Source organism: Falco rusticolus, chromosome 2 (assembly GCF_015220075.1).
Source record: "Falco rusticolus isolate bFalRus1 chromosome 2, bFalRus1.pri, whole genome shotgun sequence".
NCBI classification, from domain to species: Eukaryota; Metazoa; Chordata; class Aves; order Falconiformes; family Falconidae; genus Falco; species Falco rusticolus.
The window spans coordinates 79,517,245-79,647,084 of record NC_051188.1 but is presented as its reverse complement, the minus strand read 5'-3'; the positions used below and the strand labels follow the sequence as shown (position 1 = coordinate 79,647,084).

Sequence of the window (129,840 nt, the reverse complement as noted above, 5' to 3'; positions counted from 1 at the left end):
AAGGGGTGCTAATAGCTGTGCCAGTCTAGCACACATCACTTGTTCAGGAGAAGTGGGGCCTAGGGGACAGGGTGTCCCTGTGCTTTTGTGTCTGGGCTAAAGACCTGACATGGGCAGGGCAGGAGGCAATCACTGCTGCATCTGTGATTCATCCCTGGGTGCCTCCTTGTCTGCATGCGTCCCGACCATCACCCCCTCCTTACACCACCAAGCCACCCATCACATCAGCAGGAACAGCTACAAATGTTTCACTACTTGGGGCTGCTTTTCAGCAAGCTAGGTGCAGTGGCAAAGTTCAGACCCTGGGTGGGAGACTGTACCTCAACTGCATCACACCTGAGTCCCATAAAAATCAGAGCTAGCTATGTGAATTCCTGTAGGTGTGTGTCAGAATAAAGGGACTTTGCACAGTTCTTTGCAGTACATAAAAAAATCAGACCTTCAATTTTAACATGATTTTTAAAATACTGATCTTCATAAATAGCTAGATAATTTCTCCAATATATAACATTTTTCTATAATGTATGTATTTTCGCATATTTATTCTGTTTGCACAGATGACTCAGTGCTGTTCCCATTAACGGGCAGAACCACATTTTCTCAATAAAAGAGATTAGAGAGTCTCAGCTTTTAGGGTGAGAAGCCAGAACAGGATCACAGACTCGGTGTGAAAAGGATGACAAAAGCCTCAGGTAGCACTGAAAGTGCCTGATCTGCTCCACCAGAACACTGAAGGCTGCATGAAATGGGGAAATTTTTAACAATTCTTACAGTTTCTAAAACTATGTTGAGTGATGCTTTTCTCCAGGAGCGTTACCCAGACAATCACCCATCACACACCTCTCCATTACAGTTATCACCATTTCTAAAAATCATAGGTCATGACCAAAGAAACTCAAAAGACTGGATGAGAAATCATTAGTGTCTGCTTTCAAGTAACATATTTGTGGCTCTTTTTACTTGTCTCCTATTTTCTGAACCTGACTTCCCATCCAGGTCATGTACGTGAGCTTTCCTCTATGACTTTGAAAGCCAGAAACTTTCACTAAGGAACAAAGTTGAACTGAGATTTTCATGCACCAAGACTATTCCACTCCCCACGCAAACAGTAAATTTCATGAATTAATAGTGTGGTCAGGAGAAATGGCAGTACTGAAGTATTACAGACAACAAAATGGAAGTAGCTTTGGAAGGGACAGAGTGCTTCGCACAAAAGCTGATTTTTTAATTCTTTTTGTAAATATTTTCAACTACTCTTTTTCCATCCTCCATTTGCTTCTGCCCTGCACAGCCCAAGCTTTCACCATGGTGCTGGGCCACAGGCTATACCTCCCCTCCCTTCCTCAGAGGTGGCCCTAGGTGAGCCCTGAGACCAGCAACATTGGTTTTGAGATGTGAACATTAAAGTCCAAGATACTTGGAGGTATCTTTACCAAGAGGTAAAGAAAACAAGCCCAATCCAGTGATCCCCTTCTTAGGTCCTGCACAGGGAAGGACCCAACATCACCATGTTGAGACTAGCTCTATAGCATGTATTTAACCTCAAAACTGAGGAGAGAGCTCAGGGACCACCACCAGGGACAACGCTCATGGCTGTCCCCATGGGGTCCCAGCCGGCTTTTAGCAAGAAGCTTCTTCCAGAGGAGCTTTATTAGTGGCCAGATCCTACCCTGTCACAGCCCAGCACAGCTAAAGCCATCTCTCCTTCCTAGTCTTTCACCCTCCTCTTCCTCCTTTCTTCCTTCTTTTTCCTTCTTCAAATTGATTTCACCGGATTCACTTGCATTTAGTTTTTTGGTTTAAAACCCTGATCCTCCTACCTTCAGCTGCTTTCACACAACCTGGACATAAAGGTTTTCCCCTCCTTGGATCTGTCCCTCTGCCCAAGCATTTCATGAAGATGGACTGTTGGGTCTTAGCTACTGTCTAAAACCTTTCTGTAGGCAGCAAAAGTTTTCAGACAAGAAACTGAGAAGATCAAGAACATACAGAAACAAAGTAAAAGCCCAGCAGCCCTCCACTAAAAAAAGTACAATGTTGTGCCCAGCTCTTCTCTTTTCCCTGCACTTTTATACTATTTTTTTTTTTCGTGTCTCCTGCTGCTCTTCCATCATGACCTCCTCTGACCAGTGCTCTACTCCCTGCTATTTGCTCCAGTGTCTTCACCTGCCACAGCTGAAGGGGCTCCACACTCTTCCCCTTGCCCCATTTCATCTGAGGGACACGGTCTCCCTGCCGTTTGCCATCCAGCTCTCCTGCCAGCAGTGCAACCAGCTCTCCACTTTCCCTCTGCCCAAGGAATGGCGCCCACAACCAGCAGAAAAGCCAAGAGCCAGAATCACCAAAAGAACAGGATTCCTGTAGAGACGCTGCACCCTGCTTGCTTTGGAGCGTATGAGTGCTTGGCCCTCACGCTTGCTAGGGAGAAGGCCAAAGGCAACGCATCGCTTTGCTTCTCTTAATAGTGCTTTTGGTCTATTTGTCTCCTACACATCCCTCTCCCCTTCTGTAACCAGTCACACCATGTTCCCAGAGTGAGTGACTGAGACTGGAGTTTCATTTCAAGAACTGCGCCTGCAGCTGAAGAGCCGCTGTTCGGAGGTGTGCCTGGGCCACGTGCGCATGCCTGTGTGCACAAACACATATGTGTGAGTGTCCACAGATCTTTAAGGTGTAGCATGCATTATGAACATGCCCACCCCACCCCAACATGTGTGGTGGCTACCATGAATTAAATATTGCTAGTGTGCTAGAGCATCACGTCACTATAAGCGAAACATCACCATTACTAGCTGCTCCTGCATTACTGAATATTATTTGTAGGAACTTCCATGGAGTCCTCCATGAGGATACCCAAACCTCCGACAAGATTAATATATCCCACCACTACCTGAGAGGAGCCACACACTCTTTTCATGCCTTTGGAGTCCAGCTTCTCCCCAGTGCTGCCGCTACTGTTCTCTAGGTGCATCTGCTCCATGTTTCTTTTGATGCGATTGCATCAAAAGCGATGATGTGATTGTGGATCACTTTGTGAAAACATCCTGCCCTTGGCATCCTGGCTGAGCCTCCATCAGCCAGCGCGTCCCCCTGGAGCATTAGCTGCTACAGACAGCCCAGATACCTGTATGGGCAGAGCTCAGCAAAGGCCACACACTCCGAAACAATCCAGGATTTCATTCTAGGTTAGTCAAACTGTCATTCACAAGTAATTGCTTGGACAAACGTGCCTGAAAACAGACTCATGCCACAGAATACTATACTTGCTGGAAAGTCACGCAGCACCCAAGTGCTTACTAGATCCATTTTTTGGCCCAAAAAATAAGGCTAGCAAGACAGTTTATTGGAGGTTTGTTTGCTGCTCTCAGCAGAACCCATTTATGTGAACAATTTCAACTTTGTGTGAAAAACAGAGACAGCAAAAAAACATAGAAGGCAGATCCTGATGTTTACAGGGATGCATAAGGTGAATGTACCAGATCACCCATTTTAACTGTTTTTATGGGTCTGGGAAGGCTGAAAACATCGTGTATAGGAACCAGTCTGCAGTTAGGAATAACATTTCCTTTCTGATGACACACAAATGACATTTAGATGCTGCTTTGGCAGATGCATTATTTCATTAGAGGTTTTCAAGCTGGCAAATATAGGAGCTTTGTTTTCCCGGTTACTGTATGACTTACATCATCCGTAACCTTTCTACCAAGAGGTCTCATTTCAAATGACAGTGAGAACCGTTCTGAGAACTAAATATGTTAGTTCTGTTTCAGATGTTCAGGTGATTTCATCCATTCACCATTTCTAGGTGCTTTGCTGGAACGGGATTTCATCCTCCTCAAAAAAAAAAAAAAAAAAGATTTGCTGAAGTCTGGGGTAAGTTTAGAGTCTCACGATTTGCCTGACAGTGAAGCACATGGGAAGTTAGTCAGCCTAACGGAGCTCTAATACACGTATCTGTGCTGAAACGCACATTCTCAGGCTTCCACCTGCACTCTAGATCTGCCAGTCAGCCCAGTTCTGCCTGTCCGGGCTGGTTTGAGAACTGCTGATGTAAGAATCAGAGCAAGGAAACCATAAAGCTTCTCTTTCCCTCTGCTTTCAGCAATGGCACTGTTTTGCCAGCAGACATGCAGACCTGCCATGGAAGAGGATTTCCCTCAGTGCCAAGCAAGTGAGCAAGCGTTCTCACTTCCAAACCCCTAATGTGGCCAAGAGGAAAGTAAAGAGCTGGCTCTGAGCTGAATGCATGCACGCGTGGATGGGTTGATGGTCCCTCCAGCACGGGTGACCCTGCATACCATTTCAGCTCCTTCTATTTGGGAGAGAGGATATGCTTTTGATACATTTTTGTGACCTCTTCTGTTCTTTGTTAACATGCATTCTTCCTTACACATCACTGCAAAGCTGCAGGCAGCAGAAAAGGGAGAGGGAGCTTTATAAAGACTTCTAACAGGGATGGCTAAATCGAACCCCGTTTTCACACCTGTCGGTATAAAACCAAACCTGCAGATTCTGCCACCAAATGACACAACACACAGCTGTTTCCTACCAGATGACCAGAGCGATTTAGGAATAGTTTCAGAACCTTCTGTACTTATTAAGCTGAAGTCTTACATGGCCTGTGGTGAAATTGGGTGACTCAGACTCAAATACAATACTCCCTCCTCTGCAGTAGAAAAAACATCACTGTGTTTAGCAGAAGATTCAGAAGAAACGCACATCTCCCAAGAAGTTTTGCCTGTACGTCACTCGACTGCGATGGGCTGCCTATACTGACTACCCTGCGCATCACAAAATTTTGTTGCTTCTCTTTTGAACTAGACTCCCTGTACCTATCAGGCAGTGAAATCCATCCCTTTCAGCTTGATTTCAATTCGTGCTGCAACTCATGTGCGTGCATGTGTATATATATATATATATATATGCATACACACAGAGAGACATATATATACAGGTGCATCTGTATCCTTCTTGATTTAGCATATGAACTCAGGCTGCTGCTTTCAGTTGTGGCCTCAATGCAAGAAGCTGCTGCTGGTTTCTGAAAAACCTAAAAAATTCAGGCCACCTGTTAAGGATTAAGGTACCAGATAAGACTAAAAAGAACTTCAGTGCCCAAGGATGTCAAGGGCTTAAATAAAATTCTGGGCTTCTCCAAACACTTGCTCTTGAGCTACACCAGTGACAGGGGAATTAATTCCCAGGCATAAAGGCTGAAAAGGATTACACCTTCACTGTAGCCTATGAGTACAATTGCAAAAGTACTCACAGTTAGGAAAGTTTAAGCAATTTACCTCCAACTTACCTCACACAGCTCTGCTGCAGTTCATCTATCCAATACCACCTCACCAAGGCTTTGCCTTCTGTGAATCTTTATGTGGCACAAACAAGAGTAATTAACTCATAGATGGGAGGCCACAAAGAGCACATTTTCTAACATATATGAAATCGTTGTCCTGCGATAGTGGGAGAAACATTACAAGCTCGGGGCCAGGTTTATGAAATAAAGTGACCTCTAGGGGTGAGGAAAAATGAGAAATGAGAATTCCAGTTCAAATATCTCTGCTATATTTTTAAAATCATATTATTAATGTGATTAGAGCAGGAGAATTGGTTAGTATGATGGTAAATAAATGTAAATATCAGAGTAATCCAGGTTCCAAGACGTTTATTTTTGAAGTACTACCTCTAGCCCCAAGCCCAGATTCAAGTAACTGCAGTAACCTGGAGATGATGGAAGTAACATGAAGTGACCCCACGTGGACAGGCCTGCACCTTGCTGGGGAAGGACATCCCCACATATTTCAACCCCACTCAAGTTTTCCACTAGCTGCTCATCCAACCCCGTGTCCAACCTGCCGTCACACCAGCAAAGGAGCATGCTGATGCCAAAAAGTGAAAAATCAACGGAAAGCTACTGGATGCGAGTCCTATGACAGCTCTGCAGGGACCTGCAGAAGCCCTGAGACCCATCAACCCAACCCTCACAGGCATTTCTTACAAGCACAGCAACCAACTTTTTGGGGTTTTTTTCTCCTGTAACAATTACAGATGTGAGCACTGAAGTGCCAAACTTCAAATGAACGCACTGGCAGTTGAAAAATGAGAAAGGTTCAGGCTGAAGCATCTAGGCATCTTACAGGTTACATATGGCTAAATAGTATGTGGGAAGTAACCCAGCAGCTCCACATCCAGTCACAGCAGCCCTCTGCCCTTGGGATGTGTCCCTTGGGGCTCCTGGGCTCTCCCGAGCCCAAGCCTGGTATCCACCGGAGGCAGAGGGGGGAGAGCAGCCGCCTCATCCCTGTCTGCAAACGCTGCTCAGCACATAGTACCTTTGGGGTGAGGTGGCTGCTCCCTGCCTTCCGTTGCTTTTTTGCTTTTGTCTTTTTTTTTTTAAATCCCAACACCAGACTTCCACTTCCCTCTGTAGTTTTTCAGTCAACCCAGACTTTTGCACGTTGTCTTCTTCGCATTTTTACCATTACTCCATCCCATGTTCACATCTCTATAGCACCCCAATGACACCCTGCATTCGAATTCTGTGTCATCACTTGATATCCTCCTCTCATTTCCAAAACTTCCCTGTTTTAATCTGTAGCAAACTTTTCATACGCAAAGGCCCTTGCTCATTTTTAGATGAAGTCTGTTCAAGCTTTTGAATGCAGCCTTCTGATGACTTATGCTTTACTTCCCTTTGGTTTGTCTGTTTGTTTGGTTGGTTTTTTTTTTTTTTTTCTTTTTTTTTTTTTTTTTTTGCAACCTCACTGACATGCAGATATACCTCTGTGTGTGTGTGTGTAAGACAGACTCATTTGTATTTATTTACATCTGGACAGTTACTTAGTAGCCACAAAATAAGCTATTCCATGGATGTGTGTACATACCCTTATTGTATGGCACAGAATACATACGTCAACTCTCAACCAGAAAGACAGTCCCTTACGATGTGAAGTCAAACATTCATGAAAAGAGTTCTTAATTGTCTTCCATTGCTGAACGGCTGGAAAAGCCTGGAGTGAAGACTGTAATCAATCACCAGGAAGGAAATCTTTTTGCAGTCCCATCAAAGTGAGAAACATTACCTGCCGCATTAGCCTTTTAACAGCCTTCTAATGTTTATACTTAGGTGGCAGGGCAGAACACCTGAAGTCAGTTTAATGTCCTCCTCTGCCCAAAACAAACAACTGGACCAAAGAGAGAACTGTGGAAACGTGGCTAAGCATTTGTCAGCTGCTTTTATAAGAGAAGGAGAGAGAGAAACCCTACCCCCAGCATCATCACAAGGTGAAGAAAACATCCTTAAAATCCTCCAGGTAAGTACAGTATCAAAAAAGACTTTCAACACATTTTTGACAGCTGGTCTCCTGATGCAGGACGTGAGCAGGCTCCCTGAAATAGGCCTAAAGAGTCTGGCTCTTGTATTCACAGTTTACAGAGCTGCAAAAGTTTCCCTGCAGCAGAAGGGTAACTGGTATACTTTATCAGTACAGAAATACAGAGGTAAAAATAAAAATTAATCCCAAGCATCAGCTGGTTACGTTAACTAATTCTCTCCCTATTTCACACTAGAAACTAACCAAAAGAAGGGAAAACCAAAATTTTATAGCAATTGAGTTTAATAAACTGAGTCAGTGAGACACATAACACAATGTTAAGGTCAATGGACATGAGGCTGAAGCATGAGGCTAAATCCTCTCTTTCCCCTTTCCCTGCTTTAAGGATGACAGTCAGGTTTTTAACTCAGCATAGCAGAAAATGTAGTTGAAGGTTACCAAAGCCCCTGAGCACACAGATGCAAACCTCCCGGTGAACTGCCTACAGTCCTTCCACAGAGGAGGGCAGGAGGAAGAGGCTGTACCGTCGCATGGCTAGTTCAGCAGAGCACAAAAAAACCCCAAAACAGACTTCCTGTACAGTGAGAGTGACATGGGTCAGCAATCAGAACATTGTGTCAGATAAACTGAGGTTGGGACAAATCATGAAATAATCAAACCTCCTATATAATATGCAGGCCATAAAACTTCATTCAGACCGAAGAGCACCACTGTTACCAATTTTGGGCCTCATCATTTGATGGGATTGCAAGCAATCTTCCTCAAATTAATTCCATATGAAGATCAGTAGATTCCAACAGCTCTAAATATCCTCCGATTCATTTTTACCATCTTACACCTACCTAATTTTGAGCAGCATTTCTCATATAAACAACCTCACACATTAGTCACTACAGAAAACTACCAGCAGCAACCAAACAAATTCCCAAGTGTAAACATGATGAGGTCAACCAAAGTCTGAGGCAGCGTGACGTTGGCACAAACATATATGGAGGATTCCCACTGGTATTCTATGGATATTATGCCAGAAACACATGTAATAACCTCCCAAAGCGGATGGCAGAATCCCTTCAGGAATTTCATACCTGGCAAAACATACAGGAGTAGGTCTATCAGTGCACGGAGTAGGTTAGCAGTTTAACTTACAGGCAAAAGAAGTCTCAAAGCAACCTGGAACACGACACCACCCTCCCTGCTACTTATTCATCTTTTTCCCACCCCTAAAGTTTTCCTACACACAATGGGGACAAACCTCCACAGCAGCGTGTTCGGCAACAGCCAGGGTGCTCATGAGGGTACAAGCACCTGCTCCAAATCAGGCAGAACAGAAACTTGGATTCAAGTCTCCCTTCTTTTATAAGATGCCCCAGCTATATTTGCCTGTTCCTGAGAGGCACTTTGGGCACATTTTGATCAGAAATTCTGCCCTCAAGACCCTCAAACATCTTTTTGTTTTCCTTTCCAAACAGCTTTTCCACAGCGCATCAGTCATTTGGACATCGTATCTCTGGTAGAGGCACACAAACTACATCAAACACCATAGCAGAATGAAGTCAAGAATAAATGTTCAAGATGATTAGAGCTAGAGAGAAAAGATGAAGCTTTTCAATTTCAATTCCATATAAGTTGAAGAGCAGGCAAAGCAGGCAACAAAAAGAAGTAATTTTAAAACTATGATGTAGGAGCTGGACTTAGTCCCTGACTCCGGTGAGTGCCCTCCTGCCCTACTAGGCCAAAATAAGTAAGCAGAATATACCCATCTGATGCAGCTGACTGGAAATACTGGTGTTGTACAACCCACAATCCCACAAAATCAAAAAAAATTACATGTTGAAGTTGAAAAGGGCACTGTTTTCAAAACAAAAGGTTCTCATTTGTTCTCCTAATGAAGCATTTTCATCACCTTCACAAGAGACAGTAGTGCTGTTCCAGCAGGGACGCCTATCCTTCCAACCAATAAATGGAGCATTTCTTCATGGAGATGTAAAAGATGAAGTAATCAACATTTCTCATATTAAAGTAGGATCTATTTTATTCACCACAGGACGGTAAATGGATAAAATTCACAATAACCAGCATTAAAAATCAACAAACCAACCCTCCAGTCCTATTTAAATTTGGCTTTATCTACTGGTCACTCACATTTCTACATACAAAATTTTGTCACTTTTGCTCATTTCCAGATTAATGGATATTGACACCCGATACTAACAACACACAGTTTATTCACAACTTGGGGGACCTTTAGGGTTGTTAAGAAAAACAAATCTTTTATCTTTTTGTCCAACAAATTCATAGCTGGGAAGAACTGAAAAGCTGCACATTAGCAAGGAAGGAGACTAAATTTTTTTTTTTTTTAATAGCACACCGAGTCCTAACTCCGGCATACAATCAGTGGAAGGAAGGACTCAGCCCAGCACCTCCAACATTGTTGCCATCCCATATCCAAGTCAATGAAGTGCAAAAGCTATTAAAATAAATAAATAAATAACAGCAGCGGCCCCAACAAGTAAAACATGTAAAACCCAAAACACAATTAAATCTTTACAATTTGTTACTACTAAATACAACTGAAAGCATTTTAACCGAAGACTTCAGCCCATAGGGAACAGCCTCTCAAAATCTGAGTGCAGCAGTTCAAGTTGTTTCTATAAACTAGTATATAGATCTACACAGCTTTTTGGGGGGAAGGGATTGGCATCTTCAGCTAAAGTAGTCCTCCATCCATCCATCCATCCCTTCCTCCCCCTCTCCTCACACAGCCATTGAAGTTGTGCCAGTACAGATGTTCTGGGGCTGCAATGTTATTTTTCCCCCATCAGAGGCTTGATCAGTCCCCTGGTCTGGCTAGCAGTCCCCCCGAGTCAGTCTGGGCGAGCGAGGGGCAGTGTGCCATGCCACTGGATGTCCTTTCAAGTAACATCACTGCAGAATTCTGTCCCATTTAACTACAGCCTAAAGCCCAAATGCAGCACAGATGTATTAATTCACGTGTTGAGTATCCCCACTGGTCTCAACAGTTTCACTCAAAAACGTGTGAAGTTCGCTATTCATCTAGGTAACTGCAGGGTCAGGGCCTACATAGGGCATTCACTTGCAAGGACTTGGCACCTTCCTTAAGCCTTTGTGGGACTGAGGTCTTCCTTGTATCTCTGTTCAGCAGAACAGTTAAAAATGAACACTGTCTTACACTGGTCAAGACAAGCATAAAGCACGTGCTGAATTAAACCAGTGAAGTAAAAACTCAAAGACTGAATTTCCAGGGCTGTTCTGTGATCGCCAAGTGTTGTGCCAGCACATGGAACACAACACCAGCAGCTGATGAGACATTTCTCCATGTGTTACAGGACTATTTTAGAGCGTGCTGTTTTGTTTGTCAAGTGTAAAGGCTACTGCATCGTTTCACAAACAGTTCAGAACAAGACATATGCCTAGAACTTTAATAAATACAGTTAAGAATAATACACAGCTGAATTTATCTAGCCTTCGTGATCTAAGTATAAACATCTCATACAAAAACAAAAATCCTTTTTAGTCTGTACATCTTGAAAAAGAAAAATCACAGAAACATCTGTTTTGCAAAGAAGATAGCTGTACAAAGAAATGATATGTTTTGAAGATATTAAACCATCTAATTTGCTGCGTAACTCTAGTTACTGAAACGTTCTCTTAAAACATACTACCTAGGTCATTTTTCTTTTCTGATATTTTGGCTCCAAATCTGAAATTCAGAGCCACTTGAAAGAAATTTCTAATTATTAAGGCCCTGATCTGAGAATGATTTCCACATGCCCATGTCAGCACTGAAATCTGGGAGTACCCAGCAGAGATCACTGTGGCCATGGGCACTAAAGCAGCTCATCTGTTCAATCCTGTAGTGCTAAAGTGCTCACAGTTCCCTGCCACCCCAAAGGAACCACCTCTCATTTCAACGCAGCCCAGTGGAGCAGCACAACTGCGTGATGCTTAGGACTCCTTTTTGCACAATCCTAACTGAGGATTAACATCCATCCAGAGAGTCTGTGAAAACTGCTAACCACAGTACACCGCAACGCTAAGTTCCATTTTATTACCTACCAAAAGGCTGGATGTCCTCGGGATTCGAAGCAGTACTGTAGTTACAAATTAATAGTACGGTGAGGTTATTATTGTCTGAGCAGCTTCAAAATATTAACAGCAGTGCATCTTAATAACCAGCTGGTATCATCCTCTCTAAAGTGATGCCCTCTATGTGTGCAAGATGACATACGGGATACATACTTTGCTCACTGACACTGGGACGTTTCACTGCTAGACCGTTACGATTTCAAATTCCTTCTGCTCTAGTTTTGACTTGGTTTTGGAAAATACACAGTTCTGCATTTTAATTAAAAACATTCTATCAAAAGAAATAAAAAGGCACTTGGTATTTCTCTTTGGCTCAGTTGAGGTGTGCTGCTAAAACCTTCCCAAAGTTCCTGTCTCTTCATCTGATGAATAGTTGCCATCCTGAGGTACTTATTCATGTGCAAAAATAAGAGCTTCAGGGGTTTACCAGCCACATTTGTCACATTGCTTCCAGCAAACCTGTAAAGTTCTTCACCAAACAATCTCTTAAATGCAGAATAACGCATTCCATGAAGTTTGTTTTTCAGGGAAGAGATCTGACTGATGCAATCCTTATTCCAAATCTCGTTTCGTATCTCAGTGTTCTTTAAACCTGGGAAAGAACAGCAACCAGGCAGGAAAAGTTGAGGTGGAAGGCATAACAGCCACTAACTTCAAAATGCAGGATCTACCCCTTGCCACGTGTTTTTCTATTCTCTGTCCACTTTACTTCTCCAAAACTACAACCAAGGGGCTTAATTTAGATTTTGCATATGCCAGTATAACTTCATTGATTCAGTGGCTTTTTATTTTTTTTCCTCAATTCAAACCATTGTAAATTCAGAGTCACCCTGTTCTTTAAGGAGACCTTTTGGAAAAGTTAAATTTGAAACTATTAATAAACACAGAGCAAGCAATCGAGTAGCTTCTTACTCCCCACCTGCATGCTCCCTGATGAAACCCAGGAAAGTTACATATTTGGGAAAAAAACAAACCATAACCAAGAGACCATGGCAGAGGTGTGTTTTCAGATACTTTTCTAAATAAGACGTTCTAAAAACATGTTCATGATTTGAAAACATCAAACTGAATTACTCTTTTGAAACTAAATTAAAACAAACAGAAATGGACATACAGAAACTGTTAACACATTCAGTCTACACCTAGGTATTATGGGGCAAAGGCTTAGTAAATGTTTTTAAACTGTTATTAAAGAACAACAGCCAGGCGTAACACTTACAGGGTATGATCTGCATTACACCGAAGCTCCTTCTGAATAAGACGGAGTAAGAACTGTAAAAAGTCACAGTGTCTGTATTAATATCTATACAGATAAACAAGTTAAGTTTCAGGGTAAGATGTTCACTGTTATTCAAAGAGTTCCTTATTTGAAACATGACCCTGTAAAGCTGAACTCAGTTTAAAACAAAAAAAATTAAAAGATTTACAGATGCTCTGTCAATGTTTGGAAGAGGTGTTTTCACAATGAATAGGTAAGAGGAAAATAATTTCCTTTTTGCAACTGAGATCAATTTCTTCATAAAAACCAGAATGGCTTTCCAGTTACTTTACCAGCAGATGTATAAAGAAACCAGCAGAGGGAACCCAAGACTTCAAGAAAACATGGCAGAAGGAAATTATGGAGTAAAAATATTTTAGCTGCTATTCTGTAAAACAACTGTATGTGTGAAAAGCTTTAATCGCACAATTAGGCAAGACAAATTTAAGTCAGCCATGTTTATTTGCCTGTTGCAGGATCAGGACTTTTAAAAGCACTTTAAAAGGTACTAAGAGTACCCAGGAAAGCGATTTTACAAATAAAATCTGATTATTCCCATGTACATTAAAGACAGAATTAGAACTTCCAGGGTTCCTCACTGTTACAGGTTTCCTTATCCTCAGAGTCTCACTGTTATAAATAGAAGTTTCTTTACTATCTTAAGTATTGGTGTTTTATGAAGTTAAACCTAACATTTCAGAGGTATGGGAATAGCCAAGAATGACAGAACCGAATACCACATAAGAGACTAAAGCCCCTCCACATATCTTTGAAGAAATAATATTTGAACACAGGCATCTATATGCTGTTCTGCTCTTCCTGTTCTTCGCAGTACAAGAATTACAAAACCCAGCATTTATTACAACAGCACAAAGTCAACCCTCTCAACAACAGAGCTTTACAAAGGCACTTTAACTGGAACTGCAAAGAAACGTGGGATTTTTTCAATTGGTTTTAATAAAGAACCATAAAAGAAAAGCAGCAGGGCTTTAAGTCTACTTGGGAAAACTGACAATCTCCCAAACCTCACTGCAGCATGGAAAATCTAATACTGAAAACAGCACAAATCAGGATTTATAGAGCTGCTGACTACCAGTGGCAACATACTTCCAGCTATTAACTTACCTAATTTATTTACTTACCTAATTTATTTACTTAACTTCCAGAGATTTCACATCTTAAATGTGGAAAAAATTACTTTAAAATTTTGGATTTAACTTGAATTTAGGAAAAAAGCCTCAATAGTAACCCAAAGCAAGATTTTCTGCTTTTCTTGTGCCAGGAAAGAGTGGTCTGACGCACTCAGCATTAGCTCCTCTGCAGGAGCACAGAGCTCCATGCAATACCATGCACAGGGCTTTGTCTGGGCACAGCCAGCACGGAGGAAGGAGTATTTCTGAAGTGTTCCACAGTCACCTTGCCCTTTCATGGGTACTTCCACCCCGGACTTCAAAAGGAGAGGATATGCAGGTGACGCTTCAGGACATCTCTGAGATAATCATAGCAGCATTCTGCTCTGCTGGAGATCAAAGCTGGTACAGATGCCTGCCAGGGAAATCTGTGGCAATCTCAAAAATGTAACCTACAGGCTAACCTACAGATGGGTACAGCGAGACTGACTTCAAAGTACAGCAAGACTCCCCTTGCCTCATCTTGTGTCTTCCTTGGTCTTTAAAAGCAAAGCAGAGCGACTCAGAATTTAAAAAAACCCAAACAACCCTTTCAGATCTTCCTATCAATCATGCAGGATCTCAGACACAAGAAAAAAGGAAAATGCATGTGCTTTGTACCAAGTCACCACGTGTGTGTTGCACTCCATTTCCCTAAATATCTGCTCCTGTTACTGTCAAAAGTTAGGACGCCAGTTGTACGTCTAACCTCGTACAGCAGTTTTAGAGCCCGTCTGGAGAATGCATTGTATTAACTTTCAACAGCTTCATTATTGTGGTGATTTTGGTGATAAAACAATGTAGTAAAACATCTGTTACCACTTTGCTAAAACAGCTTTAAAGAAAACAGGAGTAATACTTCCGTGAGTGGAAGGCATCTTCTAGGTCTATATATGAAGGTTTACTTACAATTGTGTGCTGTAATCTGCTCAGACAGCAATTAACAGATGTGTATTTGCTCAAGAATTGAAGTGCATCAGAACTAATCTGCACTTTTGATTAAAATTAGATGAGAATTTCAAAATTTGCAGATTTGCTCTTTAATTGAAAATTTCCTACACAATTGGAAGTTTCTTATAAGATGGAGTATAGAAATTGCAAAAGGAAATTTGCATTTTAAGGTAGTTTAGCACAAAGGAAATACACAGCAACTAATTAGTAGTTTTAGACTTACTAGCAAGGCACATCCATCTGCCACCATAAGCATGTAAAACACGTTGTTCCAACCAGATGGGGAAATAAGACCAGCTAAGAGAGGCCCCAAAGCCGCACCTAAAATATAACATTGATATTGTCAGAATAACGCAACATAAGATTTACTATGCTGGAAGACCGTTATTCCCAGTAAGAATCTCAATTTCTCCACCTAGTTAGCTTAGTATTCACTTATGTATTAAAAGGTCCCAGAAAGTCCAAAACATTACTGGTACAGCTGCAAGCCAGTAGGAAACCTATCACAGGGGAAGCTGAAGACTAGAAGTTTGAGAAATGCCTGCCTTTGGCTCAACAAAACGCCCATCCAGTATTCAGCTGAATCCCACTTAGTTTTCCCTGGCTGCACGTACCAGTGCAGAGGACATGAATAAAATATCCCTGATCTCAGAAACAGCCCAACAGCATCTATTTTTGCTGTTTGTGCCCAGTATCAGTCTACCACCCTCCTCCTTCCTCCCTCCCCTCAGGTGTGGGACCACTAGAGATGCTTAAGGCTAAGTTTGCTCTGCTCCCCACTGCCAAAGCTGTACTGAGTCCTGGCAAAACGTGAACTGGAGAGAGCTGAGTTTCTCAAAGATCCTTTGTTTTAACCTACCACAGCTAAGGCAGGCTGCCTTAAAGCTCTGGCTTACCTACAGATCCTGTTCCATCGATGATCGCTGTCACTGTGGACAAGGCTCTTGCATTCCCTTTCAGGCTTTTATGGGTACCCTAAAGTGACAAAGACTGCTTAGACCTGCGCTGAGCTGAACTCCGAAGAAGTCCTCATGATATCATCTAGCTCACACCCCTCCACATTAGATGTACATTGTGAAGATGCCTTAAATATCCTAGCTCAGACCCTTTTATCACCACTTAAAGAAGCCTTCTACTACATCAACCTGTTGCCTATAGCATTCTCCTTTATTAAATTATGTTATTTAAACGACAGGAGCCAAGAAGCTTTCCGTTCTGCACACTGTGGATTCAAGCAACAAGGATGGCACTTCAGCTCTGCGTTTATGCTGCAAGGCTGTTTTCACAGCCACCCTTCCCCCTTCTAACACAGCTCTGCAGAACAAACAGACGCACTCCCATTGGCGGGGAGGGGGGACGGGACGGGGGAGATCACTGCTATGACAGGAATACTAGAATACCAGAACTATGAATATATACTGAAATGCTAAACATTCAGAGAATTCCTAAGCTTTCTTGCGTCCTTGAGCCAAAAGAAGCTATTCAGTTCCAATTTTAGAAGCCAGGTCTTCAGAACAAAACGACTGATAAAGGGAATGACTTAGTAAAAAGACAGAGAAACTGAATAGTTCAGAGAACTGCTAATAAGAGACAGTCCTTCATCTCCAGTACACCAAGGAAAATCCAGTCAGCTAATCAGCGATTTGCATTTGCTTGTGGCAGATATTTGATTGTTGACATTTGAGGAACTGGCTGGCAGTTTCAACCCTCTTCCCAAAGGCCAGGTAGAGATCTTACAATGGCAGGCTCCACTTTCTAGCGAGCAGCCCCTTCAACAAGGCTAAGGATAAAATGGCAATGCATAGTGGCTGCCTTTGTCTTGCCAAGACCTCCAGGCCAAGGACAGGGCTCCAGAGGACATTTGGAGACTTCTGTCCTACTCATTTTATTTAGTGCATTTGTTGTTAGAGGACTTTTGCCTCTTGCTTGGTGACTTAAGGAATCAGTTTCTTTGAAAACAATCTTCCAAAGCCCACCTAATGAAAGGTACCAGGGTCAATGTTTTCACATGGCATTTGTGACTTGACTGACCCAATCGAGCTGGAAGTGCTGGCAACCAGAGTAACTGTACAAGAAAGGGCAGAGGGTAGCATGAGTAAAAGTAAAGGCATGTGCCAGGTACAGCTTTCTGCACTGAGGGAATTAAGTCTCCAGCTCACCTCTTACACAGATAAAGCTTTTCCCCTCATTTAAAGATGCAAAGTATAAAAGGGGAGAAGGCACCTTGTACAGAGACCTGGCTTTGCATGCGACCCTCACATTCACTTTGGGCTGTCATCTACAAGATTTGGTCTGTCTTGTTAGTAGGCAAGAATAATTTAGAAGCCTCTCACAAGCACGACACTCATTCATACTAATACATGAACTCTAAAACAACCTTAATGGCTGAGTTCAGCACTGCCTACCCAGCTCCTTATCCCTCTGCTTTGGGACAATGCAGCCACTTCACTGATGACCCTGCAAGAATCAAAGGGCTCTGGCTGGAGACCAAGGCTGCTACACTGGAAGCAGAGGGGAAACCAAACTCACCAAGTCAGCAGAGACAGCAGTGGTGATCAAAGCGTAGGGGCCATTCACTAGGGCACCACTGATAAGCAGCATCACTGTTGTAAGATGACAAAAATGGAAAATATGAGTTGCCTAAAAGACCGTTAACCTTAAAAACGGGAGACATCATAGCCTATGGCTCTCAAATGATTTAACCCCTCCTTCACTCCCCTGACCCTATTACAGAATTGGGAAAGGAGGAAAAGCAACATACATTCCTAGCTCTCTTCACTGCTTACTCCACGATGTGAATTCTCAAATACATCAGGAGATGGGACTGAGTCGAAAGGCACTTCCCAGGGCCTTTATTGATCCTGGTAGGTCAGAGAAAGGGGAAAATCTGACCAAACCGACCCTAAGAGCAGGGGATGCTCACAGGATCCACCCATAAACTCCTCCTCTGCTTAGACAGCAGCAAGCACCAGAGGACTCTAAAACCTAACAAGGCCTTTAGGTAGGTGAGACACTACTGTCATCACTTGTGTTTCCGCTTCTGTTTTGAGATAACAGATATAAAGCCACGAGTGAATTCAGCCTATACAAGTAAAGTTAACATTGCTGTCATAAGTCCTACACGTATTATTTAAACACATCTGACATCTGGCATAGGGAAGATAATAAAGCCTGTGCTGACACAACAAGCTCCAGAAAGAAGACTAAAGGTATTAATTAAATCACTGTTCTCATACCACTCTTCACTCATTTCCTAGCCCCCCCCTTCCTTACCCTGCAAAAAGCCTGCAAGACAAAGTCTACAGAATTTGATTGTATACTTCCTCCTCTAAGGGAAAAAATAAAATAAAAATAGAAAAAGGAGAGAGAATCAGGGGATCATAAACGAAAAGTTCACAGAACGGCAGGCAGAAAATAATTTAAAAATACTCACCTACAGTAGCCTCAAGACCCATTTTACTGACTGCAGAGAACAGGTACAACTGTAAAGACGAAAAAACAAACATGCTGAATACCAACGTATGGACTAATCCTAGGTTCCCAATTTTTCCCATGTTAACTACAAAATATCTTAAGTTGGTATTACGTGAAAAGTAGTTCCAGGTTTTACTAAACCCTTTTAAGACCACAGCAGAATGATTGTTTGATTGGACACAGGAGGGAGATAACAGGTATGCTCCCATTCCCCAGTATGTCCTTTCAGAAGAAAAGGCTGTGTCATGAGACCACTCAATTTTAAACTCTCAAATCACCAATTTTAACATAGCATAGAATACTGTTCACAGAAGAATCAAAGAAAAATGCATCTCATATGTACAACTGCCAGTCTTCCCACAGTTATAGCACATTTTAGCCTTTGAGCAGCTAAAATTCTGGCTAAGAACTGAACGTCAAATTTTACAAGAGAGTGAAACTTTCCGTATAATAACATCCTAGAACAAGCAGCACGTTAGACTTGTTTGCTTGTTTAGTAAAGGCAGTCCCTAATGTCTATACTTGCCCACATGCTGAACTTCCCACGTCAGCTTTCAACCTGGCCTGAACTCTTTAGATCCAAGTTAGGAGATGCTGTCTGCAGAACCTCCCAAGCAATGCTGTCAAAGTCTCAGCCACAGCTGTAACAGAGGCAAACTCTTACTGTGGGTGCTGCAAGCAGTAACATCATTCCACAGGTTGATGCCCTCTTCTCCAGCCTGTCTGAAATCAGGCCTGCCAAAACTCCACCTGAAAGACACCACAGGTGTTTGAGGAAAACACTCTGCATATCTTTTACACAAAAGGCATTAGTTATACTTTATGGAACCCAACCCAGATTAAAACAATATGACACGACTTTTAATGTACAGTTATATACAGGAGCACAGAGCACAAGACTGACAACGTAATTGCACTTAGCAATATACTTATTAACCCAAACAGCTTTGACTTAGAAGTTAACACCAGCAGACAGTCGTTCTTCCTCGTTGTTTATTTCAACCAAATACTGAAGATGACAGGAGTGGGGGCAGACTGGAGATGGCAGAAATACTTAGAAATCATCGTTCTGCTGATTTTGAATGCAAAAAGCCTCTCTTCCAGGTGCCACATGGCCTCACTGCTGGCATTCTGGAATCCAGCTGTGCCCAGCTACTCACTGGTCTCAACTGCTCACATGCAACAGTAAACTCTATCCATGTCACACTGAAACCAGGGCTAATGAGAAATTCTAGATCTTGGGGCAAACGAAATATTAGGTTTTCACTCCAGCCTCTTTAATTTGTCCTACTTCTTGTGTTTGCAATGACTGTACACAAAAGTACTAAACGCAGTGTGTGGCAGGAAGGGGTGGGAAGGCCTGAGGGAAGGAGCTGCAAAATGATACAAATGGAACTTGGTACAGGGAGAAGGAAAGGAAGTTCTCTGGATTCTCCAGATTCCTAAATATTGCTGGGCCTCCTTCTCCCTTCCCAGCTGCCCATCTCCAAAGTGCTCACATCCCACTTGGATTTAAGTGCAAATGCCAAAGGTCTGAGCAGCACTGACACATTAAAAGTTTGTATTCACAGTGAAATAAGATGCTGCTGCAAGAAGTCACCCACATCTCTAAGGTACTACTGACTCTGGCTTCTAGCTATCTGGGATGAAATAAACAGTGAGAAATGGCAGAAGTCACACCCAGCACAAGACTAGAACAGTAACTACAAGACACCTTGACAGCTGCATCTTGAACTACCAGGGTCTACATAGCTCTTGATCCAGTGAAACTTCTCTATCATCTTCCAATAGACTTATACAAGGCTTACTTTCATAAAGGAACTGGGGGAGGTGGAGAGGGCATGGGTGTGGAGGTGTGTCATGAATCAGCCAGGCATCAAGATGACGATGCTTGGTTTTTTGTGAGCGATAGTGTCTACACTGGCATAAAAAAGTAATTTTTCAGTGGTTACCTCACAAATTACAAAGGAATAGTCTCACCCTTGCTATTATTACAATCTTACAATTTTATCACATACAGTTATATGAGGCATCAGGGAAAAAAACCAAACTGAAAATACCGGTGGCCATTCACCTCTGTGCCCACCAAAAAATACACACCTGTGCAAGCTGAGATACTTCTGTTATGTTACAGTGACAAAAGGAAGATATTTTGATAGGTGGAGTGACCAAGACTCGTGGGCCAGAGCTGATGGAGCTAAAAGATTCCATTATATTTGGCTCTTACAAGTCTGTACTGGACAATATAATTGGCTCTGTGATTTGTTGTATCTGAAGATATTCTGCTAGGTTTCCAATGTCCAACCCAACTCTCAACTTAGTACCTTTACTGCCACTCTCCTTCAGTGGACGCAAGGCACAAGGATTAATAATATACGTAAGCTGCGTTTACCACAGTTTTTCCTAAACTGGTGTGATTAATGATGAAATATTAATAATAAAACTTACCGAAGATTCCACCCACATCAAACAGTGTAGATAGGTCCCCAGCTCTTTTGGCATCAAGATGCTCTAGTGAGACAAGTAAGACATTTGACACATTTCCAGACTATAAAACATATAAATCTCATCACGGTCTTGTCATGTTTGGGTAAAGGCATCTTATGGCAGTATTGTTTATTTACAGGAATAAGCTACCATAAGGTGTCATTGTGTAAGACAAGTAAGAACCTATCATGACTGGATATCCAAGGATTTAGTCTTTGAATGCAATTACACTAACGGCAAGACACATTTTACCACTTTAACAGTTAATCACAGAATGGCCTGGGGTCAGAAGGGACCTTTAAAGGTATTTAGTCCAACCCTCCCTGCAATGAGCAGGGAGGTCTTCAAGTAGATCAGGTTGCTCAGAGCCCTGTCCAATCTGACCTTGAACGTTTCAAGGGATGGGACATCTACCACCTCTCTGGGCAACCTGCTCCAGTGCTTCACCAACCCTTATTGTAAAAAACATCTTCCTTGTATCTAGTTTAAATCTACCCTCCTAATTTAAAACCATTAGCCCTCGTCCTATTGTAACATGCCCTATTAAAAAGTTTGTCCTCATCTTTCTTATAAGCCCCCTTTAAGTACTGAAAGGCCGCAATAAGGTCTTCCCAGAGTCTTCTCCAACTGAACAACCCCAAGTCTCTCAGCCTTTCTTCATAGGAAAGGTCTTTGTGGCCCTCCTCTGGACCTGCTCCACCAGGTCCATGTCTTTTCTGTGCTGAGGACCCCTGAGCTGGACACAGTATTCCAGGTGGGGTCTCAGCAGCACAGAGCAGAGAGGCAGAATCATCTCCCTCGACCTGCTGGCCACGCTTCTTTTGATGCAGCCCAGGACACGGTTGGCTCTGCAAGTGCACATTGCCGGCTCATGTCCAGCTTTTCATCCACCAGTACCTCCATGTCTTTCTCTGCAGGGCTGCTCTCAATCCATTCATTCTCCAGCCTGTATTGATACTGGAGGTTGTCCCAACTCAGATGCAAGACCTTGCACTTGGCCTTGTTGCACCTCATGAGGTTCATAGAAGGCCACTAGGTTGGTCAGGCAAGATTTACCCTTGGTGAAGCCATGTGCTGTCTCTTAGCACCTCCCTGTCCTCCATGTGCCCTAGTACAACTTCTATGAGGATCTGTTCCATGATCTTCCCAGGCACAGAGGTGAGGGCTGACTGATTGGTAGTTGCCAGCATCCTCCTTTCTACCATTTTTAAAAATGGGTGCCAACATTTCCCTTTTTTTAAGTCATGAGGGGTTTCGCCTGACTGCCATGACTTTTCAAATATCATGAAGACTGGCTTGGCAGCTACATCAGCCAGTTCCCCCAGGACTCTGGGATGCATCTCATCAGGTCCCATAGACATTTATGTTCAGGTTCTTCAGGTGGTCATGAACCTGATCTTCTTTCACAGTGGGAGGGACTTTGCTCCCCTACTCCCTGCCTTGTGGTCCATCTGCTTGAGAGGTGTTGGAAGAAAGGCTGCCAAGCAAAGAGTGAGGCAAAAAAGCTGTTGAGTACCTCAGCCTCCTCCCTGTCTGTTGTTATAATTTGCCAGTCATGTGCATCAGGGAGGGGTATGCTTTCTTTGACTTTCCTTTTCTAGCTGACATACCTATAGAAGCCCTTCTTATTATTCTTTGCGTCCCTGGCCAAGTTCAGCTCCAGCTGCACCTTGGCCTTCCTGACCCCATCCCTACATAACTGGGCAGTGTCCCTGTATTCTTCCCAAGATACTTGTCCTCACTTCCACTGCCTGCACATTGACTTCTTGCCCTTTAGTTTGATCAGCAGGTCTTGACTTATCCATGCCAGTCTCTTCCCTTCTTTTCCTGATTTCTTACACCTGGGGATCAAGAGCTCTTGCACTTAGGGGAAAGTGTCCTTAAAGATCAGCCAGGTCTGTTCTGCTCCCTTGTCCCTGAGGGCCACTTCCCTGGGGATCCTATTAACTAACTCCTTGAACAGCTGGAAGTTTGCTTTCCTAAAATTCAGGGTCCTGACTCTACTGTTCGCCTGACCCATATCCCTCAGGACTGTGAACTCCACCAGTGCATAATCACTGCAGTCCAGGCTACCTCCAATCTTGACATCACCAACTAGCTTACTTGTGTTGGTGACCATGAACAGTGCTAACGCTTGGACTGTAACTATGTTAAAATTTGGCCAAACAACATTCCCATAAACATATGATTCATAAACAGTTAACAAATCCTAGTGAGGCTCTCTGCTCTAAAAGCATGGTTAGGGTACACTTGGATCACTTGTAGAGCCTCATCCTGGAGGCCTCCATCACATGACCAGTAATATTAATCATTAAATTACATCTGGCCACCCTGCTCGGCACAACAGGCACTGTGTAGTTCAGGATGACTACAAAGAGACAGTGATTTCTTTAATTCCACTGTCTGCCAAGGGCAGTGAGGACCACTGTTTGCACATACTTATATTCAGTCTAACATAGTTACTGGTACGCTATGGGGTCAGATTTCCAAAAGTACATCAGGGAGATGGGCAACCCAGTCCTATTGTGTTAAGTGTGAAGCTTAAAAAGGAGCTGAATTTCTAAACCCCTGTGATTTTTTTTTTAAAGTCTCTGAAATATATTGGAAAGAACAACATGTGCTAAACCAGTGATGTCAGTGGCACTACCATAACCTCACCAGCATCTGCCACAGCACAGATAGCAGTACTGCTGTAAATACCATCAACCTTTCTATCAAAAGCCCACTGCTTGCAAGGTACTCAGTCCTGCAGGAGCACTGGTTATTTGCAGTCCACACACAATAGCCTTTAACTATAGGATTTGCAGCTTTATGTGTTTCCATAAGGTGTTCAACTTGTCTCTCTCTTCTGGTTATTACTGTCATACTTGTCCAGCTGTCGTGGCACAGCTTTTTTGTTAGCTGAGGATTTAAAGGTCACATCATGACTCACAAGAACATGAATTTCTCTGGCTAGGGAGAACTCCTTTCTCTGCACTCTACAGTACAAAAAACAAAACAGCAGTACTGAACAGATAAAGCTAATTTAGAGGTTTTAATAAAGCACTTCAATCATGTAAAACCATTTTTAGAAAGTAAACCTTTTTGATCGGTTTGCAAGAGCCAAAGACAGCATTTATGCTTGGAATTGTTGAAGATAAGCCAGATTCTTTCTGTTTTGAAAATGCCTTCTCATAATACTGAGTTCACAGAACTGAGAAATGTTAGTTGGTGACTTATAACTCTCCTGCTACTGTAGTAAAGACAGCCTACTTCAGAAACTGTAATGTTCATTTTCTTATTTATTTCAAGCTCGTATTTCCAGACATTTTGCAGTCATAACTCTGTATCCCTTTACTGTGACACTTACCTACATTTGTGATATAGAGGGGAAGCCAGAAGAGGAAAGTATAGCTCACCAGCTTTGCAAACAGAAGACAAAGGGAGAACTCGATGACTCCCTGCAAGAATCATGAAAATAAGTTAGTATCTTGACAGAGGCTGCTACTTGCTTTCAAAGACCATTCTGAAAATGGTTTCTAAGAAGCATTTAGGCTTTTCTTTTTCTCTCAAGAATTCCCAAGAAGCATTCTTCCCCTAAGAGCACAAAGCTTAAAATCAAAGCAGACTGCTATTTCACTTACGTGTTATCTCTTCTCTTAATTGTACTGAACTGACTGCAGAGAGAACACTAAAATGAACAGGAAGGATTTGATACTGTTTGGGACACCTGCATTACTTATTTTCCTCATGTAAAGACTTTTTATATAGCATTGTAGCAGGGTTGGAATGCATTGCAGAGAAATTAGCATATTTTTGTGTTCTTTATATCCTTCCTTCAGATAGGTCTAAGGTTTCTCCCTTATCATTTAACTCTTTACAAAAAGCCAGCAAACCAGTACGACAGTTCAAATGAGTAGGTGGTAAAAGCACACTACAGACAGGGCATACGCCTATCTAAAATACTAATTTGTTCCACCCTCTTTCCTGTTGGGTACATGGAAAGTATACTTACTGCACGGATCTGCAACTAAACTGCCAAATTAACCTACCTTCATTCCCCTCACCAAGTGGTATCTTTTTGTTTGAAATTGGCTTTCTTAGGTCCCTGGTATAGAGTACTGCAGTTATCTGCGTGGACCACACACATACACAGCTGGCTCTACTTCACATACAGTTGTGACTCTTCCCAACAATAGGCAGGAAAAATACCAGAGAGTTACAGAGATTCCAGGTGGCATCAGCAGCAAGTTTTCTACCCATTACTTCCACTTCGCCACCGTAAAAACAGTTGAGACACAGGACCAGACTGGACAAGATGAGAAGATGCAGGAATACAGTGACTGAGTGCTGGGGATTTCCTCCCCTACCTTTATACCTGGTCCAAATTGATTTGCTTATAATTCTACCTGCGCATCCCATGGAGGCTTCTAGGCTTCAAGCCAAGAGGACGATCAAGAATGATAGTTCCTTAATAAAGGAAACTTCCTTTCCTTTTACCAGCAGTCCAAATGTTTGGGTTCTCTGAAACTTCTCAATATAAACCATACAAGATATTTTAAAATTCAAGCTTTTAAAAACAGTGTTGAGGAGTGTAAAAAGGGAAGCCATGGAAGGAAGTTCTGATGCAGAGAAATGCTTATAGATTCAGTCTGCTATTCCATCCTTAATACTCATGTGCCATTAACTAAGACCAGTAAACATTTATAATAGACTTCAGAATAGACTATTTCAGTTGGAATGGACTCACAACAATCATCTAGTCCAACTGCCTGACCAAAAGTTAAAACATGTTGTCAAGAGCATTGTCCAAACACCTCTTAAACACTGATCAGCTTGGGGCACCAACCACTTTTCTAGCAAGCCTGTTCCAGTGTTTGATCACCCTCTTGGAAAAGAAATCATAGAATGGTTTGGGTTGGAAGAGATCTTATAAATCATCTAGTCCCAACCTGCCTGCCACAGGCAGGGACACCTTCCACTAGACCAGGTTGCTCAAAGCCCCATCCAATTTGGCCTTGAACACTTCCAGGGATGGAGCATCCACAACTTTTCGGGGCAACCTGTTCATCTCTCACCACCCTCACAGTAAAGAATTTCTTCCTAATATCTAGTCTAAAGCTACCCTCTTTCAGTTTAAAACCATTACCCCTTGTCCTATCACTACATGCCCTCGTAGAAAGTCCCTCTCCAGCTTTCTTGTAGGCCCCTTTAGGCACTGCAAGGTGCTATAAGATCTCCCCAGAGCCTTCTCTTCTCCAGGCTGAACAACCTCAACTCCCTCAGCCTGTCTTCATATGGAACGCTTCCTAATGTCCAGTCTAAACCTCCCCTGGTGCAGCTTTGAACCATTCCCATACTGGCTATCACTGGATCCCCAGGAGAAGAGCTCATCACCTCCCTCTCCACTTCCCCTCCTCAGGAAGCTGTAGAGAGCAATGAGGTTGCCCCTCAGCCTCCTCTTCTTCAAACTAGACATGGCCACAGTCTTCAGCCACCCCTCACAGGACATTCCGCCCAGCCCTTCCACCAGTTTTGTTGCTCTCCTCTGGATGAATTCAAGGACCTTCACATCCTTCATAACGGTGGGGCCCAGAAGTGCCCACAGTGCTCCAGGTCAGGCCGCTCCAGCACTGAACGCAGGGATAATCGCCTCCCTGACCGGCTGGTTATGCCGTGTTTAGGGCACCCCGGGGTGCCGTTTGCCCTCCTGGTGCCGGGGCACGCTGCTGGCTCACCCTGCGCCTGCTGCTGACCAGCACCCCCAGATCCCTCCCTGCGGGGCTGCCCCCAGCCCCTCCCTCCCACCTTGTATTTGTGCCCAGCGTTACTGTCTTAGGTGCAGAATCCGGCATTTGGCCTTGTTAAATTTCATCCCATTAACCACAGCCCAGTGCTCCCATCTATCTAGATCCCTCTGCAAGGCCTCTCGTCCCTCAAGAGAGTCAATGGCACCTCCCAGCTTGGTATCGTCAGCAAAGATGCTGATGGTGCATTCAACTCCTGCAGCCAGATCCCTGATGAATATATTGGTCAGGACCGGCTGTAGAACCGAGCCCTGAGGAACGGCGCTGGTGACCATCCATCAGCCAGGTGTAGCCCCATTCACTACAACCCTGTGAGCTCTGCTCTTCAGCCAGTTCTTCACCCAGCGCACCGTGAACCCGCTCATCCCACAGCTGGACAACTTGTCCAGAAGGATGCTGTGAGGAACAGTGTCAAAAGCCTTACTAAAATCCAGAAAAACTACACCCACCACCTGGGTGACCTTATCACAGAAGGATATCAAATCAGTTCAGTGGGATTTTCTTTCCCTTGGTGATCCCATGCTGCCCCCATGCTGACTGTGCCCGATGATGGCATTATTCTTTAAACGTCTTTCAACAGTACTGAGTATAATCTCCATAATTTTTCCAGGAACTGGGGTTGGACTAGCAGTTCCCTGGGTCTCCCCCCCTGCCCTTTCTGTACATTGGAATACCGTCACCGAGCTTCCAGTCAGCCCAGACCTCCCCAGACTCCCAAGACCTTTGGCAGATGATAGAGAAGGGTCCTGCCATAACGTCTGCTGGCTCCTTCAGCACTCTGGGGTGAATCCCACCCCGTCAGGCCTCACGGACTTGTGAGCATTCAGCTGATACAGCTGGCCCCTTACAATTTCAGCATCCACAAATGAAAAGTCACTGTTCCCACATCTAGAACTTCATGGGAAATACGAATTCTAAGGCAAAATTTAATTCTTAAAGGAACAGGCAAGAATAGCACGTGTACTCACTGGTATTCGCAAGGCCCCAAGGAAGCTGATGGCTGATGTCCCATGTCTACCTTCCCCAGTGACCACAGTGCTGGAGTTCAGTGACACGCTGCAATTTTCACTGTCAAGTAAATGCTGCATCTCTGGATCCTGAAATTTCCCCCAGCAAGACCATACAAAAAAAGAAAGGAATAATGCATCAAAACACATATCAAGGAATCAAATAATTCCAAAATATTTTTTAGACACTGTATCCATTTTATCACAGAAAGTTAAAGCCTTTAAAAATCTCTTGATTTGGATATACAGAGTATATAGAGTAGAGAGCATATACAGAATATCAGGTGAAGCATGCCTGGTTGCTTATGCCTGAGTGCATAAACTCTGTTATGGAATCAGTTTCTGTTCTATTGCAGAACAATTTCAAGTTGCAAAAACCACGTATTAGAGTACAATTCAATGCAATAAAACAATTTCCAGTCTCCCCATACCCCACCACATAAATGCAGTCTAATTAAAACTGACAGTCTACTGAGTACTGCAACACATTTATGTATGAAAGCGTGTATTACCTTCTTTCTGCACAAATATTAAGTCCCTTTTTCAGACACTGTAACATCACCTTATCCACTGATTTAAATACAGGCCATCTTTCCAAGTGAATTATAGATACTGAGTGCTTTATGTTAAGAAATCGCTTATTTTTTCATGTGTTGCATTTGAGCATTGCAATCCACAAATGATAAAAGCCTGGAGTTTACCCATACTACCTAAATTGTGAATTCTGAGTTCTTTTTTAGCACTAGGAAGGAATTTACTCTAATAATTCCACTGGCTGCTAAGAATACTTGTGCAACAAGTTATTGCTTAACAAAAACATGCCACCAAAGTCTAGCTGTGAGGATATCTTGCTATTTTTATCCATCAACCACAATGAAGTGAACTCTCAAAGTAGAACAGGAAATTTATATCTTACAGCTGTACACAGAAAAAAATATTTCAAGTATAAATAGTCCTCAGAACTTCTTTTCCAACTCGGAAAAAGTATGGGATGTATGTATCCTCACTTTCACCTGCTCACTGAGAAGCTTACTTAGCTGCATACTTTTACTAGCTATAGATCTATTTTACATACTGTTGTCTTTCTCCCAGTTTGCATTCATTTGAATAAAGACTTAGTGAAGAATTAAGCCTCAAATACATATTTGTCTGTAGGTCAGTAAGGATATTATACCAGGCCACTCTGTTTCCAGTAGTTATTACAAAGATGAAAACTTTCTGATTAATATTTGGTAAGCTGACAGAGGAAGAAAGAAAAAAAAAATCAAGTGCTGGACAAATTAATTTCTGCTATTTTATACTCAGTGATTCTAAATAAATTCTGTTCTTAAAAACCTTCATTTAGGAGAAGACACTAGGGAATAATGTGGGCACCTGAGCCCAGACATTTAGCATAATTTTAGAAGCTACCATGCAGCATCCAAAATATTTGTACAGGATTGGTAGATAGGATGCAGGATTTACAGGAGACCCTGCACCCTGATGAAACATCAACTAGAAGACAGGAAAAACATCTAGGAACGTCTGACATGGCACCATAAACCTATGTTATGGCACATGAGTCACTCCATCTTAAGTACTCATCTTCTGAATTACTGGGGCAACTTCCAGATTTCAATGATTTTAACAGTAACAATTTAAACCATCAGCTATTAAAACTTTAAGAAAAAAAGGGGGGGGGTGGTGGTGGTGGAAAAGAAGGGCTTAAACAGTGCATCTTAAGTGAGTATCTCCTGCACAATTTGCACAGCAAAATTAACCAGGATTGTCTGAGGTAATGCTGCTCATTTCTAAGACAGTTAGCTTTAGGCCTATTTAAGAAGAGTGGGTTAAACATTGAAGTGGAAGTGACCAAAGTCCAAATAACTTATTTAGCAACTCATGCTGGAAACTTTTCTCAACAATATGGGATTTTTATGCTGCACATAGCTGAATGATAAATAAACACAGCAGTTTGTGCTTGGCAGAAATAATATTGTTCAGCCTTGCCAGCTTGTCACACTGTGATTAGGCATATGGCACACTCTTGATCTCTGGGGAGGGATTCATTATCCCTCAATTTTGTGTAATTTTTAAGAGGCCAACCTTACATAAGCAGTAATGAACACACAGAGGTATTCAGGTCACACAGCAAAAACCACATTCTGCTTTCAATCACTGCATATCCTGAATATTTGCTTTCTTTTTACATTCATTGAAGAGGTCATGGAAAAAAAATCAGTAAAAGCTGCCATTCCAGTGTGGTTGGAGACCAGCTCATAAATGCAAAACATCTGCTGTTTGTACAGGCACAAAAGCTGACTGCAATAACCAGCTCAGCACAACTGCAACACAACCACTGTAAAAAGGAAAGATACTCAACCCCACTTTGACAGGAAAAAGATTATCTTCTGTCACTGTCAGAAAATCAGGGGGTCTCAGATAGTGACAGACAAGGATTTTTAATTTTTTATTAATTTCTTTTTAACCCTTTTTAGGACTCCATATTACAAACATATAAGCCAGCTGGCAGGGTGGAGGCAGGGGGAGAACACTGACAGCATCACCAGCAAGTGCCCTCATGCTTTGTTGTCCGTGTTGTGCCTCTTCCCTGCTCACAAGGGACCACCAGCCAGTGTGAGAGGGGGTCCATTTTCCTTGCCCACTTGCTATGCAGACTCTTTGCACAGGCTGACAGTAGAGGTACTAGCAGAGCCAGGAGAGAAATTTTGGCTACTAATTTGCTGACTATATTTTTAGCTGTCCTCAGGACTTGTCTAAAGAGAACTGCTGATAATTCTTGTATCTTCTCTCCTTATCTTCCAGCCGGTTGTGAAACAATATTGCCAAAAGGTTTCTGGGCCGGAGAATGCTCTTGGGCAGCTCAAAATGAACATTAATAAACTCAGTTCTGAGGGGGTTTAGGCTGGACTGATCGAAAGAAAGAGTTAAAAGTTTTCTTATCAAATTATCAATATTTCAATCAAAATATCTATATTAAATTATCAAAAATGTCAAAATCTCTTCAACAACATTGATTATTATACCCTGTGAATGCTGATTATTATTTTATAGGCAAAGGCTGAAAAGAACAGGAAGTTTCTATTTTCCTGTAAAAGTCTGAAAGAAGTTAAAAAGAAGACGTTATCATCTCAGGATATGACGTGACAAGTATACTGAATACAAATAAAAAATTTCAAATGGATATTTTCAGTTAATGTCCATCACAAGATAAAATGTCTTTCTGTTCACAAATGAACGAATCCAGAATTCAGTTTCCAGTGAGAATTACCAGCACTTACAGTTACAAGTTTTAAGCAAGATTTTTGTGAACAACTGCTCATATTTAGAACTCTCCATCTCCATGTATACTCTTGTAAGTACATACACCTATTACATTAAAAAGGAAGAGAAGGGAGACTGCAAGGTCAGGACAAACACAATATGAGTAGTTTAAAGACTTCAAATGGGCTATTTTTAAAATATTGCGCAGTGCATTACTTTTGCTGGAATTGTATGAATATCACAAGATAAGACCAACTGAGTAAGCATGCTCTCCTACTCACCTCAGTTTGCAGTATTTATGTTAGATACTGCTTAGCTCCCTCATTTGAATTTTTCATTTGTGCATGAAGATGGAAGTAGATTTCAGCACCATAAAAGGAAGAGCAATCTTTACCAATAACAAATCTACTATAATTATTCCATGTGAGCTTTAGGAAGTTTTCTATACAATTTTACAATAATATGTTACATTTTACCTGAGGTTTGCTGGTTTCCTTAGCATTTAAAGTTGTCATCTGGACTCTGAATCGAGATGCACCATTCAGAAAGGTTTTAGAACTCTGAAAAACACAAAACAAAAAAACCCCCATACTTCTGTTGCTTGTTTTTTAAAGGATTACGTTAGTGTCGGTCATTTCTCTGCAATAGAAGTCTTTGTGTATTGTAACATAAACATAACATAACCCCAAATGGAGCATCTTTAATTTAATGACTGTATTTTGGGTTTCTAAAGTTCTTATGCAGACCTATGGCAACATACATAACACGCAGTCACAAATTTATTTGGAGGCTAACTTCACACTGGTTTTATATAGAAGCAGCACACTGAATTCAGAGCAGTCATGCCATTCTTAAAATCTTTAGCTGTTTTTTCCTTTACTGAACTTTCACTGACATTGCAAACAATTTTTTTCATAAGCAGATAATCCTAATAGCAACTACAGATGTTTATTTGTTTCAGGAAAACTTTGATTCTTCATTTCCCTGTCTCTTTAAGATAAAAGTTTTTCCCTTTAGCTTATTCTCACTATATTCTTCTAACCCAGAGATAGACTACGCTCTCGTGAGCAGGAGGGTTAATGAAGAGTCTGAGCATCTCCAGCATGCCCAGTACAAAAAGTGAGGTGACAAGCTGTATCTCCAGGCCCCAGACAGACCTGCTTTTTACATGTACTTATGAGTGCATTAGTGTATCCAAAATGGCATTCATTGGAAAACATCATTGTGAGATCTTTGTCTAAAATGATTTACCAAGGATATTAAGGTTTGTCCACCAAATTAAACATACAGCTTTGAAGCAGGTTTGCAGCTAGGTACCGACAAACTATTGTTAATACCACAAGAGGCACAATGCACTCCTCAGGGATGAGATGTTTAAGTGTCTAATTGTACTCCAGACACGACATTAAGAAAACAAAATAAAACTAAAACCCCCAAACCTTGCCCCAAATAAACCGCCGCCCCCCGTCCCCCGTCCCAAACCCACCACCACAAATAAAAAAAGAATGTTCATCCTCACTGAACATTTTAATTCAAAATTAATCTCTAGGTAATTCTTCCCCAACGAAAATACAAGGGTATGTATTGCAGTATTCTTTAGACAAACTGCCATATATCAGCCAAATCCTTCTAAAGAAGGCAAAAAACTTCTGAGGATAAACTAAAGTATTTCTGCTGCTCAGTGCAGAGCTGAGGCACAAGCAGTCTTGGGCATGCATTCCCCAAAATAAACAAAAAACACTGAAAGCCCCAGGGTCTAATAAAACAGATTTTTAAATTTTATCTTACAGAAAATTAGGGTCTTGTCAAAAAAGTGTTTTACGATAACCTATGGGGAAGAAAATCCATTATGCAGAGACAAATTATCTATATCTCTATTCAGCAGCTCAGCAGAGAAAAAAACGAAAGACTTTTCCATTTCAGTGTCAAAAATAAGATCTGCTGTGGTAAGGAGGAAATGTCTGGGGAAAAGGACTAGACTGAGAGGCTGCACATTTAATACTTAGACTTCTTTCTCCTTTTCTGAAGATAAAAACTGCAGCCTGGTATCTTTTAAGTGCACAAGCACTTTGCCACAGGAGTTTAACAGAACCAAGTTTCCTGGAAATGCAAAGTCAGGTTACAGAAAGTTCCTAGAACATAAAGACAGGTCTGTGTGAACATGCTGCAACTAACGTGTTTAGCTATAGCAAAAAAAGGTACAGGGAGAAAAGATGAGAAGCAATAAAACCAGTTCTAAATCATCACATTTCACAAACACCTTTAAATCTACTCTAACTTTCATCATGAAAGTGCACTATTGCTTAATAAAGCACACTGACTTCTCACTTGTGTTTGTCATGGGTATAGCCTTTTTGAAAGTCACAGATTAAGCCTCCAATGCTAGCATTTACAAGTACTTTATTGTACTCAAATATTTGTTTTGAAACAAATTTCAGATTCATAAATCAGAGCCAAGGTGAAAACAAGAAAATGAAGCACAGCCCAAGAAGCTGGTGAATAAAGAATAAAACCTACACATTCAAGGCTCTGCATCTTTCCCTCTGTCTGGGCTTCTGGACAACTCATTTAAATCAGATTACTCACCACTACAAACTCTGTAGAAATACTGGGCTCACGATCATGCTGCAAATAAACAGTAGACTGCATTCATCCAAGATAGTGATAGCACACAGAGATTAATCTGATCTATAAATCTTAACATAAATCTACCCTAAGTCCTTCCCTCACGTTCAGCATTTATTTTAGTCGTGCTTAAATTTAACTGGCCTCATTTTTCCACGATGAGGTTTGGCTTTTGGCACCAGCTAGCAGAGCTGCCTGCACCAAGACACCTGCCCAAAGTGACCTACTACAGCCTTACGAGCAAAGCAAGCGTGTATGGTTTTTAAGTGTCTTAGAAAAAACATTTCTAATTATTTGAAAACACACACAGGTTGTTCAGGTTGTCATTGAAATGACTGAGCAAAAAAAGACAACTAGTATTTTATGCCTGCCGGCAAATTCTACCCCTTGTACAACATGGCTGAAATGTTTTGTTCCCGGTAATAACACAGTCTACTTGTGTTATGATTGTCTATTGTGTTATGAAAGGTCTATAAACCTTTCCTCGATTTGCAATCATTTTACTTTAAAGTCAAACATTGTCAGTACCACATCTGCATTTGTAGAAGATCTTCTTGAACTTCTATTTTTACCTTATTAATTTCCTTAACTTCTAAAACCACCCTCCCCACAGTGAACAGCAGCTGTGAGACTTATTCACTAAGGATTTAGAATCCATTGTACTTTGCAGACCACACAGGTCTGAAGAGAGGTATTTGAGCAACCCAAATGGCATATGGCTTCCCAAGACAATGGCAAATCTTGATCTGAGGAGGGTGGGAAGCCCGTCTATAAACCTCCTGCAAGACAAACCTTCTCCCTTCCACAAGCAGATGTGGGTATATGGAATAGGGAACTAAGAAGTGATGCCTTTTGCCATGGAGAGCAAGATTTCCAGAGCAAGAGAAGGTCAAATGCATCCCTACACAACGAGACTACACCTGGAGCAGTGATCTTGTTCGTACCCTAGAGAAGATTAGGCCAAATACTAGCCTTTTTCTGGACTGGGGGAAAGGGTGTTGAATGGAAGGGGAAAACAGCTCCGAAAATACTAAATTTTTGTTAACAATATCATGGCAAGTAGATATTGAATGTCAAATTTTTCCATACTGGCTCCTTGAAAGACATGAGCAACATACTGTGCAGAACTCTTTAGTTATGCTTTCCAGTAAGTGTTTGAAACAAATAACAAACATTTTACTTCCATAAAGCTTAACAGCAAATTCTGTAAACATTATGCTCTAGGTATTATAAACAGCAGCTGAAATGTTCATGGGAGCATTTCTGAACTAAGTAAAATCTACGGGAAAAAAATACCTCCTGTTAGGAGTCTCTAAGAGTCAAAATATTCTCATACTTGACAGAAGTTACCTTTAAGAAATGAAAGAGGATTAAGTGAAAAATACAGAGCACGTTGTAAGCACACCTTATCTCACAATAACAGACTAGAACAGGAATTCCACAGACCATTAAAAGCATTCAGTAGCTTCATCAGGAATACTTCATATGAGGAGAAAAAAATCCATTAACTGGTAAAGAAGAGATAAAACAGACCAGAAAAGCTGTCTTCAGTTACTATTCAAGAAAAAGAGAGCATTTAAAATTTTAAGAAGCCATCTATCTGAAACTATTGGGTGGGTGGTAAAAAAACAGCAATCATCCCCATACAATCTACCTGTGAGACTTGCAACTAAAATTTATAGTTCATGTACACCTACATGTGCAGACATCTCCAGGTATAACCCCCTAGCACTGGAAAATATATGTGGGATTCCCTTGGGACCTTCCCTCTGACACTTTCTGCAATAGCTCTGATTTGCCCTCACATACAGGAAACCTTAAAGACCAACCAAATCCTACTACTCTTCCACAGAACTAGTTGAAAATGTGGTGAACCTGATTGCCCACAGGTCCATGGGAACCAAAGGGGAAAGAGCCAAGAGCAACATGCTGATCCAGGTTTTGGTTAGAGACAAACAGGTACCAGAGTCTTACAGAACACGAAACAGAGAGGAACCTGCAAACACACTCCTAAACAAAACTGGGCTACAAATGACATTCTGTTACAAGAAGTTATACACATCCACATCTAGTCTTCCTAATGTTCTTTATTTTTTTCCCTTTCCTTGCTTTTTCTTTTTCTCTCCTTCTGTTTGGATTGCCTTCCTCCTTTTGGGTCATAGCTACATGAGGCAAAAATGGAATCATTTTCTCACATAGTAGCTAAAGCTTTCTAAGGCATATCTTTTTACCACTGACATGGCTTTCTACTTTACTTAATTCTGAGTACATAAAATGTCTTATGAATTTTTGTTTCAGAAGTGCTGGGCAAACATCTTGATACCTGAGCTTAAGGACTTCTAACCTACTTTTAAAGTAGTGTTTGAACAACTCTATACAAATAACACAAAACTTTCCTTATAGAAACAATTTTAAAATTTAAATTTATGAGTTTTGCTGCCACAATGGCACAAGGAAGTATATATGCAAAGCTCAGCAGCTCAAAGAAAGCTTAGACATTTGCACACACAAACACTTCAACCCTGTTTCAACAATGCCTTAAGCAGTCAATCTCTGCTGATGGATTTTCAAACTCGAGTCGAGTCAGATTTTCCCTTGTGATCCAGGCAGTGTCCCACAGTTTGTGTGTGATAGCATGTTTACAGCTAAAGTGAAGTTCACTTGATAAAATAGCAAGATCCACTGCCTTGATGCCAGTAAAATGTGATCCATGCATTCTAAAAACTCACTGTATATTAAAAAAAATCATCTATGTATAATCAGCACCTCCATCCCTGAAGACTTGAAAATTTGACAGGCAAACCCTAAGCAATTTGATTCTCTGTCAAACTTAGACCTACTACAGAGTGTAGGACCATACAATGTCCAGAGGTCCCACCCCTTTCAACTTAAATTATTCTACGATGCCACAAAAACTGAAGTGTTGATTCATCATGTGACCCATACCTCTAAGCACAGATTATTTCTCTCTCCTTTTCGCAGCTCTTTAATGTCAGTTTTGGTTAAATAAAGGCCGTATTATATCATGATTAAACTCACGATCACAGACTGACTGTTTGTTACAATCTCTTCACCTCAGGTTTATATCCGTCCCATGCTTCCTCTCTTCCCTAGCCATGTGCTCCTATTGTCCTTCCCTCTATCAAAAGAAACATCCCACCTTCCATCCCCAAGCCCATAGATGAATGGTTCGTTGACACTACATCACCAAAAAGGCTGTTCGCTCTTTCTGCAGTGCCTAATACAGGGTTCTCAAACAGTGACACCATTCACAGGACATGGTTTGCAGCTATCTCATTATACCATACCTAAGCAAGGAAGGTAACAGGCAGGAGATAAGTCAAAATGCTCTGAAGATCCCCAGGAAGACTGAAGGAAAGCAAGAAAACTCAAAAAAAAGATGAACAAGTTTTTACTTGATTTGCTGTAGTAAGAGCAACTATTCCAAAACTTTAGTTAAAACAAACTCATTCACCTCTTGATTCACATTGCTTTGATAGAAAGTAAGCTACTAGTCCACCAGTGAAGCACAGAAGACCAATCTTTCCCTCAAGTACAAGGTCAGTTACAACAGCCTGACATGAAAGGGCCACACAGATCATAATAAATGTGTATTAGGAGGCAAAAACCAAAATAGAAAAAGCATTCACTTACGCTGGATGGTGTGCAGGAGCAACTTACATCTTTAGGATCTGAAATACAATACCACACATAGTTAATAGTGAAAACAAACATAATGAACATAATTTAAAACACCAGTAGTGTAATTTACCAACAATAAACCAACAGAACAACTAACACAGAAGTAGTCCTGGTAGACATGTGTAACTGTAGCTTCAGAGAAAAACGAAAGGGTGCTCCATGGTACCCTTCCCATCCCATGGCCACATTAAGTGCTATTCTGGCAGTCCAGCCCACTACAGCATTCTAGTCACATCTGCAGAACTTTTTACTTCCTGAGATGGGACAGGTACAGTAAAATAAGCATTTATCCTAATATTTCTGAGTCTACACAGGGACAAGATGGGGCATTCCTGTTTTATTTCTAATTTAAAGTACAAAACTTGCTCTATCAGCTGACTTCTGTATTTCATAGCACTGAATATGAATAGCATGGGTTGAACAGTAGCACAGACATATACACTGCAGCCAGGTGGGCCAAGATAGACTTGAACAATTTACAAAGACAGGGAACTAACAACAGTGCAGTGGGCTGAATTCTGTAGTTTTACTCTCCCAGGTATGCCAGAGTCTGAGTGTATAAACTCTTTAGACATACACAGGTTCTTCTCTATCTAGTGTTCTAGGAAGAAGTTCTTTAACTATTGGCACAGCTTGAGGAATATACTTCACACTGGGTCATTTTGCTTAAACAGCTGGTGTTCCTCACCCATAATGAACTATCTCACCCATAATGGTTCTATCTCATTAAAGCACTTACGTTCAATAAGAAACAGGAAACAAACAATCCCCATCACAGCAATGATAACACCAGGCATCACGAAGGACAGACCCCAGCATGTAGACACCCAATAAGCAGCAATTAAGGATCCCAAGATATTTCCCACTGAAGTGTGTGAATTCCAGATTCCCATGATCAAACCTCTCCTGCATTTAAAACAAACACACAAACATTTCTTACTACTCCAACTATAAGCATTACTATCTTGAGAAAACTGTATCAAAAATGACTGTTCACCTGTGATGTTCATGAAATATTTACTGTTCTTTAAATGACAACTTTTTATGCTAGTCTTTCATCTGGCAATTTCAAGGCACCTAAATATTAATAGAAATGTTCTAAATACTTCTCTCTGTGTGACAGAACTCATCCTGCATTTAATGGTATCACTAGGGCTTGCCTATTTCCAGGTAAGAGTTTGTTCGATAAAAAGAAGTATGCAGATATTGAGTAGTATGTGTATGCCAAGTCTGACACTTCTGGGAATGCAAGTCCTCCTGCAGACATGCTGCACCCATAAGGTAACGCTTTCAGGGTATGTGAGACTTATCATGCAGAAGAAAACAATCTGTACAGGACAGGTAGAGCAAATTCAGTATTTTCTGATTACATTCTGGATTTGCTAGGCACTAGTAGAAGGTAACACCTGCACAAGCTTTGCTGAAGGCTACATCAAACTGCTGTCTTCCTGGAAATCCCAGATTAGAGCTGCTGCAGAATAGCTCCAGCTGAGCCACTGTAAACCACAAAAGTCCTACTGAAGTCATGACAATTAGCAGATTTGGGTTTTTTCCTTGTAAGTCATAGGAAAACTGCTTTGCCTTCAGCAGGGGTTTACCTGAAGCAACCTAATTTGAACTAAATCAAATCTTCCTTTGGCTGAAGACAAGATCTAAAGGGTCTGTTCATGTTTCAAAGAATTTGTAGCAAAAAACCTTCAAGAACTGGATCACTGACATTCAAACCAGAGTCCTGTCCACCGGTCCACTATGCAGCCTCCTAAAAACTAAAGGCTGTTGCTTTTGCACAAAGCAAAATCTGAATAAACGTATCTGTTTTGCACACACTTGCCAATTTTGTTCAGTATTGTATGACTGTTATCATTCTCTGCATAGAACCATAGAATCATTTAGTTTGGAAAAGACCTTTAGATTATCAAGTCCAACAATTAACCCTGGACTGCCAAGTCCACCACTAAACCATGTCCCTAAGTGACACATCTATGCATTTTTTAACCACCTCCAGGCATGGCGATTCCACCACCTCCCTGAGCAGCCCATTCCAATGCTTGACAGCCCTTTCAGTGAAGAAATTTTTTGTAATACCCAATCTAAACCTCCCCTGGTGTAACTTGAAGCCATCTCCTCTTATTCTGTTGCTTGTTACTTGGGAGAGGAGACTGACACCCACCTTGCTACAACATCCTTTCAGATAGTTGTAGAGACCAGTAATGTCCTCCCCTGAGTCTTCTCCTCTCCAGGCTCAACTACGCCCATTTCCTTCAGATTATCCTCACAAGGCTTCTGCTCCAGACCCTTCAGCAGCTTCACTACCCTTCTCCGCACCTGTTCCAGCACCTCAATGCCCCTCTTGCAGTGAGGGGCCCAAAACTGCACACAGTATTCAAGGTGCAGCCTCACCAGTGCTGTGTACAGGGGGACAATCACTTCCCTTGTCCTGCTGGCCACACTTTTAGACACAAGCCAGGATGCTGTTGGCCTTTTTGGCCACCTGAGCACACTGATGCCTCACGTTCAGCAGGTCATCAACCAACATCCCCAGGTCCTTTTCCACTTGGGCAGCTTTCCAGCCACTCTTCCCCAAGCCTGTAGCACTGCGTGGGGTTGTTGTGACCCAAGTGCAGGACCCAGCACTTCTCCCTGTTGAAACTCATACAGTTGGCCTTGGCCCACTGGTCTAGCCTGGCCAGATCCCCCTGCAGGGCCTTCATACACTCAAGCAGACCAACACTCCCCCTCAACTTGGTGGTGTCTGCAAATTTACTGAGGGTGCACTCGATCCCCTTATCCAGATTGTCAATAAAGATAATAAACAGGACGAGCCCCCAGTACTGAGCCCAGGGGAACACCATGTGTGACCAGTCACCAGTTGGACAAAACTCCATTCACCACCACTGCTTGGGCTCAGCTGTCCAGTCAGCTTTTTACATAGTGTAAAATACACCATAAGCAGCCAGAAATGCTGCTGAATGTTCCATTTTGCAACATTCACCTAAAAGGTGGCAGCAACTATGGAAAACTAGTTTGAGCCTATTACTTCTTAGCTATCCTGTGATTTTATACAGAAAGCATATACATAATTTTTATATGTCCTTCTTTTGAACTGATTGACAATAAAGTTCATTCAATGGTATGTATCTAGAATGGATGGCACTACAGTAGCATTACTATATGCTACATGCACCAACCATTATTAAAGCAAATGGATTTAGCATGCAACTCTTGCAAAATTCATGGAAAATCCTGTATGGTATGACAAAATAAATGTTATGAGTGATCTCTATGCAGGATTAAGGGGAAAAAAAAAAAAAAAGATGATTTAAAGTGACAAAGAGAAAGATTAAATCAGTTGGCAGATGTATTTTCTTTTTTAATTACATTTTCAAATTTTTAAATTTTTTTGTGTGTGTTAGAAAAAAGACAATAGACAAAAAGATACTTTTAGAGTTACACCCAGACAACTGCTTTGAAACACAAATGAAAACAAAGGAAATTCCATATTAAAATGGCATAACAACAGCCTTTATTAAAAGTGGGTTTAGATTGTTAGCATTTGCAAGAATTATTCTTAATTCAATTCTGAAATTTTTCATCTGAAAAATTAAGCATCACACTAAAGAGCTACCACAGAACACTGTTTTGACATGAGGGAGAATATTTCAAACCGATGTATAAACTACTAATCAGTGTAACAAATGGAACTCGTCTCAAAGATCTACCTAACTGCTTGTTTCATCCCCCCAAAAATACTGAAGAAAAAAAAAAAAAGATATTTACATTGACTATATCATATTACAGCCCAGAATGTATTGATTTGTACTTCCAAAACTTTGGATTGCATATTATTTACCTTCCTTTTCCAAACCAGTTGCCAATACATGTAACGACACTCGGCCAGCCAGTAGTTTGCACCAACCCATTAGCTATCTGAAAGTATATAAAAATAATAATAAATAACCATACCCTATAATAAATCAGGTTCCTACACAATTCCTGCCAAGTGCTGCATAGGGAAGAGGAAGCCTACACAAATGCTTTGAATCTAGAAATTGAGCAGGGGGTTTTGAAAGCGTTATTTTTCAAGAATAAACAATTGATGATGTTTTGTGGAGATTCTTCCCTCTGCCTACATCTCTCTAATTATTTTATGACTTAAACCACAAAAGATTGTAATTCAATCACATGCTTACCAAAATCACATGGCACTGAACTGAACAGAGAAATTAACCGCCTACACTTAAACAGAAGCATATTGGAACATACAGCAAAGCATGTTTGCAATCAAACAAAGCAGAAAAAAAAATTAGGAGACTGGGTAAGTTTGAACATTAACTTTAAAATGCTTAACAGACACCTGTAAATAAACTGAGAGGAGAAACTTAACTTATTGTATTCAGGCTGAAGTAAGAACTATTTCACCCTTCATGTTGCACGGACCACAATGCTAACTCATCTCAACTCCTAAAACGCTCCCTAGCTAGAACTACATATTTACACAAAGATCACAATAAAATAATTCACATGTACAATGAGCATTTGAACATAAAATGAAACAACCTCGCTCTACCCAGCAAAAACCAATCAGGCTTGTGGCGTGAGACCACCCTCAGTACTACAGGACCCACTGACCACACAACGCAGTGCAGCACTGGTAGAGATAGATAGCTTATCCCTACAGGAGCCAGCTCCTGTCTTAGAAACAGGTAAGAAGCCAAGAGCACTGCAGCAGTGACATAGTTAAGTGGATGATGTGGTGAAATGGTTATAAATGCTTGCAGTACCCAAGTTAGTATCACTGCATGCCATGTTGCACAATGCCAATCAAATGTGCCAGCAGTGAAAGCGCTACTGCAGTAACACAAAGGAGCAGTGCAAGGTGCAGACCTGTCCAAAATGACTCAGAAGTGCTAACAATATCTTGGTTCTGACCTAAATTCCATTTTAGGTCAACAGTAAATATTCTTGTGACACCTGATTAGATCTACAAGTGCTCTGAAAAATCCCACACAATGAATCTTGTTACAGAAGCTGCCTGTTCTCAGCCACACCAACGTGGGAGACTGTTCATCGTTAGCAGTATAAATGTAATTTTCCTGCAGAGAAAGTCAGGATGCATCACTCAGGTCTTGGCAGACTGACAAAAGTAAATAATTTGTTTTAAAACTTGCCCACATTTAAGCTTGCAAGGATTTGATCACTGACTTGACACAGACTGAAACACTTTAATTTGCTTTCAAAGATTTCTTCCACTAGAAAGAACATTTTTCAAAAATAAGCCTGGGGCTATCCACTCTATCATTTCTGCCTGTCATCAACAACAATGTATGCCAGCATTTACAGCCTCCCATCCAACCACTAATCACTGTTCACAACTGAAAAACTCCAATAAAACACTAAACAGCACCACAGAAATTCAAGAGTATCTAAATAACATCATGCCTACCTGGGCCATTATGTAAAACCACAGATTATGTATATTATAGAAATAACCCAATCCAAACATCGCAGTGAAGAGTCCGCTAGCAAGCATCCCAACTGTCAGATAGTACCGGATAGGTAGCCGTTCTCCTATTATTCCACTTGGAACGTGGAAGAAAATAAAAAGAAAAGCAGTAATTAAAAATTACATCATACCCCAGCCTTCACAAATAAAGAATATTTTGTGTTTACTTCTGGCTGAGGAGAAACTTATACTGGTAAACGCTGTTGTTCTTCACAGCAGCAAATGAGCAATTTTTAGCACTCAACAGAAAAAAACCAGCAAACATTTCATGTTCACTAATTGCCAAATGCCAACATCTGCACAGCTATCTTCCAGGGAGATACTCACCTGAAGTGCATTGGAAGTCATTTACTTACAGAGTCATTTTCTAAATGATCCATAAGGTGGGACAAGTCTCCAGCCATTTAAAGTGAGACTTGTGTCCCTTGCTAATGATTCTAGTTATGAAGGTTCTGGTTTTAGTCAGTAAAAAGAAGCATCTCCAAAGAGCAGCTAATATTGTGCATTTTAAGATTGGTTTGGTATTATTTTTTTTAGGAGGTGTCTGCTTCTGTCCTTTGACTATAGGGAAAGCCAGGACAATCACTTTAGTCTACTTCTGGAATATATCTGTCCTCAAACTTTATCATCCAACTTGCAGAATATATTCCTTCACATTCCATATGAAGAAAAGACTGACTAGATTGCAAGTCAGAAAGCATTCTTGCACAAAGCAGTCAGGATGAGTGCAGCTAAGAAGCTTTCTATACACCAACAGGAAGGGTACCACTGGGGACTCAGGATGATGATGTTTTTTCCTCAATAACCAAGTTCTTACTCTCTTCACCAGAAACTGCAGTAGGAAAGGACATTATCTTAGAAGCAGTGCAGCTCCACAAATTAACAGGAAAAGACAAAGCAGGTTTCCAAGAGCGCAGTTTACCTTAAATACATTCCAACTGCATATGCACACAAAAATGAGTAATCCAGTGCTCCCAGTAACTGTTTGTAGTTGTTCTTATCTAAGAATAATTTTCAAAACAAATTATCAGTTAAAGGTACCAATAACTTCCCAACCATTTTTGCATATGACAAGAAAAATGTTAGTGAAGGTACACTGACATTTAATTTTCAATAGGCACTTTTAGACACAAGCATGCATTTTGCAAAATATTTTATTTAATCAAAACAACAACCACTACAACTGACTCTTCTGCCTGTAACATATTAGTAAAATCTTCGTAGACCCATTTGAAAGTCTACCTTATTTAAAATATCATTTGAAAGAACATCAGTTATTAGCAACTTTTTGTTGTTAAATTTAATAATTAATAAAAAATAGCCTTTTCTTATAGGTCCTTAGAGAAAAGAAGACCCAAACTTTAACGGTCTTTTTATTAGAAGTGGAAAGATGTGTTGCAAAAGTGTGAGGTCCTAACTGTTGAAATGGCTAAAAAAACCCATCATCATATAGGCTTTTAAGGAATCAACTTAATATATCTTTTTTAAATGGTTGCAGCCTTTTGAATTTCATTTTCCAACTAACTACTCATAAGGCATAGAGATAGAAGTCTTGTTTAATGAAAAAACAGGATTCTGCTCTGTACAGCAAATTACCATAATCACAGCTAAATAGGACTTGCAGTCAGGATGGAGGGAGCAGGGACTCCACCCGGATAGAAACACCAAGTTTAGTCTCAAGGGACCTGAGCTCATACGAAGAAAGACAGTTTGTGTATTTGCAAGGAGCCACAATTCCCATTGACTTTGAGAATAAAGTCACAGTTATGAAAGCATTCCTTCTTCCAGTGTTACTCCCAGCTTGCCAGCTATGTCGCCTGAAAAACAGAGCTGAAAGAACAAGTCTAGAGTGCCATTCCAAAGGGGTAGCTTTGCAACAACCTGTGCAGTGTATTCATGGAAAAAGGAGGACACTGGAGCTCAGAAGTCTCCATTAAGAAAGCTAACTAGTGTTTTAGACAAGCAAACCGTTTCCCCTTGGTCCAGGGACGAGAAACAGAAACGAAGCTTAACTGCATCCTGATACATTTGGAAACCTGTTGGACTAAATTTCAGTAGACCGATTACCTTGCAGCATGCAGTTAATACACAGAATTTCGTCCACAGAAAACCCAGAGCTCAGGCCTTTAATTACCTTTGAACAGAGTAGAACTTTTTTTTAATTGCTAATTAAATAATAATTAGAATGGGTGGCTAGATAGACCAGAGTGGAACGGCACACTGACAGAATGGACTATTCTACTTTGCTGATGTTCTTGGTAGTGACAAAAGCATCAAGGAATGATTCAAAAATCTCTATTAAATTCAAATACAGTTAAATTTAAATTTAATTGTAAGTAGGCAAATATTTTTTTCTATGTAAGTGAAAGGCCAGGTTCATAAGCTATTCAGTAAGTTGTCAGCTCTATTCTGCAATAGTCACCCAAAAAGCAAGAAAAGTATTTTTTCTGGTAGGTAAGGACTCTGAAAAGTTCCAGTTTAGATAAACACCAAGTAACTTCATTTAAATGGTTGCTGAACCTTGAATTAAACCAGCAGAAAATTATGACTTATTTAATTCTTCACTGTTTTTTCCTTAATAGACATTCTAAAGACAAATTCCATTTTCTGACTGAAAACTGATCTCTTAAAACCATCTCATAGCTGTAACACGTAAAATAATGTCAGTGACTAAGTAGAAAAGACATCATACAGTTAGTCACAACTTAACTTTCTTTGGAAAAATCAGTGAGAACACGGAAAACAAAACACGCCTCCCATACATATCTCCTCACCTCCTGAATCCCTCCACACACGAGGAAGAAATAGCAAGAGGCATATAATCTCTTACCAAATGGCTCCCAACCACACTGAGATACATTAGATGGCTTTTTGACAGGCTGAATCTGCGCAGCATATTCTTTGTAAGAATCGTGTTCAACTTCATGTGAAGCAGCGCAATGCTTATGTAGCTCTCCCTGATACAGAAAGGAAATTTGAAAATGGAAAATTCACTTCTGATTGTTAAACTCCATACAGCAACAAGTTTAACAATTCTTGCTTTACATAAACCTGTGTCAAACTCACTGAAATCAGTAGAATTCTTATCCATTATTAATTGCTTGGCGAAACCACCATTACACGAAAATGTAATTATGTGGGTCAAAACCACATGCTATAGTGAACTGGTGCTTCTAATGATGCAGAATTTCAAAAGTCTTCACTAACGCCAAGCTACTTTGCCCATTGTTATTTATCAATATACAATACAGACCTCAAGAATTTAATTTGTGTTTGACAAATTATATAGGTTGAAGATTAACAAATCTAGGATTAGATAATATTTTGCCACCAGCTTCACTGGAAACAGAGTCCCAAGTGTACAGACAACTATGACTATAATGCTCAACAATACTCGAACAGTCTTGCAAATGCCAGTAGAATTTTATCAGTTACAAGCAATTTTTCTCAAACATATGAGTGTAAATCTGTAAACTCCTAAAATCTATAATTAATTAGATAAATTCACATGAATTATGTGTAGGCATGGCTGTTTCAAGTCTTAAACCCAAAGATTAGAGGTATATGCAATATTCTAGGTGTGGTCTCACCGAAGTTTATCAAGTAAACGTCACTATGTACTAGCTTTATCAGTTTTTCAGCTTTTGAACCATTCCAAGTTAAAGTTTAACACTGCCTTTCACAAAAGGAAATACCAAAAAACCGCAACTACTTCCGTGTTTGACAGGAACAGAAGGATGTTTAACAAGGATGCAACCTTGCTTACCTTAACTATACTAATAGGTTTCCTTGATAAATGGAAGCTGGCATACAAGAAGAAAGTGAGAGAGAAAATGAAGGCTCTATACCTACAATATAAAAAAACCAAACAACAGTATTTGAAAATTATTTTATTCAGATTTAATTTTAGCACTAAGTTACATAAAAACATTACAGAAGTCATTGGTAATCTTGGAATAGTGAAACCCAACTTTTTTTTTCATGTTCTCTAACAGTCTGTAGAACTACCCTAGCAGTTACGTTGTTTTGCAAAATCTGCTCAGATCTGTCTTTGGAAGGGAGTTTGGTAACACCCAGATATAGGCAGGACAGCATGCAGTACTCTGGTGTCCACGGAGCTGATCTGCCTTGTTTACAATCTTCCTTTGGGGGCTATTTTAAAGGCAGTTCAACATTAAACATACTGATAATGAGATTTCACATTTCACTGTCTCATCCAGTTTTCTGGTACAATTAGGACATAAATGATGGCTCTGTGAATTGCCAGTTTGGCTACTATGGGTTTTTTCTTTCCTTACTGCTTTTAGGATGTTGCTTTACTTTTGCTGGTAGCAACAGAAATCAGCCATTTCTAGAGATGGACAGGGAGACAGACACTGACTGTGCATACTGTCAGCTAAAGCACATGAATGTAATTAACCAGCTTTGGGACTAGGAAGGAATTTTCCCCCGAGATCCTTGGATCTTTCTCTGCAGTTCATCTGAATTAAAAGGGCATCTCAATCTCCCTGTCACTGCAAGCGTTAAACAAAGATAACAATCTGATCTAGTCCATTTTCCACTACAGCACATTTCAGATTGTGCTTTTAACAATATGCAAAGTGTATCTACCACTTCCTTCTAGCCTGATCTTAAAATTAAACATCTGTAAATAAAAGTACATATATACGTATAAAGATCTGATGTCACACAGCCTACTATGGTCTCTAATTTTTCATTAACCTTTTTCAATAATTTTCTGCCTTATAAACTTTTACTAACAAGGGTCTTGTTTTATAGTTCTGGTATATTCACAGAGACATTAAAAAAAAATATCCTGTGAGTTGACTTATTCACTTAGGTAACTGAAAACGCCTCACCAGTGATAAAACTTAAATTACTTTGTCCTTGCTGCTCTACTAGAGAAACCATATGATAAAATTGCTCAAATGGGAAGTGCTTGGTCTTTCATTTGTTATTTTATTATCCACACACAACTGACTCAGTATTCCATCTCATTCAACTTCCTGAATTGGTTTTCCTAAAGCAGAGGTTTTGGGTTTGTTTTGGGATTTAGTTTTTTAAATACTACAGTAGCAAGAACTAGAACTGTCATGCTGCAAGTCTGTATTACACATCAAATTATGGGGGAGAAAACATACTTCTGGTTAAGAAAGCTAACCTCAAGCACCCCTCCCACCTAAAGAGTTTGTAAATTAAAATCTGAAATATATCCCTTCAAATATATATCTCACAAAGAAAAGGACAAAAGGTTTTATTCTCTAGCACACCTGACTTGCAAGGGTCTGTGTTCCCCTAACAAAGTATCTCACTTTTTAGGTGTCAGCAATATTTATTTATTATACAACTGGCTACATTTACTTGCTGTATATATTAAAAAACAAAAAAGTAAAAACAGAGCACAAACTCACATTGTCCAAAACAAAGATCACCACCATACTTCAAGACTTACCACTGATCTCGTGAAAATGAAGTGATGAAGCGAATGCCCGGAGGAAGCTGAGCCATCTACTCTACAGCTGGTATCAAATTTTAGGCGACACAATTATGTACTTATGACAACATTAACTGTTCTCCAGAATGTGTAACAAAGATCCTCCCAAAGCTGTGTGATGATAGGCTGTTAACGAATGTGGAAGATATGCTGCTGAGTAGATCTCCCTGTACCTTTTTTTTTATATACCTTCAGTTGTGACGTGGCGAATTCTTCACTCTGCCTTTGTTAACTGCTGATCTTCAAATAAGAGAAGCTGACAAGTAAATATTCTTATTGAGTTAGTGTAATATTTTCTAATCATAACATTTGAATCAGCAATTATCTATTTCAGAGACAAGTAATTACCACAACTAATCTTCTAGACATCAAAAATGTAATGGAGAATCTTAAGCCAATATAAATTGCAGCCTTTTCTCAATTTGATTACATATACTCTATTTTGAGAAGTCAGCATAGTATAAAGAGTGGGGACACAAGGGAAAGATGCACTTAGAACATGATCCAAAGCCAGCTGACTGACATCAAAACACTCTGCTTTTGTCCCTGAAAGACTACAAATAGGCAATCCCCCAGCTTACAAAGACATCTTAACACATCTGAAACATTCATGAGGTTGAAATTTGTTAAAAAAATTACTGTAGCGTTTTCAGCCCAGAGACTCTTCCAGCTAGAGAGTAGGTGCTGCTTAACAATACTGCCAGCAAGACTTGGCCAGCACGCCCTTTTCCAGCCCAACTTCCCTGTCCCAGTATCACTACTGCATAAAGCACCACATGATCAGAAAACTTAGAAAAGAAAAAAAGCTTTTTCACCACTTGAGCTCCCTACACCTGCTCATCCAGCACAAGGGAGAAGGCAGGCTCATGCACCTACAAGACATTCAGGGAAGAGAGACTGTGGCAGCATCAATCCACTTTGGTTTAAAATCTTGTAGAGTCCCTCCTGTTTGTTCAAATTTGGGCGGAAGCCCCTTAACAGATAAAGACACACGGTACCCTTTATTACAGGTACTGCAACAGGAACTAGCTGCATTGTTACTTCGCAGCAAATCTGAGCCAATGGTTGAGTAAAATGAGAAAAGCCACTCCAGGCAAGAGGTGTGACTGCAACTCATGCGTGCAAACCCAGCCTCCCTGCATGCTAACACTAGAGACACCCCAGCAGCCTGACAAATAACACACCACTGTCTGCACCATAACCCCTACCCTCCCCAGAGCCCAGCTACTGGGCTTAGCACTAGCACCAGCTGCTGCAACGCTCCTGATGGAAGCTGGTAGCATTCAGGACTAGCTCTCCTGGTAAACAGCAGGAGGTGAGCTAAAGCAAAATCACTTCTGAAGAAAACATACCTGCCAAGACCAAGGGTTTGTCTTAACCTGGGAATTTTAGAGGCTGCCACCGGGTAGGCAAAGGTGTGAGCCTCCCTCATGTTTATTGCCTCATCTTACTACAGAAATCAAAACTACTACTCCTCAGCCAGCTGAATGACAATACCAAACAGAACCTGCTGCGTCAAAGCCAGAACTTGAAAGCTTCACTACCCACGTAAGCTTTTTCCCCAGGAATGGAAGGAAAACTACCACCTCTTCACGTAACAGGGTATCCCACCAAAACATCAAGTCTGCTCCTTTATGCTAACACATTTTTGTCATACCTTTATTTTTTTCACAGCATCCTGGTTCAGCTTGACACCTCCCTCCCCTAAAAGTGAATTGACTTGCTAATCTCGTTCGGCACATTCCACCTCCCCCTGCCCTAAATCAGATAACTGTTGGCGCAATTAATCAGCAAAACCCATAATCATGGGGTTGCAGGTTAAAGGAAGTGCAACCCTACACTCTCCTCCCCTCTCCCACTCCCAGCGGCAGGTCCCTGCCTCCCTCTGTGTCAGACCTTGCAGTCATACTGCTATAGTTCAAGTGCTTGATCCATAAGAAAATAGAACATTAACTCACTCTGTGACCAAAAAGCTGCTAGGCAGGACGAATCCAAAGCAGCAGGAACATAAAGGCAGGGACTACAAGCAGGACTGCCCCTTACAGCCATGACTAGCTAGTTAGGCCAGCTGAACTCTTAATTTCAAATCAACAACTGCTTGTCAGTAATTTTGTGTTCGGCTGAAATGCGCTGTGGATAGCTTCTCCAGTGGGAGAAGAAAGGTAAGAAGAGAGGTGGGCACAAGCAGCACAGAGTAGGAGTGAATTTTTCTTCCACCAGTAACAGACCTATTTCAGGGTGATCCCAAACCCCGTTTCCCCTCTCTCACAGTTATCCCAAACACTGAAACTGTTATTTAACTGATCACACTAAGTGAGAGGACAGAAAAATCTACTGGGAAAAAACCGAGAGGCCAGCAAAAATCCGAGGTCATAAACCTCTTTAAACAGTTCCCTTAAAATATAATGGGACAAGGCAATTGTCATCATAGTAAAGTAATTGCTTAACAGGTTACTATTTAACAGCTTTAATATAAACAGAAAAGGACTTCACCCATCTTACAAGAGATTTCAATGCTAATTGCACATGCCCCACTGATCATATTCACAGCACCTCTTTAACAGTGTATCCTTGACATAAATCCAGAGTCACAAAGCCACAATACCCCAGCAAAGATGACTGGACTAGCAGCAGTGCTTAGAGAACTGCACCCTAATTCTATTTCAGGGGCTGATTTAATTTTCTCTACTGCAGACAGCAACCAGAGGTCTCATTTACTTGTCAACATTGCCTCTGTCCCCATATATGTGTAAGTTCCTCTGACATTCACGTGCCTTTAATAAACAAACAAAACTCCTTCCAGAAAAGCGAAGAAACTTGTGGCAATAAAACTTGTGGTAGCAGATTATAAAGATCACATCCTGCTGCAGATTAAACCAGATTTTAAAACTAAGCTATTCTTCAGAAATGACATTAACAGGCTGCCACACACAAACGGTAATTTATAAACACATCCTTTATATTTCCATTTTATTATTGAAGCCCAAGATCAAACTCCAACTCAATCACTTGAACTGGTCTTATGTTCTTTCATTTTTGGCAACTATCTTACCTGACAGTGAAAACAAATACTTTGCTTCCTCCTTGTTGTGCTACAACGTATAAAGCAATATCCTGGTACTTACTCTGAATCCATATATACCTTCCAAACTTTGTATTGCTTCTTCAGGCTCCCGCTGCACTGGCTGAAATACAGCTCCCTCCCTGTTTCAGTAAAATACAGTAATTTGTGACTGGCCTTTACCACTGCAAATACTGCGAAGCCTGGCTCAGCTGTGCTGCACGCTGGAGAGACAGCGCGAGGCTGCCTGGCCCCTGCCCCATCACGCACGGTCCCCCTGGAGGGCAGACATTAATTCTGCGTATGCAGAGACAGCGGGTAATGCAAGTGCTGCTCATCAGGATGCCCTTAAGGACTCGAAATGGCCTTTAGACACACGCAGATCAAATGCATACTGTGCTCGAATGCCCAGCAGCTCTGCACCTGAGCCATAAACTGCCAAATCCATCAGCTTTGGACCTTAAACGGCCATATTCCTGGCTCAACAACAGGGGGGGAGAGTCCTTGCGAACGCACAGCGAACCCGCGGCAGCGTCCCGGGACCCTGCGCCGCCAGCCGCGCCGCGCCGGGAGCCGCCGCCACACGGGACGGGTGGCCCAGCCGCAGCCCGGGCTGCCACCCAGCTCCTTCAGAGCCGAGCCTGGGCCGAGGGCAGCACACTCTCACGACAAGCACACGCCTCCCCTGGCGGGCCTTCCCCAGCGCTACCAGGTGCCGGTGGCCTCAGGAGCCGCTCGCCCCCCACGGGGAGGGTTCAGGCACCTCAGCGCCAGCCGCGGGCCGGCCCCTGCCCCCGGGTTACAGCCGCCCAGCGGCAGCCGCGCAACCCCCGGCGCTGCCCGCGACACGCAGGGGCGCCCCCAGAACAACGCCCCCGGGCCCGGGGCCTGACCCCGCCGGCGGGGGCGGAGGAAGGGGGTCTCGTAGCAACCCAAGACCATGAAGAAATCAAAGGAGGAAAGCAAGACAAAAGGTGAAGCAAAACAAGCGGAGAGCCGAAGGCGGCGGCGGCCGGGGAGGTGACCGCCCGAGCCCCGGCCGCACCGCAGCCGCCTTCCCAGCGCCTACCGGCGGGGAGCCGGGGCCGCCGCGCCCGCCGCACCCCCCGCCCGGCCACCGCTCCCGAGCAGCCCCGCGGCGGAAGGGGCCGCCGCCGCACAGGCGGGAAGCGGCGGCGACGCCCCCGCCCCGCCCCCGCCGCGAGCACGGCAGGTGCACGGCCGCCCCCCGCCCGCCGAGCCTACCCGCTGCCGCCGCTGCCGCCGGTGCTTCCTTCTTCCTGCCTGGCCTGCGCCGAGCCGAGCCGAGCGGCCGGGCGCGGCTGCGGGTCGCCGCCCGGCCGCGGGAGCTGCGCGGCGGGACCGGTCTGCCTGGGCCCCTCCCCACCGTGCCGTGGATGAGGAGGGCGCCCCGCGGCGGCGGGGCGGGCTGCGCCACGCCACGGCGGGGTTCCGGGCGGCTCGGCGGGCAGCCGGGCACCCCGGCGGCGGCGGGCCGGGCCGGGCCGGCGGCTGCCTAGAGCTGCGCCGTGGGCCGGGCCGTGCCGGCAGCGCGCCCCGCGGAGGCTGCGGGCCGCCTCTGTGACGGTGGGCGAAGCCTCCGGGGGGAACCGCTGCCCTCTCCCGGCCTCCCGCGGTTCCCCGGGCCTCGGCCGCCGCGGGGCTGAGGGGGCGGTGGCGAGTCCTCGGCCTGGCCCCGGCCCGCCGCGGGGAGCGGAGCCGCTCCGTGGGCCGGTGCCGCCCGCCATCCCCGCCGACCCACCTGTCACCCCGGCGGCCTCTCCCACCCCGGGCGCTCCGGAGCGGCGGCCCGACGCCCTCTGCTTTTGCCTCTGGTTCCCTCATCCCAGCAGGGCGTTTCCGTTTGCAGCAACCGTACGTATTTCAAAACTTAGTTATTTATATAAACGTGTACTTGCAGCTGCAGCTGTATTTCTTTATAGCGACCACCTCACCAGTGCAGATAACCCTGCGCTGGTTAGTTCATCCAAACTGAACAGCTGCCTACAGTCACCTTGTGCAGGTTTTGATTTCTCTGTATAACTGTTTATGCCTTGTAAAGTATCACCTGCCTGGCACAAGAAACCCACTTAAGATGCTCACTAAAATGTTCAGTTTTATTTTGTTTCTTCCCTCTCATCCTGCACTGCCTGCCCTGGTAATACCAATAAAAGAAATTTTGACTCCCAGTGTGATATTACTTAGGCCCCATATTTCAAACGCTGCAGACACATTGGTTAGCTTGGCTCTGCCATCCCACTGGCACCTTTCCTTCACTTTCTCCCAGTCAATAAACAAGCCCTCCTCCCTTATGACAATGTTTGCAGAACCAGGGTCTCGGTGCTACACCTGGACCATTGCAAATGCAGATGGGTGTTACACAACCTGCTGCTTTTAAACTTGTCACTGGCAGTTGTTGATTCCTGCTCAGGCTCACATCCTTCTAGCTGAGATTTGCAAGCAGTTTGTCAGAGGTTAAAAAAGTCTTCATAACACGTCCCCAAATGCTAGAAAGCTCCTACTTGAAAAGCTAATACACTGCTTTTGATTTTCATCTATCTTACCTTTTAAGGAGACTGTTTTGGTTCACAGATAAAAGCAAAAGCCACTGCTTGGCATCAGAAGGTCTCACGTTAGCACAGCTTTTACAGAACCATGTTGCAGTATAAGACAACCGACAGTCATCCAGTGTCTCAGGGAAAGGACAGTGCATAGTTGCTTTTTGACAGTACAGCTCCATGTCTTTTATGAATCCAAAAGAAAAATCATCTGCCCCAAACCCTCAGCAGCTCAGCTGAAATGGCTGATGCCCTGGGCAACAGGGCTTAGTTAACTCTTGGAGGGCTCTTAACATTTGGAGGTGGAGCACAAACATGCATGTCCCAGCACTGCTTTAGCTCTCCGCATGTCCTGTCCCCTGTATGATGATGGTGTGTGAACTGGAGGAGGAAATACTTCTAGCCTCCTTTGTTCTTCTGAGCAGGCAAGTTGTGGAAGTGCCCTTGTTTTACCAAGAGGGCATTAGTTCTCTGGGGTGGAAAAGCACATGGTAACATCAGATATAGATGGTGGAGTTACAGCCAGAATGAAGCATCTCTGTATGTTGATATTTATCTTTTCTGCTGTAACAACCATTTAGCAGAGGTAAAACTAGTCAGGGAATGCTCCTCCAAAAACAGTGAATTGCATGAATCATGTTGCTGCACTTTTGTACCAGCACAGGGAGGCACCCAGGCACTGTCTTTTCTGACTGGCACGAACACAGAAAAATGAAGATTTGTCTCTTTACAACAGAAAAGGTCAGACCCACCACAGTGCATTTGTTTGTATATATGATTAGCCATCCCAAATTATCACAACGACTATCATCATCATGTGGGATCCTGATATTTTTAAAATGGATGTCAGCTTGGCCCTTTTTAAGTTCCTTTAATAATTTAAACTTGCTTGAGTATCCTTCTATCTTCAGTTACAAGCGACTTGCAAAAAGCGTGACCTAAACAGCCGCAGAAATCTCTGATATTTTTTCATACTTAAAAGTAGAAACTGCATCTCCCATTAAAATAAACGTCCCTCATAACCCATTCCTCTAACATCATGGAAACCTGCTGGCTGTCACACTTGGCAGCTGAGCAGCTGCTCTCTCTGCTATGCCGGTGCTGGTCACCAGCAGCTACTACAGTTGCCAGAAGCTGTCAAGTAAGTACAAATGCAGAGGGAAGTGGCAGCATGAGCTTGTGCTGTTGGTTGCAAAACAGCCTGCTGGTATAGAGTATCAAAGGAGGGCCAGAGGTTCCTCGGAGATAAAAGGAGGTCTACAGCCAGGAATAAATGGTTAAAAAAACACAGAACACACACACACAAACACATTTTAAATAACATATTCGATCTAGAGCCTCACAGAAAAAAATAAAAAAGTCATTTTGCCAGTTCCTTTGCAGAAGGAAGTACAAATGAAAGATACAGTCCAGTAAATGGCTGTATTGAGTAGCAAGCGTGGCAGTGGTTTGGCTTCCTAAGCCTCTAGCAATGTTCACACTAGAGGAAATAGAAAAGGGCATGTTCTTGTCTGCAAAACCAAACAGAAGTAAAGATGTATGAGTTGACAGATGCTTAGCATGCCTCTCCTGGTGCTTCTCTCAGAAAAGGTACCCTAATTTCCTGGTTGACAGTTAAATTTTATGTCTGCTGAACAAGAGTGGTTAGTGCTCTTAAGTCCTGAAGTAGCAAAACATACTGAAGTTAGTGGATGTCAGCATAGTCTTTCCTTTGCTGAACAGGTGATGCTGGTTGCACAGAGGTCTGAATGCAGACTATGGTAACCTTTAGCTGATTAATGTATTCATTTTCTTTCCAGTAGATTGCACAAGTATATTTTAGTATTCATAATTGCACAGATGGAAAAGGCTAATCTGTTTTGCCACTGAGTGATCTCTATGTCTTAGGGGATCAGAAAAGTTCATAACTTCTTTATATAATACTGGGTTGTTAAATAGTATTTTACTATATAAAAATCGATATTTACTTAGGCTTTATTCCACACAAGTAGCAGGATTCTCAAGACTGATATAATCACAGCTTTTAGTTGCCATTATTAGTTTTACATGCTTTGTTTTCCCAACAGAGCAGCTGGGATATTGTATAAGCAATTCACATTAACACTGGCAGCAATCCAAATATGACCTGCCATCAAGCCTTGGCAGACAAAAAAAAAAAATGTCCAAAAGAGCCAAAATAGAAAGAGACTTCAAAAGCTATGCCTGTATATATGGAAGTAGACAGGTATAGCAGTGGCCGCACTTAGAAATGGCTGGAGGTAAGCCAGCTGTGGTCTGGAAGCTATCTAGCTGAGACAGCTATCCTGCCTGTTGAGAAATTTTGGAGTCGGCACAGAGCCACATTAATGTGACTGCATAGTTTCCAGACTGCTACTTTCATCGCATCTAGCTTGCCAGGAAGCTAGTGAGAATCACCAGTGAGTAGCTTTAGGAAGAAACCAATGGACAAGACCACTGTGCCAGCACAGCCTTTTCCCCAGCCAGACCAGGATGGTACCTGAGTACTAAAGGCTACTTATGAAGAAAAATTCCTATAGCAAGTGGAACATTGAGAGGGAGGGGCAGTAAAACTCCCTCCAGGCCTCCTACATAAAGATAGATACTGCTATGACTGCAGGGGACATTTAGGAATAATGGCATTTATTTGAGCCCTGTGTGTTGCTTAGCAGGTCTCTGGTTCCATCCAGAAAAATGAGATCAGTGGTGCTGACCGTATGCTACTCTGACTCACCCCAGGGTTTTCCAGAGGGGTGGGCAGTGGGACTGTTAAATCACCTCCCACCGTCTAAGGAAAGATCTATAAAAAAGCAGTTGTGGCAGCAGGGGTGTCTGTTGGGGTAGGATCTGCTGGAAGGAGTCCTGGGCAGAGCTGCTGCACGTGACCTGTTGCTACAGCAATCAGTGGCCCCTTTAGGTAGGATGGAGGTTCCCTGGGTGGAGACTTAGATCAATTCTCATACCTTCAGCCACCTGTTCACAGAAAAATGAACAAGAATGTACTGAGAGTGCAGAATTAAAAAAAAACCAAACAAACACCAAGCTGTATTATTTTAAACGGAATCTGTAAAACAATATATAGATAATTTTTCATTACAAAAGAAGAACATCTATTTTGAGGAACTTATCTTGAATAATTTAATTCTGCTTCCAGCAGAAAATGGGAGACTTTCTCTTGTTACTTTGCCCTTATTTCTACTTTTCTTAAATTTCCTGGAGAGCTGAGTGGAAGTGAAGAAATGGCTACAGAAACAATTGCTGAGGATTAAACAGATGGAAACAAGCGAGTAGACTACCAATCGATTTAATTTCTCCATGTTTGTGGACTTGATCACTGGAGGGCAGTTAAACGAGAAAGGAGGACTAAGGCATTATTTTAATAGAAATCAAATACCTGAACAGTTACAAATACCGTGGTAAAACACAGTAGACCAGAACAGAAAGCTTATACTAAAGCAGTTGCCTTGCAAGTCATGTCTAAGAAGATGAAGTACCTTTAAAGGTATTCAAGCTGACAGGAATGGGGAGGCAGCAAATTAGTCCCATCTACCTCAGTCATTTCCTTCTCTATTGAATCCATTCTGAGTTACCAGCTAAGGATTTCAGATAGTATGGACAAAAGGACTGGACTTCTTAAGCTGTATGTCACAGCTATGACTAAATAAGTAAGCTTAGGTTTGAGGTTTTGTTCTTTTAATGAAACAAAACCCATTTCCAGAGGAAAGTAGAGAAAAATGTAGTATTAACACTGCTTTATTCTTATACTGACTATAAAGTATTTTTTTATCTCATGAATATCAACTGCTTTCTTGTTAGCAGTAGTAACGCTGACTGTTGTAAGTCTTGAGAAGAGACATTAGCAACAATTTCCTAAATGGAATAGAAGTGACCAAGCACTTTAGTGGAACGGGAGATCCCTTAGGTAAAAGAAAATACTTGACAATTTTCCCTTATTTCTGAAGAACGGAATGCACTCTGTACTTCAAAATGAGCAGTTAGGTCAGAGAAATGGGAGGCAGGGTATAAATACAGCAGAACACTTTCCCTTGGATATTTTGCAGGAGGGAACTGAAACTTTATATTTAGCCAAGATGCAAAAAAGTATTATTGGTATTTCAAGAATGGCTTTCATACAAACATTTCTTTTCTAATCATCCCACCTTCAGGATATCCCAATGTTAATTGTACTTGGAGGAGGCAGCGTAAACTGGATGCCTAGAAAGGTCATTTACTTGTTTTCCTGGCTTGGTTATGAGCACAAAAAGAGGCTTTCTTTACTCAGTATACAAACATACTGAACAGCTTTCATTTTGCCTGTAAAGGGCTTAAAAAGAGCTGTGTGGAGAGAAGTTCCCATTTTGCAAAGGGTTTTGACATTTTAGAATCTGTTTTCATTCTGAACTGGAGGAAAAATACCCCAATATATGGAAGTTAGTGACAGTAAATTCCACTTTGTCCACGGTTTGCTCCCATGAGCTAAAAAAATATTTTGAATTCTTAAAAGTGTGTCTGGTAGTATATATTGCAGAATAATAAAAAGGCCTGAAATGTTTATTCCCAAATAAGAAGTCTCTTTTAGATATTACTTTAATTCCTAATCCCAGTTTTCTTCCAAAAGGCTGGTGAAATCACCCTGGTTTCTATTCAAGTTTCAGGAGGAAGAGAGCTGGTTTCATGTTTTTTCCTGAGAACTCCAGTTTACACTTTGCTAGTATCTGATACTGACCATGGAGTACTCTAGACTGTGGTTTTAGCTTTTATAAGGAGAAAGATGTAAATGACTGTCTTCTAAGAGATAACAAAATATTTCCCTACAGATTCCTGTTCTTTAAATTCCTGTCAAAAGACATAATCTTGCCCGGGTCTGCCCTACCAAAAGCCATAAATGGTCATTTGCATCTCTAATTTAGCCCAGAGCAAAACTCAAACTGACTTGAGTGCCCAAGGACTGGCCCTCACAAAGTGCTGTCAGTAATCACTGAACAGTATGTGAAGTGAGGAAACCACACTGCGAATCAGGCAAATTACCTTCACTCTTCCTATTAATTCTGAATTTGTTAATTTTTTAATTTGAAAAGGCGGCTCCCTAGAGCCACATTTCTGGCAGGGTGGAGAGAAGCTGGTTCACAGGGGCATTGCCCCTGGAAGAAGGATGCATGGTAGAACAGGGGCATAGAGCAGGGGGCTCCTAGAGGGCAGGAATGCTGGAGTGCACCCTGCATCAATTAAGAAGCATGCTGCCTTTACCACATCAGTGGTGATGTGTGCACCCTGCTGTATTTTTATCACCCCTTTGAAGCAAGAGACTGATTGCAATATAAAGGCAAACAAATAGTACTGTTGTTTCTAATGTTCACTGTGCAACGTGTGTTTTCAAAGCTTAATCAGTGCTGGAAGGAGCCCCCAAGGCCAGGCCTGGCACAGCATTTTTCTTGCAAAACCTCTGCACTGCCAAAAGTCTCCCATTTCCTAACACAAGGTAAAGTCCAAAGAGAGCCAGGAGTGTAGCAGGCCTTAAAAGTGCCTTTTGGCCATTCCTCCCTATGGAGGAGCACTCTGGCTAAATTCAAAGTGAGGACCTGCAAAGCAGGATAAAGGGCTGTCCAGGGCTGTCCTTTCCTGCAGGAGTAAACTTACAGGGTCCTGTGCCTAGCAGTCTTTTTCTTTGCTGTATCACTGTCTGCCTCTGTTTGTAGACACCTCTAGCAGCAACAGCTTTGGGTTTCTCTGAAGTTTTCTGTCCCTCCAGGACTTCTGCTCAAATGGCAAACCAGGAGCTTCTCCAGGGTAGCTTGCAGCTGCAGCAGCTGCTGCCCTCTCCTGCCAGGGTGAATGACAGTCGGTGCCAGCAGCTGCCAGCTGAGCCAGCAGTAAGAGCAGAGCAGATGATCAGCACATCCACTGACTCTCTCAGGCCTCTTGCTGAATGAAGTTTATATGCAAGATCAGAGTGACCTTAAGAATATTTATGTTATTATGTTGGTCCTTTGACGGAAAAGGAAAAAGAACAAGAAAATGAGGATGATAGCAACCTTTCTTTCAATAATAACATACTTAAATCTTAACTTTAATCTGACATTGAAACAAACCCAAATGCAACTGGAAGACCAGAACCTACAAAACATATGCTCCTTGTCATTAATTATATGCATCTGTATAAGCTGTAGTTGTCCTCACAAGACTGTAACTGGGTATATAAAACTTTAAATGATGCTTCCCTCATTTAGGTCAAACAATGTGATCCTGACATACAGAGGTTTGTGCAATCTGCCACTTCTAGGTTCAGAGCAGTGTAAATCTTATGAAGAAATCGTTCTTGGCTGTTTCCCAAGAAAAGTGAACTCTTCCTCCTTCAGACCCTTTCCTCCTTTAGGACTTTGAAACAATACATCGAGCAAGAGCAGTTAAAGATCATTAGGGGGAGTGTCTCCAACGGCTTGTCACTGCTTCCTGTTTGTGCCACAGCTGTTCTCTGGGCTACATCAAATTTGAAGCCAAAAGAATAGCCAGTTATTTTTGTCATGGAGTTTAACAGGGTGCACCTCTAATGCATCCCAAACATATTCTCCCTTACAACTCTAAGCTGCAATGTCTGCTTAGAATTAATATGCCACTCAGACTAAGTAACCAGTTTTATAGAGACATTACCTTACCATAGATAAAATAATTCAGCCATCCTTAGGTGAAAGAAGAAACTGAGGCATCATCAGGAGTGAGAAAGGAGGAAATGCACGGACTGTGCTTCAGATAACACTCATATCCTGTTCTGCAGAAGGTAAGCAATCAAAGCAGTAGTTACATACTCTGCAGTTACTTATTAACTTAACAGAACAGTCATTATGCAAATTAGGCTTCCCTAGTCAAATGCTGGGGTTGTGCAGATAACACATCTATGTGGGGATAACCATACAGTTTTGAGTTAATAAATGCATAGCTTCTTAATGCTCTGCCAGCTAACAAAGTTTAATTTCAGTGGTTTTAAATGTTCCAAATGGAAAGCACTCCTAATTAGTAACTGGGTATTAACTCAGAAGCCCAAATGGTTCCTGTGACTTAAGAAAGCGGTGGTATTTAGCAATAGTTCTCTTCCTTTTTCATCTTTGCCCAACTGAAAACAAAAAGGCACATATGCCACATAAGTGACACATCTTAATAAATAAATACTATGTATTTATTATCTAAATACTGACTACTTAGATTCCTACCTATGAAAACTAAGAAAATTACCTGAATATGTAGTATATCTTTGTATAGAGATGACCCTGTTTTTCCTGTGGTTTGGGTGGTAAAGCTTTGACCTACAGTCTAAAGTGACCTCCATGTTTTCCAGCCACTTGCCACTCCTTTTGCTGCCTATCTCAGAAGCATCACCTCCTCTTCCCTGTGCTTAGTTAGCCGACTGCTTTTCACCACCCATATCCTCACATGGCTCCCCTTGTGAAACCTTGGCCATTCAATTATTTTGCAAAGTGATAGTGAGGTGATCTGCCTGCCTCCTGTATCACTGACAGGCCCCAAGTCCTGCCAAGCTCCTGCAAGCGCTGTGAAGCTGCTGCTGTGCAGAGGAGTGAAGTACCATTCACATTCAGCAAGACAACCCACCCTCAACATCTGCAGGAGGGGAGCATGAGCTGTAATGCAATCATCATCAACTCCCTTAGCCAAGGTAGATTTTTAGGGCTTTTTCCTCTGTAGAAAGTAAGAAAGCACTACCTCGTATCAAGGCAAATAAGATCTTTTTAAAGAGAGATTGGTTTTGAGTACTGCAGCTCATATATGAAACATTAATGCAACAAAAAATATAAAGCAGGTCTTTTCCATTTGGGGTATTATTGATACATATTAATGGACTGAGGGTGTCTATGATGTACTTTACCTCCTCTTTTTCCTTGTGAGCTACTCCCTTCTACTCCTCTTGGCCTTTTGAGAAAGGAGAGCTCTCCTCATGCTCCCCTGCATTGATTTAGCTGTAACCATATTAGTTCAGGAGGCTCTTGCCTGGCTGAGGTAACTGAACCTGCCATCTGAGTTATGTAGATCACTGCTGAGGCTAACTGAGTAGAGGTGTTTGGAGAAAAGTCAGAATACAGAGGATTCCCTACATATTAAGGTCATTGAGAATTATTGTAACTAAAAGGAGAAGAAAAAAAAAAGTGACATTAAAGCAGTTGTATGTGTGAAAGCAGAAGATGCTTAAATGATGTAAAAACCTGACTGACTCATCATTCTAATATCTCACTAGTAACACTGTTAGAACGGCCACCACCACAGTTTGGTGCAATTTAGAAAAAATAACAGGAGAAATTAACGCACAGTCCATTCGTTTATGCAGAAACATGGGAATTTCCAGGCCAGATCACACAGCGGTTTGGTGACTTCCAGTGCCTAAGCTCCAGAAGTGATTAGTGCCAGAGCATTTCCCTCCCTGTGTGCTGACCCCTGAATTACCCATACAGACCATTCAGATGCTCTTTGCATATAGAAAAGAAAGAAATCTCTTCAGAGTGCCCTGAAATGCAGGGCCTGACTGCTAATGGTATGCCAGTGCCCCAGGCATGCCAGTGGCAGCCCAAACGTGCTTCTGTGATGCCTCTTGAGCACATGTGGGTCCTCTGTTTCCAACCGTGCCATCGGGTGTGCACCAAGCCAGCTGTGGAAATCCTGTGGGATTTCAGTGGCTCGAGCTGAATGCCGAAGGCTTTCTGGCTGGAATTTAGGGAGTGTATTGAATTTCCAGTGGGATTCTCCAGGCTGTGTGTGGGGAACACGTCTGGTCTGTTGAGCAGATGAATGAGAGTTATCATCAGGCTGAAAACGTAAGATGTGAAACAAAAAGATAAGATCCATGAACAGGAATTTTTGAACATCATTAAACGTGACAGAAAAGAAAGAATGCAGGAATGGTTTTTAAATCTAAGACGTTGTTTACAGGCCAAACCAGCCAGCTCTACTGGGAGCTCTCTGAAGACTGAGGGCTCTGAGGTCACATCTCAAACGTCACCAGCCTGTTCCACGACCGTGAGGGTGGGAAAAGCTAAGCACAAGCCGCAGGAGGGAGACCAGTGACTGGGAAAGGTGGCGTCCCGCACCCCGAGCGCTTATTAACACGTCAGTCTCCTGGCGGCTGCCGCACCCCTCCCGGGCCTTCGGCGCCGAGAGCCACCCGGCAGCTCGGCAGCCCGGTAGCCCGCCTGGGGAGGGGGCAGCTCCCCGCTCCCGCCGGCCGCCGCCGCTTCTCCTCAGCGGCCAGACGGCGGCCCCGCGCGCCCCTCCCGCCCCGCCACCGCGGAGAGGGGCGGGGCCGGCCCGTTGCTCTCAGCACCCGGGACAGCAGCGCGCGCCCCGGCGGCTGTTGCCATGGCAGCCACGGCGGCGGCGGACCCCGCCCTCCCCCGCGCGCCTCGGTTGCCGCGGTGACGGCGACGTCGCGGTCATGTCGGACCTGAGCTCGGAGCTGACCGAGGAGGCCGAGGCCGATCTGGGGGTCCGCCGGGGCGGTCTGGGGGGCCGCTGAGCAGCACGGGCGGGGGCGGCCCTGCCCCGTCCCCGCTGGGAGCATCCGCCGCCGAGGGCGAGGGGGGGAGCGGGGCAGGCAGCGGCCCACCGCCACGGGCACCTCGGGCGGCCGGGGGGAGCGCCAGCGGGGAAGGGAAGAGCCAACGTGACCGGCCACGGGGGCTCGGGTACTGTGTGCCGGCCGTGCCCAGCCCGGGGAGCTCCCGGGGCGCTGCTTCCCTGGGCACCAGCCTCTCGCAAGCGGGGCTGTGCCGTTTCGGTTGGGGCCTTCCTGACTTTCTCCAGCGGATGACAAGTCACCCGTACTGCCCAGCGGTGTGTCAGGGCGGGAGGAAAGCCTCTGGGTGCCAGGATCTGGTGAAAATGTCTGCATAAGCAGTACATCTGTTGGCCAGGTGCTCCTGCAGTCTCTGATTCAAGCCACACCGGAGCTTCTTGAGCAAACACCTGTTTCCTCTCTCTAATGAGGTTAGAGTCAGTCAGGTCTAGGCCTCTTAAACAATTTTTTTCCACACTTGATCAGGAGTATGATGGTGAACGCAATTCAGAAGGTGAGCGACATGGACATGGAAAAGCACGTCTCCCCAATGGTGATACATATGATGGAGAATATGAACATGGTCTCAGAAGTGGACAGGTAAGACAATGACAGAAGGCAGCCGTCGTGCTTATGTTTCAGCAGTTCTGTTAGTTTGGGCACTGTACTGAAACAAGAGTGAGAACTGACAAATATTTTATCTATACCCAATACATTTCAGGGGACCTACAGATTTAGAAATGGTGCTTGCTACACTGGAGGATATCTTCAAAACAAAAAGCATGGCCAGGGAACTTTTTTTTATCCAGATGGATCCAAATACGAAGGTAACACACTGAAGAGAGTTCCAAGGATTTCTATAACTGAAATGAGACTTCCCCCCCAACCCCAAATGAAAGGAGATGATAGTGAACTGGAGAATGTATTATTTTAAGAAGATGAATTTGCTATGAAATTGGTTTGTTTGTTTTTTGGTTTTTTTACTGCAAGGTCTAAGAAGTATGTGTTTTACTTGTGGGAATTTATGTTGATTATTGTGCGGAATGTAGTATTTAGTAGCAGTTTATTCTTCTTGTCATGTCCTTGTCTCAAGTAGGGTGTTCCAAGTTCTGAAAAATATTAAATATCTTTTACAAATCAGTGCAATCAGTAGAAGACAGTATAGTTACTTATTTCTGAATAAAGATTAGAACCACAGATGTGTTCAGGATAAAATATTTCAGGACTTTATTAGGTCTATTCTTAAAACATTGTCTACTGATTAGAGCACTTACTCAGGGAGTGGGATGCCTCTGAAGTTTGAAGAAATTGAAAGTCACACTATTTCCCCTCTTCCAGAAGAGTACCTGAAGGATTCTGAATATCAGTTAGGTTTCCATGGACAACATTTCCCTGGAATAGGGAAATTCTAGACAAGAAAGAATATTTGCATTGTGAGGGCTTGAAAAAGAAAGCAACAAGAGCAGCCCAATCGTGCCTTATGGGAGCATATGCATGTGTCATTTAAATTATTTTTTTAATTTCTTTTAAGTTTGAATAGAAAAGTAGTTAAGACACTCAATCTAGCATCCTTTTGAGTATATATTGCTCCTGACAAACAGGAAAGTTTTAGCAAATGTGTGAAACTAAAGTAGTGCCTCTTTTTATTTGAGTGGAAATGTCACATTACCTAATGGCACTGCCATACATGACCAAATTTAAAGACAGGAGCAGGATGTTACATGGCTTCTTGTGTTCATAATGATAATGGAAAGTGATAATGAAGACAGACTGTGATGGACAAAATGAAAGAGTGGTCAAGCAGCTGCATAAATATATGTGGAAAGTGACGGAGAAGGGAAAAAAGAGCAAGGGTTTAGAATAAGGAATGGTGTAAGGAATCACAGTGGTGTCATAGTTTTCTTTTCCTTCCCTAATAATTCACGTATGATAACTTTACAAGCTGACCACTATATCACACAATGAAACAAACCACATCTCACTCTGTTTTTATCGCATTTTTATTAAAGGAGACTGGGTGAATGATCAGAGACACGGCTACGGAAAGTATATGTATGCAAATGGAGACACCTATATTGGAGAATGGTTTAACAACAATAGGTTTGTTTCATTCTTACAGTTATGTTTCAAGTCACCCAATGGCATTAAAATGTAAAGTTTATTCTCAAGGCACAGCTGACTGCAGTAAATCAAGTGCTACTGGATGACCTTGGCAATTTAGTCCAACTTGAGCCATTTCAGCTACTTAAATAATACAGTTTTAATACCTTAAGTATAACACATCCTGAATTCTTAATATTCAGTAATAGAAAGCAAAATTATTATTTTCTCCTTAGGCATGGGCAAGGTACATATGTCTATAAAGACACAGGATCTAAGTATGTTGGTGGTTGGGTAAATGGAAACCAGGAAGGAGAAGCTGAACTTATCCACCTAAACCATAGATTTAAGGGCAAGTTTTTGAATGGAAATGTAAGTGTGCTGAAAAGCTCTCTATTCATCTGAACAGTAAGCATGAAATTGTCTTAATTTGATCTGTTTCCACTTAAAATAAGAAGCTAGGCTCTTGATCTTTTGCAGTATTTCTTGTACCATAAGTGTAACATATGTGTCTGTGTCTGTAGGTCACAATGCCAAGTTTCTCTGCAACTTTGCTTTCAAACTATGCTGTTATTCACTATAGTACGAATTTTGTAGTAAAGTGTATTTTACATTTATATGCTTAGAATTTACTAACTTTATAGTTCTGCTGACTTCTTCCTATCTTTGTGCAGCCTTTAGGTCATGGCAAATATGTCTTTGATATTGGGTGTGAACAGCATGGTGAATACATAGAAGCAGAACAGGTAAAAGAAATAGTGCGAATTATACTGAATATCAGAGAACTCAGTAAATCAAATCTTTTGTTGAGTAATCTATAAAATGCCTTACAGACACTGATGTTAAAGTAGATCTAACCAGTCAAAAAAGGGTAGAAACTCATGCTGCTTAAGAATTAATGAGGTTTCATTTTGCTTTTTTCTTTAGCTTCTCTACTGTGTGAGCTTTGACAAGTACAAGGTGTGATTTTTGCACTACTTGCAAAAGTTTCAAACCACAGAATAATGTAGATGTAATTATATATTTAACCTGTATTCTACTTTGTTCTGAAGACTAGAAAACAATGAAAAGTATTTCTTCTTATATTTCTGGATTGCTTGATGCTATGTGTACAAATGGTAATTTCCAGAAGATTCATGTTTTGGAAATATGTCCCATTGTTGTTCTGGTCCTGTTAGGAGCTTAATAGCCACAGCTCCTAATAACTATAGGGAGCCGCTGTGATCAGAGCCTGCTTTTCCTTCTCCTTTATGCATGAATGTTTTAAAACATTTCTGATTAATATGGTGCAAAACAGCTATAGAAATAAGTAATATATCTTAATGTTATTGTTTTGTTTTCAAGAAAATATGCTAAATTTTAGCTTAGAGTTTGCTACTTCTGTCGTCTGACACATTAGTTCCCATTACACACTCAGTTCTCCAATGCAGCAATTGTTTCTTAAGACAAGGACAAAACCATAATTGAAAAAAATTCCTATCATTAGTGATAGAGATTTGCAAAACATGGGGACTGTTTTGCTTTCTTGGATAAAAGCAAGATATCCTCAAATTGTCAGATTCATATGAGTATCCAAAGCAGTGTGTATCTAGTATCCTCAGTTCAGTTGGGAATTGTTAGATGTGCTGATTTTGGAATATTAGGCCATTGATGTAGGAGTTTAAACATGAACTTAGGAACCCAAGCACTCAGCTTCTGAAAATCGTTACTCTCAGAAACAGTAATTTCTTCTCATGTGAATGCTGTAGTGACTGTGCAAAGCAATGGACAGTGCTTTGTCTCACTAAAGTAAGATTAAATTTTGCCTCTTTGCTTTAATTGAAGTAATTGCAGAACAAGGCCCATTTAAAAAAAATTAAAAGAAAGTAGCTTGCAATACAGGTGATGATTCCATTACTAAGGCTCCTTCATATTTGGATAAAATAAAGCATGATTTTAAAAATAAAATAATAATCTTCAAATTTCAAAAACATACGCTTTGTGCAGAATCTTACTGCTTCCTAGATCCTTTCCAAGGTCTTCCCTAAGCAAAGACTGAGGCAGAAAGAGCTGTTTTGCCACTCTGTTCCTGTGTAACATAGACAGCATAGCATCTACTGGACAGAGCATCAGGTCTTATCCACCTCTGTTATACTGTAGGTAGGCACAGAGGAGGAGATGTAGTTAATAGGCCCCTCACAGCCATTCTGTTTAAGAAAGAGAAAAAAAATTAGCTTAAATAAAACAAGCTGGCAAGCATTGATCATTAGTAATAGTCAACTGACTTCATCAAGGTTCAAAGTGTAGTTCTCTTTCAAAATTTGTGGCTGCTGAAGTTCTTCCACCTGTAAATACTTTAAAAGGCCATGTCATTGCCATTTTGAGGCCAGATAAAGGTTTTAGTACAAAAAACGATCATAGAATCATAGAATCATTTAGGCTGGAAAAGAACACGGAGTCCAACCATTAATCTAGCACTGCCAAGTCCACCACAGAACCATGTCCCCAGGTGGCACATCTACAGGTCTTTTAAAAACCTCCAGGGATGGTGACTCAACAACTTACCTGGGCAGCCTGTTCCAGTGCTTGACAACCCTTTTGGTGAAGAAATTTTTCCTAATATCCAGTTTAAACCTCCCCTGGTGCAACTGGAGGAAATCTTAGTTACTCCCTTAATAGCCTGTAAGATGAGATGTTGGATTTCATGAGTTTCTTCTAGGATAAAGGAGAAGAGGAGGAACCCTCATTACTTGTCACACCAAAATGGAAAGCATCAGAAATTACCAAATTAACTCCTCAAGGGGAAAACACACCTTTTCCCAGAAAAACCTCCTTAGTGGTAGCAGCAGAAGCAGAGGCAGTGGAAGAAAGAGCAGCAGCAGCAGTAACTGAAGAGGAGAAAATGCCAGCAACTACAGGTTTGTTCTGCTAGAACAGCTGGAAACTCCGTGCTTGGACTATCCTCCAAAACTGTGTTCTTCAGGTTTAATATCAAGTGGTATTAGCGTTTTGGGTTTTTTTATCGTTTGTTTGTTTGTTTGTTTTCTTTCCCCTATAATTTACCACATATTGAATGTTAGGAACTTCCAAGTCTGTTCATGAACTGCACAATATATATATATCTGTCTGTTTTATCTCACACAGCATAATGAGATAAAACTGTCATGGGAAGCCTGTAAATCATTTTAGTCTGTATCATGGCTTGTTATACACTTAATTATAAACAGTCACAGAAGATTTTGTGGGATTTCTCATGTGAGTAAAGACTACAGACCTCAGTAGGAGTTATTAGCTACTGCATGAAAACAATGGCTGAGTGCAATTTTGTAAAATTAATTTGCTTTGCCATTTCTAATTTCTTGTATTTCAGTCACTGATGGGTCTGCTGAGGGTAGTGATGATGAGCCTTCCCTTCATGAAGCATCCAGGGAAGTTTTTAGCCCAGTAAAGTATGCAGGAGAGGAAGATGAGGGAAGCAGAGAAGAAGAAAACAAAGATCAGGAGGATCACGGTGAGGAATGGGGCACAGATGCTCATTCTTCAATTAACAATCAGGGTTTGAAATTATGTATTTCAATCAGCTGAAGAGATGCTGCTGCTGAGAGGTCCATTATCAAGGTGAAGAGACCATGGGAACCTAGACCTTTCATGAGGGGGGCAGTCCTCTAAAGATGTAAACTGCTTTTAAGTAGTCAAGTTTATATACTGTAACAGTACAAATGAGAAGTGACAATCCTGTGCAGCATTATCTATGCATGTACAGTTGACAGCACTTGCACAGCTGACTTTATAAGTGATTGCATTTACCAACTTTTTTTTTAATACAAAAATGAGAGAGAAACTGCAAAATTCATGAGGTTTTCAGCAATCCACTTTTCTGTCATGAATGGAATTGTGTATTCTTATTCTCTCAACTGAAGTTAGAAAGCAGGCAAAACAAATCTGAAGAAACAAATTTTAGATGTTGTTATGCATTATGGTTTGAACAGTCTCTGGCTGATTTGTTTCTCCTACAAACCAAAGAGATTTGGAATTCAGATGCTCACATTTTCTTTCAGGCAGTTCAGAAGCTTGTTTTAAATACAAAATTACTAAGAAGCAACAAAAGGTTGTGTCTTTTATTGCTTTGTTTACTCATATTTAGCCTATAGGCCTCCACCCAACTGTGGTGTTTATATTTATTGTTAACTTTTACATATTTGAGGTACGAAAATATAACATAAATTTATCCATTTGTAGTCAGTCCATTTTACAATAAGTCAAAGCAAAGCACTATCCACAGGGATCAGAAAGACTATTAAGACATGTGAAAATGCCTGGAGGTATACACTAAACATTTCGGTCAGCCCTTGGAATTTTTATAGTTTATTTGCTCTCATTTTTTACCCATCACCTCTGAAGGTGCTTTCCTGCTTCAGGACAGACTAGCCAGATAGCTGATTGATCTGCTGTGTAGGACTGACTTCTTAAAAGGTCCCTGTGGGGTTTTTTTTGGGTTTTTTTTTTGGGGTCAGATTCAGCAGAAATCTCAGCAGGTTTCCTGCATACCTCTGCTTTGGATTTGGCAAAAGTTCATTGAGCCTGGTTTGTCTCAAAGTCTCTTGGACTCAAATAACTATTTTGGCTGAACTTGATTCTAGTAAATTTTCTGGCCTACCACAATGAAGCAGTTCTGGTATCCCCATTGTTTTTTGTGGGTTTTTAAATGTTTGTTGTGTTTTTTTAAAGAACAAATGGACCCAAGTATTTGTCAGAGACAGCATAGATGCAGATACCAATGCATGAAAACAGAAATGGGATAAATGTTCTCAAAGTTCCTTCCAGCTCTTTATTTCTAGAATCAAAGAGATGTATAATATCATCCATTATACATTTTTCATCATAGGTCTACATCCTTTATTAATTAGGCAACATATTTTCCTTTTGTCTTTATGTTTAGTAAGATTAAGTTATAGTAAGAGGAAATGATTTGAAGAAAATATGCATACTGTAAAGAGCAGATGTAACAAAATCTGTTTTCATGCAGCCTTATATTCTTTGTCCTATTACTGTCATTTTTTTCCACAGAGGAATTCCATTCTCCTTGTTCCACATTTCTTATGATACTGTCTAAGTAGGAGACATTCTTTGGCTATTCCAGAGTTACATATGGGCCGGCTGGCAGACTGTGTGTACTGAGTCTGTCTGGCAGCTGACAAACAATGTATGACAATGAAATTCAAGTATTGGCAGTGAAAGGCAGTAGGGAAGAAGGACTGAGGTAGACAGAATAGTCCTAGAATTATGTTTCCAGTATTTTATAATAAAATGCATCCCTACACCCTGTCTTTCCTTTGCCTCCGTAGGAACTACTGGTTTAGAGGATAAGGAAGATGAATCAAAGGAAGCAGAGTAATTGGACAGAACTAAAGACAAAGAGCCAAGAGTAAGCCTTTTATTATGGTAAACCTGCATTAGTTTTGTTCATAAAAGGCTGAGTTAAGATGCTTTGAATAAACATTTCTGTCACTGTTCTGTCTGGAATATATATCTCTGCAACTTTTATGATCTCAAGCGTGTGCAGTATCACGTGTATGTGTGTGTGTGTTGCAGCTCAGTCACATGTTTCTTATTTACCATATAGCCTTCCTGAAGTTGTTCAGAGGAGACTCTCTACTGATCAGGGTGAGGAAGCAGATCTGTAACAAATTTACAGGCCTGGAGCATGAGGTAGAGAGGTGCCAGCAGGTAGAATTTGCTTTTGAAGCAAAATAACTGGTTTTGGCCCGGTAGGGGTAAGAGATGTTGTACTGATATTGCTGAAACAGATAAGGAAACGAGCCACATTAAATAAATAGAGTTTATTATTCCTTCTGTGCAATTTTTCTCCTATCAAAAATGTCATAGTGAGAAAATTCCTATGCAGTCTTTCCCCTCCTATCTTACATGTCATTTTGTTCACAGTTTCTTATCACACTGGTGTGACTTCAGTGAACATTTTTAGAGGTGGTTATCTTTTCCTCTTTTTGCTTGCTTTGGCAAACTACTGCATTTCTGTTATTGCTGTAGCTAGATCAAAGCATACTTGGCTTGCTAATGTTGGGGGCTTTGTCTTTTTATAAACAACTAAAAATGATTAGTTTACTTGCTAGTTTTAATATATTATATTGTAAATTTGAGAAATACCTGGACAACGTATTTCTCAACTCATTGCCTTTTTAAAGTAATCTTCAGGTCAAGCTGAATTAATTCTTGGATGATTTAGATTACCTTTTCCCCTGCAGCACTGTACTGTTTATTAGTACGTGAGTGACCTCCAGTGGTATACCTGTAAAAAAATGCATCCTGTCTGGAGTACAATCAAGGAAAAAGGTCTGGAAGTCTCTAATGTATTACAAAGTGCTCCCTTAGAAATTGGCTTACCACCAGTGCTTTAGTTGGAGGAGACATTTCACTGTATTTTCCAGAAATACCTTAAGGATAATTTGGAAACTAGTTAATAGTAGTTCCTTCATTCCTATCTTGGAGAGGAAGGACCCCCTGCCAAAACTTATTGCACAAAGGTGTGTTAAGCCCCTCTCATCCTTCTGCCTCTTAACTCTTCAGTAATGAAGAAAGACAGTTTAGTACAAGATACTATGAAGAAAATTAACTCCATCCCAGCCAAAACCAGCACAGTATCCCAAAAGGTGATATTCCTTGAAAGGGTCTTTGGTGACATGCCTTGTTCAGCCTGTAAGCCCAGCAAAAAGGTTATCTGTAATCTGCTTCTGTAAGAGACATAAGAAGACATGACTAGACTCTGTAAAGTCATGCAGCGCTCACAACCCTGCACCAACTCACATTCCTGTGCTAACTCTTCACCCAGCAGAGTCCTTCACAGGCTTGGGGTCCCAAAGCTGTAGCCACATTGGCACAGTGCTGTGTCTGAGCTAACAGACACCATTAGCACTTAAGGTGAAAAACATCAATGTTGCTCTGTGCTGAGAGCATCTCTCCAGGTGTGGCATGGACACAGGTCTTTGCATGAAGTGCTGCTGAGCCATGTGGGCAAATGAAGCAAGGAACTACAGCGCAGATGCAGGTGTCTCTGCATTTCAGTCCTGCAGAAGAACACAGAGAACTGCAGAATCTGAAGCTTTATTGTGTACATGAGGTGGGAAACAAAGCCATAAAAGAGGTTTACACCTTATTTTTCTGCTCAGAATACACAGCTTGGTTCCATTCCTGAAGGTGAGCAAATGTTGGTGAGTCATTTGTCAACCCACACAATCACAGAGGTTTTCACCGGCAGAGGTATATCCACAATTTACTCTTAAGAGGCTTTTAAGTAGCACAGTTACTGTCATGTACTGGAGCAGTTTCTGAACCATCCTCAAGTACAGTGATTTTAAACTAAACATCACAGCGTTTAGTAAATTAGCAACTTTCTGACCCAAGTTCTGTGGGACCACAAAACCCTATTTCTTGAGTACATCTAGCTTGGTATTTTTTATAAAAATTGATGCTTGGGCAAGATTTTTTTGAATACATTTGTTTTAGATAATAGGTTACATTGCACATGGCATTTTTCCAATCTGTGTATTATTTATTCAGCTTTCTAGCCCACAGTTGGCAAGAGAAACCTGGCAGAACACCTGGGAAATGATATCTTAGGATCAGACAAATTTAGGGACAATTGAGCTTTAAAAGACAGAAATAAGGCCATTATATTTTAAATGTGTTCTGTCAAAATTGGATTAATCAATTTTCATAAACAGATTTGCAATAGAAATTCCTGTTGTGAATTAGAAAGCATACATGTATTAGTAGCATCTCTCTCTGCTCCTCATTCCTAGGCCCAAGCAGCATCAGAATACTGAAATGCTACAAGTTTAGGTCCTGGTTTTCAAAACACTTAATTACGCAAGTGGTTCCATTAAGGAGGCACTTTCAGGTGGATTGTGTTGAATGCTTTTAACAATATGGGTTTGGTTTTGTTCTTTGCATCTGTAGAGGTAGGTGACACTGCCTCCTGGGTATCCTCACTGAGAACCCAGGAAGCTCAGGGAGATCCTATTTGGAAGCTTTGCACAGTTTTTCTCCAAGTTTTTCTTCTAACTGGGTGTTAGAATCAAGACACCTGAAGTGTTCTCCAGACACTGTGATCTCCACAAAAAAATGGACCGCAAACCCCAATGATTCACTAAATCCTTCATGTTCCCCATAGTACAATCTTTCATTTGTTCAAAGCTTTTGTGCTTTTCTAAAGTTTGAAGAGTAATGAACATTTTAATTTTTAATCACCCTTTAAAGAAAGCACTAAAAGGTCAAGACCAGACTCACACATTCTTCTAAACTCACAATAAACAGCTGCATACAGTCTTTTTAAAAATTTCCTTTTGTTTCAGAGCACTGCAATAACAAACCTCTCAGGAGACAGACAAAAATCTACTCGACTGCTTTAATCTCTGCCTGATGATTTAAAATTGTGTAAAGTGAATAGAAATAACTATGCTTCTGAGTCAGCAGAATTGCACATTTGCCTTGCACCAACTTCAATGCTGACACAAGGAAAAAGATTTAGAAAAATAAGGAACAAAACAGCCATAGGATTTTTTTTAATCTTGCTTTTCAGAAGAATGGGATCCAAGTCTCTATCCAAGCAGTTCTGCCTAAAAGTAGTCACAAATGGAGATTTCAATGTTACTATCCTTCCAAAGCGTATGGAAGGAGCATTCTTGTTCAAAAAAATGCTGCTCCTCCTCCCCATCCCTCAATCACACCGAATCTTATTTAGTCATGTAAATCTGAAGTTGTATTTTCCCACAAGGTGTCACCATATATTAACTTCACTGTAGGTCTTTACCAAAAGAATTTATATTTTCAGTTTTTAAGATATAAAAAACCCATTCAGATTCTCTAGGTAGTACTAGAAACATTTATTAAAGTACATAATTTTATAATGAAATAGATACCATTAAAGAAAATTGCAATGGAGTAAAGCAACAGCTATTTTTTGAAGTCACAAAAAATCAAGAAAATAATTTCCTATTTCTTTTGCTTACTAGAAAAACAACTTTGAAGCTTCCAAGGGAATTTTCTTCATTTCACCCATGTTCAGTGATCAGTTTCGTATTATGAACGCACCACATCAGTAATTCTCTCTCTTTCCTAAGCGTTGGATTTTGCAAGTAATAACCCTTGTATGTTAAAGGTACAATTTCAGCTCTGATCTTCTAAAGTGTTCTTTAGAGGTGAATCTGTGCTCGCATGGGGTCCCAGGAAAGCCAAATGCAGGGTCCTTGTGAATAAAAGAGCTTGCCCTTGCCCTTTCAATATTAAGGCTGAGGTACGGTTTGAATGACTTCATATTTCTGTTACCTGTTGTTTCTGTTCAATTGATTTGGACAGTAGAAGCAGAGAAGTCTTTATAAGTTACAGACAGTATTTTGCGACTAAGCATTTGTCCTCACCTGCTTAGCACTGTGGTGTCTGGATTAGAAACCATCATAAGACAAACATTTAAATCCCCCAAACGCTCTTTCCCACATGCTCTGAAGTTTAATTAATTGCATTCACTGCAGTAAAATTCATTGGAACACATCTTTATTGGGGTGGGGGAAAGCGTAGTGTGATTTTGGTCCAAGCATCTTAGCAATCTGCCTGTTAAGTATATTTATTTTGCAAATAGTGTTGTTCATGCTCTTTGGACATTTGATTAGATGCCAAGATAGGGTGAATTGGTTGCATCCTTCCTCCATGCCTTGGTCCTTTCCTGTAAGAAAGACCCTACCAGACAGAGAGGCACTTTGCCCAGCTGTGTCCTTCTCTTCTCTTGGCACTGCCTCTAGAGCAGCCTGCATGCACTAGTTTGAGATAGGAACTTGATGCATAATAACAGGATTGCAGTGCCATAAACTGGATTTTAGTAACCTGATTTCTGCATAGCAAAAGGATTGAAAAGCAATGAGAAGTATTTCGTTGCTGTGTTGTACACAGTGGCAGCAGCATAGGAAAGCTGTTCAAAGAAAGGAGATGATGCTGTTCTTGCAGGTTACTTTTCACAACAGACCCATCCTGACAAGAATTCTGATGTCATTGGGTGAAAGAAGAGATATAATTTGGTATTTTATTTTGGTGTTTTAAAATAAGGCCCAGATTCTTAACCCAAACTGGTATTTGTGGCACAATCTAGGATTAATTTATAAAATAATTACAGAAAAAAATTGCCTACAATTTTTTTTCTATATTTCTAATATTCCACATTATATGTAAAAAGGTAGAGGAAAGTTTCTCATTAAAGCACTTGAAAATTTATGTCACTAATTCTTTAAAAATGACCAATCTTTTAAGTGGCTTTGAAGACTCCTGTTCCTGAAGGGAGTTTCCTTTTTCTCTTCCTTGTCAGTGCCAACTCCATACCGCACAGGCAGGTACGTTGTGTAACAAGGAGAGCACAGGTCTCACCTGCCTCTGGCTCCATCCCCAGGCAGGCAGTGTGCCACCATGCCCTGCTCTCATGGAGTATCATTTGAGCAGCAGGCATTTTCCCTTCCCGTGTAAACCTGGAGCATCATTGTCACTCCCACCCATCCTTATTTTCATCTGGGGTTTTGTTTCACTTGAACCAGCCTCTGTGCCTGGGCCACCAAGGTCGAGACCTCCCCTTATGCATTGCACACACACGTGCCCCACTGGAGAAGAAAGGCAATCTCAACGACTTGCCTGTGTTTCTTCTTACACAGAAAGGAGGGATCAGACCCAATGCTGGAGGAACATAAAAAGCCGAAAGCAGGTAGGCTGAAGCCTGGGACACAGCCTGCAAAAGCTGTCTCAGAAGGTGGCTTTTCAGAGGTGAGGGACAATGGTAGCATGGACCATATCAAGTACAGCGGCTACCAGATGTTAAAACAGAGCCAGGTCTCTATCCAGAGGCTTTATCCCTAGCAAAAGCTCAACCCAGAAAGACACACCAACACTTACACAATCCTGGTGCCACACAACCCCAGGCCCTGGTCAGAGCTGGGACCATCTCTCACATGCAGGTTTCAGTCTGGAGTGACAGCTTCTCAGATGACACCTGTCCTGTGGCTTGAAATTGCTTGATGAAATCAGAGCAAATCACACCAAAAGCATCAGCTTTCATAGAGAGGAAAGCCCCATGGGTGCACTGTGAGGTGGGAGCTGACTTCTCTGTGGACATTGAGCTTGAACCTCCTGGGAGTGACTGGAGGTGTCAGGTGCCAGGGCCAGGTCCTCGCCCCATGCCACCCTCATTGCTCCACTGTCCCCATTTGCCCCTCCCTTCCCACTTGGACAGGTTCCTTGGTGAGGAAGCAGTGCCCAAAGGGGCTGCTTTTCACCCACAGAAGGTTGGGCTTGCCCCTGCATCTGGGGCTGAGCCCAACCTAAGGGAGCAGGCGGTGTGATGGGAGACCCTTGCTGGCTGCTGTTAGCTTGGCTGATTGCAAGGCAGAGATCTTGCTCCCTCCCTCATCACCTTGCTCTTCCCCTGCATGCTCATTTTCTTGTATCATAAGGCCTTTTCTCAGCTAGACCTCTGACTCGCAGCCCTCCCTGAAGACCACAGAGGAGACTTGCCCACTGCCTTTGGGGCTCAGTGCAAAATTGTCCCTCACCACACCTGCCCCTCTCAGCTGACACGTGTGTGCTGGGGCAAGCTGTGGAGAAGTAACCAAGCCACAGCCTTCTCAGTGCTGTAGCAGCATCCTTCTCCCCCAGAGCAAGAAGAGGCTGTGATGACACCTGGGGGTTTTGTCTTTTTTCCAGTGCTGCATCTGTAGCCACCCATCTCATGCGCTCAACCTGCAACCAGCAATGCAGTCCTACACCCTTCCTTGCATCTCTTGCTAGCTAAAGTGCTGCTGTCTTGGCCCTGGGGCATTTGATTTTCACTTTAAAATTACAGCTCTTGTCAGAAAAGCAAGAGTTCACCAGAGCTGGGAAGTCAAAATGAATCATTTTGGGTGCAAGACTGAGATACAAAGTTTCCACATGCACAGATAAGGGTGCTTGTCAGACACCTCTCAGCCCCAAAGCCTGAATGTCGGCTGGGCTGTACTGCATGCATGCAGAGATGCGTCAAGAAAGCGCAGAGAGATGAAAAGTGAAAATGAAAACGTTTTTAGTCACGCTAAGAAAGAAAGAGAAACCTCCATTTTTTCTTTTCACTGAAAGAAACACTTGTCTTTTCCAGGAGGTGGTTATCTGAGAGAATAACTAGAAAGGAAAATTAGAAAGGAAAACAGACTGGGAAGGCATGTTCGTATTTATGCATGAAATGTCAGGGCTACATTCCCTTAATCAAACAAATCACCAAGGGAAGAGCTACAGAGACCTTTTGGGTGACCCACCTAATAGATATGTCACCATTTGTAGAATTCAGCACAGAACTGCACAAAGCAAAGCTGTTGTCCTGTGAGTGCCATCTCAGGAAGTGTTCAGCAGTTAGAGTTGCTTACATCATGGTTTTGTCACCAGTACAGTAACACAGGACATCTTTCTTTGCCCCAGTAACAGTAAAGCAATCAGTTCAGTTTTCTTCAAAAAGGAACCATTTAGTCCCCTTTGCAATATAGGTCACTCGAGAATCACTGAATGGGGAGCTGTTGTGATAGAAAAAGGATTCCCTTTGCAGAAGAGGTAAATAAATAGTTAATGTGGTATTTGATCTCACAGAACTGACAGAGTGAACAGGAAACCCAGTGGCTTTAGGTGGAGCTGGTCTCCTCTTTGGGTAAGAGATGACCTTTTTTCACTCCCAGTTTCACTGCTTGTCTGAAAATATTCAAGTGCATGAAAAAAACCAATTCTTACTGGATACATTTTGGTCTTTGAAAATGCCACAGTGTCTACTTTAGTGCCTTTAGCAGTGGCATTTGTAATCAGGTAGTTCTGTATTTATCAAACATTGTTACTCTCAGGAAAGGGTAGAAGGTTCTTCACCACCAGAAGAGTTATTTCTTACTCGCATGCCCGTTCCTAGATTACTTCTTCTCAGCCACTGAAATAAAAACAAAATTCAGGTACCAAACTCAGAAGAGTTTTTCTGTGCTTTGACAACTCAGAGGTTTTGATTTACATCCTCTGTAAATCTTCTGAATGAATCACTGGACTGTGCTGAACCATAACCTGTCTTGGGCTCATTTTTGACAACGGCAAAGGCAGAGCCGGCCTTCTAATCTTCCACGATACCATTTCTCCAGTTAAATGCTGCATTTGCTCCATGAGTTAACGTCTTCACTGGTGGGTTGACCATCTGCCATTTGTTCTCCTCTTTCAGCTCTTCGCAGAAACACATGCCCAGCGAAGGGATCTAGGAAAGAAGTTACCAGTAGTATTATTAGCAGGGTCATTGCTTTGACACGGAAGAGAGGGCTTTGCTACAGAAGAGAGCACACCCTGAGACTGTTCTGGAAAGAGAGACTGGAACATTTTACCACTTCTGAAATGAACTAAAAACAGACTGGAGGCCTGTGGGGTGAAAGCTGAACTTGTGTCACCACCCCACATTCATACTTGGATTTGATGATCAAAATACGTTCGCTCCTTCTTACGCATTGACAGTGGTAGTAAAAATATATCTAAAGGCTGAATTTTCTGGTCAGTCATACCAGATCAGATGGTAAGGAAAACGGGGGTGAAGAATTCTGCCACTGGTGATAATACACCAACAAAGTAAGCCAAAACCCCCATGGTGACCTAATCTCAAACACAAGCCCCACTTGTGAAGCTGGCAAGAAAACCCTTCTCCACTTCATTCTGTGGCTGAGCACCGAAGTTGTGAATTTACAGTGACTCAAAACCCACACCGCTTGTTAAGGAGCGACTCACTGGATGTAGCTGCAGGTTACACTCACACCACCATGGGGAGGGGAGGAAAGGCTCTTAGCCATGTTTCTAAAGGAAGGAGGCTAGCCTCAGGTAGAGAGGTTTGTCTTGTCTGTAGGTGTCACCTGGCATTGACTTTCCAGGGGAGCTGGACAGAAACCTTCTCCAAAGGCTTAGCTGCTAGTCACATACTGTTCGACAGGAGAAAATCCTTCTCTTGACCTCCAGTGCTTTGCTAAAACTACATGAGACCATGCCATTTGTAATGAGAAAGCTAATGTCATTGGTATTGGCACGCAGTTACATGCATATCTTGCTGTGTAAGCAGGCTCCTCACTAAAAGTATAATAAAACAAAAAGAAAGCTTCCTGCTGATAAAAAACCCCTTACCTTTCGTACCACCTGGGCAAAGTCACTGCTGTCTCTGGTGGGAAGCCCTATCAGAGGTCGGATGAAAGATACTAAGGAAGAACCATGGCCCACAATGAGGATGATACCTGACACACCAGAAAAAGCAAAGAAAATTAGTAAGGGAGCTGCAGCAATGTCAGGTTACCCATCAGCAGATGGGTATAAGGCTCTTTTGGTGCTGTTCATTTTTGCAGACCTCTTTGATAATGTGGAAGTGTGTATTGTGCTGGTCAGAAAAAATCTGGTGTGTTGTACGTGTGCCAGCTAGTGAGAGAAAGCATTTGCTAGGAAAAGAGAAAAAAAAGCTTCCCAGAAAAGTAAATTGTCTTATGCTGAGCTACATCCCAATGTACAAAGACCAAGCAAAGAGTGTACTCTTGCATTTTAGTACTCTACTGTCTCCTATTTAATTTTGCTTTTTCATTTCTATCCCATAAATTGCATGTATTTTAATTTAGCATAGCCCAGGACAAGGACTAAGAGTCTAACTTAAGCTCTGTGCAGTACCAACAACTTCCGTTAAATGTGTTTCTGTTGGCAAATCTCTGCCAGTTGCTGTTACTGAAAGTGTCTGACAGGACACACAAAGATCTGAAACTTCTACCTTTGCTGGTGCAGGCAGCGATGATCTGTTTTATAACCGCAGAGCTTCTGCTTACAAATTCTTCGTAACTTTCCGACGGCACCAGAGAAGAGAGTGGGAAGTTACCCCTGGCAATAAAATCACAAATATATGTTAATCTAGATAAAAACTGAGACACTTGGCACCACTGAATGACTACACCAGAGAAAAGGCACTTCATTAAAGGGATATAGCTTTATTTACTGGCTTGGCTGACATACTGCTACCTCAGCTTGCATGGAGCATTAGCTTCCCCCACAGTCATTGCCATTAAATCTTATGGCTAAATCTCATAGCTCATAAAGCACCAGATGCAGGGAAAACCATGCTTTAATAAAACTTGTAGTTTACAGTGGAGATTATTTAAAGTAGGATTCATGCCTAAGAAAAGCTTAAGCTTTAAGCAATTCTGTCAGCAGGGACCGCTGCCCAGCTATGGATTGCAGATTTGCAGAGCTGCCCAGCTCTGCAGTTCTCACCAAGTTCAAACCAATGTGAGACACTGATGATTTGAATGCTCTCAAGATCTGGCATCTCATTGATAGGGTCTTTAACAAAGCAAATCAAAATCTACAACAGACGAGGCAATCGCAATACACCAATCCTAAGTATCTGAGCACTTCCACAGAGTCCAGGCATTCTTCTGCTTTTATATACTAGGGCTCTTCAGGAGCTGAATAAGTATTTTCCTGAAGCAGTAAGAGCCAGACCTTCAAACTGCTGCAAACCCGGGCAGCCCCACAAGACCAGTAGGGCCTGGGTTGAGGGACGCCATGCACCCTGCTCAAACCCATCCCAAGGCTCTGCAGCAGCTTCCAGGACACCAGCTCAGTCCAGCCGTGGGAAGGGGACTGGGGGCTGCCCCAGCCCAGTAGCAGTGGGGAAGAACCTGCAGAGCCCTCATGTGCGGGGGCTCGTGGTGCCAAGTGTGGGCAGCTGGGAACACCAGATTTCTGATGGTGGGAGACCCTAACAACTTTCCTAGAGCTGTGGGACAGGCAAAACAGGCAGCAGGGACCATAGTAATTTGCTGCCTCTCAGCAGGCTCCTGTCTTTGATACCAACCCTCTTAGCTGATGCTTGAATCAGGCCTTCTTGGCAACAGATTAAAACCTCCCCAAACTCACTTTCTATTTTTTATGTGATCCTCTTAATCTCTGGGGATGGGAAGCGTTTACTGCTATAGCTGGCAAATAGTTAGCCATGTGTTGTGATACAATACACGGTCTTAATTTATTTTCTTCAAGTAACTGCCCCCCCCTTGCCCTGATTTGATTGTCTCATTGTTCAGTGAATAGGCAGGATGAGATTAGATTAATAAATTGTAGTAAGGTATGGTATCACAGTGTACTTTCACAGGTGAGTCTTCAGTGCATTATGTCAGCACAAAGGGCAGAAGTAGAAAACAGGTGGTAAAACCGTGTGAAAGGCTCACGGTGGATCGTTAATCATAGCTCAAATTAGTCCTGGCTAGGTTGGACAAGTCTAGACTGGGGTATTCAAAACTAGTCTGCTTTTTGGCAGAGCTGCAAATTTTTTTTAATGCACTGTCCTGTTGGTACCTCAGTCTCTTCAGTATTGACCCTTTTACTAACCAGCCATCCTGCAGCAGAACTAAGCATCCCCAGCACTGGCCCAGGTGGTTTCCAGGCTAAGTAGCAACAGGAGTGCTCAGCCCAGGCCAAGGTCTTGGTGGGAGTGCTGTGTCCAGGTGTGAGTGCTACAGGGCAAGTGAGCTGAGGACCAACAAGCGAAAAATCCAGAAAGGAGCCGCGAGCAGGGGTCCAGAAAGCACAGCCAGCGAGGGAGGATGGGAGGAGTTCAGCTCAGGGGAGACTGAAGAAGGACACGATAGCAGTCTGAAAAAAGTTGTTGTGAAGAAGGGTCTGTCCTCCATGCAGAGGATGAAGAGGAAAGAAATAAGTGGCTTACACATGGCTGCCAGTTTTTAGCAGCAGGAATGGGAAAGGCAGAGTGTATCCTGCTTTGGGACAGGGAGCACATACCAACTCTGCTTCTGTGAAAGCGTGAGAGGAGGGAGAGGCAGAGTTAATCTCACCCAGATGTAGCTGCCTACTACTCAAGTGTCTGGCTAGGTCAACGGAGACAAGTAAACCCCTTCAGAAGGCAATTCATGCTATCTTAAATGTCAGACGTAGTCTATCTAAGATGGGAAAATCAGTCTTGGGAGCCCCTTCTTTCCACCAATGACAAGGCTGCCAGCAAAGAATCACAGCCTAGGCACCCAGCTCTTAGATGTCTGCAAGTGGTTGCAGCTAACCTCAAGGTGATTTCATCTCAGCACACAATGCATGGGCAGCAAATGTTTCAGCACCACTCACATTACCTCTTAGTGGCACTGGCAACAGGAGAATTTGGGTCAGGTCCACTGATGGCAGGCAATGATCAGGGACTTAACCTAGTTGAAGGTTGTCATTTGCAGTGGGTCAGTATGGTAAAAATCAGTCCCTGGGACCTAAGGATTTTGAACCCTGCATGCAACAGGAAGAAACTGGCATCATATGTGCAAGTTTATAGCTCATCCACCCTATTTTTGCCTGGACCTGATTGACCTGTGAGGGGTCTAAATCCAGTAGTTACCATTGCTTCAGAGCTTCCTCTTTGTACTTCCCACTGCTCTGCATTTGCACACTTTTTTTTTTTTTTTTTTAGGCAAGTGATTTTGTACCAAAACACCTAGGAAAAACAGTTTGTTGGTGGGAAAACACAGCAGAAAGCACTATGATCCAAGAAAATGAAGGATTTCATTCCTTCATACAATTTCAAATGAAGACACTTGCTTGGCTGTAAGAAATGCATTGAGACGTGAACAGTTTCCTTTCCCCCTTTCTTGTATATATGGGAAACCCCAGAGATACGCACTTTTATTAGCTGAGTAATATCCTGGATCTGGCTGTGCACTGTGAACACAGAGCAGCCTGGCTTGTGAGCAAGATGAGGAGCTAGATTGAATGGGAGGCTGATTTCCTGCCCTGCTGTGGTTTGCAAGTGCTCAGAAAGGGCATCACACACCCCACACACCCCTCCCCAAGTTATGAGGGCCCCAAAAAGTCCTTGCTGAGCATAGAACTTTAAGCAGTTCAAAACAAACCCCCTCCCGCATCCCTGACCAAATTTATCATGAACATCAATGATAGTAAAAGGCTGTCACCCTGCCTGCCTCCAAAACCAGAAGGGCAGCTGGTGCGTGTCAGGCTCACCTCTCTCTTCCCAGACCCTGCGTGGCTCTGTCCTGGGGTGCACAGGGGTGGCCCCTCACTTTCCCTTCCTCTTGTAGCTGTTGTTTCAGCGACACAAACCCGTGACATTTCAGTGTGGAGCTGTGCTCCTTGCCATCTCCCAGCCTGTGCTCACCCCCTGACGCCAGGCAGACCTCTTGCTGCTGCCCTGCAGACCCTCAACAAAGGGCTCACTGACTTCTCTGAAGCCACAACTTTTCATCGCTGAAAACCAGCACGTCATTTACCGGACAGGTTATTCTTCCCATTTCTAAACTGTGCTTCACATGAGCCAAAAGTAAAAAACAAATGGCTGTAACACAACTATGCTCATGCATGACAAATCGTGGGTCGGAGCCAGCAGATGAAGACAGCACCAAAGCATGGCTGGTCCTGCGCACAAGTATCAGATGTTTGTGCATGTGCAGGTGCACCCATGTGCTATATAGGCACATACTGCCAAGCGTGCACATGTGTCTCTGTGTCAGAGCAGCAAAGTTGACTCCTGTCACAAGACAGCTGACAACATAACATATTTTCGGAACAGATCATGCAGGCTTGACTTTGATCAGAATCACCCCATTTTTGCAATGTTTGTAATGGTTTATGACATTTAAAAAGGTGAGGAGATACTTTGGGGAAAAAAAACCCCACCAAAACTTCAACAGCTAGATATGGAGCAATTACCTGTAATTTGTATCTATTCTGTAAGATGCCTCTGCCAGTTCTGTCACAGTCATGAAGTTAGGAATTACTTTGCTTGTTTCCCACTTAGTCCATTCAAACAGTCCTGGTTCCACCCTGATTTTGATTTTTTGATCTAATTTAAGCCCTGCAAGAACAAGGAATATTTCTTAAGGAGAGAAAAGTACATTCAAAGTGTTACATTCAGGCTATACATTTTGCCTTGTTTGCTGTAATGCTTTCATTAATGAAAATAAATAACTTATTGTCAAGCAAAAGAGGATCATGTTGATTAAATGAAGCCACCATTATATTCTTGTCTGATTAATACTAAGGCACTACAAATTATTACATCACTTTTATTATTATCACCATCATTATTATTATTTCTGGAGCTCTCTTGTGATGATCTGCAAGGGACAGAAGAAAAGACCTCAGTAATGTTGCAGTCTGAGTAAACTTTAGACAGGAAAAGTTTTTACCATTTTTATATAACATTTTTCTCAGTGGTCCTCGGTGGGGCAATATATTGCCCTACAGAGTTAGAAATGGAATTATCTTGTCAAGAGATACATTATTTTGTTGATAATTCTCAAGAGAGATTACTGAGTGTCACTAGTTCCCAGAAGAAATGCACTCCCATCGTAATTCTGAGGTAAACATGGTAATGAACTGTGAGCCTATGACAGACCTGTCCGAGCAGACAGGAGAGGGGAAAAAAAAAAAAGAAAGGGAGAGGGAGAAAAAGGAAAGATTTTCTGCAATATGAAGGAATTACAATAGTTTGGCTTGCAAAGGCAAATGCTTTCAGGAGAAAGTTGTCTTCCCTGATTCACATACCTATCCTTTGGAGCACTGGAAACATCTGCTTTTTGGCTCAGAATGTTTTCTGGTAAAGGTGGCAGTGGTGATGAGCAGCTACTAATCTTGAATTCAACTGGATGTGAAACGTCTCTGTTTCATACAACATCAGATTCCATTTTAACTAGTGCCTACTAGAGTTAGTGGGATCGCACTCTGCAGACCATACATGCGGCAGTAGGTTTATTACTGCCTGTATTACCAACTAGACAAAACCATCTTGTCTTCCCTGCTTAAATATAGCAACAAATAACCACAAAGTCGTACATTTTAATTGCTCATCTCAGAGACTTCACAGAAGTTTCACAAAGATGTTTTCACTGTGGCAAAAGCACCTGGTCGGTTTTGCTGCCTTACCCTGCAGTACGTGTTGAGCTGTCTGTATGCAGCGGAGAGAGGGTGATGAGTACACGTAGCTGACTGTCACCTCCTGGTCCAGCAGAGCTTCCCCTGGATGGGAACAGCAAAATGAGTTACTCTTTTATCAATCATGACAGGTGAGAAACTAGTACGAAATACTTTCTGCAAAAAACAGCTTGGAGCTTTTCAGTTTCATTGACATGGGATACATTGACAGTTCCTTTCTATTCGTTTTTTCACACTGTTGGCTGACTGAGTTCACTAAAAAGCTCACTCTGGTGGCAATAGGAAGTTTAAAATGAGTGTTGGAGAGATAATTATAGAAGATTCACTCCAAATCTGCAAACAGCAATTAGGCGTTTGGCCGTCTCCACCTACCTGAATCATCAGACACAAGCATTCGCACCAGCCTTGCACTGTCACAGTCAGGCACGCTTGCTCAGGGAGCAGAAACGACGTCGTTTGGTGAATGAAATGAGTCAGACTAACCCATACAGCTCAGCTGCCAGGTACCTGTGATGAGGTGACCACACTGCTGACCATGAAGCTGTTTCCTCTGGCCAGCCCCTTCGCTCCTCACTGCCCATTCAGCAACAACTGCATACGACACTAATCTGCAGACAAGCAGCAGGGCATGGGTAGTGTTGCAGCTTATTTTTTTCAACTTTCTTTGCCAGGAACTGGCAGAATGGGTCCCAAAGATGAGCAACCAGCCATGCTCTCTGTTTTTCTGTTTAAGAAGATCTTGCAGTGGTTGCCCATAGAGGTGTTACCACAATGAGTGCTGCTAAAAAGTTTTTCTACTGCAAAACCAGTATGAGCTTTTGCAGATGATGAAAGCTTGCTTCCCAAACCCTTAAATTTGCAGTAGTATATTATCCAGCTTACCTATAAGCCTTGACTGGAAAATACCACAGCAAGATATAGGAGGATCATTTTCAAACTGCTTCACACTATCTTTCCGCTTCGGCAGGGTGGAAGGGAAGTTCAGATCTGCTCTGTAGTATTTTCCTGAAATGAGGTTGGACATTTTGCCACAGCACAAGGGAAGCAGCAGCTGAACACACAGATGACATTTTGTTATAATGACTTCACTTCAACTGAATGGTTGGATGGCCGGTTCTGAAAACTCAGCTCAGAGCAGCATCTTGGCTGGCAAATGGAACAGGTCAAATCTCGTTCTCTGGCCATGAGGGCAAGTGATGAAGCAGGGCACCTGCCCAAGGAGCCAGTCTCTCTTCGCTCCACCTCAGACACCCACACTGTCTGTCCACTGGGGATGGACAGTGATCTGTGCTCTCCGCAAACCTCACCTGGAAGCCACCTGGGCAAAGGGGCACCGCCATCAGCTGAGACCACGCCAAGGAGACAGCGAATAACTAAGCAGTTCGGGGGATTGCGGGGCACTGCCTGAACTCAGATGCCTACAGGATCACTTCAGTACTGCAGACACAGTCAGTGTCTCTCTGATGAAAAAAATCTGCCTACAGGATCACTTCAGTACTGCAGACACAGTCAGTGTCTCTCTGATGAAAAAAATCTGCAGTGACTGCTATTATCTTAAAGAGATCACATTTTAAAGTCACAACACTGGCTTGGGAAATCACCTGTCCTAATAAAACAGCACCTTTTCTGCAAGCTCTGAACGAGCAAACGTGGGGGAGAGAGGGCAGGAAAGTGTGCAAATTCAGCTTTGTGGGGCTCACATGAAACAAAAATCTACTCCTTATGGATATTCTTTTACCATTGCCAAAATAACAAAAAACATTTCCACTGAAGAAAAATGAAAGCAATGAATAGGTTATGCAGCCAGAAGGTACCACCCTCATCATCCAGTGTGAATTTAGCACACTTAATATAGGAGATCTCCAGCGTAACAAAGGAGACTTTCAGCATAAAGCGCTCCCTTCTGAACTCCCATCTTCTTGTTGCCCTCCTTCCTCCTGACACATATTTCCCTCTTCTGGGTCTGTTTTCTTCACCTGAAAACATCCTTTTTTTGAGAGAGAGGGCCAACAAATTCAGCTTTTAATTTAGCTCAGTGCTGACATCTCATTTTCTCCATGGATTGCTCTTGCTGCTCTTCCCCAGGTTTGACTGGTGACATACTGTGACTGATGAACAGACCATGATTCTGACTCAAGCACAGAAACGTGGAGGGGTCTGACAACCACCACCACCTTGTGTAACGAGCAGTAGAGATCTTGTGTTTTGTACATCTGTCAGCGAGACACACATCCATCAGTATGACAAGATCTTTGCCTGTTCCACAGCGTTTATCCAACATAAACAAGGAGGACTTTAGACCATTGCGAGCTAGTTATATGCAGGTCTAAGCAGTGCTGCATCTGACTGGCTACGTTACTCACTCTTTTGTGTCAGTGTTTACATTTACACATAGGAAATGGATTTTCTTGTACGCATTACTGGGGTTAATTGGTTTTGGTTCTGATTTGCTAAGATCCTCCCATTATCTTACTTACCATCTGCAGTCAAGCACTGCTGAAGCCAAGATTTGCCAAAGACTTGATCAACTCCTTCCCCGTGGCGCATCACCAGCACGCCTCTTCGCAGAGTGGCATTCTGAGACAGCTGTGTAAAAAGGGGTTTCATTATGATATTAAGTGTAACCTGCATGAGAAGTTTCGATTCCTGGATGCTGCCTGATGGAGGAAGGAACAGTGCCTGGGAGGTTTATAACAAGCACAGAGTGGGAAAAAAAGCTGCTGTAATAGATATCTGTCTTCAGGACAACAGGAAGCCTGACTGGCTTTCAACTGAAGACATAGGAAAGAGATCTCTGACCTTCATGGGCTACAGATTAGATTTTAATTCTGCGTTTACGCTAGTGAAAGGTAATGTTGATAACGGATCTTTTAATTCCAGCGTGGGAAAGAATTATAATTTTAAGGTATATCATATGGTTGATATAAACAGAGGAGGGAAACTAGCTAAAATTTAAATGGTAATGTTCTTTCCTACACCAAGACTAACACCAAGCTTGTTCTTCTTTTCCTAATGAAAACACTACTTCAACATTTTCATAGCTATATGGCTGAGTCAAAAGTGAACCCAAATCAGAGGCCACATTTTTATTCAGACTGCACAGAATTATAAATAAGTTTGAAGTAGTTTGGGCTTAGTATACAATGCACGTTAAATACAGATGAGAAGATAAGGAGGAACAGGTTAAAGACTTTAAAATTTTTTCAGCAGTAACCCATTGCAACATTACTGTGGCAACCCTGAGGTTAGCGATGTGTATCTGCAGCAGCAGAGAAGGGAATTCTTCAGAAGTGGTATGAGATTTGTATTCATGTATTCTACTAAACGCTGTAGCATTTCTGCCATGAAACATGAATCAACTGCCACAAGATCAGAGTTTAAGACTAAGGTTTCGTGGTCTTGCTCTTCTGCTTTGGAGGAATCCAGAGGCTGGGGAAGCTCTAGACTGGAGACCTGCACATCTGCAAAACATTTTCTTCAGGCCACTTAGTGTCTCTGCCACAGAACTGAGCTAGACAAGAGCAATAAAGAGCCAGTGGAAGAATGTGTGGCTTTGACAGAAGTTTCTGTCTTACAATCACACACGCAGCATCCTGGGAGGCCCCAGGGTGGAAGTTCCCTCAAGGTGCCCTCATGTTTCTCTGATGTTAATACAAATGAACCTGGGGTTATCTCCCAGCACAGCAAGAAGAGAGGCTGTGGGGCCAGCAAGCCCAAAGGCGTTTCTGCAGCATGTCAGTGTGCCAGAAAGGACTGTCTTGGCATCCCTGACAGTCAAAGCCAATAAGGCAATGCACGTGCAAACGTGCCATAGGTAGAAAAAACTAAGTCATTTGTCTGGCCAGTCCTAACAGAATACTAGTGGAAAACCTGGTAAAAAAATGATACGTGTTGATTTTGAAACTGGGACAAAAATGTAATCCCATCAGTGCTGCCAACCTTTCAAGTGAGCTGTTCTCTTGCTGCATTTCTATGCAGTTAGTTGCATTAGCTATGTATCTAAAAATACAAAAGAAGATGAACCATTTAAATGTGCTAAGACATGGGACCACGTAAACCACCAAGGTGACATCCACAGAATCCGGGCATAAAGTAACAATGAACAACAAGCCTAATTCTGCTCTAGTTACTCTGCTGTGAACCCATATGAAAGTCAGAGGAAGTTGTGCCTCTGCGTCACTTGTCAGACATGTTACCGTATCTCTGCACAGCTTGCCCAGTAAGGTTTTGCACAGAGAAACCCAAGCAGAGAGCTCATACGTTGTGCTGTTATGACAGGAACGAAAAGGGTTTTATGAAAGAAAGCAAGAGTAATGTACATCATATACATTACAAAATATTTATGAGATATTATACCATACGATACGAGCATGTGTGTAGAATATATATGTGCATTACAACATAGCATAAAAATGTGAGGGAGAAAAAGGAAGATACTATTAAATTTACTAAATGCTTTTAGGTAACAATATATCTACACAAGCACATGGCAATGATAAGAAACGGAAAAAAAACCCTGTTACCTGAAGAGAAAGTACATTGCTTACACTCCTTGATGTACTAGGATTATGGACTTCTCCATTCAGCTTCACATTAGGTTCACTTTCAGTTTGGGTGAGGAATCTCGAAGCTGTTGCAAAAACATATTCCCTATAGACAGAGCAGAAGCAATACACACACACAGACAGATGGACACACAAAATAAAAGGGATTTTAAGTCATGATTTTGTCTACAGGCACATGCAAGTCAGGATTCATATTCCATTCAGGGATTTTTTGCACACTTGCAATCCACTTCATCACTTTGCTCTTGAGTTAAAATATGCCCAGTAAAACTAAGTTTGAAATACTATGAACTGATGGCATGTTCAAGCAGGAAATACTAGTTGGTTGCCTCCTGTCTGCCTCTGAAAACTCAGCAAGTGCCCCTACACCTCCCTTCTTAGAAAAATCAGCTCTAATCTACAAGTAGCATCAGCTGTGCTGTCAGCTGCAGAGCAAAGTGCAGGAAGCCAGGCAGATGCCTGCTGATACAGGGTAAATCAACAAGATGAGGGTGGGCTCAAGGTGGTGGAGTAACCTTTGTGTGGTTTCATTTTAAGTTCACTTTGGAGGCTCTTGAAAGAAGAAGAAAGCAGTGAGCCAGGCTGAAGGCTCAGCCTGCCCAGCAGAGCGTGGTCTTTTAAAATTCATTAGGATGTCTAGGTTGTTCAAGAGCAAACAGGGGTCATCCCTTGAGCAGCTGAACTAATGAACTCTGGGTGTCTGTGGGTATGTCCCCTATCTCTTTTCTTTCAGAAGTCTCAGCATTCCACCCAGACACACAGGATCCTCTCCTCTGCCCATGCCTCGGCTCCCGGCTGGCAGCCCACAGCTCACACAAGGAGGAACACTGCCATAGCTCCGCAGCAGAAAAAGTGACTGATACAAAGCAACGCCCATGAAACCCCAACTCACCTGTGCTTAACCCACGTGTCCGACTCATTGGCCCTCTCAGTGTAGTTTTCGGGAAGAAAACCCCTGCAGCCAGTCCGATGTGAGGTCCCGATCACCCAGCCTTCACTCACGTCAGACTGCTGCGTCGGGTCAACATAGATAAAGTCCCCGGCATTGATCATGAGTTCATCAATGTTCTGGGGCTTGTACTGGAATAGGGCTCTCAGTGTCTGGGGGGAACACACAGCAAGGTCAGGCTGCTGCCCAGAGTCCACTGTGGACATGACATGACAGTTCAGGGGATGCTTCTTCAACTACTGAACACAGTGACCAGTACTATTTTCCAGTCTGTGATGTGCTGTTTAGTGGCACTTCGGCAGAGAAAAAGGAAGACGCTACCGCATTTGCAGTATGTGTAAAAATAGGCACTTGGTTTTCATAAAAATACTTTTTTCCTGTAACTAGTACAGGCTTACTTGAAAGCAAACGTGGCAGAAGTGCTATCAGCTATTTTTGTGCTTACTTGCAGCTCTCCTGCGTGTGACCAAAATCCAATATGAGACTTGTGACAAAGTGATATACTGAACTGGCTAAAAGATGTTGATCATTCCATAATTTAAATTTGGAAATGAGAACTGCGAAAGTGTTTACTGGTTTAAGTAAGAGTCTGTTAATCATCAGCAAGAACTGTGCCCTGCTCACTGATATTTAACCTGGACAGTTTTCATCATGGCTGGGACAATCAAGAAAACTAATTTTACATAATGGAACTTTACTGCAAAGCTGTGATCTGACAACTCTTAGCAAATATTCAAGCATCATTATTTCCTGTCTCTTTTATTTTCTCAAGTCATGGTAAGATTTTTTTCTGCTGAAGTTTGGAATTACACCTTGCTGACATGCAGGTCAAACAGCCATCCATAAAGGTATCTTCTACTGATTGATGAGAACAGTTTTTCAACCGAAAGAGGTGCTTGAAACAACAATGCTTTTTGAAACACTGTACTGTGCATGCACTGATTTTCTTCAGGAAATAAAAGGCAAGATGACTAGCAAAAAGTCTCATCATGGGTTCAAGAAATAAATCTGATGACAGTACCTGGTAATGCACAAAACGCATGTCCCGTGAGTAGAGAGCAGCTACCCACTGGCAGGTCTCCCCTGGGTTAATGCATTTGGCCAGTTGTTCCAAAGTCTTCTGATGGTGAGGATAAAACTTGTGAGCCAAGGTAAGGTGGAGCTGCTTTTGGCAGGGCTTCACATGGCAATCTAGGAATGAAACAATCATATCACAACATAGAAGAAAAGGTAATTTAAAGCTCTTCTTGCTTTATCCTACATGTTTTGCATGATGCAGGAAAAACTCATAGTAATTAGTACCAGAGTAGATGATAGTTTTGCAGAATGTCATGGTTTTGATCATGCCAGAAAAAAATGAGCAGAGCTTGAACTCCTCTCCCAGTCTGAGATGTATTGAACTTAGTTCTGCCAGATGAAGCTATGCTGGGGCTGTGTCCCTTCAGTCTCTACTGGTGATGCAGTTTTCCTTCGCTGTCACTGGAGTGGGAATTAGGGCATATTTCTCAGGGATGCAGTTGGGCCATAGGATGGTGGGAATGGACGTCTGGGAATAGGGAATATTATATCCTTGCCCATCTTGGATATTCTGATCGATGGCCTATAAAGTTACACAGTCAACCATTTCAGCTTCTAGACAAAAGCACTGTCTCTTTGAAGTCTAAAACATGCTCCCCTAGCCACATTGTTTTCAAACCTGTAGGAGGAAAGGGTGCTTTCTGGCAGTAAAACATCAGCTAAGCTTCCCTGGAGACACAGGAAATGTTTTCAGTAGCATGCCTAAGCATTTGTGCTACAGCCTACCCATCTTCCCTGATGTTGGTCCTACCTGCCAGGGCTGAAGCCTCTGACGAGAATGCCAGAGCAAATTCTTTGAGGATATTTGCATGGCTGTCACCAATGAAGAAGCCAAGGTAGCTGGTGGATGAATGTAGTGAAAGGGAAATGGCTGGTGGAAAGCGCTGTAAAAAGCTGTTACCAACTCGCTTTAAGATGTCATACAATAATTCCACTTTCTGGTCTTCACACTGAAAGAAAACAGAGGAGGAGCAGGCTTTACCCACCGGCTCAACAGCCACTACCATAGCCTGTGTTACACAGCAGCACTAGAAAACAGTGCGGGCATTAGAATTCCTGAGAAAGACCTGCTAACTTGTCTGGGACTCCTGGTATTAAAATCTGTACTGTTGGGCAGTCCGATCTGCACAGTATCCTGGTGCTGTACGAGGAGATGGAGCATTCTACCAGGAGGTGTTATCTACTCTGGGTGGGAAAGAGCCAAAAGATTTTACCATCTGACAGGTGTGCAGTAACCTATCTGAAACGAGGCAGGGATCATGATTTTCCTCTTCTAAGTAAGAATCTGTGTTCTTATTATCCTACAGTCCTTAGCTGAAATTGCTCCTGGTAAAAGTTCAAGATCTCAGATGATGAGCAACATACCCAGCGAAATTCATAAGGCATCTTTGTCATTATGATCCTTAATGCTCTAATCACAGCAAATTAAAGGATTGAACAGAGCCATGCTTCCACAAAAGAGTGACAATTAAGCAATTTAAGAAGTGAAGAGACAAAGATGGAATTTGTGCCATTCAGCCAAAGACAGGAACATTAATGATGCTCCATTTCTGCCCTGCCTTGTTCTCTTCCACAGAGCTATTTGCTCCTTTCAGCCTTTATACTGGGCCAAGTTGCTGAAGGGGAAGAGCAAAAGAGAAGAAAGGAGCTCCTCCTCCTTCTTCTTCTTAGACAGTCTTTCTCTCTCAAGCATTTCTCAAGCCACAGGGAGGACGGATGCACCAAGGGGACACTGGGCAGACTGGGCTGGGCTGGGCTGGAGGTGGGATCCTGCACCAGGGCAAGTGCCGTACAGCAGGCTCCTCCAGGGCTGACAGGTCCAGCAGCTGCAAAAGGTGTGGGGAGTCAGGAAACAGGAGAGGGCCAGGTCAGGAGAAGGAGGTGGGAGCCAGGTCAGTGAGTCTGGCTTTCTGCCGGGGGGGCAGCCAGGTCAAGTCTTGCTGCCAGCCAAGGAACAGCAAAGAGCACCAGAGGGTGCATTTATCACTAGAAATATGGTACCTGAAATGGGGCTGAGATGTGCAATGTGAGGGTTCCCATTCAGTTGTCTCTTCCCGGGGCAGGTCTTTATAACTTGGCACCTTCCAAGAGCATGGCATTCATTACCAATAAATGACTTTCTGTTCTGTATAATTGTGATTAATAGCCACAGGGTACCATTCAATATTTTGCAACAAAACACTCTTATTTTCACTGTTTATACTTAGTGGCATGGTTTAGCATAGAAGTATGATTAACAGAGTAATTTTTGTCCAGCTGCTGTAGCTCACGTCTGTTTCAGTGCATTTCAGCGGCAGCATGTTCATGTGCTGCACCATCAACATGGAAAACTGGATTCCAGGTGGGTCCAGAGTTTTTCCAGATCAGTGGCTCTTTGGTGGTCTTTGCTGGTAGTGGCATCTATGCAGGAGAAGCAGCTCAGCTGGGAAGTTCTCTAGAGGGTTACCCAACATTCAGAAGGTCACCTAGGAGGGCAGTAACATCTCTAGAACCAGAACACAGCCCACCAGGAGTCCAGCTCAGGAGCCTAACTTCAATATTAAATTATTGACAAAGTGACTCAATGGCATTGCCGGACACCAGTTCGGCTTTCCTTGCTCCTTGAATCCCTGTGCATTCCCCTTCTCTCTTTTTCACAACATCCAAGATTCAATAGAAAATGTAAAGACTGGGACATACCACCATAGTGGTGACCTACTGGCTGGGGCTCTCTGGGGAAGGCAGGGGTTTCCTTGAGATTCCCATAGGGGTGATACCAAGGTTGACCATATCCTATGATAGCTCTGTCACCAGCGCACAGCTGGCTGAAGGCAGCCACTGCTGCCCTGGCCAGGAAGGTTTAACACCCTAGATCAATGCAGAAATGGCCACGATCTCTGAAGCCTGCCAATAGCTGCTTGTGGGGAGCAGTGATTCCTGCTGGATGGATGCTGGACATGTGTCACTCAGCTACCTCGAAGCATCCCACTGTCCCCAGCATCCAATTTTTAGGTATGCAAAGGCCCAAGTTGGGTAGCTAAAGTGGGTGGTGGGAAGAAAGCCTCCAGTGCCTATGCAGGGGCTGAATGCTCAAATATTAAGTATGTGTGGACCTGGGTCGTGTCAGTTTGATCACCAAGGAGAAGTTCTGGTGTAAGACAATGGCAGGTGGCCCAGTTTCACCAGTAATTGATATCTGAGCCTTGCACATCTTTTATTTCTTACCGTGAAGAAATCGCAGAGAGTGACGTGTGGAAAAATCTCATGGGCTCTGTTTTTCCCACACTGGCGCTTGCTCTCCTTCCAAAACTCTTGCAGGTGGTTATGCAAATGGCCAGTGGGACACAAGTAAAGAGCATACTCCTGAGGGATCGGGTCATCCAAAGAGGGATCGTTGCAGTGGGAGTGCAACCTGAAATCAAGAGCATATCACAGAGACTAAGTGTGTGCACCACTTAGTCTTGTGGCTGAAGGCATCCATAGTAGAGACCAAAACAAGGAAATACAAGATTGTTATTTTCTTACAAATGAAAAGCTAAAATAAAAGCTCCTTACAAATTTCCTCTCTAAAGTACTAACTAATGGGGAATGGAGATTTTTTTTCCTGCTTATTTTTTGTGTACTTTACATTTTATTATGTGCCTTCACTTCTTCCAATGTCTGAAAATGAAAGTCAGCAAAAAATATTTTTTTAGGTTTTTTGGAGTTATTTTTCCTTTTTCATGACTGGAAACAGAGGATTGGGGGAAGAAAGAGAATCAATGGGTAGAAAATGTTGAAGAATGACAAAATGAAAACTAACTGAAGATTAAAAAAATACCTAGAATGAGCTAGCCTTTTGATTCAGACCTAATAAAACCAAGTAAGGCAAATCAGGAAATGCACAAGCACAGGTCAGAAACTTGTATCCCATATGATGATATCCTTCACCTTCTTCTTCTTCACGTGCTGTATGTTTGACTTTGCAGCTGTTGGATTGGGAGTTGGATTCTTGGAAAGTGTGGTAGCATCCCTGGCAAAAAAAATTATTTGGGAAGAACATGCCATTCTGAAATGCCTCCTCTGGCTTTTCACAAAACAATAAAAAAGAAAAAACCAATCAATCAAACAAACAAAAAAAACCCCACCCAAAACACCCAAAAAGAGAAGAAAGTGCAAGAAAAGACGGGTTTTAATTTGAAGGTGGATTAAACAAAGAAATCAATTATCAGCACATGAATAACATGAATGCTGTGTGAGAGTCTTGATACAGGGATCAAGACTAAGAAGTAATTTTGATTCTAATTGTACCTCCGTCTGACCATCAGCCTTTCAGCTTATTTTATAATGAGTCTTTCTCAAGGGAAGAAGGTGGACTGTTTGCCTTCAGCCACTGCTGTTCAACCCCATGTTGTTACTGCATGTTTGTAACTGCAGCCATGGGTTACAGATATTTCCACTTCCTTCCTCCTTTCCTCTGGGAAGGAGAGTCCAGGTTCCCCCCTCGGGCCCTGTGCCCATTGCCCGTGGGTGCACACCATGAGGTGTGACTGCTGTGCCAAGGCAGGGAGGACATTTACCCCATGGGTGCCTCCGAGCACCTTCCTGGACATGCCTTGGTATGTGCTCACCATCCTGGCTCAGGGTTTGAGAATCCCTTGCAGAGGCAGTGACCAGATCTTGGTGGCCATGGCCATAAAAATCAGGAGGCTTGAAACTGAGGAGAAGGGTCTGCCCCAAACAGCAGGTCCCATGAACTGACTAACATCACTGTGGTGAAAGTAGCTGCTTCTGCCCCCAAGACTGCCCTTTCCTCCCCAGCCTTTCTGATTTACCCTGGACCTTCTGCTAATTGCCTCGCTTGCCAGAATAAATAAAAATGCAATTATTTCTTTCTCAGTGTGAACTGAAATGAAAAAAAATTAACTCAGATGCAGGAGTTTTTATGGTAGCTATCTTCAAAACTGAGTGACAGAATCAGCACAGAAACAAGGATTTTTAGGCAGGTTTAATAAAATACTCCTTAGAAATCACAGGTACTTACCATTTTGCAGCATCTTCTATTGTCTTTTGTCCAGTAGCAGCCAAGGCTTTTTGCCTAGAAAAAAAACCACAAAATGGATTCCTCAGACTAACAGAAAGAAAACTCCTAGAAAGTAAAGAACAGGCTTGCTGTGGTCATTGAGTCTTATTTTCCAGCAGTGACAGAACCTTTAACAACTAGGTTATTCCTGGCAAATATTAACGTTCTTGAAGCCCTCCAGATATTTTTTTCCACTGCAAGTCTTTAGTTCTTTCTTTCAGGACTGGTAACTTGTTCTCCCCACTGGATGTCTTCTTTTTGTGTTCTGTAGGTGTTTCCTTAACAGCCCAGCTGGCTATATGGATTTCCTTAGGGTTGGGTAAACCATACATCCACCCACTGTAAGAGCAGGGTTTGCTCGGTTCGTGGGGTAATGTTTTGGTTCAAGATGCCAGGCCCAAGCCCATACATGTAAACAAAGCAAAACAAACTTATATTGGAGTTTGAAAATGTGGATTGAGGATCTCCCATAGGCTAGCAGAGAGCCACACCTAAGCCACCAGTTCAGTCCAAGAAGAGAGACAATATCTCATGTTTCTCTCTGTTAATGCAACTGTCATTCTCTGGGATCGGATTTGATTAACATTTCCTTTTCTCACTAGAGCTGTGAAAATGCCAACTATGTACTTCACATGAATAAGTCTCTGTGGCTAAATGCTAGGTGATGGGTGAAGGACTCCAGTGTTTAAATAGCACCTGCATGCATGAACCCCATTTCCATCCCTGTCATCCACCTACAAACTTCTCAGAAGAGAAATGAAGGGGTAATAGAGACAGTGGACATGGAGGAGAACCTGCTAAATTACTTGGCATTTGTTCACCTCTTTCTTTCTCTCATGAGGCCATCCTTCCTGGACACTGGGTCCTGAGGGCATTGATTCATTTAGTCTTCTCACATTTTTATCCTCCCTCCATCCCTGTGACACCCGAGCATGCACCAGCAGTGCAATGACAGCATTAAGAGGAGGACTCAGGTTCATCCTTGGTGCTTTCTCCTAGCCTTCTGTCTTCTCTCTAATGCAAAACCTACACATGGGCTAGTTAAAAACATTTAAATGTGTACGTGCAACCATGTCTGGCTCTTTAGTAGGGGCTTAACATGGATGAGGGCTAACGTGAGTCTTTCTACTCAAGCTTTATCTTCTACCTTTCTTCTTTGTAAAGTAAATCAACTACCATGGCCAAATCAATGCAAACCCATGAACTAGCTGGTCTAAAACTAGCCTGTGTCCTCTGTGACTGAATACTACACATTTTCTTTCCATGCCTCTGCTGGCTTCCCCTTCTCCATCACATCAAACACGAACAACCTGTGTTTTTGTCATTCTCCCCATGCAGCCCTTCCTGCCATATCCTGTTGAAATGTCAGTGCCTGCCACTGCTCAGCTAATGATGCCAGACTTTGTTAACCACTTGTTACACCTCAAAGTGAGTGTTTTACTGCTTCATGCCATGCTGCCTCTCCCACTTGGAAAGAAGCTCTGGGCAAACAGAGCTTGACTTCAGCTTTTGCTTACCACAGGGCCTGTAAAATCATAAATGTAGTAAGACAAGAGAGACCTGAAACCATGGACTGTCACGCTGCTAAGTACTGTCTTTTGCTCCCTTGTGCTCCTTTCTGTGCCTGTTCCCACCTTTGGTTTTGTCATATGCATTGGCTGTAGGATGCTTCCCAGCAGGGTTTGTAGAGCCCTTAGGGTCAGGAGAGCATTAGGCTGTGACTAGAAATCCTGAGCTTCAAAGATTGAAAGTGAATACTGAAAGATAATGCACAGAATAAATTCTGCATATACCAGTTTCTCTCAGATAAAGACTAGGAATCAACCATTGAAAATCTTTATTAAAAACAGTGTCTTTACAGTGAGAATAAACTGGCTCTTCCCTAAAGCAGAAACTGCTGACACTGTTCAGTTCTGTGAAAGCACTGGGGAGGCCCATTTTATTGATCTGATGCTGGTCTTGATCCTCACATACGTGGTTTTCTTTTGTTGGGGAAATGTTGCTTTGGCATGCTGGTCCTACATTATGAAAGATTTTGTAATATTTCCACCCAGCCTCATTTTTCTTAGGCCAGGACATCTGAAAATAACAACTTTTCAGTGCTTTCATGTACAGTTCAATCCAGAAACTACAGAAACAGCTAAAAGGTTTTATAAAAACACAGTCAAAATTTTGAAGGTCTTAAAGTCAATGAAAGCAAATAGATTAAAACATAAAGTGCTTCTGGACATTTTATCATTTTATGCTGGTTTGCATAGTACTTCTGCCACTGCTTCTTGATTTTGACCTGGGAAGCACAAAGCCATCTCATTAATAGCAGAAAGTGTTTCAAAGTGGATTTGAAGAACATCAAATGCAGGACAAAAAAATTGAAAACTAGACATCACTTTGGGGTGACCTAACTTATAGTATTACTAGAGAAATGATGAGCCAGGTTTTCAGCTGCACAGCTAAAATTCTACAGTGCATAACTGGGAACAAGGAACCCACAGTTTCCTTGTAAGCTGTGCCCATTGTGTCTAAAGTTGATCCTCTAAACACAGCTGTTCCTAAAAAAGTAACACAGCACTTACAAATGAAGCCTTTTCAACTTGCTCAAGTTTTAGTCAAAAGGGAGAGATATTGCTCTACTTTCTAAAATATTTGTAGGGGAGGTTCTTTGACATTTAAATAAAAAAAATATTTTTTGAGTAGTTTGAACTAAGTGTCCATACTTGCCCTTCAGATGTTGGAAAATCCTCCCCAAAGTTTCCCTGTCCAACCAGAGCAATGTTTGGGGGAGGAGTGACCACCACATTTCTTTCTTATTAACTTGGTTAGTTGCCACCAGTTAATCTCTAATCCACTGAGGTTGCCAAGAATAGTGCCTCATTCTTTAATATTATGTTTTCCAGGTAGGACATGCTTTTGGAACAAGATCCTGATTCAAGAAAGGAAGAATAATTGACAGACTTATGTGGTATCCTGTTAAGGAAAGCTTGCTCTCTTAAAACAGTTTCCAGTGGCAAAATCCAGCAGGAGATCTTTGCCAAGCCTGAAAAAATCTTTGGAAAGAAGTTACATCCACATTTAACTCCCTTAGAGTAACAGTGATAGGCAGAAAAAGTGGAAAGAGGCTAAATCCCAGGAACAAACTATGGACGTCAATTTCTTAACACATTGTGAAGCCTCTCAATCTGAAGACACGCGAGGGCATGTGTCTTCAGATATACACAGTATTTATAAAAATGGATACAGGGCAGGTTGTTTTTGCAATGTGAGCAACACACACTGCTCTATAAGAAATTCAAAGCAAGATAGGTCTGATCCCTGCAGGGACATCGCTCCCAGGAAGCAGCATGCTCTCTTTATAAAAAACAGCAAGCTGCTGCTGCCAGGATCTGGTGAGAAATACCTCTTATATCTTGAATACTTCTTACTGTGCAAAGGCAGCTGAACACATTACTCACGCGATATGAGCTGGGAATCCTTTGGCAAGGAGAGACTCGAGGAGCGCAGAGGTGCTTTTGCTCCTGTGCTTGTTGGACACCTTTGCATACAGCTGTGTCTCAGCCACCGCCATCTCCTCTGCTGTTCCCCTGACTGTGTGCTCAGTGCTGACAGAAAGTGGGAGGTGGGAGGAGGGTGCGAGGGAGGGAGGGAGTAAGAAAATGAGAGAGAAAGAGGCAGCTAAAATAAAAAACCTCAAACCTCTTGTGATCTTTTCTGACAAAAGCTGACATCCTGTTTTTGTAGCATCTACACCTCTGAATTTTTGTTTTAAGGTGGCTAAAAAAGCAAAAGGTACCTACAGGCTTTCCCATCCACCCCAGAAGAACAAGACTAGTAGTCCAAAGGTAAACACCATAGTCAGGGTGGACTTGCTGAAGGGTCTGAGATGGGGTCTTTTATCCTTTCACTTTAAATTGTCTTCTGAAAGCTGAGAAATCTACCTGGGTTGCTATTGCAGTGTGAGAGAGGCGACAGGGATGTCCTGCAGCATGTAAGAAGTTAGTTTGTAGGCCAAATGCTTTCCTTGTTTGGCTTGATTTTCCTGTCCTCCTGACCCTATCATACATAGATCCTGCTTTGGTCTTCTCAGCCTAAGGTGATGAGCTGTGCAAGGCCAAATCCAATGTGCCATCTAGACATCATGCCCTGAGGCTGGGCTTGGAGCAGCTCAGGGTGGCACCAGGGACAAGCCTGTCCTTTCTGGTGGTGCCAGTCCCACCATGGGAGCCTTTGCAGAGCTGCACTAGCTAGTCCCCAGGGTTTCCAGCATGGACAGAGCAGACAAAATGGAGACAATATTCTCTGCTCTGGGCTGTCCTCACTGAAGGTGTTCCCCTGTGTTCCCCATTTCCATGGAAGGCTGCTGAAGGAGTGTCATAAGAGATCATGAACTCTTGATGTCATGGACTAGATGTGAACAGTTAACAGGATCATGATGTGGCGTCCTCTCCTCTGGAAGTGCCAGTTTCCATTATGCACAGCAGAGGAACTGAACAGCTTCCCTCATCACAGCCATGTTCCAGGAACATGGATTTTGTCAGGGAAAACCTTCATTTCTTCCCTGGCCTTTCAGGAGCCTTGTTTCACTTACACTGCTATGGTTTTTTGCTTCATCTCTCCTTCTCCTTGTTCCCTACAGCCTCCCCTCTGTCCTCTTTCTCTCTTCTTAGTAAAAAAAAGCCAAGCCAAATTCTTACTACTCTTGAGCATTTTATGAAGCTAAGCATATATTTTAATTTTCTAAATCCCAGAGTATGAATAAGTTGATACTTCAGAAAGAAGAGATACTGCTTTAGAAGCACTTCCAAAATATTGTGCAATATTGAATTATAAAAGTTATCCATAACTATAACATGGGTCTTTAAGCATGCTCTTTGCTGCAAGCACACAGTGAAGGCTAAATCAAGTGAATGAAGACAAGGTGAGCCTGTGGGCCTTGTGTGCCAAAGAGATGAAGCACCTGGGGCTTCTGCCTTCCACCACCCACAGCTGCCTGCAGACTCCTCAGCTGCACGAGTTTTGATAAAAGACGAGCAAGCATGAGGCTGTGCAATTTGTGCTGCTCCTTTGCTGGGAGGTTACAGAAAGGTTTGCAAATGCTACAATATTACCTGATGCTCTTAGGCTAATTAAAAAGCGTGCTGAATTTTTATCTTCCCCTTTCCGTAGCCATGCCATCAGGGGCTACCTGATACCCTCACCAGGTTGAGTTACACGGGATGCTGCCGTAATGCCGCATGCGACAGATGACTGAACGGGCAGCTCAGTGAAAACCTTTCCAGAGCAGACTGGCTTAGCAACCTCAGAATTTCTTTTTGGTTTCTTTTGATAATGAAGAAGGAAAATAGTTTTGCTTTTAACTATGACTTCTCAGGAAGAGGTGAGTGAAACTTTGGGAGCATGTGATATCCTCTAAATAAATGCCACATCAGTGTTTAGCTTTTGTGTAGTGTACTTCACAATGCTGTTTTGTTTCCTGGTGGACAACTTATGCACCAGTTAGAAGGCTTTTTTTTTTTAATATTTAAAAATCATGCACAGTAAGTTGTCCTTTTCTCTGCCTTAAAGCTAGCAGATTCTATGTAAAATTTAATTTATGTTCATTGAAATGTATGTTAAATTTTTATCAAATGAAGGAGTAGAAACCCTATTGCAGTTGTTTGATGAAAAATGAAAAGATATTCCAGGTGACTTAAAGATATAGTGTCGTAGACAAAACATGTATTCTTCACCTAAGATGTGTCATTGTAAGCATTTTCTGGGACTGACTTTACAAACCCACCACTTCTACAGCTTACCAGCTCCACTGTCTTTAACAAACCTGGACCTATTTCACACCCCTGTGAGTTCAAATGTCTGATTCCTTTTGCCAGTGCCAGTGTGCAGAACTGGAGTCAGAAATTAGCATTTCAAATCTATTAACCTTGAATTCTAGCATAGCCCATTTTGATTCTTTTTCACTGTGTAGAAAGCGATCAAAGGTTTTATGAAGTAAAATTCAGTGGCCCCTGCATGAGGATCCTGTCAGGTGCTGTGTGGATGTCATACACTGTTTAGTCTTTCTCTTGTTTCCTATTGCAATTAAAGAACAGGGGATGGATTCACACCCCCAGTGTGAGTTATTAAAAGTAGCTATGGTGCTTAGACAAATTTAAACAAAAATTAACTTCACTAGTTTGCTGGTAAGTTTATTACAAGAGCTCCTCTCATGAACATTAGATACATAATGCACTGTGTCCAGCTCTGGAGTCCTCAGCACAGGAAAGACATGAACCTGTTGGAGTAGGTCCAGAGTTGGGCCACAAAAATGATTCCAGGGCTGGAGCACCTCTGCTATGAGGACAGGCTGAGAGAGTTGGGGTTGTTCAGCCTGGAGAAGAGAGGGCTCTGCAGAGACCTAATTGCGGCCCTTCAACGCTTAAAGGGGGCTTATAAGAAAGATGGGGACAGACTTTCTAAATAGGGCCTGTTGCAATAGGATGAGGGGTAATGGCTTTAAACTAAAAGGGGGTAGATTTAGACTAGGTATAAGAAAGACATTTTTTAAGTGAGGGTGGTGAAACACTGGAACAGGTCGCTCAGAGATGTAGCAGATGCCCCATCCCTGGAAACATTCAAAGTCAGGTTGGATGGGGCTCATTGCAGGGAGGGTTAGACTAGAATGACCTTTAAAGGTCCCTTCCAACCCAAACTATTCTATGATTCTATGATAACATTTTGCAAGGTGATTATCTTCTTTTTTTCTTCTTTTTTTTCTCCTGTTGAGACAGGTACAAGAGACAAGTCCCACTACTGGAAGTCTTGAAATCATCTCTGTTACAGACGACGAACCACCAGTGTCAGAAATTGAGTTTTCCTTCAAAAGATTTTTTTGCATACCACAAGCAAAAGTGGACCCCACTGCAGATGGATCTGGTAGGGACACTGCAGAGCTTTTTGATCTTTGTAATGTAAATGGATAATGTAGGTCTTTAGCCCTGCAAAATTATGCTTGCCCACTCAGTCAGAGAAAGGAATCACCTGGAGAAGAAACACAACCTTACTCCCCAGCCATGAGGTTTGCCAGCATATTAAGAGGTGGTGACACCTTGGCTGGCTTGCATATGTAAGCATTTTTCATAGCCAGATTATTCACACACTTCAGCCACATAGCAAATATTTGCTCACACTTCCCAGACACGTTTTTGAATGGCTTACTTGAAATTTTACCAACCTGGCATTTGGTCCACTAAAAAACCAAATATACAATACAGCCTTGGAGGGATAGCATGCACGTTTGCTGTTTCCCATAGGTTTCATGGCAAAAATAGCTTCAACAGAGGCAGGCTGAGCATCAAGGATGAAGATAGAGCAATTTAATTTTCTAGTCCATTAGCTACTACAGCTGTCTATTTTCTGGTCTATACTCCATTGCCAAAACCAGCTACTCAGCTGTTGCTGACAGTCTGTGTAGGCTGGGATTTTCTTATGAGTCTATAAGCCCTGGGAGACACTCCTCATTCTTGACTGATTATAAGTGTCTGGCAATCTCAAATTCAAAGCTTAAAGAATGATGAGAGTGAAGAGCAGCATGAATTAAAATTGAAGACAAGATTCTGTCAGTTCCAGTGTGTACCCAAGACCGAGCTGTGTATGCCATTTTCTCATAGTTTGCTCTTTGTATATCAGAATACGTATGAAACAAGTGAACTGTTGACAATACCACTATGTTGGGGTCAGCTATGGAGGTGGCTTGTTCGCAGGACTAGTCCAGTTCATGAAATATATTCAGCAATTACTAATGATGAATATTTTAACTTCAGAATCGTATTTTTTCATTGAGAACTCAATGCTCAGCCTTGAGCCATTGCTCAGACCTCTCCTTGTCTTTATAGCAAAATTTGGAACAGATCGCTGTTTTCCAGTACCAGTTTGGGGGTCCTGTTTTTTGCAAATTTAGCTTTCTATCACTTTCAGTTAACCTTACTTCCAAGTCCAAAAGGACCAGTCACTTTCCTCCTTTTTGTCTTGAACACCTATTTACTAGCTAGTCCTGCCTTTCTCTAATATCCCTGCTCCTGTTCAAATCTTTAGGCTCTGTTTCCATGCCTTTGCTACCCCAACTGTGCCGGAATGCACTGTGCATGTGACTTAGCTCCCTGGTGCATGAGACAGAGCTATGTGGCCTCTGGCCTCATCCCAGGATTTTTGTTGTCCCAGGCTCATCACTCAGAGCAGCATCCAGCTGGTGCTAACAGCTGGAGGGAGCACAGGGACTGTGGGCTTGGTACCGGCAAGAGTCAGGAGGCATCACAGATAGGAACGGTCATATGGAGGAGACTCAAACTAGCTTATTCTTCTGTACTTCCACTGAAAGAATTTATTAGTCCATTTGAGTGTTCTGAAGTCCTCAAAGATTATACCTGTATCCTGCACACAGGTTTGATTACACAAACAAACCAGGTCTGAATTTAATTTTTATTCTGGGACTCATGTTTTCAGGAAAGGTGTTTGTATACTTCTAAAGCTCACAGTGTGATGTAACCCATGAAAATAAAATGTAGAGCTCATATCCTTCATTGCATTGAGGCCACACCAGGTGCTTTGTAAGAATGTGACTCAGACCACTTGTGGGGCAAATGCTGAAGGGATGTCTGAGAGCATCAGCCAGCCCCAAAGCACTTGGAGTGTTCTCAGCCCCTGAGTCAAGGGATCTGAACCCCTCCGGGTCAGGTCAGCTCATGAAATGTATATACTGCCATCTAGTTTAATGTTAGATAAATCTTTTTCATTGCAAACTCAAGCTGATTTAACTTCACAGAAGCTATCCTCTCTGTTTGGTTTCTAGGAGATATCGAACCACCTTCTGTGTGCCATGTTCTTCTCTCTCTAAAATACTTCCCATATATCTGTGGCTTATTCCTTGCAGTAATCCTAGCAGTTGCCATTGGCCTGGGTGGTGAGTACAATTAGTTATTCATTAAGTTCTCGCTTAACCATTCAAATGCTTAATTTTTCATGAGCCTTTTACTTAGAATGGAATTAAACTACTGCTGCGGCTTGTTTGATGAAATAAAAAATCTTGTTGATGTGATGGCTTTAAATTTTATTTACATGTAGGGATAAAACAGATCTGGCACTCATAAGAGGATTGGTGTAATATTTACAACGTGGGAACCTGCAGCTCCATGAAACCTTTCTCCAGTAAAACTTCACCGATTCCTCTCGGGTGGTGAGCTAAGAGTTTAGAAACTGAGGGAGGCTTCAGGTAGTGCACACCCTATTTTTGTCCTGTAATTCACTTTAAGTTAGTTGTCAGAGAATTAAAGAACTTTCCCCTATCATGAACAATTTCTGCAAAGGAAAAGAAAAGGCAGAATGAGTTTAGTTGTGACTGGGAAGTGTGACCTGTCCAGGTCTAGGTGCCAAATATGTTGATGCTAGAGCAGTACCTCCACACCTGCAACAGGGATAAGCTTGTGGGAGGTTGAGGCATCCCCTCAGGAAGAGAGCGCACTGACCATATTTTGCAAGGGTCTACTTGCTTTGCTGCTGCTGGGCTGAGGCACCAGGCAGAAACTTGTCCTGGAGTGAAACATTAATTTGGTAGAGGGAGCTGAGAAGGAGTCAGCACAGACAGCAAGGCTGGCCAATCCTACGAGTCATTACTAATGGATGAGTTTAGCAGCACCGAGTAGCAACCTCCAGGTTGCATTTCAAAAGTTCCTAGAGTACAGGAGTTTTCTTTTCCTTAGTAAGAGAGAAATCTGGCCAGATAATGGAAGTCAGAAGTGTTAATTTAATATCAAAGTGTGTTTTCATCACCCTGTTTTCTCTCATTCTTGTTAGTCCAATACAACTGCATTGGGAAGTTTCGCTGCCGATCATCCTTTAAGTGTATCCAGAAATCAGCCAGGTGCAACGGTGTCTTCAACTGTAAAGAAGGGGAGGATGAGTACGGATGTGGTAATTTAAATTTGATTATAAATCCCTCCTACCTCCTCCTGTAGCATCTGGCACGTTATCAAGAAATGCATGCTGTAAAGACTTCGGGTGAGACAAGAAAGATCGAGACTAATGTATTATCTAAATCACCACTTCAGAGGGGCAATCTCTCTGAGGTATTGATTTACAGCTTGTGAGAAATTAAACTGCTCTTAGGACAAATGTGATGACTGCTGAATATTGTTACTGCCGTATTGGGCATGTTTCTCCATTAGAAGTCTAGATGCTTTATGACTGCTAGCGTTTCCTCTGCCTGCAACATACACCATCACTGCGTTAAAGTGTGTGTATACAGCACTCTCTGTATTCACCAGCACACAGTTGCACTGTGTTGGTTCTGAAGATTGCAAAAGCCTAATATTATCTTAAGGGATGTGGGAACAGGAGAGATCAGCACTGCCTTTTGTGCATTGAGTATTGTGGAGTCTGCTGCTTCGTGTATAGAATGTATGGCCCCATGTCTGAGTTTCTCTCTGTAATGGTTTCAGGCATCACAGGGACGTTTTAAATGGTCCCTTCCTGTCCTGTGCTATCGAAGATGACTATAGTGTTTGCAGCCACTGGAGGGAAAGGACTGTACTAGTATTAGTAAACAAAGTAACTGATTTTTAGATCAGTGCACTTGTAATTCTGACTCCTGTACCTACAGGTAAGGAGGCAGCACAAGTCTCCATCTGTGCCATATGAGGAATGAGCTTTTGGCCCCAGCTAACCCTGCACAATGCTTTCAACCTTTTGTGTGTTTTCCCCAGGGAGTCTTCAGGCCTCTGTGGAGCTTGTGGGCAATATGTCTGCTTTTCTTGTCTGCCTCTGTGCTGCCATAACACTGGCCTATGGGCCTGTAGGAAATCCCTGTCCAGCAGTGACCTCCCTTCTCTCTGGGCAGACCATGTAGATGTGCCGTTTTCCAGGTCCAGGTGCCTCCTGCTCATCCAGGGCTCTGCACGCTGGCAGCAGCTGTGGTGTGGGGCACAGGGGTGAGGAGGACATGGCGACATGCAGGACAAAGGGTGGTGGGTGGTGGCTCTGTACCTGGGCCTCCTGCAGTATTTCTCCATCGGTCTCTTGGCCAGGGGCCACCCAGCTTGCAGGGGAAGGGCTGTGCTGAGCAAAGCCTGGCTGGCACAGGGAAGGAATCCTTGGGACCTGAGCTCCTGACCTGTGCACCCCTCTTCTCCCCAGTCTTTACATGCTCATCAGCCCAGACATGCCAGCCCCATTTCAGAAAAGGGAAGCAGATAGGAAACTCTATGGAAGCTTGGAGATGTCTGCATGCAAGTGCACCCACCTCTCTGATTGCACTGTGCAGTGTAGGAGGTGCCAACCACCTTTCATCAGTTTTCTTGATTGTAGGTTTCCTTGGTGCCAAGCATCTGAAGCTCCAACTCACTGCAATGAGCAAAACTTGCTTTGGCTTGTCGGAGGGCAAGGCAGCCTTCTTTAATACAGATGGAGCTAGCATCCCCCATCCATTCCCATGAGCACGGACTTTTTCCTCCTGGCTCTTTTAGCTTGGTGTGCCTTGGTTCCCTTCCTTAAGGGGGGGGGGGGGGGGGGGGGGGGGAGGGGGAGGGGGAAGCACAGAAAAAAATCTGTCAAAGCATCGAAGTAATGAAAAAGTCAAGCAGTAAAAACTCAGTGAGCCAAGAAATGTGTATGCCACATTTATCCACATGCTGCATGGACACTGTTGTGCACCTGTTGTGTACCCAATAGTTCTTCTTCACAACTCATGTTGTTCTTCTGGATCTCAAAGTCAGGTTGAGTGGCAAGAAAGCAGTGCTGCAGGTGTTCACTTCTGGGTCCTGGCGAACGGTCTGCTCTGATGACTGGAAAGAAGAGTATGGAAATACTACCTGCAAACACCTGGGTTTCTCAAGGTATGAACACAAAATGGAAGAAACTTTATTTGGCATTTTGAACAAACTCTGAAGTTTTCAGTCTTTCTAAAGAAACCTTGTATTAGTCTGTGCTTTAAAAGAAAGAAAGACTTATCAATACACCTTTGTGAATTATATGGTTCAGGAGATTTGGGATGATGTGGGAAATAGTCCTGAATACTTGTGCACTGTTATGAATCCTCAGTGATGGCCAAATACAGTGGTTTGGTTAAATCTTCCCTATGGGGTGCAGGTGCCTGAATCCTACTCGTCTCTCTAGTAGCTTACAGCCTGTCAGAAAGGCTGTAAACATATGAAAAATGCTCAGATGTTTTTTATTCTCATTTCTTTTACTTTATCTGTAGGAAAATTGTATATATAATACATGTGATGACATCTGTTATGAGTTAAGAACCACCTCACAATTAGAGAATAACCTAGTAAGGTGGTTCTTACTGGATTGATCCCCTTCCTGAAAAAGGACCATTTGTTTCACAAACTTTCACACAATTAAGAAAGAATTTGAAGTTGTGGCTTGCAATGATGCTATGTTATTTCTTACAATGGCATCATTCTGATTTCTGCGCTTTATAGTTAACAGTATAAAGCTTCTTTTGAAGAAATTCTTGTGGCCTTTAGTACAAAATACATCTCAATTGTTCAATAAAAAAAAGAAAAGAAAAAATTACAAATTATTCATCCTCCCTGCTTCAAAACATAACTCTAGAAAAAGGATACAATGAGCTTGTTAGTACTTCAGGAAATGTGCCAACCAGTTACAATAAAAGCTTTATTGGAATACTAGAATTAAAATTTGCTTTCTCTGCCAGTTAAATTCCTTTCAGCATGTGTGACTTCCATGCATGATTATGGCAAAAATACATGCACGTGATAAGAAGCATTACTTGGGGAGGATAGGATTGCTTTATCAAGTATCAGAATTCAATTATTGTGGTTGCTACAGTGGGTTTTCATTAGCAGAACCACTGAATTATTTAAACAGATTACTGAAATGCTGTCTGAGGAAGCTGTGTTTATGGTTTATTTGCAGTTACGTGAGTTCAGGTTACCTGCCCGTGGCTGCAGTTGAAAAACAGTTTCAAAGACATTTTGTATCCCTCAGCCACTGGTTATCAGCTGATCAAGTGACATCCCTGCACAATGCAACAAACCTCAGGTATGCCTCAGCGTGCTCATCCTGACAGAAAGCAAGCAATCAATAGAAGGAGAATTAGTAACGGTCTAAGACTGTTGCCTGTTTTTCAGGCATGTAGTACTTCATAAGTGGTTGATGGTGTTATGTGTCATAAACCAAGGTTCAGTAGCAGTCTTGCTGGAGTACAAATTAAGAGCCTGATCCAAGGCCCATTAAAGTCAACAAAGGCTTTAAAATGAGCTATTTGAAAAGCCTGTTTGTCCCGTGATTCCTTTTTTTGCAAATGGATAGGCACCAGGCGCTTATCTTTTCCCACTGTGAAGCGGTTTGTTTCAGTTTACAGATTCCCAGATATTTCCCAGTGGGTTTATGAACCCTTTATGGTCCATTTCTTCCTCCTGACAATTGCTTGTTTTTCTTAGTTACCTTTCACTGAGAAGCAAGCTATGGATCCAAGGAGACTACAGATCACATGTTGAAAATCACTGATAAGCCTCCCCTTGCCGAAGAGTGAACCGCTCTTCAGCAGGGCAGCATATGGTCTGCGGGCTCCTGATGGTATTTAAGCTCCTAACTTAAGTATTTCAGCTAAATGCCCTGAGTAGATTGGATGAGTACCTGACTTTGTACCTATTTCAGTATGTGAGTTACTTATATTTATGTGCACATAGCTGTACAGGAAGATGACACAATACTGAAAAATGTCCCAGTATTTGTGAATTGAAGCTAATACTGCACTGTCTTTTTGTCTTAGAGAGGAATGTACTTCTGGGAATGTGATCATCTTAAAGTGTTTGGGTAAGAATCAAGAAAAACGAAAATAAAATCAGAAACTGTCCTTCATCCACTGCATGGCAAGAGTTGAGTGAAATTGTGTACTCAGGGCATACTATAACACCGGTTTATCACACAAAAGAAAAACAATATTTATTATATAAAGATTAAAATATTTCAGAAAGTGAGCATAGGCTGAAAGGGCAGACTGGGAACATCAGGTATCAGGAGCGTTTTGGTGAGAATGTAGTAGGAAGTAGATGTTTAAGGATCGGGAGTTGAACCCATGGACTGATAGTGTAATTCCAACTCTGCCATCTCAGCGGTGAATAGGAAATTCTGTCTTAACATTTGAGCTTTCACCCCACACCTCTCCGTATCAGCTAGTTTTCAGATTGGGATATGAAAAGGTCAAAAACCAGCATCAAAATAATCACTGGGGATAGGAGATGCTTCAGGTTGCCTATGTGGGCCCCTGGGACCCTGTATGTTTAAGAAGGGCGGAATGGTGGAGTTTACAGCTCAGCTGAGCACTACATCTGCAGGGGAGAAAACGTGAACCTTGCAGCCCCCATACAGGCTGCCAGGCACGATGCTGCAGGGATGGCAGGGAGGAGGAGAAACCTCTGGGAGCAGCCCCAGATGTGGGCCATGGGGATGGGGTTGGTTCTGCTGCAGAGACCTCCCAGCCTCAGCAAGTCTGGGAGCAGAGGGGCTGAAGGTGACCAAACACATGAAGATGTTTCCTCCGTGGACTGTAACCTTTGCTTTCTGGCAGCGTGCGGGACACGGGCCAGCTATGGACCACGGATTGTGGGGGGCAATGCATCCTCCCCCCGGCAATGGCCCTGGCAGGTCAGCCTGCAGTTTCACGGACACCACCTCTGCGGAGGGTCCGTCATCACCCCACGCTGGATCATCACAGCTGCCCACTGCGTCTACGAGTAAGTCCCTAAGTCATCTTGCTCGGGGTGTCCCACTGGCCCTGCTTGCAGCGGGTCTGTATGGGGGGCCACTGCAGTGGAGGGCTAATGCACTGTGATTTCTCTTCAAAATGAACTGAAGGAGAGATCGGGTTATCCTTATTTCATGGGCTTGCTCAATAACATTTAAGCCATCTCTCTCTCTCCTTGCATGAGTGCAAGTCTTTACTGAAAAAAAAGTCTCCCCAAGAAGTGATCCAAATCAGGGCCCCCAGTTTTCAGATAACCTGGGCACTCCCAGCTTCCTGGGAAAGCAGCTTAAAATATTTAAGCACCAGATTTTAGGTATCCCAATCTGCAATTTCTGTACATTGTGTGTGAGTTAACAGCTCAGGAGGAATTTGGGCTTGGCTGCTCTGGTAATTTGGAGCTCCAAAATAAATTACACTAATCCTTTTCCAGTTGTGGTAGGTAGTGAATTGTGCCGTGCTTAGTGCCCTTTACCACATACTGTTCCTTTTTATGCTGTTGAAGCAGTCTTTGAGTTGTAAGTAGATGCTAAAACAGTTATTTCCACTCCTATCCTTTGCGTTGTTATAAACACAGCCTTCTCTCTTATTTATAATGAGTTGTCTGTTTATGGCCAATAGTGCAGGACAGCTCTTCTCACTCTTACAAACTCGAGCTCACTTTCACCAAAGACATTTAGACAGCTAAAATGGGATTTTTCTGACCACTTCTAGGCACCCACAATACCCGCCTGCTTCTGAGCAAGTCCTGTAGGATGCTTTTATACCCAGTAGCAAGAAGAGATGGGACAGATGAATCCCACCCCTAGATCCTATGCAGATTCCAGTCTTGCCACAAAAACAATTACTCGGGGAATTAAGCATTTTAGGACTTTTGTCCTTAGCTCCATCCCCACAACCCAGTTGGCTGTGGTGTGTTCAAAGGCTGATGCAGGATGGGAGCTGGCAACACAACCCACATGTCTGAAGCCTTTTCCCAGCACTGCTGCCAGCCCATTGCTAGCCCTGTGGGGTGAGGCCAGAAGAGGAGCTGCTCATGTGCCGCAGGCTGAAAGATGTGGCTGCTTATGAACTGGGGGCAGAAGCACCTTCCATAAGTGCTGCTGATCTAGCCAGATGGCTGAGCACAAGGGTGCCAAGCAGCAGCACTGACTGCTGTGGGGTCACCCAGGAGGACAGACAGGTAGGCCAGTGCAAAACTCGTATATTTGTAGAAAACTACAGAGGTAAAATACAAGTGACCCAGTGTGTTACTAAGATCAGTCACTCATTCTACATTTTTTGCAATAGATGCAAAACATAGCCAATATTAACATAGGTAAGCAAGTACAGCAGACTGTAGGCATTTGCCTGTGGAGCCTTACAAGGCTCATAAGCTCAGAGGACAACTAGAAAACCTGAGATTTTTCTTTAAGATTTTTCACTCTCTCCTACCTCTTCGTTTCAGCCTTTACTTGCCGAGCTCGTGGAGTGTGCAGGTTGGTTTTGTGACTCATCAAGACACCCAGGTTCACCCATATTCAGTGGAAAAAATTATATACCATCGAAATTACAAACCCAAGACAATGGGAAATGATATAGCACTGATGAAACTGGCAGCACCACTTGCTCTCAATGGTAAATCTTTCTGTTAGCTTTCAATTGACTTTCTCATCTTTCTAGCTAAAAGTGGGAAGGGTCTTTCCTAGTACAGACAGGGAAATTTCTGTTGGCACCCTACGCCTGACCTAGAACTGTCGAGTGGATCCCCACTGCCTCTAAAAGCAATGAGAGATGTGCAGCACAGATGTAGCCAGTCTGCAGTTGTGATGGCAAGGCAGTGATGCCTGTTCAGACCGCATCAGCAGAAACCCCTCAGCCTCAGTATCAGGAACTCCTCTGTACTCTATACCCGAGCACAGAGAACAACAATTTGGTCGTAGGGCTCTGCAAAGTATTCCCAGTCCATTCACTTACTGAAAGAATTTAATAATAGGCAAACATTAACATTATCATTTCTAAATATTTTCCCTATCTAAAATAAATACCCCACCTCATTTTACTTGGAGGTCACAGAGATTTTTATTGTGCCCTTTCTGTGGGTATGGGGGAGATCCAGCAGTGTCCAAAGCTGAAAATCAAGCTTAAATTTCAAAGAGAAGAAAAGGTAATTAAAATATAATTATGCTTTTAAATGAAAATGACTTTTATTTTCTCAGCAGAATGCTACCTACAGCTGACACAGTTAGTGAATTGAAATGGCGTATAATAGTATGAATTTAAATGACCACCTGCCAATACCTTCTAATGACTGTGAGCTCTTTGCAAGGGGGAGCTGGTGCTCTCTGTGAATCTAGATTGTCAGTTCCTAAATAAATTCTCTTGAAACACTTCAAACTTCCACTTTGAATTAGCATTAAGCTTGGTCTTGCTTTGTTTTATGTCTCAGCTAGAGCTGTTTTCTTTTGCTCAGGGATAAGTTTGGGAGGTTGTCAAGAACAGTAATGGCTCCATCCCTGAGCGAGACACCTGCTATGCCTGGGAGGCTGGGGCAGCCCAGGGGCCTTGGAGGTTCCAGGCTGGGGGCTTGATGCTTTGAGCTGGGGTCATTGCACTGTGGAGAACTGAACTGCTAGGAATTACCCAGTAATACCTTGCATCTTCCCTCCCTTTGCTCAGTGCCAGCTCATCTTGACACGTCACGGTTTGTCCCTGCAAGCATCAAACACTGACCGTATTGCACGGTATTCAGTGCCCCAGAGCGCAAAGGCACTGAAAGTCTATGAGCCAGTGGGTTGGAAGCAAAAAGCAGCCCAGACCTCTTGTTGCCCTTTCAGAAGAGCGCAGGGATGTGCACACACGGCTCTTTGTACATGCCATTCCACACCATCTGTTAGGAGGTGCCATACAGTTGTGCCGTTTCTTTGCCCAAGCAGGGTGTTGTGGGGCCTCTGATCTGCCCATCAGCTGCATATGCGGTGCATTGCTTGTTGCTCATTCTTCAATTCATTGACCTGCCAACACCTCCTTCTGTTGCTTCACACTTGAAACTAACGAGCCCTAGTGTAGGTACCGTTTCAAACCCAAGGTATTTGCCACAAGGCAAAAGACCTGCAGACCTGCCAGGCTATTTATGTGGGGACTGGGTCGTGTTCAGAACAAGTCCACTGCAAGACAAGTCCTCAGGCTTTACTGAGGCATACCATTTTTTGCTAAATTTGAAAAGTGATTCTTTCTTCCCTCTCTTTTATTTTTGGTTTGTTTGTCTTTTTTTTTTTTTAATAGGTCACATAGAGCCAATTTGTCTGCCTAACTTTGGCGAACACTTCCCAGCAGGGAAAATGTGTTGGATATCAGGATGGGGAGCAACTGTAGAAGGAGGTATTTAAACTGGTCTCCTGTTGATTACACTACATGAAAACATCTCACATACAGGAAATACAGGATTTGGCTGGAGCATTGTTCAACATTAAATTTTCTGGAATATCTTGGGGAGGAAAGAAGACATATTCCTAAGTATTATGCTCACTCTGAACTGCAAAAGTGCTATACAAACCCGCTTCACAAGGAATGGATAGGTACACCCTGTGAAAAGGCTGAAAATGACATGTAGACAGCAACACTGTTCACAATGTTGTACTCAGCCTCAGTTAAACAGGCTGTGTCCTTTATGACTTTGAGCGTAGAAAGCACAGCATGATTGCAAGAATCAATCCTCCATTTTTCCAGAGAAAGCATGTATGCATTTTCAGTCAGGTTGGATGATGTAGAAATTGCATCTGTGAATAATGTCACAAAGAAAAGGTCATTTATATATATATATATATTTACCATTACTCACAGGTCGTGTTAATCAATAATATATACTGAATCACTTTCATGACAAAATGCTTGAATTGTCATGTCATTGTTTTTAATTATTCTTCCTTCATCTCACTCAACATGTTCTTGTTCAAAGAACAAGAACAGCATGTTATCTGACCTACAGCTAGTTTTAGCAAAAGGTGGGGAAAAAATGAAAGTAAGATTTACTGCATAAAGTGTCAGCTATATATTGACAATGGACTGTGCACATACTCCCATTTGTAGAAATGATCCATTCAGATTCCAAATAAGATAAAATAAATATTTATAAAATAAATCAGATCTTTGCAGATCATGTGTTGACTAACAGAACAGGCAATAAATTAGAAACAAATTTTGGCACTAGTATTGAAGATAGTGTCCTACTAGTTTTAAGTTCATTAGTGTCATTAATTGTCTAGTTTGAAGTAGAAACGTATAATGTACAGCTTTATACTATATATATACTGTGATAATCCAGAGCTCTACAGAGATACCAGTTACTGGATTCCAGAAGCGATGAGACAGTTGCTTTACTTTATTGTCATTTTAACTGTATTTCTTTTGCCCTTGCTTGCCGATTCTTCACATACTGAAACATTTTATGTTTATAATTAGAAATTAGTTTCAAGGATGTAGAGTTTTTTTTCTTCTTTTTTTTTTGGTTGTTGTTGGTTGTTTTTTTAACAGGTGATACATCTGACACCATGAATTATGCAGGTGTTCCTCTGATTTCTAATGCAATTTGCAATCACAGGGATGTCTACGGTGGAATCATAACTTCTTCAATGCTTTGTGCTGGTTTCCTAAAGGGAGGGGTAGACACCTGCCAGGTATGGAAGTTTCCAAACTTCAGCTGTGCTCATTAACAGCAGCAATGGAAAAACATGAGTAATAAGTTATCAGAAGGCACTCCCAGGCTTTTCTTGGGCAAACATTTGGGTTTGTGCCATTTCCTGTTTACCATGAGTATCGATCACTGACTGTGTATGCATTCATATGCTACAATTCCCTTCTTATATTTCTTCTGTGGACCATATCTACTATTTCTGAAGCCAAATTTACTTAAGTCATTTTTAAATTTCTTGCATGTGCTAGAGCACAGTGCCATCCTTTCTTTGCCCTGGCTGTGGCCTCTGCACTGCACTGAATGGCACTGCACGGTGAGCAGCTCTGGAGACTTGCAAGGTGTAGAAACTTTATGGTGAAAAGCAGGCAAAGCATATATCAAGAAAGAAGCAGAAGCATGTGATTTTGGAGACAGTAGAGTGAGGCAGGGGAAGAAAGAAAGGGAGAGGTGTCTGAGTAACTCAGAGGACTGGTAATGACTCTGGGGGAGAGGGGTTCATAGCAGTGATGGATCAGAGGATCCTTTGCAATGTGCAGTGGTGATGATTCAAAATCACTCCCAGAGTCATGATGGTGCCCACTTTGTGCAAGGTCTCATCCACAAACGCACTGATGTGAACTCACCTAGCTAGTAATGGAGCAAGGGCTGAGGAGGAGCTTCATGTTTGCTTAGTCCCTATTATGCATGGGACAAGACAAAGCAAAGGCATTAGTTACACAGATCTTCATTTAAGCCCCTGTTTGCACATGTACTCAGCAATGTACCCAGTATGTCAGTATGCCTGGGAGAGCTGCCCAAAGGCAGCATGCTCAGCATACTGCTCCAAGTGACAAAACGAGCCCTACTCACCAAAGGCAGAGGCTTGTTCCAAATTCCCCCTTTTTTCATTGTGCTCCCTCTGATGCTCATAGGGCAGGGAACTGCCCCAGCAAATTAAATTGAGAGTTTCCAGTACTTTGATGTGAGTCAGCTGAGTCTCAAATCTGCTTAGCAAAGTGTCTGGGAAGGGGCAGAAAAGCACTGTGCGAGACTGCAGGCAGGAGCAGGCAGGAAAGAGGGTGGGGTACAAGCTTCTTGTTGTGACCCTGGGCTTGGCTCAGCTCAGCTCAGCAGCCAGGAGCAGTGGGGAGAGACCAAGACAACGGCATGGAGACTGCAGGTTAGCGATGCCCTGCCTGCAGGACAGGCACACTCCCCAGCACCTAAATGTTGTTTAATAGCGGGCTTCAAAGTTGCTTCTGTTGTACTGTGCTGCTACCTGGGGAAAGAAAAATATGACCAATACATGCCTCCAAGAAGCCTCCAACTTCTGCCATAGCATATGCTTTTCCCAGACCCAAAAGAGAGCAGAAACAGGAGATGCTGAATTACTGGACTATGCCTTTCTCCCTGCCCCCCTAAATAGATGTTCGCCTCCTTTTCTGGGGCGCTGACATTTGTTTTAATTCTTTGTCCTCCAGGGAGATAGTGGGGGCCCTTTAGCATGTGAAGATATGAGCATCTGGAAGTTGGTGGGGACCACCAGCTTTGGAGTGGGCTGTGCAGAAAAGAACAAGCCAGGCGTCTACAGCCGAACCACCTCCTTCCTGGACTGGATCCATGAACAGATGGAGGTCTGGTTTTGCCCTGTCTCTCCATCTCGGGTTGTTGCTTTGCTCCACCTGTGCCACGCAGGGTTTAGCTCATATTTGTCACAGCTGAGTCATGTCATATGAACACATTTGACCCAAGGACATGTCTGGGGACCAGTGCAGGTCTGCGGGCAGAGCAGAGTGCAGGGGTCTTAGAGAGATGCAGGGGGCACTGGAGCAGGGGTAGAGAGGGGAGAGGAGCATGGGAGTGACTGGGGAGGGGGCCTGGAGGCACAGAGCAGGGAGCAGGGAGGTGTGAAAGGGCTGAGTAAGGAGATGGGGAGCAAGGGAAGAGATGCTAGGGGACTTTACCTGAAGCCATGAGGCTGCTACAAAAAAGCCTGGAGAGTGGAAGCTGAGGGGGCCAAAGAAATTGGTGACGGGGGGAGACAGCATTGGCTTGAAGGAGAGGAGAGCGGAGGCAAGGAGGTGGGGGGATGCTGCAGCCACCTTCACCTGACCGACAATGGCCCACTCGTTCTCCAGAGGCCAGGCCCTCTGCTGCCGGCACCCCTCCAGTGCTGCCAGGGAGGTGCTGGGTTCAGTCAGCTGAGCAGAGCGAGTCGTTGTGTTTCAGGCGGACTCCCAGGCAGGGGTTTGTTGCCTAAGCAGAGCCATCTAGAGACATTTTAGAGACCCCAGGCTGTCCCACTGGCTCACTGGTGTCCCTGCAGAAGGGTAAAGACTTTCAGGAGGATACAAATGTTTTGCTAAAGGTTGTCTCCTGTGAGTGCAAAGAAAAGTTTTTTATTGCTTTCCACTACGTGGTGAAAATTAGTCGATGTCCTTTCCCAAGATGTTTCTTGAACATTGTGAACAGAATTTCTGCTGCCTCCATTTTGGCCAGCTCTCCCACTAGGGAGGAAGCAAAAAGTTTATAGCACTAGGGGGAGTACCAGTGACCTACATACATTACTGTATGAGAAGTATTAATACTTCAACTATTAAATCTGAATAGAAATAAAAGGTTCCCACCCCTGGGGGAAAAAAAAAACAAACCCAAACAAAAAAACCCAAAAAAACAGCAAGGGAAAAACCAAGAGGAAACAAAATAACCCATTTCAAAGCGTACTCATCTCCCTGCATACATGTGTTCCATGCATGCAGTATCTACCACTGTTACTAACGTATTCCTCCATCCCCTGTAACCATATTCCTTGATGAGTCTTACATGCCTGTATCAGCTCATGCAAGGCTGAGAACCAGTGGAGTGCTGAGAGAAGCTGATGGCATTTGCTCAAGTTCACAGTGCACACAATGGGAATAGGACCACAGCTCTTTTGTTGAGGTGGTCTGATATTCTGAAGAACTTCAGCTGGCAGAACTGGCTTCAGCAGCCCTGCGATTCCTTTGGCGACCCTAGTACAAGAGGGAGAAAAAAAATCAGAGTTCTGATTGTATTGAACCCTTTCAGAGTTCAGTAGGCAGCAACATGAGCATTTGAATAGATGCATAACTGGTTTTGCTTCCCAGAGAGAAGAACTGCAGACCTGAGGAGAATGGCAGCGTGCTGGGCTTCTGAAAACCCACATCATGCTTTGGCCCCATAGAAGGACCCACCACACTCTTCCGGACACCTGCTCTGAGCTTTGTACCTTCACAGACTACTTTTTACTATTTCCTATTGGTATTGGTAACTGTACTTACTGAAAACTGTTGCACATTTAGCCTCTTTTGGATGGAAGAGGCAGCTGGGTGCAGGATGATGGGCATGTGTATTTACTGTCAGCTACATGTGTAGAAAAAGTGCTAAGACTGATAACGTGGGAAGCTATCACAATGAAGTTTTGCAGGCACCATGAGTAAAAGACTAAAGCAACTTCAGATCAGGTTGCTAGCTAATATTTTAGTACTTACCTTCCAAGAACCAGAGACAAAAAGACTTTTTTCCTGAAAGTATTCATATATAAAGTCCATGCTCTGTTGCACCACCAGAAGCAGCTTGCTTTGAAGTCATAAAGCAGGCAGGAAGCAAGCAGTTGGCAATTTTGGCAAGCATTTGGCAAGTATGTTCAATTCTTGTTAGGAAAAATCTCTGGATTCAAATCGTGTGGCTGTGAACAAAGTCCTTAAAAACTGAATTCTTAGGTCTGTTCTTGTGGTAAATAGCTCTGAAATGAGCTACACACAGGTTGTAACTTTACTGAAAAATTCTGAGATTACTGAACAGTCTGAAAGCGAAAAGGAGCTTCTTTACTGCCTTTCAATAAGCTAGAGAGTCAAAATCATTGCTGTATCTATGATGCACCATGCGGCGCAACAGCCATTGAATATCCCCAAGCTCACATCATGTAGTGCAGTTCACCAAGGCACTCGTGCTCAGTCACCTTCCCTGTTTTCCCTCCCTTTCTCTGCAGACAGGGCAATACAGAATCTGCCCTCTTTGCATCTATTAGTGGCATCAGTGGTGTTGATGAACAGATGCCAGCCAGGCAAGGGGCAAAACATCTGAGGTGCCGCTGTGGTTTCCTGTTTTACAAGCCATTTTAACATAACAGCCTTGTGTTGTTAGGTTGGAAAACACCTGATCATTTTGCACTTGCCCTTATTAAAAATCCTGGAATGAAAGTTGTTTCTTTTAGATTGATTGCCAGGAACTAGGTAGGGTGAATAATGGATAATATTGTCAGAACTTTTTGATATCAGCCCAAATTGATCTTATAATCTGATCAAGTGCTGCTGATCTGCTTGAAATATGGTTCTGGATGCAGTCTGTATGCTTCTACATCAGTATCTGCATCACCACTGTTATCTACCACTGCCACAAGAAAGCGCTAGTGGAACTGGAATTGCATTCTCGCTGCAATGTGTCGGGTCAAAACCTGGACAGCAGGACAGCAAACCTGCATGAACTGTCAACCTCCACGTTGCTCTGTGGACACAAACTTTGATCTCAGAGGACATTGCATCAATACCTTTCACCCTAGCTAAAGAAACTGCAGTGCAGTGGAAACAGCACTTCCAAAAATATCATGTTGTTAAAAAGAAGAGGGAAGGATTATTGCAAAGATGACACGAAAGCTGAAATGAAATGGAAAATTTCAACTTGACAGAACCTTGACAAAATTAAAACAAAGTATGTTGAACCCTTGTGTAACTAGGACAATTTCAGAAGAGTTCTAATGTTCACTGTTTGTTATCATAACATTTTCACATCCCCAGCATGGCTCATGTTTTAGTATTATCAGCAGTCTGGAGATGAGAGCACTGCTCTCTGAGCTTATGGAGTTATTTGGTATTTCAGAAAGGATCCATGAAATTTCCTTTTGAACTCCTATTTTCATAAAAAGACTGTACAATAAGTATCCATTGTTGTCTGCCTTTATATTAAAGACAAATTCGATGTAAAATGTAGAAAGCTAGCAAAGTCTTCCCAACAAGAAGTCACTTTGACCCCCAGGTCAATGACAGTCACTTATGGGCAGACCTAGCTCAGTCAAATCTTTCTTCTGATTTCTTTTATGCCTCTTGCTGTGGTGTCTTAGGTACAGGCAGAATACAAGAGTCACTCTCTAAAGCTGGATTTTCCTCCCTCAACTTATGCCATTAATATGCATGCCAGGAGTTTTAAAGGAAATCTAAGTACAATATTAGCAGATTTCTTTGTGTTAACTCAGGTGAAGGTACATGAGGTTTTGAGAAATTTGCTGTGGGAAGGTTTTTGTACAGAATGAGCATTGCTTTTTTGCTTTATTCAGAGAGGTGGAATTGATGAGCTGGTCTTTACTGGTACTCAGTATTACAGCTGGAATGAACTGGTAGACAGTAAAGAAGCTTTTCAAAGAGTCTATATGACAGGTTACCAAGCTTTTCCTTTTCCTTGGATTTTCTTCTCTCTATTCAAGGAAAATAATTGGCTACACTCCATATGCACGTACAGAGGCCCACCAAACTAGGTGGGGCTGAAGGCAGCTCTAGTTTAGCTAATCCTGATTAGGCGTTTCATGATAAACACCTTGGAAGAATTTAAGATCTTTATACAGAGGAGTGCATATCTACTGCATTATTAAAAAGGCTGATGAAACAGCTTCTAGCCTGTGAACTCAGATCGCTAGTCAATAATGGTTGCTTTAACAAAGGATTATGTTACAGCCATAGTATCCCTTAGAAATACAACCTGCTTGTATGCACAGCTTGTGGAGAAAACTCGCATCAACATGTAACAGACTCTCAGAAAACGAATCCAATGTATAACTTCACAAGAGATGTCCAGCATGTGAAGAAAAAGTCCTTTGCTGTTCGTCACCTGTTCCTGTTATCACGATAGTTAAGTCTGGAAACTGAGACAAATAAGTTTGAATGAATCAGATGTGACTTACTCAATATGCAGTTTCCCCAGACACTCTGAAAAGCATCAGATGGATAAACTCTCCTTTGGCCAATCTGAAATTCATTTTTTTCCACTTGAGATGTACAAATAAGAAGGTGATTTCTGCAAAGATACAGAGATAAGCATAAAAAAAAAAAGTTTAAATTTGGTGTCTGAGAAAGCCAGAGTGTTTTCTGAGAGGTGGCATGTTGCTGATATGTTAATGCGTCCTGCACCAGGAAGCAATCACTGCGCAGAGGTGGGGATGCCACGCAGCTCTGCTCGTAGGGACTGTCTCACAGGCAAAATTCATATAGGTCTGTAAATGCAAATTCAAGAACTGTACATTAAACTTAAAAAAACCCTCAACAGATCTACCTTGTCCAATTTTTTGACTGTCTTCAACGTTCAAACAAAGCAGACTGAGATCTTATGTTCTAAGTGCTGCATTGTAAATCGTGCTGGTTTTGCTGACAGACTTGGTTGATCCCTGAACAGTACACACTTTCCAGTATCTCTGTTAGTGTAGTACCATTTTAAGATAGGCAGATCATATTTCTTTTCTTCAACAAATAGCCCTGTGAGAAGCAGTTTCACAGTGCAGCAGAGCCTGAGGTTACTTCAAGGACAGCAAGAAGTGAGTCACTTCAGCAGTCAAACTTTAGGGAATGTACAAGGAAGTGTTTCTTATCTGAACTGAAAGAGCACACTGGATCATTGCATTTAATCTCTGATTTTATATATATTACACAAGCAGAGGCTTCTGAATTTTTTTGTGGTGGTGGTGTTGCTTTTGTCACACACTTTCATGTTAGTGGAGCTCCTGTCCCAGTAGAGGACGGCAGGTTGGGTCCCCAGCATTGACACCAGTGAGGCAGGTAGGTTTTTTAACAATTTACTTCAAGATTTGGCAAGGTAGAGGTAAAAAAGGTGTCTTGTGGATGACACAAAACAGCCAGACCAGTTTTTCCTGATTAAAAGAAAACTGACTCCCTGACAGATTCATTTTGCTGAAGAGCACTTTGGTAGCTGCCAGTCTGAGCAATATGAATGTAAAACGTAATAGGCAAGAGGAAAAAAAAAAATATCCTCCATCTCCTAATGCTGGAGTGTGTTTACGCAAGGTAAATGCAGGCAGATGACTGGCAGCTGAGCGAGGAGCCTGGCCTCACCTCGGGCACCCATGTTAGACCTCTGTTTTGAGATTGCCAGCACGCATCTATGTGTCCCCATAGCCAGGGCTGGGTACAGCCGCACAGTGAAAACAAGCTTGGCAAAATGCAACCTTAGAAAGTAAGGCCAGAGCAGCAGCTTTAGTCCTTTAGCAGAGGACTAAACAAATGGAAATTAGCTACAGCAAGCAGGATGCTGCCCTGTGCACCCATTTGTCAAGGACTGTTCCCTGCTGAGCCTGGGGTAGGGCAGGCTGGTGGAGCTCCAGTGGCTGGATGACCATCTGTGGCTTTCCTGAGAAAGGATTTGCTTAAATCTTGCTGAATTTAAATGGTTTCCAATGGCAATAGTGGGAATGAGGTCTTCTTCTCTGAGATGTAGTCTTAAAATAAATATGGTCCCCCTGAAGCTGAGAAGTTCAGGAATGAACTGAAAATGAGAAGGGAAGAGTGAAGAACAAGACTGTCTTAAGCACCACAGCGTAAAGCACTTAGGGGAAATAATTTGCACTTAAAAATAAAATCTCGAGTAAATTGTAATTCCTTCCTACAAAACCCCCACTTTCTGAAGTATGTTTTGCACAGAAGGTCAAGTGGAAAGGAGCTTTAGATCCTATTTGTACAACTAGTATGACTTTCATGTATCATTTATTTGGGCACCCTTACCCTCAGCAGCATTACTTCTATCAGAAAAAAATTTGAAATGCTTCTGAAAATATGAAACCCACAGCAGATGGCAGCATACATCAAAATTTTGCCTACATCCTCTGGTTTTTAAAAAATAAATAAATAATGAACAGTTCATGCCTCAGCCACCAGAAGTGGGTAATGTGAACATAGTTACGGTCCCCATTGGACTCTTGGCCATTTGAGGAGGGGCTACTGGGGAGATGCAGCTCCCCCAGCAGAGGGGGGGACTCTCAGGTACCCGGGAGTATGGTCAGAGCATCCACAAGCCTCCCCAGGTCTCCTCTGGTTGGTGCTGGCCCTGGCTCCCCACCTTGCACGGCTGTGCTGTGTGCTAGTGCTGCTGGCTCCTCACGCTATGGGATGCCCTGGCAATCACAGCCTCAGGCTTTCTTATGCTTTGATATATTTAAAGTGATATATTTGATATTTTTAAAATATTAAAGACCTACAGTGCAATAGCAGTGAGGTGTCACTGCTGAGCTGTTTTTGATCCAGAGAGACCTGTTGAGCCGTATATTATCCATGACTCCAGCTACATGGCCAGTCTGTTCCCTTCTGAGACTGCAGCTATAACTGGACAGTAACAGTGAAAAAGAACCTTTCACTACAAATAATTTTGTGTCACTCACCATTGCCAGAAAGAAAATAAGTTTATTTAGGGATTTATCAACTTTCCTTTTTACTAGGACTAGGATGGTATCACAACTCACAGGCCTCAGGACAAATATGCAACTGCCACATAAAATATTTCTGTGCAGGTACCCAGTGCTAGACACTTACAGCCACATATAGATACCCATTAGAGAGCTTAATTTTAAGAAACCCTTAAAGCTGGTAAGCTTCTCCAGAACCAAATTACCTCATTGCACTCTGGCTGCAGCGAGAATGAAAAGAAAGATGGTCACCTATTTAAGGTTTCCTTCACCTCCTCCTCCTGCTTCTCCCTGTGGGAGGAGTAAGGCATGGCCGTGCCGGTGGGAGGCTGCAGCCAGGCTCTGTGTCCCTGCCTGCTGTGGCTCTGTGTCCTCATGTCCACCCACACCATGATAATCCCTGATTTTTATAGCACCTCTTCTGCAATACCCTTAGATCTTCTCCACCTCTCAAGACCCCTTCCTTGCCTCACAAGCCCTTTGCTTTCTCCACCCCTCTATATCCCTAAATACCCATCTTCTATCCCCTGGCTGCCCCTCACATCCCCTGTGCCCGTGGCGTTTGGCTGGGCAGGAGACAGGGCAAGCACCAGCCAGCCAGTCAGCCCAGCGGCCGACCCGCTGATGCCAAACCAAAGCCTGAAACCTCTCTGCTTTTCCAGTGGGAGCAGTCATCCAGATTTATCTTCCTCCCAGCTGCAAATTTGCATGAAACTTGCCAGAAGATGGTATCACTGTTTCAATAGTTTCTCCTCCAGTTTCTCAGATTCTTTACAATGTCCAGCAGGCTCAGGAGCCAGTAGAGGACTGGGAAGCCAGGCAGAAGGAGGGCAGATGTTCTGTCTGCTTGCAAAAAACCAGGCAAAACCCCACAGGTATCCCCCAGGCACAGGGTTGCTTCAAGCCTTCATTCCCTTCCAAAAGTAACAGCCTCTCCTCCTCAATGCCTCACCCCCCTGGGGCAAAGCCTAATGTCACATTGCCCCTGTGCCCTGGTGACAGCCCAAATCAGTCCTTGAGCAGTGTCATGCTTTTCCTGCCCGCATAAGCACCAATATTCATATATGAGGGGGTTGCATTATATGTATATATAAAAGGATTTTAAAATTAAGTACATAAATATAAGTATTTATATATTTATATGCATTTATACACACACACAAACCTATGCCTAAGCTTCCTTTATTTTTTGCACCCAGAACAGAAAAATATTAATATCACAGCAGATCCCGGTCACCTGGCCTAGGGAGGGGAGCCACATGCAGGCCCCTGTGATGGCCATGATCTCTGGGCAGCAAGCACTCCTCCTTCCCAGGGCAACCACAGGCCTGTTGGCCACTCATCCTTCAGCCTCAGGGAATTGAGCCTCCAGGGTGTTCACCTTCTTGGGTGAAGCAGAGAAAAGAATGAAGCTTCAAAAAAGCAGGTAGGCCCAAAAATAAACATAAGCTACCAAACCAAGAAAACAAAAAAAAGTCTTGGAGAAGTTAAAGAGCTTTATGGTTGTGGTTCATTTCCAGTATCCCCCCATGGCTTTGCCGCTGCCCCTATTTCACAGCCCTCCTCAGCCCAGGAGCACCCCCAAATGGTGTGTTTGGTGGCGATTGGACTCCACAGAGAAAATCAAGCCCAGGTCAGCAGCTAACAGAGGCATAGCACATCTTGATGCCTTGGGTGGCTGCAAGAACCTCTATGGTGGAGCCCCTTCATCGATCAAAGGGACTCAGAGCCATTGACCTCCCTGCCAGCAGCAGGCAGAGCAAACTGGGAGCATCTCAGTTTATGTGTCGCCAAATGCAAGGTCTTTATCGGTGGCAGCCCTGCCTGCTGCATAATGCCAGATATACCGTATGTATGCTGTGCTGAAATCAGCATTTCCCACCTTTCTGAATCCAAGGGCCACAGAGTCATTTTCAACAATGCTGGGGCCATCCTGCCCCATGCAGTCAAAATTTTTTTTTTATTTACAAGTAGAGATGTTTCTCTGTTTATGCTAGTTTCCTTTTTCTGTTCACCCACCCGTACACATGAACACGTGTTCATATTTATAAAGGGTTTTTCCCCCCCCCTTTTTTTTTTCTTGTCAGATGCTCTGCAGATCACCCTTTGGTCACTAACAGACTGGGGCTGGAGACTCAGAAATGCTGCTCCAGATGATGCAACAATTCCTCTTCATGTTGCAGTAGGACAGGAAACAAATGCTGACTGCTGACTCCTCTGGGACCTGACGCTCCTCATCCCTGCCTCAGACATGGGTGAGCTGGAGGGGACAGTGGTGACTGTTGTTTCAGGCAGCCCTCTGAGCACTCCCAGCATCCCGTTGTGAGACACCAGGGAAGTCACCATGAGACCTATCCTTATGGAGACCCGTGTGTCACAGGGGATTTGTCACTTACTAGAATTGCATAAATCACACACACACGCACACATATGCTGAAGCGTGAAGACTGTGGCAGAGCAGGGACATCCCAGGGGAAGGCCAGTGACCACCTGGAGCTCAGGGAGAGGCCCCAGACCACACCACAGGCTTCCTCCCGAGAAGGCTCCTGCAGTCCTGCACCCAAAGGCTGCCTGTACCTGAGGGCTGCCTGCACCCAGCTTGCACCTGCCCGGCATAACCCCTCCACCTACACTGCGTGGCAGGCAGCAGTGTCACCCCTCTTACTGCACTGACATCTCCAGCTCTGTGGTGTTGACTGAGCCTTTGTCAGTTCTTATGGATAGCATCTGCCACTGCTATGGGCACAATACTTTAAGGCCCTGTTGAAGTTCCTGAGAAGCAACAGAAACCACAGACATATGTGGGAATGTGACTTCTTCCGGACTGTTTTGCTGATCATGTTTTTGCAGCATGAAGGAGAGCAGTGCACCTCTGAGCACTCCAGCTGATCCATAGTGCCAATTTTCTCCAGTGCTACAGACAACCTGTGTATGTTATCCAGCAAGGCGGTAAGAGCCAAGAGTGGAGGGGCTGCACAACTGCTCCTCCACCATTTACCTGGGAGTACATATCTACCAGACACTGTTAAAAGAAAGGAGGGGTAATAACAAGCCCCTCTGCAAATCTGTTCATATTTGGCTCTGTGCTTATTTGCCTCACTAAAGAAGAAACTTAATTTTTTGTTTTTCTCCCCCAGCACTTGCAGCCCCTGTTCATCTTGTCTCTGGACTGAGCATTATTTGAAGGTTCCCCATCACCTGTATAATTTTGGAAGTAAACAAAAAATATTGCTGCACACACACATAAAAGCACGGACCTGATGATTCATCATGTTGAAGAGAACTTAGTAACTGGCAGAACACACACCCAGTGAAAAAACTGGCCTAGCGCGGGTGAGAATGGCCACTTTGATGGTTGATCCTCCTTGCCACAAAGACCTGATGCTAAACTGGGTATCTTTTTTTGCCAGCCCTTGCCCAGGATCAGCCACCTGCCTGTTTATGTGACACCAAATGTGCTAACAACATGTTAACCAAGAGTGACTAAAAAAAAAATAAAACAACCAACTGCCAAAAAGCTCCTCCTCAAGCAAATGTAAATCAGGGTATTTGAGGAAACACAGCGATACAAAATACAAGCCTCAAAAGTGACTTTCTTGGGTGGGCACATGCCCTGCCTGAAGTCTATAGACAGAGGACAGCCACGCAGAAGACGCTGTCCTGGCTCCTCACCACCTCACTGGCTGTGGGGCTCAGCGGCCCCCTGGAAAGTAAGCACAGGAGTTTGTATATCAGCATCCAGCAGTTGTATGGGCTGTAAAATCAAGCCACTTAAATTAGCCCGATGCTGCTAAATAACATTTTTCATAGGAAGCTTGCTTTGTTATCAAGAAATACTAAACATTAAGTGAGTATTATGCTTATAGGTGTAAAGAGGTAAAACACAATTCAGTACAGGATCATGAAAGACATGATGGACATGGAAAATTACGATGCTTCCAGTGTTGTTCCTGTTAGAAGGAGGAAGAGGAGAGATTAGGGGTGCCAAATGTTTCTCTTAGCTGTGGTAGCACAGTCACATGCAGATCTGCTTTCCCAGCAGCACTACTTTTTGAGCAGCTGAAAAGTAATATTTTTCTGAATCTGATCAGGAATTACTGCAGCGCTTTTTTTTCCTTTCTTGAGTTGGTGAAAAGCAAATTTAATTTTGGATTTAAACCATTCAGCAGCTCAAAGGGAGCAGCCCCATCCTACCAGCAGGGAATCAAGGAGTGAACCTATGTAGCTGCTTTCAGATTGTATAGTGGTGCCTCTCACTCTGTTGTGTATGCGACAGCAGGAAAATAAAGTGGCATTTGAACATCCCTAAAGGGTTGCAATGTAAAATATTACATTACAAAAGATCTAGTCAATTTTCATTCTCCAAGTTAATGAACTCACAAAATAAACCGATATTCAGAAGTAAAGGGGATTTTTCTGAATGTTTAGTTTAGCTTAATCTAGCGTTAATAATGTAAGTAAGATTTATTTAAGTAAGTTTCTACGGCATCATCCTTGCTGTACAAAGCTCAGAAATGCTCCTTATGCAGGTGCCTCCAGCTCCCCTGGCAAAGGAGGAGTATAAGAGCCACAGGGTCAGTCAGGGAGTCTCTCAGGTATTTGCAGTATGACACATATGGGCAGTACTCGACAAAATATGAAAAAAAGGATTTCTGCTGGAGGTGTTAGCACCCAGGCAGGGTGCGACAAGCTGTCATGACTCAGACCTTCTGTCCTGACCTCTGGTCCCTGGGGCATCCTCAGCGAGGTGGCTGTAGCAGAGCATTTCCAGCAGATGGAGGGGAAAAGGCCTGGCTTTGCCTTGGAGGGGGCTGAATGCAGGCACCCCACCGACCCAGCCTGTTGTTGCTGCTGCACTGAGACTTTTTGCATGAGCCCCTTTTGCTTTTCACGTGCACTGTCCCTGATGTATTGCCCACAGTGTTGGTGGTGTTGCT

The 129,840-nt window shown here is 42.8% G+C and overlaps 4 protein-coding genes and 1 long non-coding RNA gene across 15 annotated transcripts; 3 read left to right on the top strand and 2 right to left on the bottom strand.

The window, feature by feature from the left end:
* Positions 1-9,349: 9,349 nt before the first annotated feature.
* Positions 9,350-52,624, bottom strand: SLC37A1 (solute carrier family 37 member 1). 10 transcript variants are annotated; one of them, XM_037376614.1, is made up of 22 exons: positions 52,471-52,624; positions 51,290-51,368; positions 48,123-48,420; positions 46,437-46,518; positions 45,501-45,627; positions 43,593-43,671; positions 42,611-42,746; positions 41,018-41,094; positions 37,907-38,073; positions 37,120-37,157; positions 33,427-33,465; positions 31,317-31,400; positions 27,538-27,666; positions 24,133-24,223; positions 20,745-20,807; positions 18,961-19,046; positions 18,256-18,304; positions 17,352-17,425; positions 15,719-15,797; positions 15,046-15,143; positions 12,664-12,716; positions 9,350-12,036 (listed from the first exon to the last, which is right to left on the bottom strand). In XM_037376614.1, exons 3-22 carry the CDS (start codon positions 48,176-48,178, stop codon positions 12,021-12,023), a joined length of 1,623 nt encoding a protein of 540 aa, XP_037232511.1. In that variant the 5' UTR covers positions 48,179-48,420; positions 51,290-51,368; positions 52,471-52,624; the 3' UTR covers positions 9,350-12,020. The 10 variants fall into 10 exon arrangements, with proteins under 10 accessions (XP_037232511.1, XP_037232512.1, XP_037232510.1 ...); XM_037376615.1 differs by having other exon boundaries at positions 48,123-48,404; XM_037376613.1 differs by having other exon boundaries at positions 48,123-48,290.
* A 390-nt stretch (positions 52,625-53,014) lies between these two features.
* On the top strand, positions 53,015-62,991 carry LOC119142986. The gene is made up of 3 exons (XR_005102535.1): positions 53,015-53,100; positions 60,463-60,555; positions 62,712-62,991. It is a non-coding gene; the product is annotated as an uncharacterized LOC119142986 (long non-coding RNA).
* A 190-nt stretch (positions 62,992-63,181) lies between these two features.
* Positions 63,182-70,913, top strand: RSPH1 (radial spoke head component 1). 2 transcript variants are annotated; one of them, XM_037376624.1, is made up of 9 exons: positions 63,182-63,264; positions 63,820-63,933; positions 64,055-64,160; positions 65,343-65,433; positions 65,670-65,805; positions 66,108-66,179; positions 68,132-68,330; positions 68,783-68,923; positions 70,758-70,913. In XM_037376624.1, exons 1-9 carry the CDS (start codon positions 63,214-63,216, stop codon positions 70,805-70,807), a joined length of 960 nt encoding a protein of 319 aa, XP_037232521.1. In that variant the 5' UTR covers positions 63,182-63,213; the 3' UTR covers positions 70,808-70,913. The 2 variants fall into 2 exon arrangements, with proteins under 2 accessions (XP_037232521.1, XP_037232520.1); XM_037376623.1 differs by lacking the exon at positions 63,182-63,264 and having other exon boundaries at positions 63,292-63,933.
* Positions 70,914-77,644: 6,731 nt separating this feature from the next.
* Positions 77,645-100,603, bottom strand: UBASH3A (ubiquitin associated and SH3 domain containing A). The gene is made up of 14 exons (XM_037378536.1): positions 100,489-100,603; positions 97,001-97,054; positions 95,203-95,389; positions 92,750-92,948; positions 91,943-92,112; positions 90,865-91,073; positions 89,931-90,057; positions 87,885-87,993; positions 86,290-86,412; positions 85,399-85,491; positions 84,184-84,328; positions 80,240-80,346; positions 79,615-79,721; positions 77,645-78,709 (listed from the first exon to the last, which is right to left on the bottom strand). Exons 1-14 carry the CDS (start codon positions 100,599-100,601, stop codon positions 78,572-78,574), a joined length of 1,881 nt encoding a protein of 626 aa, XP_037234433.1. The 5' UTR covers positions 100,602-100,603; the 3' UTR covers positions 77,645-78,571.
* A 1,688-nt stretch (positions 100,604-102,291) lies between these two features.
* On the top strand, positions 102,292-122,757 carry TMPRSS3 (transmembrane serine protease 3). The gene is made up of 13 exons (XM_037378563.1): positions 102,292-102,410; positions 103,801-103,945; positions 105,858-105,968; positions 106,859-106,975; positions 108,771-108,894; positions 109,946-110,071; positions 110,805-110,848; positions 111,603-111,768; positions 113,224-113,393; positions 115,041-115,136; positions 116,289-116,431; positions 117,909-118,061; positions 119,553-122,757. The coding sequence occupies exons 1-13, from the start codon at positions 102,393-102,395 to the stop codon at positions 119,571-119,573; spliced, it is 1,434 nt and encodes a 477-aa protein (XP_037234460.1). The 5' UTR covers positions 102,292-102,392; the 3' UTR covers positions 119,574-122,757.
* The last annotated feature ends 7,083 nt before the right edge of the window (positions 122,758-129,840 follow it).

What these genes read in the sequence shown, in the direction of transcription:
- SLC37A1 (XM_037376614.1), bottom strand. Translation starts at nt 48,178, where the DNA reads ATGGCTCAGCTTCCTCCGGGCATTCGCTTCATCACTTCATTTTCACGA. An exon ending in TTTCTACAGAGTTTGTAGTG is followed by an intron (nt 31,401 to 33,426) that starts GTGAGTAATCTG and finishes TGTGTTTTTCAG; the next exon opens with AGTTCTAAAACCTTTCTGAA. An exon ending in AGGAAACCAGCAAACCTCAG is followed by an intron (nt 27,667 to 31,316) that starts GTAAAATGTAAC and finishes GGGAAATTTCAG; the next exon opens with GATCCAGAGATGCAGCATTT.
- UBASH3A (XM_037378536.1), bottom strand. Translation starts at nt 100,601, where the DNA reads ATGGCGGTGGCTGAGACACAGCTGTATGCAAAGGTGTCCAACAAGCAC. An exon ending in GGATTCCCAGCTCATATCGC is followed by an intron (nt 97,055 to 100,488) that starts GTGAGTAATGTG and finishes TTTTTTTTCTAG; the next exon opens with GCAAAAAGCCTTGGCTGCTA. An exon ending in TTTCCAGTCAAGGCTTATAG is followed by an intron (nt 85,492 to 86,289) that starts GTAAGCTGGATA and finishes GTTCCCATCCAG; the next exon opens with GGGAAGCTCTGCTGGACCAG.
- TMPRSS3 (XM_037378563.1), top strand. An exon ending in AAACACCTGGGTTTCTCAAG is followed by an intron (nt 108,895 to 109,945) that starts GTATGAACACAA and finishes GTTTATTTGCAG; the next exon opens with TTACGTGAGTTCAGGTTACC. An exon ending in GAGGGGTAGACACCTGCCAG is followed by an intron (nt 116,432 to 117,908) that starts GTATGGAAGTTT and finishes TTTGTCCTCCAG; the next exon opens with GGAGATAGTGGGGGCCCTTT.
- RSPH1 (XM_037376623.1), top strand. Translation starts at nt 63,760, where the DNA reads ATGAGGTTAGAGTCAGTCAGGTCTAGGCCTCTTAAACAATTTTTTTCC. An exon ending in GAATGGTTTAACAACAATAG is followed by an intron (nt 65,434 to 65,669) that starts GTTTGTTTCATT and finishes TTTTCTCCTTAG; the next exon opens with GCATGGGCAAGGTACATATG. An exon ending in CAAAGATCAGGAGGATCACG is followed by an intron (nt 68,924 to 70,757) that starts GTGAGGAATGGG and finishes TTGCCTCCGTAG; the next exon opens with GAACTACTGGTTTAGAGGAT.